The sequence below is a fragment of the Choloepus didactylus genome, chromosome 5 (genome assembly GCF_015220235.1).
Source record: "Choloepus didactylus isolate mChoDid1 chromosome 5, mChoDid1.pri, whole genome shotgun sequence".
NCBI classification, from domain to species: Eukaryota; Metazoa; Chordata; class Mammalia; order Pilosa; family Megalonychidae; genus Choloepus; species Choloepus didactylus.
In genome coordinates this window covers 145,654,361-145,798,539 of record NC_051311.1, presented here as the reverse complement: position 1 = coordinate 145,798,539, position 144,179 = coordinate 145,654,361, and the positions used below count along the sequence as shown (strand labels likewise).

The 144,179-nt window shown below is 37.5% G+C and overlaps 1 protein-coding gene, 1 long non-coding RNA gene and 1 pseudogene across 3 annotated transcripts; 2 read left to right on the top strand and 1 right to left on the bottom strand.

Moving 5' to 3' along the window:
* Nucleotides 1–27,307: 27,307 nt before the first annotated feature.
* On the top strand, nt 27,308–90,875 carry HERPUD2 (HERPUD family member 2). 2 transcript variants are annotated; one of them, XM_037837066.1, is made up of 9 exons: nt 27,308–27,634; nt 27,872–28,275; nt 40,758–40,835; nt 61,215–61,328; nt 63,681–63,820; nt 85,684–85,806; nt 88,369–88,692; nt 89,395–89,512; nt 89,992–90,875. In XM_037837066.1, exons 2-9 carry the CDS (start codon nt 28,129–28,131, stop codon nt 90,151–90,153), a joined length of 1,206 nt encoding a protein of 401 aa, XP_037692994.1. In that variant the 5' UTR covers nt 27,308–27,634; nt 27,872–28,128; the 3' UTR covers nt 90,154–90,875. The 2 variants fall into 2 exon arrangements, with proteins under 2 accessions (XP_037692994.1, XP_037692993.1); XM_037837065.1 differs by having other exon boundaries at nt 63,681–63,835.
* A 21,585-nt stretch (nt 90,876–112,460) lies between these two features.
* Nucleotides 112,461–120,973, top strand: LOC119535020. The gene is made up of 4 exons (XR_005217151.1): nt 112,461–112,650; nt 113,835–113,976; nt 114,606–114,697; nt 120,871–120,973. It is a non-coding gene; the product is annotated as an uncharacterized LOC119535020 (long non-coding RNA).
* Nucleotides 120,974–126,275: 5,302 nt separating this feature from the next.
* Nucleotides 126,276–127,194, bottom strand: LOC119535465 (annotated as a pseudogene).
* Nucleotides 127,195–144,179: the final 16,985 nt, after the last annotated feature.

Genomic DNA, 144,179 nt, shown 5'->3' with positions numbered 1-144,179 from the left:
CTGTGGTTTTGATTTGCATTTTCCTAGTGGCTAATGATGTTGAACTTCTTTCATGTTCTTATTCCTCTATGATTGTATACCCCTATGATTGTTTAGAAACAATATAGGAAATGTGTATCATGGATATGTTGTTTTTGTCTGCCAATAGCCCTTCTAAGGGGAAATCAAATGCCTTTCTCTAAGTCCATGGTTCCTTGTAGGGCTATCAATCATGGTGTCTTGCTCTCCAACCCCCAGAGTCAGCATGTTAGCAGGATCAGATTACTACAACTTCTGGAAATAATATTTGGTTCAGGGTGGGCATGGGAGCCAAATAAAGATAATCAGAATGCTTTAAGGAGATCTCATATATGGAAGCCATAAATCTAAAAGATGTAGCTTGAGGCCATCCACCAATGGCCATTTCTCCTATTACGGAGAAAGCCTGCCAGAGAATGATTCCAATATATCATTGGGAAATAGAGGAAGATAGGGAAAGAGACAGCTTCTGGATCCAGCCATGCTTTTTTTTTTTTTAATTATAGAAATGTTGTGAGTTTACAGAACAATCCTGCATAAAATACAGGCTCTGCATTGGGGAGTACCATTGTAGTAGGCCAAGTTCTTTAACTTGGGGCTTGCCCTTATGAAGCTTGTTATTGCAAAGGAGAGGCTAAGCCTACTTATAATAGTGCCTCAGAGTCACCCCCAGAGAACCTCTTTTGTTGCTCAGATGTGGCCCATCTCTCTCTAAGCATTGGCATGTAAACTCACTGCCCTCCACCCCTATGTGGGACATGACTCCCAGAGGTGTAAATCTCCCTGGCAGTGTGGGACATGATTCCAGGGGATGATCCTGGACCTGGCATCGAGGGATTGAGAAAGCCTTCTTGACCAAAAGGGGGAAGAGAAATTAAACAAAATAAAGTTTCAGTGGCTGAGAGATCTCAAATGGAATTGAGAGGTCATTCTGGAGGCTATTCTTATGTATTATATAGATATTGCTTTTTAGTTTTTAGTGTACTAGAATAACTAGAAGAAAATACCTGAAACTGTTGAACTGTAATTCAGTATCCTTGATTCTTGAAGACAATCTTATAACTATATAGCTTTTATGATGTGACTGTGTGATTTTGAAAACCTTGTGGCTCACACTCCCTTTATCCAGTGTATGGAAGGATACATAAGTAGGAAAAAGGGGGACCAAAAGTAAAGGAATAATAGGGGGAAAAAAGAGTATGAAATATATTGGGTGTTTTTTTTTTTTACTTTCATTTTTATTCTTATTCTTATTTTTTGGAGTAATGAAAATGTTCAAAAATTGATTGTGGTGATGAAGGCACAACTATGTGATGATAACTGTGAACAATTAATTGTAAACTTTGGATGATTGTATGGTATGTGAATATATCTCAATAAAATTGCATTAAAAATACAGGCTCTGCACATAAAAATATGTTCCTCTTCATTAGCTATTAGGGACTGCAAATCAAAACCACAATGAGATATCTCACACCTACAAGAATGGTCACTATTAAACAAACAGGAAACTACAAGTGTTGGAGAGAATGTGGAGAAACAGGAACACTTATTCACTGCTGGTGGGAAGTAAAATGGTACAGCCGCTGTGGAAGACAGTTTGGTGGTTTCTCGGAAAACTAAATATTGAGTTGCCTTATGACCCGGCAATTCCACTACTTGGTATATACCCAGAAGATCTGAAAGTAGGGACATGAACAGACATTTGCACACCAATGTTCACAGCAGCATTATTCACAATTGCTGAAAGATGGAAACAACCCAAGTGTCCATCAACAGATAAGTGGATAAACAAAATGTGGTATAAACATATGATGGAATATTATGTGGCAATAAGAAGGAATGTGGTTCTGAAGTAGGTGACAACATGGATGAACCTTGAGGACATAATTCTGAATGAAATGCCACACACAAAAGGACAGATATTGTATGATTTCACTAATATGAACTGACTATAATATGTAAATTTGGGGTGTTAAAACATGGAATGTAAGATACCTAGGGATAGACAGAAGGTAGAGAGGGGGAGTTGCCTGATATGTACAGAGTTTTTAATGAGGTTGAACATAAATGTTGGGAAATGGATGGAGGTGACGATAACTCATTATTGGGATTATGAGTAATTGTGCTGTATTGTGGGTGAATTTGGTTGAAAGGGGTTGTTTAAAGTCATGTATGTCACTGATTAACACTACAAATAAAAAGTTCTTGTGTGAACTAGTATGAATGAATGGCATTTGTACAAAGAGTCAATAATAGAGTGGTTTATGGGGAAAAACTACCTGTGGCAGGCTATGGACTATGGTTAACAGTAATACCTTAATGTTCTTTCATAAATGGTGGCAGATATGCCACACAGATGTTAGGGGTCAATGATGGGAATGGATAATGGATATGGGGTGTTTTGGGTTTTCTTTTTTTATGTCTATCAGATATTTTTCTTTTTGGAGCAATGAAAATGGTCTAAAATTGAGTGTGATGATGATTGCACAATTAGATGACACTGTGAGACGTTGATTGTATACTTTGGATGGAATATAATATGTGAATATATCTCAATAAAATTTGCAGATTAAAAAAATACAGGCTCTAGGTCAGTACATTCATTTAAAATGCCAAATATAATACTCCAAGTCTGATTAGCTATGCTGTTAGCATTCTGGTCAGAAATTTAAAACAACTTTCCAGAGTATTATATCTGTCTACATTTATCTTTTTTTTAATTTTAAATTTTTTATTATAGAAGTTATGGGTTTACAAAACAATCATGCATAAAATACAGGGTTCCCATACACCATCCCACCATCACCTTGCATTGGAATATTTGTCACTATGAATGATAGCACTTTTTAAAAAATAAATCATACTTTTTTTAAATAGTAGTTACCTTTGTTACAATTGATGAAAGATTATTAAAATGGTTCTATCTTTCATCTATTATTTATGTTAGGTTTTTTCCCCCATATGCTACCCTTTATACCCTTGTATTAATATGGTACATTTGTTGCAATTCATGAAAGAATATTCTTATAGTTGCACCATCAACTACAGTCCATTGTCCACAATAGGGCCCATTGTGTTCTACAGTCCTATGTTTTATCTTTTAATTTTACTCTAGTAATACATACAGTCTAAAGTTTCCTCTTTTAACCATGTTTACCTATACAGCTCAGTGCTGTTGATTACACTCACAGTAATGCGCTACTATCACCACCATCCATTTCCAAACTTTACCGTCAGCCTAAATGGGAATTCTGTACAAGTTAAGCATCAACTCCCCATTCTCTAACCCCATTTTATCTCCTGGAATTCTAACTCCATGAGTTTGCTTATTAAAATTCATTCATAACAGCAAAATCATACAATATTTGTCATTTTGTGCCTGGCTTATTTCACTCAACATAATGTCCTCAAGGTTCATCCATGTTGTTGCATGTATCAGGACTTACTCCTTTTTACAAATGAATAATATTTCATAGTATGTGTTCCAGTTTGCTAATGCTGCCAGAATGCAAAATACCAGAAATGGATTTGCTTTTATAAAGGGTGTTTATTTGGTTGCAAAGTTACAGTCTTAAGGCCAATAAGCCTAAATGGGAATTCTGCCATTAGTTAAGCATCAACTCCCCATTCTCTAAGTTAAGCATCTAAGTTGATGCTTAACTTGTACAGAATTCCCATTTAGGTTGTTGAGTAGTCTTAAAGCCTACTCAACAATAGGGTAGATTCACAGAAGAATGGCCAATGGCTTCTGGAACAACTCTGTTGTCTGGGAAGGCACATGGCTGGTGTCTTCTTCCTTTGCTCCCAGGTTGTATTTCAAAATGGCATTCTCCAAAATGTCTCTCTTAGCTGCAGCTGCTCTGGGGTCCTTCTGTGTGTGAGCTTTTATAGAGCTCCAGTAAGCTGATCAAGACCCACGCTGAATGAGCGGGACCACACCTCCATGGAAATAATCTAATCAAAGGAATTACCCACAGTTGAGTGGGTCACATCTCCATGGAAACAACCTAATCCAAAGATTCCAATCTAATCAACACTAATACATCTGCCCCCACAAAATTGCATTAAAGAACATGGTGTTTTGGGGGACATAATACATCCAATCTGGCACAATATGTATATATCACATTTTGTTTATCCTTTCATTGGTTGATGGACACTTGGGTTCTTCTATCTTTTGGCAATTGTGAATAATGCCTCTATGAACATCAGTGTGCAAATGTCTGTCTGAGTCCCTGCTTTTAGCTATTCAGGTATATACCTAGTAGTGGGATTGCTGGATCACATGGCAATTCTATACTTAGCTTCCTGAGGAACTGCCAAACTGTCTTGCATAGTGTCTGCACCATTTTACATTTACAACAAAAACAGATGAGTGTTCCTATTTCTTCACATCCTCTCCAACACTTGTAGTTTGCTGTTTTGTTTTTTTTTTTAAATGGTGGCCATTCTAGTAGGTATGAAATGATATCTCATTGTGACTTTGATTTGCATTTCCCTAATAGCTAGTGATGTTGAGCATCTTTTCATGTGCTTTTTTTTTTTTTTGCCATTTTGTATTTCCTCTTTGGAGAAATGTCTATTCAAGTCTTTTGCCCATTTTTTAAATTGGGTTGATGGTTTTTTATTGTTAAGTTGATTTATTTATATATTCTCGATCTTAAACCCTTATCAGATATGTGGTTTCCAAATATTTTCTCCCATTGAGTAGTTTGTCTTTTCACTTTCTTGACAAAATCCTTTGATGCACAAAAGTTTTTAATTTTGAGGAGATCCCATTTATCTATTTTTTCTTTACTTGCTTGGGCTTTGGGTGTAAGGTTTAAGATACCACCTCCCACTACAAGATCTTGAAGATGCTTCCCTAAATTTTCTTCTAGGAGTTTTCTAGTCCTTTTTCTTATATTTAGGTCTTTGATCCATTTTGAGTTAATTTTTGTATATGGTATGAGATAGAGGTCCTCTTTCATTCTTCTGCATTCGGATATCCAGTTCTCCCAGCACCATCTGTTGAAGAGACTATCCTTTCCAAGTTGAGTGGACTTGGCAGCCTTGTAAAAAATCAATTGATACAGAAATATGAGGTTCTAATTCTGAATTCTCAATTTGATTCCATTCATCAATATCTTGATCCTTATGCCAGTATTGCGCTTTTTGACCACAATAGCTTTGCAATATGCTTTAAACTCAGGAAGCGTGAGACCTCCAAATTTGTTCTTCTTTTTCAAGGTGTTTTTGCTATTTGGATCCCCTGATCCTTCCAAATAAATTTGATAACTGGATTTTCCATTTCTGCAAATGATGCTGTTGGAATTTTTATTGGAATTGCATTGAATCTGTAAATCAGTTGGGTAGAATTGACGTCTTAACAATATTTAGTCTTCCAATCCATGAATACAGAATGTCCTTCCATTTATTTAGGTCTTCTTTGATTTCCTTAGCAATGTTTTGAAGTACAAGTCCTTTCCACCATTGGTTAAATTTATTCCTAGATATTTGATTGTTTTAGCTGCTATTGTAAATGGAATTTTTTCTTGATTTCCTCCTCAACTTGCTCAGTACTGATGTATAGAAATACTACAGATTTTTGCATGTTGATCTTGTATCCTGCCACTTTGCTGAACTCATTTATTGGTGCTAGTGGCTTTGTTGTCTTTTTTCTGGGACTTTCTATATATAGAATCATGTCTTTTGCAGTAGTGAAAGTTTTACTTCTTCCTTTCCAATTTGGATGCCTTTTATTTCTTTTTCTTGTCTAACTGTTCTACCTCAAACTTCTAATACAATGTTGAATAACAGTGGTGACCATGGGCATCCTTGTTTTGTTCTAGATCTTAGAGGGAAAGTTTTCAGTCCTTCATCATTGAGTATGAAGTTAGCTGTAGGGTTTTCCCATATGCCCTTTTTCATGTTGAGGAAGTTTCCTTCCATTCCTATTTTTTGAAATGTTTTTATCAAGAGAGGATGCTGGATTTTGTCAAATGCCTTTTCTGCTTCAATTGAGATGATCACGTGGTATATTACATTAGTTGATTTTCTTCTGTTGATCCTGCCTTGCACACCAGGGATAAAAGCCAGTTGATCATGGTGTATAATTCTTTCAATGGGCTGTTGGAACTGATCTGCAAGTATTTCATTGAGGATTTTTGTATCTATATTCATAAGATAACCTCATTTGTAATTTTCTTTTATTTGACTTTGGTAGTAGGGTGATGTTGGCTTCATAGAATGAATTAGGTAGTATTCCCTCCTCTTCAACTTTTTGGAAGAGTTTGAGCAGGATTTGTGTTAATTCTTCTTGGAATGATCATTACAATTCACCTGTTTAGCCATGTGGTCCTGGGCTTTTCTTTGTTGGGAGGTGTTACAGTTTGCTCCAGCTGCCTGAAATGCAATATACCAGAAATGGATTGGCATTTACAATGAGGGTTTATTAGTTCACAAAATTACAGTTCTAAGACAATGAAAATGTCCAAATTAAGGCATCAAGAGGTAGACACCATCTCTGAGGAAAAGGCCAAAGGCATCTAGAAGACCTCTGTCAGCTAGGATGGCAAGTGGCTGGCCTCTGCAGGTCCTTTGTTCCTGGGCTTTATTGCTTTCAGCTTCTGATTCCAGTGGCTTTCTCCTTAAGTGTCTGGGGATTCTCACTTAGCTTTTCCAGGGCAAACTCTGGGCTTCATTTATTAGCTTAGCATCTCCAAACATCTGGGTCTGTGTTGGCTCTGGTTTCAATTGCTGTCTCCAAAATGTCTCTGGGTGTTTTTTTTCTCTCTAAATATATCTGAGCTCTCTTAAGAACTTCAGTAAACTAATTAAGACCCATGTTAAATGGGCAGTGTCACATCTCCATGGAATAATCTGATCAAAAGATCCTGCCCACAGTTGGGTGGGTCACATCTCCATGGAAACAACCTAATCAAAAGATCCAACTCACGATAAATCTGCACCCACAAGATTGGATTAAAATAACATGGCTTTTCTGGGGTACATAATAGATTCAAACCAGCACAGGAGGTTTTTGATGATGATTTCAATATCTTTATTTGTTATTGATTTGTTAAGAGCTTCTGTTTCTTCTGGAGTCAGTGTAGATTGTTCGTATGTGTCTAGGAAGTTGTCCATTTCATCTAAGTTCTTTAGTTTGCTAGCATACAGTTGTTCAGAGTATCCTTTTATGATCCTTTTTATTTCTGTGAGGTCAATAGCTATGTCCCCACTCTCATTTCTGATTTTGTTTGTCAGTGTAGCTAAAGGTTTGTCAATTTTATTGAACTTCTTGAGGAACCACCTTTTGGTTTTGTTAATTCTCTATTGTTTTAATTCTCAATTTCATTTGTTTCTGCTCTAATCTTTATTTCTTTCTTTTTGCTTGCTTTGAGATTAATTTGCTGTCCTTTTTCTAGTTCCTCCAGGTGTGCAGTTAGGACTTTGATTTTCGCTCCTCTTTTTTAAAGTAAGTATTTAGGACTATCACAGCACTGCATTTGCATCCCATAAGTTTTGATATGTTGTGTTATTGTTTTCATTGGTCTTGAGATATTTATTGATTTCTCAACTGAATTGTCCACCAACCAATGAATTCATTAAAAATATGGTATATACATACAATAGAATATTATTCAGCCATTAAAAGGAATGAAGTCCTGTTGCATGTGATAGCATGGATAAAACTTAAGGACATTATGCTGAGTTAAATAAGTCAGGAGCAGAAGGACAAATATTGTACAATCTCACTGATATGAACTAATTATAATAAGCAAACTCATAGAGTTAGAATCCAGAAAATAGGTTACTAGGGGATAGAAGGAGGTAGAGAATGAAGAGCTGATGCTTAATTTGTACAGAATTTCTATTTAGGTTGATTGTGAAGGTTTGGAAATGGATGGTGGTGATGGTAGCACAAAACTGGGGGTGAAATTAACAGCACTGGATTATATAATTGAATGTGTTTACAAGGGCAAACTTCAGGTAGTATATGTTACTAAAATAAAAATTAAAGATAAACATACAACTGAATAACACCATGAACCCTTTTATAGACAATGGACTATAGTTAATTATACAAGCATAAGAATGTGCTTTCATGAGATGCAAATGTACCACACTAATACAAGGTGTTAATAATAGGGTGGTATATGTGAAAAATGCACCTAATGTAAACTATGGACGATAGTCAATAGTACAGTTTTAATAATCTTTCATCAATTGTAACAAAGGTAACTATTGTTAAACAAAAATACTACAGTTACGAAAAATGCTTTCATGAACATTGTAACAAATGTCCCGTACCAACGCAAGGTGTTGGTGGTGGAGTGGTGTATGGGAATCCTGTATTTTAAGCATGATTGTTCCATAAACCCACAATTTCTCTAATAAAAAAAAGTAAGTTGGAAGTTTCTAATAAAAAACAGTTTAAGAGGAAAAAACAATAGTTGCTGCCATGGAATGGTAAGATTATACAAATTAGTTGAAAAGTCTATAAAGTTAAAAAATGAATTTTAAATAAAAAGGAAAATCATAAAAATCCTATGAAGTGGCAATCTAAAAATGGCTTCTGCTGGTAATAAGTAAAAAATGAGACCATGTGTCCAAAATGGAGACTTCTAAGGGAATTTTGAAAAAACTGGGGAATTAATACATAAATGGTGGGGATCAAAGAATGTCATCTCTCATGTGAATCCGAGGAAAAATGCTAATTTAAGCCGAGCTTTATTTCCCTTCTTGGAGTTTGTTTACTGGCATAGGTTCCTTAGCATCTACACAAATGTAGGTGGTTTATGAAGAGGGTGTTCAAAATTCTTCACTTCCTGAAGTGTTTTGCTATAAGTTTCAATTTGCGGTGAGAGTGAATAGAAGATGGTTAACCAAGAATGACTTCCATAAATACAAAATAAAAATGACTAGCCTAAAATAATTATAGGAGATCCAAGGTATATGTGCAATAGACAATTAATAGATTATAGTACAGAATTCAGCAGAGAAGGAGTTAGCAGGAAAGTGCCTGTGGTCTGGCCAATCATTAAATGAGAAGGAAAAGTGTATGAGCTAAGAATTAGGTAAAATGCTGACATTCTTTTGTTTTTCTCTGGCTGGGTAGATAACAGGCAAGTTTATAATCAGGGCTGCAGTCAGCTGGTTGCGATTCCTGGCAGATGTCTGGAGAGTGATGTCTTTCTATCACTTCTGAACTTTGTCCCTATGCCTGACTATTCTATGAACTTTCACTAAACATGTGGTATGTCTCCTTCATCTGGCCCAGACTGCTAAACTTCTGTCTTTCCCCCAGTCACTCTACCATTTGATTGCACACATGATAAAGGATATAAAATGCTTACACAAAGAACTCAGTAGAACTGCAGCTAGAAATGTTGTTAAATAGAAACAAATAAGAAAAATGATCCAATTCAAGGGTTTTTGTACCAACAGTTCTAGTAATTACTAACTGGGTGACTTTGGGCAACTTACTTAACTTCTTTTTCTTTTTTATCATTTTTTTTTATTTTGAAATAAATTCAAAGTTATATGAATAGTTGCAAAAACAATACTAGCCCCATACACAGAAGTCCATCATACCCTGACCCCCCTCTCCCGATAGCTCAATCCACCAACTTTAACATGCTGTCACATCACTATTTCTTTCCCTCCCTATCTATCATCCATCATCTATTGTCTGTCTTCTGAACATATGAGAGTTAGCTGCACATATCCTTGAACATACACTATAATTCACGTATGTACATCCCATGAACAAGAACATTCTTTTATATAATTCCATTAAGCACAGCTAAGGAATATAAGAGATTCAACAATGATACAATGCTTACATTCTATATTTCCTTTTCCTTATGTCTCAACTGTGTCCCTTCGAGCCACCTGTCCTCCACCCTCCAATCCTGTCCAAGTTCATCCTTAGCATTCAATTGTCTTCTAGTTAGACTGTCTTTTTTTTTTTTTTTTCCTATTTTCAATTGTGGAAACATATATACAGCCTATATCTTCCCATTCCACCCCCTCCCTAGCCTTCCATTAGTGGGATTAATCACATTTAGAATGTTGCAATGCTATCACCTTCCCACCATCCATTACTAGAAATTTCCCTTCATCTCAAACAGCAACCCTACACTCCTTTCTTAACTTCCCATTGCCCCTTCCCCCATTTCTCTTAACCCAAACTCTACTTTTCATCTCTATGGTCATATTCTCTGACAATTTCTTTGTGTTTACTGTGGGGCTTAAAATTAACCTCTTAAATCCCTATCAATCTTGTTTTTCTTTGATACCACCTTCACTTCAATAGGACACATGAACTATATTCCTATACTCCTTCATTCCCCCACCTTTGTATAGTTGTCTAAAATTACATATTTTACATTGAGTTCAAAACCAGTGATTTGTCCTTAGAGTTTGTGTATTTTTTATCATGTAGGAAGTAAATAGTGGAGTTATAGTTCAAAAATTATTGACTTCTATTTGTATTCCATTGTGGTCAGAGATTGTGCTTTGAGTATATTCAAATTTTTTTTTTTTTTTTAATTTCTTGAGGCTTGTTTTATGTCCCAGCTTATGGTCCCTTCTGGAGAAAGATCTGTGATCACTAGAGAAAAATGAGTGTCCTGGTGATTTGGGATGCAAGGTACTATATATGTCTGTTAAAATTCTCTATATCTCTTTCTTCTTTGTCTCTCCGTTGGTAGGGCTTCCTTTAGAATCTGAAGTAGGGCAGGTCTTTTATTGGCAAAGTCTCTCAGCATTTGTTTGTCTGTGAAAAATTTAAGCTGTCCCTCAAATTTGAAGGAGAGTTTTGCTGGATAAAGCATTCTTGGCTGGAAATTTTTCTCTCTCAGAATTTTAAATATGTCATGCCACTGCCTTCTCGCCTCCATAGTGGTCACTGAGTAGTCACTACTTAGTCTTATATTATTTCCTTTGTATGTAGTGAATTGCTTTTCTCTTGCTGCTTTCAGAACTTGCTCCTTCTGTTCAGTATTTGAGAGTCTGATCAGAATATGTCTTGGGGTGGGTTTATTTGGATTTATTCTATTTGGAGTTCGCTGGGCATTTATGCTTTGTGTGTTTATATTGTGTAGAAGGTTGGGGAAGTTTTCCCCAACAATTTCTTTGAATACTCTTTCTAGACCTTTACCCTTCTCTTCCCCTTCTGGGACACCAATGAGTCTTAAGTTTGGACATTTTATTTTATCTATCGTATCCCTGAGATCCATTGAGATTTTTTCAATTTTTTTCTCCATTCTTTCTTTTGTTCCTTCATTTTCTGTTCTGTGGATTTCTAGGACACTGAGATGTTGTTCAGCTTCCTCTAGTCTTGTATTGTGAATATCCAGAGTCTTTTTAATTTGGCCAACAGTTTCTTTTATTTCCATAAGATCTTCTATTTTTTTATTTACTTTTGCAATGTCTTCTTTATGCTCTTCTAGGGTCTTCTTTACGGCACTTATATCCTGGGCCATGGCCCTCTTGATGTCCTTTAAATCCTTTGCCATGTTTTCGTTCTTTGATTGTAGGTCTTTAATTAATTTTGCGAGGTACAACATTTCTTCCGAAATCTTGATTTATGTGTTTGGAGCTGGATTCTCCATATCATCTGGTTTTATCATATGCATTAAGATTTTCTGTTGTTTTTGGCCTGTTGGCATTTGTTTTGCTTGATAGGGTTCTCTCAAGTTGTATCAAAAAAAAAAAAAGGATATTGATCTAATTTTTCAGAGACACAGTTTGGTGATGTACACTTTCTCTAACTAACCAGCAGATGGCGTCTGTGAGCCACCTATATCCCTCCAGTCAGTTCTCAACCTTTTTTCCACAGAGTGTGGGGAAATGAATCTTGTGAGTTCAGTTGGAGAACTCAGTTTGGGTGTGTTGCTGGAGCCGTCCACCATGAATGTGGGGCGTGTGTACAGGTGGCCAGGGAGGAAGGGCAGTTCTCTCTTGGTGTCCCACAAACCACCAGACTTGGCGTAGCGCCCCTGGGTTCTCCGAGCGGATCCCCCCTCCCAGCCGCGATCCTCCCTCAGCCAAGGGAATGCCGTGCTACGTCATCAGTGTGCGCTGTCCCTCAAGGGAAGCCCTGGGCCGCTGGGCTGTGCTGCGAGGCTCTCAGCTCATTTCAGAATACAGAATGTGTGAGGCTGTCTTTACTGCAATGCCTTGTGGGCTGAGAGCAGCTGAGGTTTTCTCCACAGAGAGAGAGCAAGAGACAGAATATGTTCCCCGATTCTCCCAAGGTCAGTTGTCACCAAAAGCCTCTGCTTGTTGAGGATTCGCTGTCTGTATTGAGCAGTTAATATTAAAACCTCACTTGGAGCTGGGCTGAGAGAGTGCACAGCGCAACTTCCATGAGGGAGGGGCTCCTGGCTCTAGGTTCTTGGCTCTCAGCGCGGGTCCGCAGTTTTACTTACAGATTTTATTCTGTGATCTTGGGCATTCCTCCCAATTCATGTCGGTGGATGTTGAGTGTATAGTCACGTTTGTCTCCCCGCTACCATTCCAGGTTATTTACTGGTTTTTTTTCATTTATGAATTGTTCTGGGGGAGACTGTCTTCCACTTCTTTCTATGCCACCATCTTCCCAGAATCCTCCTTACTTAACTTCTTTGCAGCTCATTTCCCTTCTCTGTACGATTACTATTATCATTTATTCAATAATATTTACTGTTACTATGTGACAGGCATTGTGCTGGGCAATAATGATATTAAAATGGTTGAGACATACTATCTAGTACTATCTAGCCTCAGGGAGTCTAGTGAGGGAGAAAGATTTATCTAGAAGCAATTATCACATGGTAACTGCAATGATAGATATCATATGGGAGCATGGAGAAAGTATCAAAGGATGGAGCAGGGTAAGTTTGAAAGTGAGGGCTCAGGGTTTACCTTGAAAGGATTCAAATGGATCCTTATACAAAAGCATCTAGCACACTCCCCATTTGTAATAGGCACTCCACTAATGTTAAGTTGCTTTGTCTTCATCCTGGAGTGATCTTAGTTACAGATTATTGCAAGAGAACTACGAAATGGCAGCATTTTGCACTGGGCAACATCAGAGTTGCAAAACAGAAATCCCTGCAGGAGATAAACTTTTGTATTCGAGAATGAATGTTTCAAAGATCATACTCAAGAAGCTGTCCTATTACTCTCTAAAGTCTGGAAATTTAAAAAGCTTTCCTCATCAAAGTTAGCATGCTATTTCAAAGACACAACCTAGTTTGCAGATCCTACAGGGTCATGAAGAGTAGTACCCAAATAAAGAAACTAAGAAACGTGAACTCAGCCAAGATATTTCTCAAGAACATCAACCTATTTCTCCTGAACAGTTGTGTAGCAATTTAAAAATTGTTATGCATGTTTTTGGAAATATTTTTCAGAATAATATAAAAAGCACAAAATCTGTATCTTTGGCATACTGAAGGCCTAGAATGAAATGAGGACCTAGTGTGTAGTATTTGAAGTACTTGACTTAGCTGTCATTCCCCACCCCTTTCAGGACCCTTGTCAAGCTAATCAATTATTCTGCTGTCCCTCCATCTGGCCTCAGAATCTTTCTCAACACAATTCAGTAGGAAGCCACTCGTTCATAAAGAAATTGCTGAAGTCACTGAAAGTGACATGGGAAAGGGCCTATAGAGAGAGTGATGAGAAAGGATGAGTTTCTCACTGAGTTGGGAAGTAGGCAGTGAAAAGGGTGAGGTAGGTCCTTATATTTAATAGTATCAGGTCCATCTTATTTCCTGAAGCACTGCAGGGGCCTTTTTCCCTAATGTCTGAGCTGAAAGAGTCCCAGCTAGGCTTGAGGAAAGGCACTGGTTGGGGTTTTAATGAGCATATAATCGGGGGAAATGTGAAGAAAAATTGGAAAAGGCCGAGCAAAGGAAGAATCATGCCAAATTACTGGTTGCCATTTTGCCTCGGAACCCAGACCCGGCCCACTTTGATAAAGCACTTTCCTTTTCTGCTTTCTTTTTTAAAAAAAATGCAATTTTATTGAGATATATTCACATGCCATTCAATCATATGAAGTGTACAATCAGTTGTTCACAGTATCATCATGTAGTTGTGCATTCATCACCACAATTTGATAACATTTTCTTTACTCCAAAAAATGAAAATAAAAATAAGAAAAACAAAATTAAAAGTAAAAAAGAACACACAAAATTTCTACCCCCCCCCCCATTATTTATTTACTTTTTGTCCCCATTTTTCTACTCATCTGTCCATACACTGGATAAAGGGAGTGTGAGCCACAGGGTTTTCGCAGTCACATGGTCACACCATAAAAGATACAATTATATGATTGTATTCACAAATCCAGGATACTGGGTTGCAGTTCAACAGCCTCTTCTGCTTTTGATTGAGACAGAAACTGGCTGTGGAGCCAATTGCTACACTGCAAGTCGTGGGAATACAGGCTCCGGCACGACAGAAACTTTCAGCAAATGACTGCTTTAGTACTTATACAGCACAAACAGTCCAAAAGAGCAGGGAAGACATCCCATCGTGACCTGTCTCCCGGGAAGGCCAAACTGCTCGAGTCAGGGTCAGTGGACAGCAGCTCCGCATGCCCTGCTTTGTGTCAGGAGGGAGAGACAAATCTGTGCTATTCAAGGGTTGAGTATTTATCCGTTCCTGGGGGATGGGGCCCTGCCACCGAGAATTCATGCCCTGGTAAGCATCTGGGGCTGCTTGTTCCCAGTTTCTGGGTATAAGGTCTGGTCCAGCCTTTTCATCAGACCTAACATCTCCCCAGGTTGTGGAATGGAAACAGACGGAAACACTGTTGCTCAATAGAAGAGGCGGCAGGGGGTAGGGGAGAGCTGGGAAACGGCCACTGAGCATTTGTCCGTGACTTCCCGGCACTGGCTGGGTGTGCAGAAGATCCTGGGACGCTTCCCTGACTCTATTTTGTTTACAGTCCCTTGTATGCTTGTCTTAATTTCTCCAGCAAACTCCTAAAAGGCAAGCATATCTTACTCTTCTTTGTATTCCCTGTAATAGTGACTAGAGAACTATTATAGTTGTGTTTCTGTAGTTGAGCTAGGAATCCACATACCTCTCTCTGCTTTTTCCCTTAGGGCCTGTCTTCCTTCTATGGTAGCCTTCTATGATATGCTATTTATTGCACAGTAGCATGGCTGCTTAATAAGGTAGGAAGATATGATCAGGTAATAGGTAACATTTATTTAATACCTATTAGGTGTGAATACCGTGTTCTGCCTTTGTTATTTCATTTAATCCTCCTAAAAATCCTATCAAGTAACTATGATTTTGTTTTACAGATAAGGAGATTGAGAGCTGAGGAATTTCAATGATTTGTCCAATACCTCATGACTAATAAGTGGTAGAGCTGTATGATATGAACACCAGGTAGGATGGATTTCAGAGTCCATCCACTTCTGAATAATATAATAAGTATAAGTAATAAATGTTTTCCGTGAAATCACTTACAATTTTTGCTTGCTTTTTGAAACATTCTTGCTCATTGACAAACTTTCCTAAACACAAAAATCCCTGTACTTTACAATAGCCTGATCTGAAAAACAGGTAGGTTTGTTCATTTGTTCATTCATTCTTTCTTTCAGTTACTCATTAAAAGTTTAATGAGATCTTTTTTAAAAAAATTATTTTGAAGTAATTTCAAACTTATAAGACAGTTGCAAAAATAATACAAAACCTATAAAAAGAACTCCAACATACCACCCCACTCAGATACCTAGAAGCACCTTTTTTAAAAACCTTTTTACTTTGAAATAGAATACAAATAGAACTTCAGCACACTCCTACCTGCCCTCCCAGATATCCACACCCACCAATTTAAACATTTTGCCATATTTGCTGTCTCATTCTATTCATCCATCTATCCATCTATCTGCCTGCCTATCTATGTATCTATCAATCCGTGTTTTAAATTCTTAAGTGTAGGGTGTATACAGCCTGTTCCTTAAACATTTAGTACTGCCATGTACATTTCTGAAGACCAAGAATATTCACTTATGTAACCATCTTAAGTGCAGTTAACAAGTTCAAGAAATTTAACATTGATAGCTTACAGTCTACATTCCAATTTTTTTAGTTGTCCCAATAATGTCCTTTTCAAAAAAATATTGGAATATGAATATATTTCTTTATTATGAATATATTTCTTTATTATGAAGCTTATAATAAAGCACACACCTGACCTACACTGTAGCGGGAAGCAGAGGTGAGGGCTCTCAGAGCTGGTACAAAATGTCCACTGAAGAAATCCTGATTTGCTGAAGAGAGGATGTTGCCTTGGACTCAGTAATCTCTGCTGTACATTCCAGCCAGGTCTCCATGACCTTTCCAGAATCCTTCATTCCAACACCAGCTCACCCTCTTTTCTTTTGCCCCTCTTGACTCCGTTTAGGCCTAGGTCAAGCACCCCAGGTCTCACTTGCCAGGTTGCCTTTGGAATCCTACGGCATATCTCTTTGGTGTGCAGCCGCCCTGCCACTCTCAGGGGCACCAGTGGCGGTTGGTGGGAGAACATAACATCGTATTGCCGAAAACAAACAATGGGGTTACATTTGTAACTGTTGCTTGGACATACATCTAACAACCTCACAGTACACATGCTTCCTCTCCAAATGACCCAGAGTCCCCTAGAGAGCAAAGGAATCTCCTTGATTGTTTAAACATTTTTGGAATGATTCTGTGTGCTAGGCACAGGTACACAAAGTGGACAGTGTTTCCTTCCATCATGCTCTCATGTATGCTTGCACACAGCAGGTATCCAGGAAGTCAGAGGATAGCATTATATGTATATGCCACATTTTGTTTACCCATTCATCTGTGGATAGACACTTGGGTTGCTTCCACCTTTTGGCAATAGTGAACAATGTTGCTAAGAACATAGGTGTAGAAATTGCTCTATCACTACTTGTTAAATTGTATTTTGAAAATTAGCATATTTCTGTATATATGTTATATTTCATAATAAGGAAATAACTGAAATTGCAGAACTGTAACCCATAACATTCTTTGAAATTTGCTCTATAACTAGTTGTTACAGCATACTTTGAAAAAAAAATCGTACTTTGAAATTTTTCATCTTTCTGTATATATGTTATATTTCACAGTAAGGAAATACTTGAAACTGTGGAACTGTAACTCATAACATTCTTTGAAATTTGCTTTCTAACTACTTGCTAAATCATACTTTGAAAATCATCACTTTCCTATATATATGTTATATTTCACAATGAAAAAAAAACGAACATTGGTGTACAAATATCTTTTCAAGTCCCTGCTTTCAATTCTTTTGAGGATCTACCTAGAAGTGATTGCTGGGTCATATGATAGCTCTAGGTTTAACTTTTTAAGGAACTGCAAAATTGTTTTTGAGTGCCTATTTCGAGCCAGAAATTTTGCTAGTATTGGGTCTGTAGTGGGGAACAAAATGTAGAAGACTCTTCCCTTAGTGGATTTTAGCTTCTAATGATTGGTCTTGATGTGTTCTGTTCAATATGGGGTTCACTAGCCACATGTGGCTTTTGAGCACTAAAAATGTAACCAGTCTGAATTGAGATGTGCTTGGGGGTAAAATATACAAAGATTTCAAAAACTTTGTATGAAAAAATGTAAACTATCTCATGAATAATTGTTTTATATTGATTACATATTGAAATGATGTTTTGGATATTTTGGGTTATATAAAATATTTTATCAAAATCAACATGACTTGTTTAATTTTTTAATGTGGCTACTAAAAAATTTAAAATTGTATATGTAGCTTGCATTATATTTCTGTTGGATAGTACTGGTCTACATACAGGGTTCCTTAAATTTCTACAAAACACCTTCATCAGAATCAAGGGAGATGTTTATGATAAATACAGATTCTTCAGCCCTTGTCCGAATTTACTAAATCAAGATCTCTTGGGAGAAGTGTCCAGGAATCCATAGTTTAGCCTGCTACCCAGGTGTTTCTGATAAACAATGAAGTTTAATGATTAATAGCCTAAATCATTCTTATTAAATGTTAACATAAGAATCACCTGGAGTGTTTACTACAGCACAGATACCGGTCTTGAATCCCAGGGATTCTGATTGAGCGGGTCGGAGTTGGGTCCCTAAATCAGCCTTTCCAACAGGTTCCCAGGGAAGGCTGAGGCTGCCGGTCCCTCCAGAGACCACACTGAATAACAAAGATCTAGATGACTCAAGAATCCTTTTCAAAGATAAAACTGTATGAATCTATCTATAGAGAAAATGTCACAATTGAAATAATAGCACAAAATGAATATGGTGCAACTGACTTGGGGAGAAGAGAGCAATATGTTCATTAAGGAATCACAATGTTCGATAAAAACTGAGGATTGCATGGCCCAGTATTAACGACTCTTCTGTAGAACAACATTATGTGAATGGTAAAGAAGTGAACTAACTGGTTGTTTTGGGGGTTGAGAATGATTTAGCAGACATAGCAGGCAAGGTCCAAAATAGAAACCACACAGTAATTGAACAGAAAAGATTTAATATGAGGAAGTATTAATTATAATAGTGGACTGGAATAGCAAAGGATTATCTAGTAAGGAGAATTCTACAGAATATAGGAATAACATATACAGGGAGTTAGCCTCTACCGTTAGGGTTAGATACAAGGCAGAAACAGATCTGGAAGAGGGCCGCCACCCCCAGGCTGAGATTCAGATCTTATTGAAGAGAATGTGTTGGTAGCTTACTGGATGGTGTAAAAGTTCATTATGGCTGAGTAGCCGCCAAGGGCATGCTGGGAGAGGCCGTTCACAGCAGGTGCTGTGCACTGCTGGCTGCTGGCCACTGCTGGAGCCCGTAGCTGCAGGAATGTGTGGGCTACAGTAACTGCACATACTGCAGGATCCTGCCCAGAGGTGCCTACCAGAACCAGGGGGAGAGATCCCTGCCCTATCTAGGTCTGCCCTCCAAGACCTCTACTGACTAAACTTAACATCATGCCACTGGTGAAGCAGAAATAGTTATAGGATCCAAGGCCATCATTACAGAGGAACAATGAAGATGTATTTGGAATGGAAGGACAGTAAATTGATAGTTGGGACCCCTTTGGCTCCTCAGCTTCCATATGCACCCCTCCACACAGATTTGAACTTCCAAACAACAACAAAACAACTCTGTCTTTTCAGATAACAAGATATAGCTATTTTTCTTATTAGTAAAGAAGTTTTCTTACTTTCCTCAGAATGAAGAGATGTATGGTCTCAAAAGTTATTGTATACATTATTGGCAATATTAATTACTCCTTAAATTCTGTCACATTCCCACTAAATATTTTATTACCTAAAGACTAAATAATAAAGCTAATCTCCAACAACCTGTTGTAAAATTGGAGAGAGAAAAAGAAAATGGTGGCATATACAAATAAACAGATACAATGTAACAAGCAAAAATTATACAAAGCTATGGCAGTCCTCATTTCTTGTAATTGGCCTCAAGGTCATAATTTATATCTATAGCTTTCTTCAACTACCCATTCCATATTTCCCCTGCCCTCAGCCGGAACTTTAGCTGGTTTGGGTTATTTACCAGGTGTTGTGACCTGGTGGTATGACTTTCATTCTCACAGTGTCTGAGTCCTCAACTGTCCTTCCTTTTTAAGGTTATTGCAGTTATGATTAACCTTTATTATTGGGCATAGAAGTACTAAGAAGTACCCCAGAAAATTCACTGGATTTCAGACACAGTCTTCCTTGCCACCATCATATAGCAGCAAACCAGTTTTCCCTTGGCAGTCAGGATTGAACATGCCAACCAGTAATGTAACCTTCTTTTCTACCTTCTTTTTGTTCCGTGACATAAAACCCAACGTAGTTAGTTGGCAGCCCTATCTTCCAATTCAGTGGAACATTGTTGTGTCCCATAGTGGAAGCATTCCCCACTTGGGACTAAGACTCCCAAACCAGCAGAGCTTGAAGTTTCCAGGATGGGAAGCAAAAAGTCAGCAAGTAGGTCAATGAGTATAATAGTGAGAGGAGCCCCTTCCTCTTCTAACATTTAATTCTGGACTCATGTACTCTGGATATAGGGGAGACAACATTGTATAATATTAGGCCTCTGATTCAAAGCATATATAACATCCTGTAAAACACATGCTTATCTTTTCAGAGTGCTGTTTCCCAAGTGGCACCATAACTAGGGAGTTCCTCTCAATAGCAGCATCCCCTAGAAACATAACCAGTTTACAAAGGAAAACAATCTCAGAGATTTTCAAAGATGCAGTTGCTGCCCTCACTAATGTATTCCTCAATGACTTTGTGAAGAGAGTGTCTTCTGGGCCTCCTCATGGAATGTTGGAGGGGTGGCTGGGTATGTAAGTAACACACAATAAATCCAGTTTAACATCCCTGTCTCCTTAAGCCCTTGGATTTCCTTCTCCACATCATGCCAGGGAGGCTCTGGCATCTCAACTGTATTAACTGTAGACCATTGCTGGGTTGAGGTTTCAGTCAAGCAACCAATAAGTTATTGGATCCACCTTCAGCTGCAAGAGATACACTAAATCTGGAATCTCCAGTAAGTGCATCTATATAAATGAATTTGGCCAAACTGGTGTTATATTTCACCCTCCTTGATCTAGAACTTTTAGAATCCACTCTCATACATGTTCCCCATATTTCTGCTGATATATATGAGCAAAATCTTGTAATTGTTTTAGTGTGTAAGCTACAGTGTTTGGGTCATAGTGTGTACCTGTTCCCCTGGAGTATATTGACATTTAAACTTAGTCATAAGTCCAGTGGCAATAGTGGTTGGTTATCTTGGGTTTTGAGGAGAATGAACATCTCTTTTCAAGGAATCTTCTCCAGGTGAGGTCATCTCAGAGTTTTCTAGCAAAAGAAGGCTAGTCTCCAGGGGACAAACTACCTCCATTAGTAAGGGATACTTAGAGTTAGTTGGGGTTTCAAGATTGTTAGTTTCATCTGGGCCCAAGCAGATGTTCCCACGCCAATTTTCAAGATCCCATTATTTCCCAATTGATAGCCTAACTTCCACATGGAAAATCTGACGGGACTGTTAATCCAACTGTTGCTATAATTCAGCAACCCTTAAAATAAAAATTGTGTACTTGATTATCAACAATATCACCCCCGTGTCTGCAAGAACTAAAAGATTCTTTTATGTCTATCATGAAAGCATTCTGGTCTCTGACCATAACTTGAGCTAAGAGGTGAAAGATCTGAACTTGTAATTTTCTTTCTGTAAGTGCTCAAGTGCACTTGGAAGAATCCATCTCACAGCACTGTCTTTATAGTCATCTTAACTGCCTTAATGGTCAAATGTAGGAACCACCTGGGCAACCAAGTGCTTCAGTTGGCACTTCATTGCAATCATGATAGTTTGATCAGTTGTAATGCACCTGCATGTCATGGAGTTTTAGCATCTCATTTTCCACTGGGAAATATCGCATCACTGCATTCAAGCCAAAGGGCATGATCAAACCAATTTTCAAATCCTATCTTTGTGTATCTATCTCCTGGAACTACTTCGAATACCAATTCTATACAAGTCAGGGTCCAATCAAGAGCAGAAACCACACAGCATTTTAAACATGGAAAATTGAATATAAAGAACTATTATACTAGGGAATTGGAGTAATAAGGAAATGGCTAGTAAGGAGTAAAGTGAATTCTAAAGATCATAGGAATAGCAGACATAGGGATCAGCCACCGCCCATAGGTTAATAAGACTCTTATTGAAGAGGACCATTTACCATTGCTCATTGGATGTCAGAGAAGTTTGCTGAGGCTGCAAAGCCACCTTAGAAGTGTAGGGGGAAACTATCAAAGGACAGTGCTGTCTTGGTGGTACTCTACTGTGAAACCATTTGAGGGGGGTACTAGGGAAAACTATTCATAGGAATTGCCTTCCAACTTGCCTGAGAATGTGCTGGGAGCTGTTTATGGGAGGTGATGCACACTGCTGTCCACGAGGTGCTGCTAGAACCTGGTGTTGCAGAAGTCAGGAGCGCTGCTAGATCTTTTTACTGCAGAAGGCACATAGGCTGTAAGAGCCTGCCTAGAGCAGCCCACCAGAACCAGGAAGAGGAATCTCTTACTCCTCTAATATCCCTTCAGCGCCCTCTACTGATGAAGCTTAATTTCATGCCAGCTGGAAAAGGAGAAATAGTTACAAGATTTATCTCCTTCATCACAAAGGCAGGCAATGAAGCATGTATTTGGAGCCTCAATTACTTGCTAATAGATGCACTAGTCCATTTCATTTAACTGGAAAGGTATCATAATGAGGGTTGGATTTCCTTAGGGCTCTGAAAGGCATTACAAATGGCCCCTTTGAGGAGCTGACAAAAGCCATGGATTCTCCCTGTAGATAAATACACAGGTATTTATGTACAGTCCTGTAGACAATTCAGGAGTATACACATTCCTGATGTCAATCTCTGAACCCAGATTAAGAATCCTTGGGTTAGACCAGTGACTCTTCTCCAGATTCCTTTCAATTTAGTGTTATATTCTTAACTTTATTTGAAAGGGGAATAGAAAGTGTAACATCCCCAAACTCTACTTAACTATATTTGCTTTTCGCAACAAATATAAACATTTATAAAAATTTGAAAAAGATGGCCAATAGCATTAGATGTTTCTAGAATTTTTTGGAGGAAATTGGTGAAAGATGTCTGGGAGGAGCGAGTGCTAGAGGAAGGTCAAGCAGTTGTGAAACAATTGCAATTTTGGTGTTAAGAAGTGGACTTGGGTAGTTGCGTATAGAATGAACAAGTATCTATTAACGATCTGCTGTGCTTCTGTAGAGTACATTATGGTAGCTGGCCTCCAAAATGCAACCAGTGATCCTCACCTTGGTATTTATGCCCTTATGTACTTTCCTCGCACACTGAATCAGAGCTGGTTTATGTGACCAATAAAGCTTAGTGGAGGTGATGGTGTATGACTTCTATGAATAAATTATAAAAGACATTGCATCTTCTCCCTTTGTCTCTTGGATCTCCCAATCTGAGGGAATCCAGCTGCTATGTTGTGAGGATATTCAAGCAGTCCCGTGGAGAGGCCCACGTGGGGATGAACTAAGGCCTCCCACCAAAAACTAGTACCAATTGGCCTGCCTTATGAGTGAGCTGCCTTGGCAGTAGATCCTCCAGTCCCAATCAAGCCTTCAGACGACTCAACGTCAGTTGAAATCTTAACTGCAACGTCATGAGAGATCCAAGCCAGAAACAACAGCTAAGCTGTCCCAAATTCCTGAGGCACAGATTGGGAGGGTAATTTGTTTTGTAGCAACAGACAACCTAATACATATATTTAGGTCAAAATTCTCTAATGGCGAAAAAGACAAGGGATCTGGCCCTTCCCCTCCCCCCACTACTTCTCTGGTCACCTAAAGGAGAAGGCAGTGAGGTGTTATTTAGCCATATTTTCCTCTAAGTATAAATACATCACTAGATTGAATCAGATGAGAAATTAGAGACTTCTGTTTTAACCAAATGGTCACTATATGTAATGGCTAGACATATAGTTCCTGAACCCAACTGCTAAACCAGCTCATGCATATAAATCTTATGCTGCATTAATAGAAATTTAGGATGTGTCCTTATGAAGACTATTCTAGAGTAGTCACAACATGTCTGAACTACTCATTGTGGTTATCATATTTTACAACGGATATTACGGACTAGTGTGTCCAAAGGTGAGTCAGTATCCGGAGGATTATGGAAACTGTTCTTAGGGATGCTTGACAGATCTGGAGTTGTTTAGTCTGAGAAGATATAGAGAGCATTTAATAGTAGTTGTTTATTTGAAAGGTTGGCATGTGGAATAAGAGTCATATTTTAGATTGATCAAAAGGGAAAATATGGGCCTAATGACAGAAAATATAGGAACATAGATTTCAATTCACTTGTAACAACCATGGCTGCTTAACAACAGGTCATATTGCAGTGAAAACTATAGTGCTCCGTCTTCCTGGAAAGGTTTAAGTCAAGATTGGCTGATCAGCCTTCAGAGATGTAGGTAAGGGTGATTCCAGGAGTGCTTGAAAGATTGATCTAGACGACTGTTAAGATGTTCCTGAAAGCCTTTTCCTGTCGAATGTCTCTTGTTTTCCATGAGTATCTTTAAATAAGAAACTGGAAAGAGTGCAAATTCTGGTGGAATCAGATGAATTCCATTTGGAACTTATTAGCTCTATCATTTTGGGCAATGAGCTTCAGTGTCCTCATTACCTCTTAGGGCTGTTCTGAGAATTCACTAGATGATATGTAACTCAAAACATTGTTAGCCCCCATTTGCCATTTAATGCATGTGCTGGTTTTCTTCCTTTCATTTTCCACAAGATGGTTTATAATCAAACATCTGGGACCAATTAAAATTTTCAAAGTGCTGTGTTGAAAGGAGCTAATTTTCCAAGCTTCAAGTGTAGGATTTCATTTTTTAAAATAAGGAACTTAATCAAGATTTGATTAGATGGTTTGTGGCACAGCATCTTTTAAAAAAAATGTCAAGGATGGTGAAAAGGGAAATGGAAGGAATCAGAAGCCAGATGGCCAATATCATCTTTGAAATTTATAGCTGCAAGATCATCACTTAACTAAAGTCTTTTCTCCCAAGAGAGCTATTTAAAAAAAAAAAAACAAAAAAAAACAAAAAAAACTCCCAAACTGTATTACACAACATCATAAAAATACTTTATCTTCCTGGAAGGCATACCACATTTTGACAAAAAAAAAAAAAAAAAAAAAAAGCTAAAAAAACAGGCACTTTATTTCTTTGAATTTTGAAAAGAAATTGGAATCTCATACAATGAGTCAATATGTGCTTTTCTAGTTGCCCTCATTCCCAACCCAAAGTTGAAAAGAATTAGAAGTAAATACACATCCCACAAATAATGGATATCAATTTTCATTATTTACCAAATTTTTTTTTTTAATTTCGATGTTACTTTTTAACAGAGAGAGCTACCCCATGGGCAGAAGTCCCCTAGAATTACGGAACTAGCTACTAATATTACGCATACTGAATAGTTAATATTGTAAAAGTAGATTCATTAACAATCACAAATCCTTTATTATCCATTAGCATTGTGTTCTTAAATGTCCTCATTAGGAGCTGTCTTTAAGTAAGAACTGGGATCAGAGATCTGCACTTGTTTCTTCACATTTCCAATTCTTACCTGCAACATATAGAATGGTTTCCAAAGGCACCTCAGTGCTCATCAAGCCTCTAAGTAACCACTGCCAGCTTGCATCTCAATAGTAACTATTTATCCTACTCTAAATTCCAAGTCAAACACTATCAATATTCTGGAGACCACTCTTTCATATACTGTTCTATGCATATCTATACTAACAAAAGCGGGATGATCATATTTACATACTGTCTTTATTGTGGTCACGTTTGACAGCAACAAAAGCATTTTTAGGTACCTATATTGTTCAGAAAACTATAAAGTAAAAAAAAAATCATTTTTCTGTCTGATAGGATATCATCCTTATCTTCATATATTTCAATTACTTTAATGTTCACATTTAAAAATATTTTTGTCCGTGCTAGTAAACCTCTTCTTTAAATAGAGCTTATGACAGAAAATGAACATTCTGTGCTTAATTAGTAACATACATTTCATAGTGCCATGTGGGATGGCCATTCCAAAGGATTCCTCTAAGTCCAAATTACAAGCATAAAATGACAAGAGCTGCAGCATTGGGTCATCGTGCTGTGGTGACTGACGAGACTTCCTGGCTTAAATAGGAATTTGTTTTCAAAAACCCTAAGAAGTCTTAGGGTAGACAGCTTAGGGCTTGTATGGTGGCACAATGATGCCACCAAGGATCCAGCCTCTCTCGATTTTTTCTGCTCAGTCAAACTTGGCCTACAGGCCTTTGTTCTTGTGTTTGTTGCTTCACAATTGAACTATGGTTGCTGAACTTCTACCAGGAAGACAGGTATAGGGCAAGGATGAGTTCTGGTTGGCAGAGTCTGTCCATCTTTAAAAGCTTTCCTGGGAGCTGTGGGGTGGTAACTTCAACATTCATCTAAAGACTAGACTGTGTCAAATGCTGCCCCTAGTTGCAAGATAGTCCGAATAAATATTTTTAGCTGGAACTAAGTTGAAGTTCTGTAGGAAGAAATTAGGGGTAAACAGATATTGGGTAGACAACAAGCAAAGTCTGCCATGGAAAAGCTGAGTTGGAGCAAGCTGTAGTCATTCGTTGACTGGAAATAGAAGGAACTTCAACTCAATTATTTCAGAAGAGCAGTTGAGGGTACAGCTAAGATACTGTTTCCTACCATAAAAAGCCGGGAGTGGGGTGGGGCAGGTGTAAGGGATCCCATTGTATTAGCTGTTGAGAGGAAGAATTTCCTCTTGGCCGCTAACCCAGAGGTAGCTCATTCTGAAACTGAGAGGGAAAGAGTCCAGCTCCCCAAAGTCCTGTTATCTGCTCCCTTCAGTCTGTTAAGTGGAAGCTTGGAGCTGCGAAAATGCACATCTCACAACTTTAACTGATAGTACTGACTCCTATGCAGTACTATGGAGAAATGGAGAATGAATCAGTTTTGGGCAATGGACTTAACCTTTATGTTCCTATGTCTAAGTTAGAAAACAAAAACAATACTGCCATCTGCCATCTCCCATTGTACTAATACACAGTAGGTGCTCAGTAAACACGTGCCAAATTTTGTAAGATTAAGAGATGGGAATTAACATTTGTTTGAGAGCCATATTTCAGAACTGTACTCAATGCTTTACATATATACTAATTTACTCATAAGCCTGAGGGGCAATTTAGTAGGCATTACGGTCCCCATGTAGAGAGAAGTAAACTGGGGCTTAGAAAAGTTAGCCAGGTCACATAGCCAGTAGTAGACTTGAGGTTTACCCGAAAGCTTTTGCTGTTTAAGCAATGTACTTCACAGCCTCCCCGGCCAAAGCTCCCAGCATCGTGCACTGCACGACAGCAAAGAATTTTGAGACGTTTAAGGATCGGGAAGTACACTAACTTTTGCTGAGACAAATCTTAGGATGGAGAAATACTTCCTAAATCTTCAGGGTGTGGTCAAAACTAATTCTAGCGCCAACTAGACTTAGTGGCGTCTGCGGCTCGCGGCTGAGCGAATGCGCGGGCCAGGGAAGCTCCCAAGGACCCATCAGCTTCTCCGCCGCGGGTAGCCGAGCACAGGGCGGCACCGACGCCACGAGCGACAGCGGGAGAGCCCGGAAGGCCGCACGCCAGGGCGTGCCGCGCGTGACGCATTTCCGCCCCGCGCTTCCGGCTTAAAGGAGACCTAGGCCCTCCTCACAACAACAAAACTCGCGCGCTCTAGGCTGGCGCCTGGGCTCTCGACCCCGCCCTCCTGCCACCTGCAGCCGCCTTGGCCGCGCCCGGCCCGGCCCTGCCCGGGGGGTCAGGTGGAGCGCGGGGCCACGCCCTGCGGCCAACTTCTCCCCACTTCCACTCACCCGCGCCGCCTAGCGAGACCCAGGGCCGACCGTGGCCGCCGCCGTTGAGCAGCAGGGAGCGGCCGCCGCGGAGGACCCCCGGTCGGGCTGTGTGCCCAGTGGCCCTGCCCGGGCGCAGAGGGCGGCGGTGGCGACCCTGAGGCCTCCTCAGGTACCCCTCCCCCGGCTAGCCTCCCTGAGTCGTCCAGCCCCTTCTCTGGCCGGAGGGGCTGGGTCATCGTGAAGGGGCCTTGTTGCGTTTCACCTGGGGGTCGCGGCGGGGGCGGGGCGGTGTCCTGTGCGGTAGCGCCGTCACCCCTCCTTCCCTCTCTGCCTTCTCATCGCCCTCTCCTTCTCTCTCTCGCTTTTTTTTTTCTCTCTCTCCCCCTCCCCCTGCCTCCATCCGCAGTCCAGAGCCAGACGGAGTCCGGACCTGGCGGGGAAAACTGCACCGACGGTCGGGCCCCCAGACCCCGCCGCCGACTCTGTTCAGCCTTGTTACCGGCAATGGCCTTCGTATCGCCCGATGCACTAGTGACTGACTTGGACACGGAATATTAAGAACCCACTTACTTCCGTCCCCACCCCAGTCGCGCAGGCAATAACCACCTCGGCTCACTTGGGTTTAACTGCTGCTACTGTTGACTGCCCGACTTTGGGGACACCATGGACCGAAGTGGAATGGAGATGCCTGTGACCCTCATCATTAAAGCACCGAATCAGAAATACAGTGACCAGACTATTAGCTGCTTCTTGAACTGGACCGTGGGGAAACTAAAAACGCATCTATCCAACGTGTACCCTAGCAAACCAGTAAGTGTCTAAAAACTGGTGCAGCTGCCCTCGCCAGCAGCTTTTCGTGTTGTGTCTGCCCCATCTCCCTGCTCATCCCCTCCTCTCTTGAATCAAATAGATTTCTTTTGGTAGACTACTAAGCATCCTTAGTTCAGAGGTTGTGTGTGTCTCTTGAGTGTCATCATTAATGTCTTCCTGGTGACTTTCAGTTAATTAGTAAGAGTATGTAGAAATATCAAGAGGCATAAGAATTGGCAGGCATGGAAAAGGGGCCATTTTCCTTGGACTTAAAGTTACCAACCTAATAGAGAATGAAAGATGAATTTTTTTTTTTTTAAGATAAAGACGCACTATAATCCACCTTAAAGCTTTTGTTGCTTATTAGATGAAAATTTCATTTTCAACATATGACTCAGAAATTTGTTCACTATTGAAGAGCAATATTTCTTGAAAATAATTAAGTGACCCCTTTAGAAATTATACTTTCAAGATTAGTGTGTATGTTTCAAGAAGCAAAATGTAAGTTGTAGCTTCACTTTCTTCTGGTCCCTGCCCCCCCTCTCATTTTTCTCCTGTAGAGTACAAATGGAAATTTCTTTAATTTAGAGGAGAAAAGACCTTCCACCCCCACCCCACCGTTTGGTGCATCTTTTTACTCCTTTCATATGGCCATATGTAAATCAATGTGGCATTGTTTTCAAAGATATTGCAAAGATAATAAATAAAATACAGATGGATAGTACAGCTCCGCCTGTGCCCAAAGTCAGATTTGAAAGGACATTATTAGTAATTAAGTCACAGGCCTTAGAGTGATTTAGAAGAGAAAAGAAGTGTAATATAATATAGAATATATGAAAGCAAAGCTTTCACATTCTCCGTCTTACAAACTTTACATTCTCGAACAGGTGGAGTTCAACAATTACTAAACCTTATATCTAATTAATGAAGAGGCTCAGATTTTCTCATGGGAAATATTTTTGGCATCAGGCATATGTAAACCTGTGGCAGGAATCTGTTGGAAGACAACTATGCTTTCTAGGCTCTGCTTACATTTGTTTTATGCACCTAAGTAAGGAAGACATACGATCTATATTATGATATTTATGAATTAGGACTGTTTCAATGTTAATCTTTAGTTTAGTTTTAGGCTTTTAGATTAACCAAAGAAATAGGACAGTTATTGCAAAAATGGGTGGTTTAGGAAAACAGCTCTTCAGTTGGCATTGGCTGTGTTTGTCAGGATAAAAATGTTTTTAGCAAGTGAAAAAAACCCCACAAAACACCAAACTACTTAAGTACTAGTTGAAATTCTCATTTATTCAAACCTTAAGTTAAGATTGACATAGGGGATAACAATTTGTTTTAAAATTTTCTGTTTTAAAAAGATTTCCTACTGATTTTGAATGATTAGATTTACACATTTTTGAAGTAGAAAATTCTAGCTTTTCAGAATAGTTGGTGTTGAAAGTCATAGACTAATATGGAACTGTTAATGACAGCCTGAACACCATTCCCAAGTACTTATCCATGTGAGGGTCTTGATATTATTTATACTCTTAAACTTAAAAGGGACTTAGTACAGTATGATAGCCCAAAAGTTATCACTTTTCTAAACTTTTTCTCTTTTAAAAACTATGTGAATGGGGAAAGTGAAACCTGTTTGCCTTATCTGTCTGCAGCAGCCTGCTTTTGGCAGGAGTTTTACCACTGCAGCAAACACTAGTGAAAGACCTTCAATGCCCATGTGTATTAGTCAGCTGCTTGAGGACTAGATCAGTTGCAAACTTCTTGTGCCCCTCCCTCCTCACTGGCCTCCTTCTTGTACACACTGCAGACATTTTTGGAAGCTGTACTAAATAATATGCAACCTGTTAATGACCTACTCTTTTGGCAAACCTAACTTTTTCCCTCCTTCAGCAAGTCCAAGTGAGTTTGTAATAATATCTAACATTCATTCCTAGGTTAAGGACAGTGAGTGGAGTCTGGGGATGGAGGTCCCTGTGTATATTTTCATAGAATTTCACTGAAAACTTTGTATAGTTTTTAGACTTGACAGGTTTACATTCTGCCTTATCAATCACTTGAGAATTGATGTGAATTATCACAGTTGTTCAGCAGATCAGCTGTTTAATGGTACCTCAAATATTGCCATAGGTTGTCCCCAATGAGTTTACTTTGTATGGTTGTTATTTAAAACTCAGAACATGCTGCAATGTAAATGATATTGTAAAGGAAGTTTGAGTTCTCAGGACCACTCACAATGATGACATATTGGCGATTCTAGTTTAAGTGTTTCAAGATCTGGTTGGGTGTTTAACAGAGATAATTTCTTATGCCTCTTATTTTTACGTGTACCGGTGCCGGTGAGTGGACTTGGAAGCAGAATAGGGCTCCAGTGCCTTGATAAGGGCAGGTTGCCCCCAAATAAGAAGTAGAAAAGTTGATGGCTCCGATCAACATTTCTCTAATTGGGGGATTGTGTTGCTGTTTCAAGAGAAGGTTCATGGGACATTTAAGTTTTCTTAGGGAAAGAATGGCTAACAGTTTTAAGCAGGCAAGATGAGTCAGGATCTGATAGCTTCTTTTTTTTTTAACTATTCATTCAGAGTTAGTATTGCACTGATGACTAAATTCATAGATCCTTAATGGGTTATGAGGGGGAAGGTATTTTCAGATAGGAAGTTAGGCAGTTGCCATGTTTATGAACATGTTTACAAAGTCATCATTCAAAACTTCAGATGTGGGATTGAGCTTTCTTTGAGTTTTAACTTCGAATGCTATTGATAACAGGTCTAAAACTTGGTTTGGGGACTGGGAAGGACACCAATTAATATTGATAGTATATATAGATAGTTCAGAGTCATATTCTAATGTGACATTTGTCATTGCTTCATTACTTTAGTTTTTCATGTCCTGAAATTATCTGTAGTGTCAAATACTTATTCTGAAATTTAGGATATTGCTACTAGAGAGTGAAGATACGTGCCAAGAAAGCCACTTTTACTTGAGTCTTAGACTTTAATCTAGCTTAAACTTAGTTGTTAGTGATGTGTATATGAAAATAGTTGATCTTAGTGTATCAAGTATAATGAACTATCCTTGAGAAAACTTAAAAAAAATAGACGCCTTTCTCATCTCTTCTTTCTTACTATATGTTCTCATACACAAACAGTAACTAAGATTGACAGGACTTAACCCTGAGTTAAATTTTGAAGGTAAGCCTTTCTGGCACTTGAATGTCTTGGCCTGTTCATTTTTCAGTCTGGGGTCAAAATTCTTCTTGATTGTTTCCCTTAGTTCTGGGCAGATTTCTTCCATCTTGGCTATTCAGACTGTTTAACTAAAGCAGTCATCTTCTTACTTAAGTCTTCTAACTCTCCTGATCAGCTAGGGAGGTTTCTGTTGCTTTTTCAAATTGTTTCTTTTGTTTGAGATTCTGTTAGAATTAAAGGAAGCAAGAGGTTCTATTCTGAGAATGTAACATTCCGTAATCAAATTGCTTACAATCCCAAAGGAAGTCTTATTTTCATTACCAGTGGAAATAGCTTATAATATATAATTTGAGAGTCATAGTTCTCTTATTTTTGTAATACCCTATTACCTTCCTTAGACAAGTCGCCTTTTAAACCTGCTAGTTTAACCCCCTCAGAACTGTTGGCTATAAAGGGACTATAATCTATACACATAAGTAATTTTTGAGCTACTCTTATAAACTGTTGTATACATACATTGAAAATGGTTTTGTCACCTAGTAATATTGTTCAGATTTTTAAAACTTTTTTGAACAAAGGGTGCTATGGTATTGAATTGAAGGTGAGGTTAATGACAAAAACAGACTAACAGTATTGAATGAGGGCTGATTAAAGTTTGTTTCATTTAACTCTATTGTAGCCTTCTTCTAATGTCTTTTTGAAAAATAATGGTACTTTGAAGGTAATGTTTTATCAGGTGTCATTACTTTTTAAAATAGAAGTTTTCTGGAACTTTTAGGCTGTTTTACTCCTTTTATAATAAATACTGATTTGATTGTCTAGAAAGTTTTTATTTAACTGTCGTATTTCAGGTTTTAAACCACCATTTACTAAATGGTTGCTGTGTATACCAGGCAATCTACTAAGTGCTTTATATGCTTTATCACACTTATTACCCTTAAGCACCCTGTGATGTTAGTTTTATTGTCAGATCTGTTTTACAGATGATGAATTTGAGGCTTAGTAATTTTTTACCCAAGGCCATAGAACTATTAAGTAGTAGAACTGGAATTTGAACCAGGTTGTTCTGACCTGAAAGCCTAGGCCCTTAACCATTACTATTCACATTATGTGTAGTGTTTATATATAATAACATGAAGAACGGCCCTTAGGGACCTGCCATCTCAGTATTATACTTACAAACTAGAAAGAAGCAATTGAAATATAAAAGGAGGTATATGTGTTTGATGATTTGTCATGAAAAGGTTATGGATGAATGGGTAGCATAACCTTAACAGTGATCAACTTTGGGTGCAGTTATTTCTGTTTATTCTGATAAATTATAGGGAAGTTTATGGGATCATACTATTTTAAGACCTCAAAGCTCCTTGACTTTGCCTTATCTTTGATAAGTTTGTGTGAACGTAACAGTCATGTATTTTGGCATTCTCTGTTGTATGTACCTCTCCTTTGTGAATGGGCTATGAGTGGAAACAGCTGAACAAGGAATGTCCCTGAAGAGTTCCAGAAAATATTATTCTTAAAGCTTCTGTATGCTGGTTTTACTTATTGTCACTGTGAGGAGATAAGGAATAAAGGTAGTTTGGCTAAGCCATGCTTGCATTTATATTGTTTCTGAATTTCCTGGAGATTTATGTTGGGTATCTTTAGTGGGAGATGGATGAGAGATACATTCCAATACAAATTCACAGAATTCATTTCCCACAGAAACAATACTTTCAGTGCCTCCTGGGATAGGGAAGAAGTAGGAGGAAATGTTTGGGAGTTAGGAATTGAGATCAGTTGTAGAAGTTTTAAGATTAGTTGCCTCTAAGACATCTGGGGATATCAAATACCTTTTAAGCATTTGGATATGTGGGTCTGGGTATGAGGGGAAGAGAGAGGCCTGGGATAGAGAGACAAATTTGGTACTTATCTGAAGAACCCTAGCTTTTAGAATTGGGCACAGATGAAAAATTTGAACAAAGGACCCAGAAGGAGTGATATGAAAGAAATGTGCACATGCCCCGGATGGATTTAGCAAAGGGACCTCTGAGGTGCAAATGGTAAAGGTTGTTGCATCTTTCCTTCTCTTTGCAAATGTCATAACATTTTGCTGGATGCTATTAGGTCTTTTCCTCATGCTGCTGAGAGATTTGCTTAGCCATTGCCCAGCCTTTCTGTTCAGTGGGTGTAGGCTTTAAAAAAATTGGATTTGGGGTTAAGGGATTACTAGTCTCTCTTCAGCCTACTAGTAATGCTACAGTAAGTTATATTTTGGGTTAAATAGGTTTTCATGTGTTAGCTTTCAAACAATTATTATTTAGATGTTTTTGTCAAACTGGGACCCATAATTTTGGTACTAGGAGTTGTCAAAGTCTTTAATTTTGGCTTTTTATCTTGATGTAAAAATATCATTACAGATAAACTGGATGATCATTTTATAGCTATCATGAGATTTCAGTACCTCTATTTTTAACTAGGTGGTCATCCTTAATGCTTGTGTTTTACTTTATTGCAAGGTTTTTCAAGCATGGGCTTCTGGAGTCTGTGAGGTCTCAGCTTGAACTGACAGTGCTCTGTATTGCTTCTATGAAAAAAATTGTTTTAAAACTAATGAATGATGGGGAAAAACTTTTAAGTTGAATGTTCTTTAAGTATATTTTTTATTGGTAGTCCCAAATACTGGGTGTTCTAGCATGATTTTATTTCCCATCCTCTTTAGAAGTGATACTTGTGATAAAGTTATCTGATTAATTCCATTACCCTTATAGCTTAGTGGGAAATGGCGGTTACCCATGCAGACAGGAGATAATACATAGATTTCTTACATTTAGAAGTAGTTGGTAGATAGTAGGTCCTTTCACTAAAATCCGGAAGTTAAGTAACTTATGTTTTGGATGTGGAATTCTTTTTAGCAATATGGAAATATTTTCTTCTTTGTATATAGAAAGTGAAATTAATTTAAAATGTTTGTTTTTGTCATTTATAGATGTCATTTTAAACTGAGACTTGAAAATTGTTCTAATGTGAATTGGGGCTTTCATTTTTAGTCTCTAAAAGTGATAGCCATTGCAGCTTTAACTAAACTTATTTTAGCAGAGTCCTAATCATGTTGTTATGCCTAATGAATACCCACATCTGATGCTAGTCATATAGCCTTTCAAAACTTTCACATAATCTCTCATTAGATCTTCATGAAACTGCATGATGTAGGAAAAGCAGGTACCTAATGCTCACAAAATGCTCATTATTTATGGTGCTCTGCGTTTTCATTGTGAAAATTCAGTCCTGTGAAATAGATACTATTATTGCTCTCATTTTACAGATGAGAAAACTGAGGCTTTGAGTGGTGGTGGTAAGCTCTTCCACAAGTTTCTTAACTCCTCTTCACCTGCTGTATCTTAGCCATATTCTTCTGTTGCTTGGTAAACTGGTTAAGCCTACCTCCTCTACACAAGGTCCCATCCCTTATGTTAGCTAGCCCAGGACATTTTTCTTGAAATTCTGTATTTTCTATCCGGCATGAACAATTTTGTCTTTCTACTGGATGATTGTTATTGGCATGCAGATATGTTAGTTTTTTCTTCCTTAAACCAATCAGCCAACAAAAAATAGACCCTTCCTCTTTTTTTTTTTTATACAATTTTATTGAGATATATTCACACAACATACAATCATTCAAAGTGTACAGTCAGTTGTTCACAGTATCATCATATAGTTGTACTTTCATCACCACAAACTTTGAACATTTTCATTACTCCAAAAAATAGGATAAAAATTAAAATAACAACATCCAAAGCTTCCCATTCCCTTCCTCCCTCCATTGTTCATTTACTTTTTTTAATAAAGTTTGAGATATTTACGTACCCTACAGTCATCCACGGTGTACAATCAGTTATTCACAGCACCATCATACAATTGTGTGTTCATCACCCGAATCAATTTTTGAATCTTTTTCTTACTCCAAAATAAAAATAAAAGCAAAAAAAGAACACCTAAATCTTTCCATCCTCTCCATCCCACCCTATTCTTCATCTAATTTTTGTCTCTGTTTTCCACTCATCTGTCCATACACTGGACAAAGGAAGTGTGAGCCACAAGGTTTTCACAGTTACACAGTCACACTATGCAATCTACATTGTTATACAGTCGTCTTCAAGAAGCAAGGTCACTGGGTTGCAGTTTGACAGCTTCAGATATTTCCCTCTAGCCATTCCAACACACTAAAAATAAAAGGTGAGATATATATATATATATATATATAGCACATAAGAATACCTTCCAGAGTGATGGCGACTCCATTGAAATCTCTCAGCCTCTGGAACCTTATTTTGTTTCATCTCTTTTCCCCCTTGTGGTCAAGAAGATCCTCTCGATCTCACAGTGCTGGGTCCAGTCTCATCTCCAGGAGTCATTTCTCACGTTGTTAGGGGGATTCACACCCCTGGGAGAGACCCTCCCTCTTGATCCCATTTTCCTTCTGGCTGTTGCTGTTATTTCTTTCCTTCCCTTTAGTGCAAAATTTTAAATAAGTTGTATATATTCACTACCTGTAAATACACTCTTCTCCTTTTCTCTTGAAGTCATTCCAATTAGTTTGTACTCTACCACTTCATCCAGATTGCTTTATAAAGATCGCTAATGATCTCCCCTTTCCAGGATGTTGTGAGGGAATAGAGAGATAAATAGAATCTTGTAATAACAAAATTCTGGAAACACTCATATTCATTAATGAACTGTAGTACTTCCATATAGTGGTGCATGATGTGTCTGTATAAAGGAATGGGTTATAAAAATGTTCTTTCATGACTTGTAATGAATATACCACGCTAATGGAGGGTGTTAATACTACGGTGGTATATGGGAACTCTGTATTTTATACTTGATTTTTCTGTAAACTGACAATGTTTCTAATTTAAAAAAAAAGTATGGGAAGATAGCTACATAGTGCTAAGAAGTAATCTCCAGGGCCTATTAAATAAGAACAGAAGAGACAAAAGAGTAAGTATAATATGCTACCTATTATGTAAGAAAAGGAGGAAATACCTGTGTGTGTGTATGTATATGTGTGTGTATATTTGAATTTCTTATATTTTTGAAAATAAATGATGGAAGGGTAATCCAAAATTATAGGGGCAGGAAAGAATGTGGAGAAGGAGACAGGGACAAAAACACCTGTAAAAGTACTCTGGAAATGTACCTTACTTTGTGGTTTTTACTTTGTAACCATGTATGTTAAATATACTTTTTAAAAAATAAAATTAAATAGAAGAAAGTAATTCCTAAATGGAAATATGAAAACTTAAAGTACTAAGATGGTAACATAGCTATAAGAATTATTTAAAGTAATTTTGAAACACAGTATTTTAACTGCTTGTTCCTAGTGGGATATAGACTAAGGACAGAAAAAATCACAAGAAATCTTAAACTGCACCCAGTAGTCTTACTGTTGTTATTATTTTGAGACTATTATATATAGTAGGATAAAGCAAATAAGTACATGTGCTAATGACATATGTTTGTTAATATTATGAGTGAATAAGATTTTCAGGGTAAAAAAAGATACAAATAAAATAAGTGAAAAAATAATGCTGTTTTATTTAAACGGGAAATATGAATATGAACTCAGGATTTATGTTTCTCTTTCTAAAAAAATACTTATTTTCTAACTCAGCTCACTGAAGAGTCCTAGTCCTAGAAGTAGTAACAAAGAAGTAATAATAAACACTCCTACCTCCCTGATTGTGGTCTTTAGGTACCATTTTCCATTAAAAGGAATCAAGGCTCCTGGATCAATGGCTGATTCTAGATCTGGGACAGGAAATGTGGGAAGATGAACCTGGGAGTTCTTTTGTCTGAAAGCAAGGAAGCAGTTAGGGACTACTGAGGTCTTGTCAAAAAACACACACACAGACACACACAAAACAACAGCATAGGACTGTACAACACAAACAACGAACCCTATTGTAAATGACTGACAATATTTACTAGTACAATTATAAAAATGTTCCTTCATGAATTGTAACAAATATGCTAATGCAAGGAGTTAATAATAGCATGGTATACAGGAACTATTTTATGCATGATTTTTTTGTAAGCCTACAACTTTTCTAATTAAAAAAAATGACACAGGAGCCAACTTGAAGGGACTCCTACTGACCAAAGATGGTGTAATTTGAGCATATAAAAAAGGGCAATGCATTGAAAAACATAAAATTCCACAAGTTCATAATGATACTTAAAAAAGCAAGACCCATGGGTCACTTCTGGAGGTTGCTTGAGCACTCATTTTGAAAACTAATAAAGGGAAAGAATTGAGCTTCTTTCCTACCTTACCTGTATAGACTAGAGAACCAAGTAGTTGATAAGATAAAGCTCTTTTAGAAGAGTCATAGCTAATAAACATATAAGGAGTGATAGATTAGAAAATAATGATTTTCTACCCTTAATGAAAGAATGGATGTAGGCAATTGGATCTAGTAATTGAAAAGGTGAATTTTGATGGGGAATTTTATAAGGGGTGGATCAAGGTGACAACTGAACCTACTGATCAATCTTAACTCGCTAAAAGTAGATCAACGTATCTACCTGTGGTGACAGTGTGATCCAACAAGAAGTAAACATCACTGTTATGAAGTACTTTTGCCAAACCAAAAGGGTTTTAATCTAATTAACGTTCTAGATGTAACTATGTTATACAGTGCTAGAGGAGCATGCTATACCATACCAGAGGATACAGTCAGCCAAATTCAGACTCGGAAATTCTACAAAGATTTCAACAAAGAAATATCATAGAAAAAATTAAAAGGAACTGGAAACTGTTAAAGATTGAAAGACACATAACCCAATTCTGTGAGTGACCTTTGTTTAGATTCTGATACAGAAACCCATTTGTAAAAATACTTTTTTGAGCAAGTGGGAAAAGTGGGTATTGCATAATAATAATTTGTTTACTGTGATAACATGGTTATTTAAAAAAACTACAGATATGTATTAAATTATTATAGATAAAAAGAAATGTATGGTATTTGCTTTAAAATACTCAAAAAAAAAAAAAGAAATTGGCGCTACATGAAGCAAGAATAGTAGAATGTTGATAATTGCTGAAGCTGGTTACTTGGGAGTTCTTGGAAGCTTTCTCAACCTACTGAATTGGGACTTTTGACTTTTTGGTAATTTTGATAATTCCTTGTTCTTAGAACTTGGGTTCATTGTACTATTCTCTCCACTTTGCATATGTTTGAATATTTTCATAGTAAAGTAAATGCAAAAATTCGTAAGAAAGAAATGAGGGGACTGATGTCCTTTATTCAGAAGGATACTATAAACTTTAATAATTATAGAAGTATCTATTAATTAAATGTTTGGTTTGGTGAAAAAAAATGATAGTTTATAATGACTTTACTTTAGGTAGTACTTTGTACTTACTAAAGGAACTTGTTTAGGTTCCAGATGAAGTAGTAAGTACATTTGGAAATTTATAAGGCATTAAATAATCCATTTTGTCCAAGAATTGAATGTTTAGCATTTCACACATGTTTATATAATTTACCATTCAAATGTCTCACTCAATATTTATATATATATTGATTAAAGTTTTAAAACTTTTGATGTATGTATATAAAACAATCTTTAGTTCTCTTTGGTAGTACATAGAACTTTGTACATGAGCATTTTAGGAATGAGACACTCAAAAATGCTTCCAGGAGAAGCTTGATTTTGCTTAACAGTAAAGTATCTTGGAAGCATAACTAAACCTGTCCTTTGGTCTTTGGTATCGAGGATCTGTGAACTATAAGTTTCACTCAGTATAACAGTTTCTGTTTCTATTTTGGTTATTTTAAATATTAAACTCCTTTTTAGTAGTTATGTTGAGTACATAGTTTGTCTAAAAATTGTTATAGTTGTTGCTTGGATTTGATATATTAAAATTGTTATATAGATAATGTTTAATTGTTTTGATAGAATTCGAGAAACATTTGGCTGTTTCTTCAATTGTGAAATAGGCATTATGGGGACTATATGTAAATGCTTTGATTTTAAATATTCTAATGCTAGCAGTGTGAATACCTAGCAAACTTACCATAAATATAAAATATGACAGAGACAACCAGAACTTATTACCTATTTGGGATTGCATATAGAGTTGACAACTGAATCGCCAATAAACTTATGTTGATTTTTCTTTAATCTTGTATTTTTAAAAAAATGTACCAAGAAATTCTTGAGAGTATCAGGAATAATAAAAACTAGAGTGGTTACCTAAAACTGTAACTAAATACAAATGGTTATTGAATTAAAGTCAATAAGTTGTTCTGCATGATGTTTGTTAAGAAGAAAATAAATTTTATAGGTTCATTTTTAATACTGACATTTAAAATACTGACAGAACAAGGCAAAATAATTCTGGTAGCCCTGAAATTTTATCTTGGGATCGACTATTAATAGTCCTCATTTGTAGTATTGAAGGTTTTGAATAATAGTCACATATGCATTGTATTATGGCTGAAAAGACACATTTCCAGTTTACCTTCTCCCCCCCAAAGTATTTTTTATTTGGAAATTATCTGTAGTTTATTGTATCACTTAATAGATATACTGCCATTTGTTGAGCTCTTAGATGTCTTTTCTTCAGTAGGGTTTGGAAAAATGAAATTCTTAAAGTATATGTCAATTTTCTGCTTATTTATGCCTTAAAAGAGTTTAACTTTACCTGTATTTAAGCAATGTTATTCCCAGCCTTCATTTTTTTTTTTTTTTTTTTAATGTTTCGCTCATTTATTAATGCCATGTACCAGGCATTGCCCTGGAAATTAGGTGTGCAAAGAGGCCTGAGCTATGGTTCCTGACCTCAGGAAGCTTACGGTCTTGTGGGGGTATCAGACAAAAATCATGGAAGAGGCAGTCCCCAGCTCTCTGGTGCACTCAGAATGCTGCTGTTAGCTTTTAGGGAAAAATTAATGCACTTGGAAAACAGGAAAGAGAAACACAATAGAATCATTTCTGGAACCATCCCAGCTCAGGCAACCTGACTGGTTCATACTCTCAGGCCTTTGGGTGATGCCTCTCAATGGGAATTTTTTACTTTATCAATCCTGTTACAGCAGATTACGGCATGCTGTGTGTGTGTGTAACAAATTAGGGTAAATGACTTCCTCATTATTAAAGTACTTTTCCTTTTTACTGAAGTTTCATAAATTCCCAAGTAATATTTTCTTGGACAATTTTGCAAATGTATGATATGTCCCAGCCTTCAATTTTTATAATTAGAAAAAGTTGAATTCTTCTTTTTGTCCCATTTCTTAGTTGACTAAGGATCAGAGACTGGTGTATTCGGGCAGACTTCTTCCAGATCACCTGCAGCTGAAAGATATTCTCAGAAAAGTAAGCTTTTCTATCACTATTTGATACCTGATACATTCAGAGTGTGAATGGAGATAAGTTTTGAAGTTTTACTGATACTCATCCAGTTCAGTTTTAGATACTTAAAATCATAGTACCATAGTACCGTAGTAGGTAAAGGTAAATTAGAAAGTGAAGAACATAATGATAGATTCCAATTAGTTTAGGTAACAGTTTTGTACATCCATCCGATCACTAGATCTGAAATAGGATCATATATTTATGTCTGAAATAGGATCATATATTTATGTTTAGGTATTTATTGTCTTTTGTAGGAACACAGTATTGCAGGAGTAGAATGTTCATGTAGTGGTAAGGGTTTTCATTGATACCATTCTCTCCTCTGAATACCCCTTTGACCAAACAGCTTGATTTTTTAATACAAGTAACTTGGGTTAGGAATTTAATTTCAGGATGGGAAATAGAATGAAACCCAACTGATTCACCAGTTTGCAAACTTTGAATGCTAGTGCTCAAATCAGAGATAAAATATATTTCAGTGTAATTTATTGACCGTTACCTTGTATGCTGATTATTTTAAAGGCAGATTTTAGCTCATGTTCTTTTGTGGAATTTACTGTTAGAACCTTTCTGCATTTAAAATGCTGCTTTTTATTTGTGAATATAGCAAAGTTGAATAAATAGCTTATGTTTTGTCTTAGTTCTTAAATCTTTTCTTTTAAAGCAGTTTTATTGAGATAGCATTCACACACCATATAATCCATCCAAAGTGTACAATCAGCGGCTCACAGTATAATCAGTTGTGCCTTCATGAACACAATCAATTTTAGAACATTTTCATTACTCAAAAAAAAAAAAGGATAAAAATAAAGAACACCCAAAACACCCCCTACCCTCTTTCCCCTTATTATTTATTTATTTTGGTCTTTATTTTGTTACTCATCTGTCCATGTACTGGATATAGGGAGTGTTAGTTGGCAAAGTTTTCACAATTACACAGTCATACTGTAAAAGCTGCATACACAGTCATCTTCAAGAATCAAAGCTACTGGATTACAATTGAACAATTTCAGATATTTCCTTCTAATTATTCTAATACACCAAAAACTAAAAAAGTGTATCTATATAATGCATAAGAATAATCTCCAGAATGACCTCTCCACTCTATTTGAAATCTCTCGGGCACTGAAACTTTATTTTGTTTCATCTCTCTTCCCCCTTTTGGTCCAAGAAGGCTTTTTTGGTCCCAGAATGCCAGGGCTAGGCTCTTCCCCAGGAGTCATGTCCCATGTTGCCAGGGAGATTTACACCCCTGGGAGTCATGTCCCACGTAGTAGGGAGGGCAGTGAGTTTACCTGCAGAGTTGGCTTAGAGAGAGAGAGAGGCCACATCTGAGCAACAAAAGAGGTTCTCTGGGGTGACTCTTAGGCATAATTGTAAGTAGGCTTAGTTTTCCTTTGCAAGAATAGATTTCTTAAGGGCAGGCCCCAAGATCAAGGGCTTGGCTTTTTAAATTGGTAGTCACCAGTGCTTGCCAAGAATATCAGGGTTTCCCCAGGTGGGGAAGTTTAATATTTACACATTTTTTCCCAGCCCCTCAAGGAGGCTTTGCAAATATTTTATAATCTCTGCCGAGGTTACTCTGGGATGTATCAGGGCATCACACTAACCTGTACAAACCAAAAGATCTCACTCCCTATTCAAGGTTCCATGGTAATTATGGTGTTCGAATAAACTGACCATACAAGTTAAATTGGATAGTGTGCCACAGAAAATATAAATTTTGCTCCAAATGAACATCTCTTTCTTTGGTCTCATATAGAAGTTGAAGTTTTAAAACACAGTTGATACCGTCCTTTACTCTTTAGTCTTATTTGCCTTGGTCCTAACCAGATCAGCTTCATTCATATTTCTAATTGAAGTCTGATCTCTTTTTCATATTTTTTAACAGTTGCTGTATGGGGTAATGCTGATATAGCTGCAGAACTCTAGCGCTGATTTTCAGGTGTCACACAAATACCCGAATTTCCAGGAACAGCCAGGTTATTCACAAAATGCTCAGCATCTCAGAATTTAAAAATAACCATAACAACTCAGGAATTGATGTGACTGCTGTAAGAGCCTACAATTGGGGAACTTTTATAATAAACCTTCCCCTGATAACCTATACTCTTGAATTCAATTCTCAGAGTTTGCATGCTATATTTAGTCCATATTAGTGAGGTGTTATAACATTTGTCTTTTCATTTCTGGCTTATTTCACTCAACATACTGTCCTCATTTCATTCACTTAGTTGCATGCGTCATAACTTCGTTCCTTCTTGCAGCTGCTCAGTATTCCATTGTATGTATACACCACAGTTCACCCTTCTGTTCATCAGTTGATGTACCCTAGGCCACCTCCATCCATTGCAAATCGTGAATGCTGCTGCCATAAACACCAGTTTGCAAATGTCCATTCATGTCCCTGCTCTCAGTTCTTCCAAGTATATACCTGATAATGGGGTTGTAGTATCATATGGCAACCCTATACTTAGCCTCCTGTGGAACCACCACATTGTACCCCAGATAGGCTACATCATTCTACTTCCCTACTGACAGTGAATGGGTACCTCCCTCTCCACATTTTCTCTAGCACTTGTCTATTTCTGTTTATTTTTTAAACAGTTTTATTCACACACCATGCACTCCATCCTAAGTAAACAATCAATGGTTCCTGGCATAATCACATATTTATGCATTCACCACCACAATCTGTATGAGGACATTTCCATTTCCTCCACAAAGAGAGAAGAAAAAACCACAAAGAATAAAAAATAAAAAAATAAAAAATAAAATGAAATATAAAGGAGAAACACCACCACCACCAAGAATCCATACCCCCGTCCCTTATATCCCCCTTACTGACATTCAGCTTTTGTATATTGATTTTGTTACATTTCATGGAAGTGTATTACAATGTTACTGTTAACTATAGACTCTAATTTATATTGATTTGTATTTTTCCATATACTATCCCATTTTTAACACCTTGCAATGTTGGCATTCATTTTTTCTCCTTCATGTAAAAACATTCTTGTATTTGTACATTTGTTCACTATCATGGTCCACTCTAGGTTTTGCTAAGTTATACAGTCCCAGTCCTTATCCTCTTTCTTTCCTTCTGGTGCCATACATGCCATTAGCCTTCCACTTTCAACCATACTCATGCTCATCTTTGTTCAGTGTACATAGAATATTGTGTTACCATCTGGTAATGTTGTGCTAGCCATTTCTAGATATTTATAATCAATTTGTATTGAACATTCTGTACTCCTTCAGCATCAAATACCCAATCTCTACCCTCTTTTTATTGCCTGGTAACCTGTGTTCTCAACTTTAACTCTCAAAGATTGCTCATTAATGTTCGTTCATATTAGTGATTTTCTCTCACTTTTTACCCTTACTGATAGTCTTCATTTCTACCCTTTTTTCCAAACCTCTCTCTTCTGTCTTTTCCTATATGCTGTAGTGCTCCCTTTAGTATTTCTTGTAGTGCAGGTCTCCTGTGTGGGAATTCTGTGGATAAAAAACTTGTCAACTCTGCTTGTGCTTCAGCATGCATATAGGTAGAAGACTGCCTTTGTCTAAACTCCTGTCGAAGACGGTGGGAATGTCTTGCTTTGCTATGCTATGTTCTTGCATGTAGTACATTCCACTCCCAAGACCAGGCTTATCTGTTGTCTACTTGCCTGTCGATCTTTGTGTCATAAAGGTCAAAATGTCCTGCCTGCCCTCCTGCCTCCCTAAATAGCCTTGAGTGCCAGCACGTCCCCCTACCCCGAAAATCTCAATAAAAACCAAGATGAGAATCGCTCAGGACACCCTCCCTTGAGTTGTTCTCACTCTCTCCTCTCTTGACTTTTGTCTCAAGTAATTCATTGCATCACTGTGGTTACTGCTAGATAGAAAACCATACTCCTGTTCACAAATTCTCTCAGTGTCTGTCTGTTTGAAAACATTTTTAAACTCTCCCTCATTTTTGAAGGACAGTTTTGCTGGATATAGAATTCTTGATTGGCAGTTTTTCTCTTTCAGTATCTTAGATGTTTCATACCACTGCCTTCACACCTCCATAGTTTCTGCTGAGAAATTCGCATATAGTCTTATCAAGCTTCCCTTTTATGTGACAGATTGCTTTTCTCTTGCTGTTTTCAGAATTCTCTGTCTTTGACATTTACAGTCTGATTAGTAAGTGTCTTGGAGTAGATCTATTCTGTTTGGGGTATGCTGCACTCCTTGGATCTGTAATTTTATGTCTTTCGTAAGAGATGGGAAATTTTCAGTGATTATTTCCTCCATTATTGTTTCTGCCCCCTTTCCCTTCTATTCTCCTGAGACACCCACGACACAGCTATTTGTGCACTTCATACTGTCATTCAACAACCTTAGACCCTACTCACATTTTTCCATTCTTTTCTCTATCCTTTTGTGTGTGGGATTTCAGATAGCCTGTCTTCTAGTTCACTGATTCTTTCTTCTGCCTGTTCAAGTCTGCCTTTGGAAGTCTCCATTGTGTTTTTCATCTCTTCTGTTGTGCCTTTCATTCCCATAAGTTTTGTCATTTTTTATAAGAAATTTTATTTTGAGATAAATTCAAACTTACAGGAACAGTTGCAAAAACAGTACAAACCCCTGCATAGAACTCCAGTATACCCCGACCCCCCTCCCCCGATACCCTGATCCACCACCTTTAACATCCTGTCACACCACCATTTCTTTCTTTCTTTCCCTCCCTCCCTCCCTCCTGATCATCCATCATCTATTGTTCTGTCTTCTGAACATGTGAGAGGAAGCTGCACACATCCTTGAAAAAACAATATAGTTCACATATACATTTCCCATGAACAAGAACATTCTTTTATGCAATCCCATTAAACATAGCTAAGAAGTTCAAGAAATTCAACCTTGATACAAAGCTTACATTCTGTATTTCCTTTTTTTTTTTTTCCCCTTATGTCCCATCTGTGTCCCTTTGAGCCTCCTCTCCTCCATCCTCAGATCCCATCCAGGATCATTCTTGGCATTTAATTGTCATCAATTTAGACTTTTTTTTTTTTTTTTCAATTGTGGAAACATATATACAGCCTAAATCTTCCCATTCCACCCCCTCCCTAGCATTCCATTAGTGAGATTAATCACATTTAGAATGTTGCAATGCTGTTACCTTCACACCATCCATTTCTAGAAGTTTCCCTTCACCCCAAACAGAAAACCTACACTCATTTCTTAACTCCCCATTGCCCCTTCCCCCACTTCTCGGAACCCCTATTCTACTTTTCATCTCTATGGTCATAGTCTCTGATATTTTCTTTGTGTTTACCGTGGGGCTTAAATTTAACATCTAAAATCTCTAACAATCTTGTTTTTCTTTGATACCACCTTAACTTGAATATGACACATAAACTGTGTTCCTATACTCCCTCATTCCCCCACTTTTATGTAGTTCTTGTTAAAAATTACATATTTTACGCTGAGTCCAAAACCACTGATTTATCATTACAGTTTATGTATTTTAGATCCTGTAGGAAGTAAATAGTGGAGTTACAAATCAAAAATACAGTAGTATTGTCATTTATATTTACCATGTGATCTTTAGTGGTACCCTTTATTTCTTCATTTAGTTTCAGTCAATTGTTTAGTGTCTCTTCCTTTCAGCCTGCTCAACTCCCTTTAGCATTTCTTGTAGGACTGATCTACTGGTGGTGAAGTCCCTCAGCTTTTTTCTCTGTCGGTAGGGCTCCCTTTAGTATCTGAAGTAGGGCTGGTCTTTTATTAGCAAAATCTCTCAGCATTTAATTGTCTGTGAAAAATTTAAGCTCTCCCTCAAATTTGAAGGAGTTTTGCTGGATAAAGTATTCTTGGCTGGAAATTTTTCTCTCTCAAAATTTTAAATATGTCATGCCACTGCCTTCTCGCCTCCATCATGGCCGCTGAGTAGTCACTACTTCGTTTTATGTTGTTTCCTTTGTATGTGGTGAATTGCTTTTCTCTTGCTGCTTTCAGAACTTGCTCCTTTTCTTCAGTATTTGACAGTCTGATCAGAATATGTCTTGGAGTGAGTTTATTTGGATTTATTCTATTTGGAGTTCACTGGGCATTTATGCTTTGTGTATTTATATTGTGTAGAAGGTTTGGGAAGTTTTCCCCAACAATTTCTTTGAATACTCTTTCTAGACCTTTACCCTTCTCTTCCCCTTCTGGGACACCAAAGAGTCTTAAATTTGGACGTTTTATTTTATCTATCATATCCCTGAGATCCATTTCGATTTTTTAGATTTTTTCCCCCATTCTTCCTTTTGTTCTTTCATTTTCTGTTCTGTGGTCCTCAAGGAGGCTGAGTTGTTTTTCGACTTCCTCTAATCTTGTATTATGAGTATCTCGAGTCTTTTTAATTTGGCCAACAGTTTCTTTAATTTCCATAAGATCTTCTGTTTTTTAATTTACTCTTGCAATTTCTTCTTTGTGCTCTTCTAGGGTCTTCTTTATGTCCTTTATATCCTGTACCATACTCTTCTTCATGTCCTTTATATCCTGAGCCATGCTCTTGTTGCCTGTCTGTAATTCTTTGATTATTTGTGCCAAGTACTGTGTGTCTTCTGATCTTTTGATTTGGGTGTTTTGGTTTGGGTTCTCCATATCGTCTGGTTTTATCATATGCTTTAAAATTTTCTGTTGTTTTTGGCCTCTTGGCATTTGCTTTACTTGATCCCTGATTTGAGAGAACTGCAGCTTGGTGGCATACACTTTCTCTAACTGGCCAGCAGATGGCGTCCGTGAGTCACCGATTCCCCTCAAGTCAGTTCTCCCCCACTTGGTATTTGTGGTGTGTGGGGGTCTGATTCTTGTGGGGTCCAATTGGTGCACCAAGTTTGGGTGTGTTGCTGGTGCCGTCCACCCTGAATGTGGGGTGTGTGTCTGGGTGGTTAGGCAGGGAGGACACCTTTAATAATCAAACCTCTGAGGTGTTCCCAGAGATTTAAGGCTGTTGCAGGAGCCTAAGCCTTCATTTCAGTCTTTCCACTGATTGTCCTTGGTATTTGCATACGGTCCCTGGGGTTTCCGAGTGGTTCCCCCTTCCCAGCTGTGCTTTTCCAGGACCTCTGCTGAGGGAGGGCTGCGCCATGTCACTAGCGTGCGACGGCCCACCAGGGAAGCCCTGGGTTGCTGGGCCATGCAGGGGCGCTCCCAGCCTGCTTCAAAGATGGTTGAATGGGACGCGTTAACATCCCCCTTTTCGCACAGCTCCGCCCTCCCAGCTCTGGGACAATCAGCCATGGGTGTATAAAAGGCCACTGTCCATGGCCGATATTGTGTAGTGCTGAGGGAAAGATTCCCTGTCACACTGGGTTCCTTGGCGCGGCTCTGGTCTGTGGGTCTGGCCCCGGGCAGGAGCGTCCCCTGCCCGCTGGGGAGATGGTTGCAAGGAATGTGATTTTTTTTCTCCTTTTGGCTCCCCTCTGCTCTTCTGGTCTCGAGACAGTGAGCAGTGGGTGTGGGAAGGGGTATCCTCCATGCCAGACACCGGGGCGTTAGCCCAGCCCACTCCTGCCATGCTTCACTGCGTGGCTCTCCCCGTCGTATTTGCAGCCGCTCCTGGGCTTTTTTTTTTTTTGAAGAACTAGTCTGTCTCCAAACACCAGCCCACCGTTTCCCCATACCGCAGAACGGCCGCAGGACTTTTGGCTGGCTCACTTGCTTGTTTCAGAATGCAGGCTTCTGGTTTCACCAAATGCATGTTCCCTGTGGATTTAGCAAACCTTTTCTGGCTGGTGCATTGCTGGAAGTGGTGTTCTGGGTCACTTTCTGGTTTTTATCTAGTGTTTTTTTATAGAGGTGTTTTTTTTTGCCCTGTCTCACCTAGCCGCCGTCTTAGGTTCTCTGTCATTTGTTTTTTAAAACTTTCGAGTTCTTCATTATGTTTGCCAAATGTCTTCTTTATATCCTTCATCTCTTTTGCCATCTCTTCCCCCAATTCATTGATTTGATTTTGAATTGATTTAGCATGTTTGTTTGGACATCTTTAATTAGTTGTTGCAACACTTGTATCTCAGTTGAGGTTTAAGTTTGTTCCTTTGACTGGGCCATATCTTCATTTTTTTCTATTGTGTCTTGTAATTTTTTTTTGGTGTGTAGACACCCTAGATTAGTTCATTCTAGAGGTCAGAGAGATGGTCTGAAATTTTCTTTTCTTGTAGTATCTTTGTCTGGTTTTGGTATTAGGTTAGTGTTGGCTTCATAGGATGAGTTAAGTAGTGCTCTCTAGTCTTCATTTTTTTGGAAGAGTTTGCTCAGGAATGGTATTAATTCTTCTTGAAATGCTTTGTAAAATTCACCTTTGAAGCCATCTGGTCCTGGGCTTTACTTTCTTGGTAGATTTTGATGACTGATTCAGTCTCTTTATTTGTCATTGGTTTGCTGAGGTCTTCTGTTTCTTCTCTAGTCAGTGTAGGTTGTTCGTGTGTTTCTGGGAAATTGTGCATTTTATCTAAGTTGTTTACTTTGTTGGCATTCAGTTGTTTATAGTAACCACTTAGCATCTTTTTTACTTCTTTGAGGTCCATGGTAATGCTCCCCTGTATTCATTTCAGATTTTATTTATTTGTAGCTTCTCTGTTTTTGTCTTTGTCAGTCTAGCTAAGTAAGGGTTTATCGATTTTATTGATAGTCTCAAAGAACCAACTTTTGGTTTTATTGATTTTCTCTATTTTTTTTAATTTTCCATTTCATTAATTTCTGCTCTAATCTTTGTTATTTATTTCCTTCTGCTTGCTTTGGGATTAGTTTGCTCTTCTTTCTCCAGTTTCTCCAGTTGTTCATCTAGTTCGTTGGTTTTAGCTTGTTCTTCCTTTTCAATATAGGCATTTAGGGCTATAAATTTCCCTCCCAGCACTGCCTTCACTGCATCCTGTAAGTTTTGATTTGTTGTGTTCTCATTCTCATTCGTCTCAAGATACTTACTGATTTCTCTTGCAATTTCTTCTTTGACCCACTGATTGTTTAAGAGAGTGTTGTTTAACCGCTATATATTTGCATATTTTCTTGTTCTCCGTTTGTTATTGATTTCAAGCTTCATTCATTATGATCAGAGAAGTGCTTTTATAGTTTCATTCTTTTGAATTTCCATGGAGAATGTTCTGTGAACAACTGAGAAGAATGTGTATCTTGCTGTTTAGGGGTGCAATTTTCAATATATGTCTATCAGGTCTAGTTCATTTATCATATTATTTAGTTTCTGTGTTTCTTTATTGATCCTCTGTTTCGATGTCCTGTCTGTTGGAGAGAGTGGTGTGTTGAAGTCTTCCACTATTATGGTGTAGTTGTCGATTACTCCCTTCAGTTTTGCCAGTGCTTGCCTCATGTACTTGAGGGCACCTTGATTAGGGCACAGGTATTTATGATTGTTATTTATTCTTGGTGAATCGCCCCTTTTATTCATACATAGTGCCCTTCTTTATCTCTTATAACATTTTTGCATTTAAAATCTGTTTTGTCTAATTCTAGTAGAGCTAACCCAGCTTTTTTTTTTTTTTTCGTCACTACCTGTGTGGAATATCCTTTTCCATCCTTTTCCTTTTTGTGCCGGTTTGAATGTATTATGTCCCCCAAAACCCCTTGTTCTTTGATGCAATCTTGTGGGGGCAGACATGTTAGTAGAGATTAAGTTGGAATGTTTGGATTAAGTTGTTTCCATAGAAATTTGCCCCACCCAACTGTAGGTGATGACGCTGATTGGATAGTTTCCATGGAGGTGTGGCTCTGCCCATTCAGCATAGGCCTTGATTAGTTTACTAGAGCACTGTATAAGCTCAGGCAGAAGGAGCAAGCTTGCTGTAGCCAAGAGGGACACTTTGAAGAAGGCACAGAAGCTGAGAGAGTAGCTGCAGATGAGAGACAGTTTGAAGATGGCTGTTGAAAGCAGACTCTTGCTCTGGAGATGCTAAGAGAGGACACATACCCCAAGAGCAATTGAGAGTAACATTTTGAAGAGGAGCTGTGCCTAGAGAGGAATGTCCTGGGAAAAAGCCATTTTGAAGCCAGAACTTGGAGCAGACGCCAGCCACTTGCCTTCCCAACTAACAGAGGTTTTCTGGACGCCATTGGCCATCTTCCAGTGAAGGTACCCGCTTGTTGATGTGTTACCTTGGACACTTTATGGCCTTAAGACTGTAACTGTGTAACCGAATAAACCCCCTTTATAAATGCCAGTCCACTTGTGTTTTGCATCCCGGCAGCATTAGCAAACTAGAACACTTTCTACCTATTTGTATCTTTGGTTCAAAAATGTGTCTCTTGTAAATAGCATATGGATGAATCATGTTTTTTAAACCTTTATGCCAATCTTTGTTTCTTGATTGGGGAGTTTAATCCACTAACATTCAAAGTTATTACTTTAAAGGCAGTTCTTAATTCAACTGTCTTATCCATTGGTTTTTATTTGTCAGATCTATTCTTTTCTCTCTCTTTTTATACTTTAAGTTACCCCTATCAGTACTCTTCAATTCTGTACCCTCCTCCAGACCTCTGTCTCCTCTCTTTTCTTTTCAGCCAACAGAACTCCCTTTAGTGGTTCTCATAGTACTGGCCTCTTATTAACTAACTCTCTCAGCTTCTTTTTATTGGTGAATATTTTAAACTCTCCCTCATTTTGGAGGGACAGCTTTGCTGGATAGAGAATTCTTAGCTGGCAGTTTTTCTCCTTCAGTATCTCAATATATCATGCCACTGCCTTCTTGCCTCCATGGTGTCTAATGAGAAATTAGCACTGTGCTAGTTTGAATCTATTATGACCCCCAGAAAAACCATGTTCTTTAATGCAGTCTTATGGGGGAAGACTTATTAGTCTTTTGATTAGGGTGGAAACTTGATTGAATGTTTCCATGGAGATGTGACCCATCCAACTGCGGTGAGACCTTTTGATTAGATCATTTCCATGGAAGTGTGAACCCACTCATCCAGTGATTAGTTCACTGGAGTACTTTAAGAGAGCCCATGGAGAGAAGGAGCTCAGAGAAGCTGAGAGAGACATTTTGGAGAGAAGCTAAGAACCGACACAGACCCAGATGTTTGGAGAAACTAGGGATGCAGACAGAAAGATGTTTGGAGATGCTAGGCTAAGAGATAAAGCCCAGAGTTTGCCCCAGAGAAGCTGAGAGAGGACCCCCAGATGCTTAGAGAGAAGCACCTGGGAGAACAAGCAAGGATGCACAGGAGGTGAGAGAAAGAAGCTAAGAGACACAGAACCCCAGAGACATTTTGGAGAAAGCCATTTTGAAATCAGAACCCAGGAGCAAAGGACCAACAGATGCCAGCCATGTGCCTTCCCCACTGACAAAGGCGTTCTGGACCCCATTAGGTCTTGTTGATTCCTTAGTTTGGACACTTTTATGGCCTTAGAACTGTCAACTTGTAACCTAATAAATACCTTTTGTAAAAGCCAATCCATTTCTGGTATTTTGCATAATGGCAACTCTAGCAAACCAGAACAAGCACCTAGTCTTACTTGCTTTCCGTTGTATGTGGTGAATCACTTTTCTCTTCCTGCTTTCAGAATTTTCTCCTTCTCTTTGGCATTTGACAGTCTGATTACTATGTGTCTTGGAGTGGGTCTATTTGGATTGATTATGCTTCGAGTATGTTGGGCTTTTCAGATTTGCATATTATGTCTTTAATAAGGGTTGGGAAATGTTCAGCCATTATTTCTTTAAATATTCTTCCTGGCCCTTTACCTTTCTCTTTTCCTTCTGGGACACCATGATGTAAATATTTGTGCACTTGGTGTTGTCAATCAAGTCCCTGAGACCCTACTTAAATTTTTCCTTTTTTTTTCCCCATTTGTTCTTTTGTCTGTCTGAATTTGGTTGATCTGCCTTCTAGCTCTCTGATTCTTTCTTCTGCCTCTTCAAATCTAATGTTGTGTGTCTCCGGTATATTTTTACTTTCATCTACAGTGTCTGTTATTTTCATAATGTTTGTTATTTTTCTAAATATTCTTTCAAATTCTTCCTTATGCTCTTCTAGTGTCATCTTAATATCCTTTATCTCTTTATACACATTTTCCTACATTTCTTTGATTCAGGAGATATGTTTGCACAACTTTGATTAATTGTTCCAGATTCTGTGTCTCCTCTGACTTTTTGGTCTGTTTCTTTGACTAGACCATTTCTTCTTGAGTTGTAGTATGCCTTGTGATTTTTTGCTGATAGCCGGTTATATGATTGTTTTGATGGGTCTGTTCTGAAGGTCGATTTATCTCTCTTGTCTAGGGTTTAGATGTTGCCTGGGTTTGTGTTAGGGCACTACTTTGACAGTAGGGTCGTCCATATTTCTCAGCCAGAACAGGTTAGGTACCCATGCAGGGAGTGTAGACCAGCTCTGACTGGCCTGGGATAGGGTCTGGAGAGGCTCAGAAAAGCCCTGTAATTTTCCCCTGTACATTTTGGCCTGCCCAGAAGATGGTGGGGCTCTTCAGTGACTTAATAATCCTCTGAAGATGTTGACCTCCTGGAGCCCTGACAGCATTTGAAGCTGTGGGGTTCTTGTGCTCTCACTTTGCTGGCCATTATCTGTCTGTCTCAGTGTGGGACTCTGTCCCCTGCTGTACTTGCGGCAGAAGACTCCCATAGTCGCCGCAGTCTGTAGCCGTCCCTCAGGCAAGGATCAGGCCATCCACTGCTGTTTCCCTCATGGGTAGCAGATGAGCACCAGGACCCATGGCTGGAATCACAGTATCTGTCCATGTTTTCTCAGAGTCTTCATCCCTCACTGATCTGAGCCTTGAAATGTCCTCCCCTGTCCCCTGGGTTCCAGAATAGTTGATTTGGGCAGTTTCTCCCAAGCTACTTGCTGCTTTTGGAAAAGATTTTGCCATTCCCTTCCTAATCCTCCATTTTGAAAACTTTTCCTTGTTGTCCTTTTATATTCTGCCCTCCCCCAGTGGCTTAAGTACTGCTGTGGGTCCCTGTGGGCTTGGTTCTCTGTGTCTGGATATAGGTGGGTCTCACTACTGTGAGAGACTTTATAGTCTGTGTCCCCAGTGGGAGGTGGGAAAGATCCTGGCTGCTGCCTCTGGGCACTTCCTGAGTTGTGTGGGACTGAGTGAGGGGGAAGGGAGAGGACTTGCTTGTTCGGGATGGACGTGGACATTTCCTACCTGATATTTTTTCCTTTCTTCGATTCAGCATTTGTGGGATCCTTCTCCAGTCTTTACCTTCGTCTAGTGTTCTGAACAAGTGAGAATCCTTTTTTTGCTGAATCTCTAGGGAGAGGTTTTCAGTAGTTGTCTTTCATTGCCATGTTGATGATGTCACTCTAGTTTTTTTTTTTTTAATTGAGATTTTTCAGATAGCATACAACTATCCAGAAATCCAAAGTGTACAGTCCATTGCCCACTGCACCACCATACAGCTGTGCATCCATCAACATGATTTTTTTTCAATTTTTAGAACATTTTCACTACTACAGAAAAGAAATAAAGACTAAAAATAAAAAGGAAACTCAGATCCTCCCATACCCCTAACCACGCCCTCCTCCATTATTGATTCATAGTTTTGGTATAGTACATTTGTTACTGTTGATGAAAGAATGTTAAAATACTACTAATATAGTTTGCAACAGGTATAGATTTTTCCCTGTATGCCTCTCTATTATTAACCTCTAGTTATAGTGACATACATTTGCTCTAGTTCGTGAGAGAGATTTCTAATATTTGTGTAGTTAATCACAGACATTGTCCACCACAAGATTCACTGTTTTATACATTCCCATCTTTTAACCCCCATCTTTCCTTCTGGTGATATACGTGACTCTGAGCTTACCCTTTCCACCACCTTCACACACCTTTCAGCACTGTTAGTTATTCTCATAACATGCTACCATCACCCCTGTCTTTTTCCAAACATTTAAGTTCACCCTAATTGAACATTCTGTTCATAATAAGCAATTGCTCCCCATTCTTTAGCCTCATTTCTATATCCTGGTGACTTACATTTCATGTCTATGAGTTTACATATTATAAATAGTTCATATCAGTGAGACCCTGCAATATTTGCCTTCGTGTGTCTGTCTTTTTTCACTCAATATAGTGTCCTCAGGGTTTCTTCATCAACCCATTTCTTTTAAGATGGTTTTGTTTTTAACACCGTATAGTCATGTATTTATGTATTGAGCACTGTCACCACTGTCGCCACTCTCTATATAAGGACATCTCCATTTACTTGATAGCTAGAAAGTGACAGAAGGAAAGATAGCATTAACCTAAAGTAGAATAAAGAGTCAGACAACATCACCAATGCCAGGATTCCCATACCCTTCCCTTATTCCCCTCCCCCACATGCATTTAGCTTTGGTATATTGCCTTTGTTACATTAAAAGAAGCATAATACAATGTTTCTGTTAATTCTGGTCTCTAGTTTGCATTGATTGTATTTTCCTCCCAATCCCACCCTGTTTTTAACACCTTTCAATGTTGACATTCATTTGTTCTACCTCATGTAAAAACATATTTTTACCTTTTGTTAGAATCGTTGAGCAACCTAGGTTTCCCTGAGTTACACAGTCCCAGTCTTTATCATTCGTCTTTCCTCTTTCAACCATTTCACAGTCATCATTGTTCAGTATACTTACATTGCTGTGCTACTGTCTCCCAAAATTGCTTTCCAGACCTCTCACTCCTGTCTTTTCCTTTCTGTCTGCAGTGCTTCCTTTAGTGCTTCCTGTAGAGCAGGTATCTTGTTCACAAACTCTGTCATTGTCTGTTTGTCAGAGTATTTTAAGCTCTCCCTTATATCTGAAGGATAGTTTTGCCGGATATAGGATTCTTGGTTAGTGGTGTTTCTCTTTTAGTATCTTAAATACATCACCCCACTTCTTTCTTGCCTCCATGGTTTCTATTAAAAAATCCACACATAGTCTTATCAAGCTTCTTTTGTATATGAGAGATTGCTTTTCTCTTGCAGCTTTCAGGATTCTCTCTTTATCTTTGATGTTTGATAATCTGATTATTAAGTGTCTTGGTGTAGGCCTGCCTATTCAGATCTGTTCTTTTTGGGGTATGCTGCGCTTCTTGGATCTGTAATTTTATCTCTTTCTTAAGAGATGGGAAATTTTCCTTGATTATTTCCTCTATTATTGCTTCTGCCCCTTTTCCCTTCTCTTCTCCTTCTGGGACACCAGTGACACGTAAATTCTTGCTTTTCATTTTGTTTTAACTTCCCGGAGATGTTGCTCGTATTTTTCCATTCTTTTTTCTATCTGTTCTTTTGTGTAGGCTTTCAGTTGCCTTGTTCTCCAGTTCCTGAGTCTTTTCTTCTGCCTCTTGAAATCTGCTGTTGTATGTTTCCAGTGTGTCTTTTCATCTCTTGTGTTGTGCCTTTCATTTCCATAGATTTGGTTTTTCGAGCTTTCAATTTCTACCTTTTCAATTTCTGCCTCATTATATGGTTCAGCTCTTTTGCCATGTCTTCCCTAAACTTTTTGAATTGACTTATTATTAGTTGTTTCAATTCCTGTATCACAGTTGAAGTGTACGTTTGTTCCTTTGACTGGGCCATAACTTCATTTTTCCTAGTGCAGGTTGTAGTTTTCTGTTGTCTAGGCATGGTTTCCTTGGTTACCCCAATTAAGTTTTCCCAGACCAGAATGGGCTCAGGTCCCAGAAGGAAGAAATATTCAGTATCTGGTTTCCCTAATGGTGTGTCTTAGAAAATTGGTGCACCCTATGATGCCTCAGGTCGCTGTGCTTTTCTGCCCAGCAGGTGGCGCCTGTTAGCCTGTAATTCTTGACTGGTGTGAGGAGGTGTGGCTGTTTTTCCCCAGGCTCTGGGGTCTGGTTCTGAATGGAAGGCAGGTAGTAGAGCTAGGCTCCACCCCTTTTCTCTTAGAGAAGATAGACCCCTCTATGGGGAGGTCATTAGCATTTCAATGGTCTCTCTCTGCCTGTGCTATCTCCACCCTGGTCTGGGTCACAGCACTGGGAACTGAAAATGATTGAGGCTTTCTCCACCGAGCCAAAAAAGAAACAGAAAGTCCCCTTCGTAGCTAGTCCGTGGCGACCTTCTGGCTCTCCAAGGTCTGTCGTCACCCAAAGCCTCTGTCTGCTTATTGGGGATTCATAGCTCATAGTGAGCAGTTCACACTTGATAATTGAAACCCCAGTTGGAGCTCAGCTGAGGTATATTTGTTTGCCAGGAGAGAGCTTCCCTCTAGCACCACGAAGCTTTGCAGCTTGGGCTGGGGTGGGGGTGGGGGCGGTCTCCCGACTTGGATCTGCAGTTTTTACTTACAGATTTTATGCTGTGATCTCAGGCATTCCTCCCCATTCAGGTTGGTGTATGATGAGTGGATGGTCACGTTTTTCCCCCCACAGTTATTCTGGATTATTTACTAGTTGTTTCTGTTTTTTTTCAGTTGTTCCAGGGGGACTACTTAGCTTCCACTCCTCTTTATGCCGTCATCTTAGGTCCTCCTCTGATCTCCACTTTAGTTGTTTTTAATTAATTTTTTTGTTAGAAAAATTGTAGGTTTATAGAAATATCATGTATAAAATATATGAAATAAAGAGTTCACATATTTGTTATAATTCATGAAAAAACATTTTTATTGTATCATTTTGTATAATCCATCATTTGTAATAGGGCTCATTGTGTTGCACAGTCCTATATTTTTCTTCTGATTTTTATTCCAGTAGCAAGTATATGACTTAAAATTTCCCCTTTTAACCACATTCATATATTTAATTCATTGTGGTTAATTACATTTACAATGTTGTGCTACCCTTACCACCATCCATTACCAAAACTTTATAATCAGTCTCACATTTTAAGCATTAACTTCCCATTCCCTATCCTGAACCCAGCCTGTGATAACCTATATTGTAGATTTTGACTCTATGATATGCTTATTCTAATTATTTCATCTCAGTGAGATCATACAATATTTGACCTTTTGTGTCTGGCTTGTTTCACTCAACATGATGTCTTCAAGGTTTGTCTGTGTTGTCACAGGCATCAGGACTTCATTCCTTCTCATTGCTGAATAATATTGCGTTGTATGTGTATACACATTTATCCATTCATTGGTTGATGGATGCTTGGGCTGCTTCCATCTTTTGGCAGTTGTGAATAATGCAGTGAACATCAGTATACAAATATCTGTTTGAGCCCCTGCTTTCAATTCTTTTGGATATATACTTTGTGCTGGGATTGCCAGATCATATGGTAGTGCTATACTTAGGTTTATGAGGAACTGCCAAACTGTCTCCCACTGCAGTTTTTTAGTCATTTGTGTATTCTATTTGGAGAAATGTCTATTCAGATCTTTTGCCCATGGTTTGTCTTTCAATTGTTGAGTTACAGGATTTCTTTATATATTGTGAATTTAAACCCTTATTGGATATGTGGTTTCCAAATATTTTCTCCCATTGAATAGGTTGTCTCTTCACTTTGGTGACAAAGTCCTTTGATGCACAGTTTTAAATTTTGATGACGTCCCACTTATCTGTTTTTTCCTTCATTGCTTGTGCCTTGGGTATCGAGTCTAAGAAACCATTGCCAAACACAAGATCCTGAAGATGCCCTTCTACATTTTAAGTTTTATAATCCTGGCTTTTACATTAAGGTCTTTGATCTATTTTGAGTTAGATTTTGTATAAAGTGTGAGATAGGGGTTCTCTTTCATTCTTTTGCTTATGGATATCCATTTGTTGTAGAGGCTTTTCTTTCCCAATCGTATGGACTTGGCAGCCTTGTCTGAAATCAATTGGCTATAGGTGTGAAGGTCTGCTTTTGAACTCTCAATTCGATTCCATTGTTTGACATGTCTATCTTTGTACAAGTAGCATGGTGGTTTGACCAGTGTAGTTTTGTAATATGCTTTAAAGTCAGCTCCAACTTCATTTTTCCTTTTCAAGATGTTTTTGGCTATTCGGAGCCTTTAACCTTCTGAATAAATTTGATAATTGTTTTTTCCATTTCTGCAAAGTAGGCTGTTGTAATTTTGATTGGGATTGTGTTGAATCTGTAAATCAATTTGGGTGGAATTGACATCTTAATGATATTTAGTCTTCCAGTCCATGAACACAGAATGTCCTTCCATTTCTTTGGGTCTTCTTTGATTTCTTTTAGCACTGTTTTGTAGTTTTCTGTTTACAAGTCCTTTCCACCCTTGGTTAAATTTATTCCTAGATATTTGATTCTTTTAGATGCTATTGTAAATGGAATTTTTTCTTGATTTCCTTTTCAGCTTGCTTATTACTAGTGTTTAGAAGCACTATTGAGTTTTGTATGTTTATCTTGTACCCCACTACTTTGCTGAACTTGTTTATTATTATAGTTTTGTTGTCAATTTTTCGGGACTTTGAAATCTATAGTGTTATGTCATCCACAACTAGTGAAAGTTTTACTTCTTCCCTTCCAATTTTGAAGCCTGTTATTTCTTTTTTCTTGCCTAATTTTATGGATAGAACTTCCTGTACTATGTTGAATAACAGTGGTGACCATGGGCTTCCTTGTCTTGTTGCAGATCTTAGAGGGAAAGTCTTTCACCAGATAGATACTATAAGAAAAGAAAATTAAAGGCTAATTTCTCTTATGAATATAGATGCAAAATCCATTACAGAATACTTGCAAATCGAATCCAATAGCACATCAAAAGAATTATGCAACCTGATCAGGTGTTTTTTTCCCCAGGTATGCATGGTGGTTCAACATAAGAACATCAATTAATGTAATATACCGCATTAGCCAATAGGAAGGGAGAAACCACTTGATTAGAAAAGGCATTTGACAAAATTCATGATCCTTTCTTGATAAAAACACTTAGAAAAATAGGAATAGAAGGAAACTTCCTCAACATGATAACAAGCATATATGAAAAACCCGTAGTTAACATTATACTCAGTGGTGAAGACTGAAAGATCAGCCCGAGGTGAATGTGAAGTGCAGGGTCCTCACTTTCTTTTCTGAACCTGTATCTCGTCAAGGGCTTGTGTTTGCTTGTGGCCTTTGGAATTTTCCTGTTTACAGGAATTTGAATGCCCCCTCTTCTCCTATGAAATAGACTTTGTCTCCCTTCCTGTTACACTGTTGTATGACTTAAAGCAGGTAATCCTTTGCTCCAAGCCACTATGACTTAATGTTTCTTACAGTGCGTTAGCTGTCTCCAAGCTGCTTTTGCCTGCAGAGTAAGTTCTGGTAGGGTGAGTCAGAGACAGTTTCCTTGTTCAGTCTTTCAGGCCGCCACTTGATCGATTGGAACTTACATACAGTGCTCTTCCCCACTCCCCCCCACCTGCCCCCAGTATGCACATAGTGGTTACTCTGCTGCCTCCGGAGCAGGGCCGGGAAACCATAATGGGATTGTAGGCTGGCCCCACATTTTTGGAAAGAAAGGGGTGGTGTGAAGGGTTTGACAAGGGTACCATGAGTTTCTCTTAATACTGTTAAAGGCATATTTTCTTTGATTTGGCCTTTACTCTGTTACTGCAACTCTCAAACTGTTTTCCACTGTTTTGAGGAAGGTGACTGCCTGTTTTTCTTAGTTTTTCAAGGAGTCTGTGAGGTAACGGCACTCTGGAGTGTCTTACACTGCTATCTTGGTCAACCAGCCCTCCCTCCCCCCTTGTTTTAAATCAGTCTCTCTTTCTCTTTTTAATTGCTGACTCACCTTTCATTCTCTGTCTTCTTAATCTCTCTCTATCTTACTTAATTGTTCTTTATGAATAAGTATATATGTATTCATGATGTCCCTAAGCTAAAATGCCAACTCTAATCTTATCTTAGGGTATTTTCCCTCAGTCATAGTTCTAGGTTTGTTGAAACACATGTAATATTTACAGAATATAGTTTAAATATTTGCTTTATATCTGTGTATAATTGTAGATAAAAACAGTTTTTGACGTTAAAAAACTGCCAAAAAATTACAGAGTACCTAGCTAAAATTAAGCCAAATGAGATTATGATGGAAGTATTTTCAGTACTCAGTGTTTGTAGGCCTAAGCTTTAAGGTGCCCATTACAGTTTTGATATTAAGATCTTTTTATACTGAAGTAATAAACTGCATTGACACAATTTACTGCATTGTTTGGTTCAAGATTGCTTGGTATACAAAATAATTCTTTTTTAATGTAGCAATTACTGAGTGTTTAGACTGTGTTCCTAGCATGGAGAAAATATTGAATTTCAAAATGTCCCAAATATTAAAATGGCAAAATACCTTCAAATGACAACTATTTATTACTAATAAAATGGCTGCAGAGGAACATAAATGTGAGTTAAGTATTTTAGCTTTTGAGTTAAGTATTTTAACTTTTGAGCCATACATTTTCTGATTCTGCCCTTTAAATGTAATCTTCTTTAATTTTAGCAAGATGAGTATCATATGGTTCATCTAGTATGTACTTCTCGGAGTCCTCCCAGTTCTCCAAAATCCAACACCAGTAGAGAAGGTCATGAAGCACTGGCATCCGGCAGCAGTTCTGTGAGTTGTTTTGGGAGGAGTAAACATTGAAATTTTCTGATTATCCTTTTTATGCTTTTAAAACTAAATGAAAAACAGTACAGTTGGAACTTATGGGATTTGAGACTGTTTTGAACAGCTAACTTTGTTTTGAGATCCAGTATACAACATTGTTATTCTTTGAAACCTGTTCGCTATGAGTTACAGTTAGCTTCATGGCCAGTCAGTAATAGAGCCTATCTACAGGGGTTAATTACTGAAATATTCTGAAACCAAAATTATAATATGGTTATATGCTATAAACTCAGGCCAGTGATGTTTCAGGAATATTTACAGTATTTGATAGTTTATTATGTTTTATTGGTGGTGGATTAAATTGTTTAAATTCTAAGTATGCTAAATCTTCTTGAAATAGACTGCTTGACCAAGAATTCTGTTTTTTAAAATGCCAGAATTTGGGTACACATTCCATCTGCCTAGGGAAGAATTATTTAATGTATTAAGCTCTTTCTTGGGTATTCTCTTCCTCCTTATTTCCCATCCTTCTAAAATTGTTTTGGAAGTTTTGTTTTTTTTTTTTTAATGATTGAACTTCTCAACTTAGACATTCTCTCCAAATTTTCAAGACATTGTCCCTAATCTTTTTTTTTTTTAAATGTCAAATTAGTTTTGACTTCCCCAAAAAACCTTGTATGATACCTGTGGGAATGAGAGAAAAGGGCTGGGATGACTTGAAGTTTGCTATGAATTTTGCTAGCCAGGAGCTTTCCTACTGCACCATTTAATTTCCTTATCAAAAATCTAGCCAAAACTTTAAGAAGAGGAGTGGCAAAGGTGGTAACTAGTGGAAAGATCTTCCAGTGGTATGAGGTTCTGTTATTAGTCTTTAAGCATAGTTGTCTTGCTCCATTTTTTTGTTGAGAAAGAATCTGCTGACTTGATTGACTTGTCTAGTGGTTCCTCAGCCATGATTTCATGTCATTAGTACATGTACTCAGTTTTTCAAGGCATCTTATAAAGCTAAAAATATCAAAGGAAAGTTAGGTTGAATTCTCTTTACTTTTTCTTGGCTCAAAAATTTCATAGGGATTTGAAAATATCTTAAAAATATAATCATGAAGGAGTTACATAATAAGGTTAGAAATCATTAATTCTAGAAGATTTAGGCTGCGCTGCCACATGGCTAAGCCTTTCTTCTATTCCTTGTGTAAATTAACACCATATTATAATAGTCTCTTTAATGAGAAACCTTAACAAAGAAGAAGCCTTTTCAGTTTATGTCCTTAAGAATCAACTCCTTAGTAAGATATCTTGGTATCTGTTTTGTCTGGGATAACATCTTAGAGAAAGCTTTCGCTAGTTTTACAGAAGATCTGTGTATTTGGGATGTTTTCACATGGCAGGATGTAGGAAGGTAGACATACAAAAAGACATCCTGTCAATAGCAAGGCAGTACGGGTAAAATACAATTTTAACAAACTTGACAGGATGTTAAAAAATTATATTGTATCCAGTTTTTTAAAGTGCGACAACTATAATTGTGGAAAATATACATTGTTTTAAATTTACATAAAACATTTGACAAGCTATTTTCAAACAGCAACAAATTGGGTTGGTTTTCAAGAGGTTATATTTATTTTGTTTAAGGTTAACGAGTTGTTGAGTTACTGACATCATTTGAGCATGAGGATTTAAAAATCCTGGTTGGTATCTTGTTCATTTTGTGAAATACAATATTTACTAGTGGCATTTATAAACTAAGAGAATTTTGGAACTTGGAAGTACATTTGAAACTTAGAATCTAGTTCAACCTCATTTTCTGTAAGAAAGCTGAGACTCGGAGGTTGTGAACCTTTAAGGTTACACTCTTTGTTAATGTCAGAGATAACATCAGATTCTAGATCTTCTAATTCCTAGCATGCTCCTTGATATTTTAAACCAGTGTGTTAACCAATGGTATGTAATACAGTACCTGGCACATATTGCTGTTTAAATGGCACACCAATAAGTACCATTTATTGAGCATGTTCTACATGGTAGACATCGTGAGAGGAGCTTTGTATGCATTAATTTAATCCTCACAATTTAGTATGCTATTTTTTTTTTTTGTATAATATTCTGCCATCCACCCTTTTCATTTGAGAAATGGAATGTTTTATAATTAAGCAGTTTTGGTTTTCTGAAGTCTTTTTTCTTATCAGAATTAAATATCTGCCTTTTATACTGGGTATGAGATTCAACTCAGTAAATGTCTAAAATTCCATTATTTTGCAAAGGGATTTCATAAATACATTTTTAACAATGTAACAATAATAATCTCATGATTGCAATGAATTAAATATCCTTGAAAAATAATTACATTTTTGTTTGTAGAGTCCGGATCATTCAGGATCAACAACTCCATCATCCAGTCAGGAAACCTTGACTATAGCTGCCAGTTCATCCTCAGAGGGATTGAGGCAACGTACACTTCCACAAGCACAAACTGACCCTGCACAGAGTCATCAGTTCCCGTATGTAATGCAAGGGTGAGTGGAATTGTGGTAGCTGTGCATCATAACTGGGGTATCTTAAAAATCAGTTATTACTTGGAGTAATGAAAATGTTGAAAGATTGATTGTGGTGATGAATGTACAACTCTGTGATGATACTGTGAACAATTGGTTATACATTTTGGATGATTGTATGGATGTATATCTCAATAAAATTGCATAAAAAAAGGGAAAAAAAATCAGTTACTACTCATTTTCATTGTATCTCCTTTGCAGTAATTAAAGTACATTTGAATCTTATTCATAGACTTGATTTTATATTTTGAGAACTAAAGGGTTAAGTAGACAGTGTTTTGAAAGCTGGTTATACATGAGAATCAAACTAGGGCAGTGCTTTTCAGTCTTTAATGTTTGTGCTGATTACCTGGGGGTCTTGTTAAGGTGCAGGTTCTGTTTCAATAGGTTTGATAGACCCTGAGATTCTGCATTTCTAGCAAACTCTCAGGTAATGCTGATGATGCTGGTCCTTGGACCACACTTCGAATAGCAAGGATCTAGGTAACAACTTTTTTTTTTTTCTAACTATCTCACTTGTAGATCTACTCAATTAGTCTTCTGGGAGTCAGGGGACCTGGTGGCTGAGGATGTATTTGGAGGAATACAGGGCCTAATAATCTGGTTTTAAAAAGCTTACAGGTGTTCCTGGTCAGCTAGGCTGGTAACAACTGAGGTAGAGTTAAAACCATGATGTAATATGAAGATATGCTAACCATTTTATGTTATTCAGAATCTTTGTAGTATTGAGAGTCCCTTTAGAGGAGTCTTCTCAAGAACGTTGTTTTGACAACCTTATGCTTAGCAATTATAGCAGGCTTACTAGGTTAGACAGTTCCAGGAGGAAGTGTAGCCAACAGCCATGGGTAAAGCACATCTTTCAGAGTGTGCAGAGAATGGGAGCTTAGGGAATATAGTTTGGATCTGGGTTGTGTCTGAAACCACAGTACTTTACTGGGGTACTGTTATTTGTTAGTTTGGAGGTAAAGAAAACATGAGTGACAGATGGTGATAATTATTTTGTGTTGTGTATCAGTGCCCCAGTTCCATGATGGGAGGCTGGAAATGAAGAAATGGCTAGGACCCAGAAAGGTTAATGTAGATGATATAACTAAGGAATAGCCATTGACCTGGTATGCTATAAAGGGTAGCGTAAACATTCAGATAATTTTTTTTCTTAGAATTTGTAACTTAATTCATTTCTTTTATAGAAAAACAAAGAAGAGTATATAGCAAGATATAAGAAAATTCATTGTCTCATATTTCTTGAACTTGAAGCCTTTCCTCTCCAAATAAGTGTTTAGATAAGGCTGGTTGTAGACTTTTATAAATTGTCTATGAAACTGTTCTTGTTTTCAGAAAGTGATTATTACAAAACAAAACTTGGTTATTTGTGAAAAGCAGTAGTCTCATTATGAAATAGTAGCTTAAAATGATAGAAAGTGATTAATTTTCTATCTTTTTTGTAGACTATGGTAGCTAATTTTTCTCAATTTATAGAGTGATTTTATTTTTTTTGGTGGTGGTGGTGGAAAGTGGGAATATTACGTGTCTGAATAAGCCTGGAAGACTATGTAATAGCTTGTTAACAGTGGTTACCTCTGGTGATAAAATTTTCAACTCATGCTCATACTCAGAGTGAATCTAATTTGTAATAAACAAAACATAGCTTATAAGATTGCAGATTTTCAGAATAAAATTATAGGTATATTGGTAAAAAAGTTTAATAATTTCTCTAAACTAGGCTGTTGAGGAAATCAACAAACATGAGAGACAAAGGCATTCAGCTTTTAGAAGTGTCTTAAACAGATTAGAAAAATCTGAAATAGCTATTTTTTTTTTTTTTTTTTTTTTTGCAAGAAGTGAGTATTAAAGTGGTGAGCAACAAAACCTTTCAAATATATTGAGTTTCATTTAGGGGTTCTATTATGAGATAAATAATGTTTGATTTTAAATCAGGAGGGCCATGTAGTATAGTGATTGCACAGATTGTGGAGCCAGCCTGCTTGACTTTGAATCCTGGCTTTATCTACTTACTACCTTGAGCAAGTCTCTTCTTTATTCGCTTCGGTTTGCTTATCTGAAAATGGAGAAATAGTACTTATCTTATTGGTTGCTGTGGTATTAAAAGAATTAATATATGTGAAGTGCTTAGAACAATAACTGGAACATAATGATATGTTAGCAATTACTTGTAAATTCATTCAGCAAACAAATTTATGGATCTGCTATGTTTGGTACACTGAGACATTCAGATAAATAAACACCAGTGCTAGGTGCTAGAAAATAAATAATGGTATGTAGAAAGAGCACTTTGCAATTTATAAAGCAATTTATGTGAAAGTTCAGTAAATAGATTATTCTGCTCAAAAATGGTTGTGATTTAGCTTAATCACATAGTTGTCATTTTTTACTAATAAAGATCTTTCATCTGTCTTTAAGTAAATTTTATTTAACCTTGGCATTTAATGTGCAATAGCAATAGTTTAGTGACTTTTGAAATTCACCATCAAATATGAGCTCTGCTCTCCTTTTTCAAATTTCATTATATCTTATATTTTGCTAGTCTATGTGAGTTTTCCACCATATAGGTCAGTTTTTAGTGAGTTTGTTAAAATTGCTAAATCCTGGTCCGTGCTCCCTGAGATTTTGAGTCACTAGAATTGGAATGGTACTCAGGAATCTGCCAATTTAAAAATATCTTGGAAAGGCTTAAGAATGGGGAGTGGTTGATTAGTATGAGCAGAATGTTCAACTAGGATGAACTTAAATGTTTGGAAGTAAACAGGTGTAGGTAGCAAGGTGTGAGAATAACTAACAGTGACGAATGGCATGTGAATGAGGTGGAAACGGGAAGCTCAGAGTCATATATGTCACCAGAAGGAAAGTTGGAGGTCAAAAGATGGGAATGTATAAAACTGAATCCTATGGTGGGCAATATCCATGATTAACTGTACAAATATTGGAAAACTCTTCCATGAACCAGAACAAATGTATGACAATACAACTAGAAGTTAACAATAGAGGGACATATAGGGAAGAAATATATACCTATTGCAAACTATATACTACAGTTTGTAGTATTTCAACATTCTTTCATAAACAGTAACAAATGTACTATACCAGCACTACGAGTCAGTAATTGAGGGGGGTTGGTTAGGGATACGGGAGGATTCGAGTTTCCTTTTCTTTTACTTTTTTTTTTTTTTTTTTTTTACCGTCTTTCACTTTATTTCTTGCCTGGAGTAATGAAAAGTTTCTAAAAATTGAACAAAAATTAAGTGTGGTGATGGATGCACAGCTGTAAGAGGGTATCAGGGGCAACTGATTGTACACTTTGGATCGTTGGGTAATTGTATGGTATCTGAACAATCCCAATAAAAATTAAAAAAAAAAAACACAACTAATTGGCAACCTCCAAAAAAAAAAAAAATCTTGGGAACCTCTCTTTGAGAAATCCTGATATAGGTGACTTCCCATCTAGCTCTTGAAGAAACTTGAGAACACCAAAGCAATTCATGTACATCATCACATTGGCTGTCCATTTACAATGTCACATTTATAAAATTTAATGAGTGACTGTTTTGGACTCACTTGGCTGTGCTGTTAAGTTTATTTACTTTTAACTCCAAAAATTGCTGGTGGGCTTACAGAATTCTCACTGTTTTGTATGTTTGGTTTTTTTTCCCCTTGAAGTAGTACCAACCTTGCTTTATAATTAATACAAGTGAAACCCTATTCATTGGACCCTTCTATATTGTATGTTGTTTTAAAGTAAAAATTGCTTCTAGACTCACCACCCAGAAATAACCATTATTAACATTAAAAAAAATATCCTTCCAAACACTTTTATCTGTATACTTTTTAAATAGGACGATCATACTTTTTATTCAGTTTTATAAACCTTTTAAAATATAATGTAGCTTGGATCTGTTTCCTAGTCAAATATAAATCTAAAACATTTAAAGTCTCTAGGATTTTTCATTATGTGGCTACACCAATTTGTTTACTCCTTTGTTGGTGAGACTGTATTATTTGGTTCTGCTGCATAATAACCTCAAAATATCAGTGGCTTGTAACAACACATTTTAGTTTTTTTGCTCATGGTTCTCTCAGTCACTCAGGGCAGCTCTGCTTCATGCTGTAGATTTTCAGGTCTGTTCCATGTTTCTCATTCTCTGTGGATCAGCAACTCTCTATGACACTGTTCCTGTTTGCTAATGCTGTCAGAATGTAAAATACCAGAAATGGATTGGCTTTTATAAAGGGGGTTTACTTGGTTACAAAGTTACTGTCTTAAGGCCATAAAGTGTCCAAGGTAAGGCATCAACAATAGAGTACTTTCTCTGGAGAAAGGACATTGGTATCCGGAAAACCCCTGTTAGCTGGGAAGGCACGTGGCTGGCATCTGCTTACTCCCAGGTTGCGTTTCAAAATAGCATTTTCCAAAATGTCTATGTAAGCTGCAGCTCCTCCTTCTGTCTGTGAACACTTTTATAGGACTCCAGTGATTCAGTTAAGACCCACTCTGAATGGGTGGGGTAACACCTCAATGGAAATTATCCAATCAAAGGCCTCACCCACAGTTGATTGAGTCACATCTCCATGACAAAGGATTCCAACCTAATCAACACTAATATGTCTGCCCCCACAAGATTGCATTAAAGAACATGGCTTTTTCTGGGGGGCATAATATATCCAAACTGGCATAGATACCTTCTCCTCATGGCAAATGGCAGGAATGCAAGTGGGTAAGCAAACAACTGAGCACCCTGAAAGCCTCTGCACATGTTATGTTCACTAACATTCCATTGTCGAAAACAAGTCACATGGCCAAATTCAGCATTGGGGTGGGGAGGTACTGCAGAGTTACTAGTGGTGTGTTGGTAAATGTTTAACAACCAAATAAAGCCTTGATCTGTAGTGTTTGCCGATGTCTGTGGTGTAAAACAATCCATGGCCAGTTTCAAGATAGCAAAGATTTACAAAACTAAAGAACTTTAGAGATTGGCTTTCATAAGCCAGTATGAGTCAGCTTTGCCACTGTATGTATGCCAGACACTATGTGAACAGTGAAGAATTGGGGCAATCCTCTGCTAAAAATTTTCAGGTTATATAAATTTTTTCCACTAAATATCACCACAGTTAACATTCCTAAATGTGTTTATGTATAAGCAATTATTTTTGGGGGGATAAATGTTAAGAGGAATTCCTGGGTTAGTGTTCTTAAGACATTTTGAGGCTCTTAAAGGCTTTTGCCAAATTGTACTGCAAAAGTTTACCAGTTTATACTCCTAGTAAGTTATTAAAAAGCCTGATTCCCCATATCTTTATAGACATGTACTTGCCAATATAATTAGAATGTCCTTGTTTTCTTTTGACATATGATAAGAAGGTATTCTTTTATTTTGTAAATAGCTTAATTGTTGGCATGTTGGTACTTTTTAAAAATTCATTTGTGATAATTCCTTATCTAAAAGGATATTAATTAATGCTGTTTGAGCACTTAAGCATGAGCTAGGCATTGTATTAAGCACTTACACGTGTTTTAATATCATTAAATGTTATACTACCCTATGGTCTAGGTACTGTTTTTCTCCAATATTGTGGATGAGGAGAATGAGGCTTCAAAATTATATACTATAGTTTCTGGTCAACCAAAATGACTTCATAAGATGCTCCAGGTTGCTGTTTACCGTACCTCAGTATCTTTGAACCAATAGTACAAACTGGTAGAGCCACCTTCCTCAAACTCCGGGAAATAAAGATTGCAGAAACTGGGCAAGGGCTAAATCAAGAAAATGCAGCTTAAAAAAAAGTAGCAGAAGCTCATGGTGCCCAGGCAATCCCTCCCTCATACTGTCCCTGGTACTTTGTGGAGCAAACCTACACTCACATTGTGGGTCCCTGGCCCTGTTCCAGAAGGAGCAGAGTAACCCCAGTTTGCATATTGGTGTGCCTGTATGTTGGTACCAGATTATCAGGTGGCATCCTGAAAGACTGTACCAGAAAACTCATCTCTGACTCACCCCTGACTAGCTCTAACAGAACTTGCCCCACAAGCAGAAGCTTCTTGTAGATGATTAAAACAGTGTAAGAAACAATTAAGTCACAGTGGCCTGGAACAAAGAATTACCTGCTTTAACTCACATAGTAGAGCACTAGGAAGAATATCTATTTCATAGGGGGTAGAGGGGACAGTCAACTTGCTGTAAACAGGGAAAATTCTGAAGCCACAAAGAAGCACAAGCCCTGATAAAATACAGGTTCAGAAAAGACAGAGAGGGTGCTACACTTCACGTTCATCTCAGGCTGATCATCTTGATAGGAGGGTTAGACTCTGAAGGAGGACACCAGCCAACACATAGCCAATTAGCAAAGATGTGAAAGGTGTTTTTTGCATTGGTTTATTTGTTTTAACTCCTGATGGTCAAGGAAATCTCTGCATTTCATTAGTAGGAAACAAACTTAAGGAACAGGCAGCTCAGTGACTAAATCCCACAGTTAGCACTGAAAATATTAAAATGTACAGTGTACAAAAAAATATTACATGACAAGCAAAGAAACAGGAAATGATGGCCCATCCAAAGGAACAAGATAAAAATCCAGAAACCATCAAAGAAGACTGGACTTTGGATATACAGATCGAAGACTTTTAAAAAAGAAAGATCCGCTTCTTGCTTAAGCAGATAAAGGAAAACCCAGAAAATGAACTAAAGGATATCAGGAAAACAATGAATGAACAAAATGAGAATCTCAAAAAAAAAAAAAAAAAAAAAAAAGATAAAAATTTAAAAAGGAACCAAGCAGAAATACCAGAGTTGAAGACCACAGTAACTGAAAGGAAAAATTCCATGGAGGGTTTCAACAGCAGGTTGAAGCTGACAGAAGGAAAAATCAGTGATCTTGAAGACAAGACAATTGAAATGATTCGCTCTGAGGAGCAGAAAGAAAAAGAATGGGGAAAAAAAAATGAGCAGAGCCTAAGAGACCTGTGGGATACTGTCAAGCATACCAATAAATGAATGTATATGGTATTCATTATGGGAACCCCAGAAAGAGAAGAAAGGAGAATGGGGCAGAAGGAATATTCAAAGAAATAATGGCAGAAAAGAAATGAATGTGCATATTCAAGAGGTCAGCAATCCTCAAACAAGATAAACTTGAACAAATCATGTCCAGACACATAGAAGTCAAACTGTCAAATGCCAAAGACAAGGAGGGAGATCTGAAAGCTGCCAAAGAAAAGCAATGTGTTATGTTCAAGGGAGTCCCAATAAGATTGTGCCAGTCTCTCCTCAGAAATCATGGAGACAAGAAGGCAGTAGGATGAAATATTTGAAGTGCTGAAAGATAACAAATGCTAACCAAGAGAGCTGGGGTAGCTATACTAGTATCAGATGAAATAGACATTAAGTCAAGAACAGTTACAAGGGACACAGAAGGTCACTATATATTGATGAAGGGGTCAAGACATAATTATAAAACACATTCACCTAAAGGCAGAGCCCCAAAAGATATGAAGCAAATATTGACAGATTTGGAAGGAGAAAGAGAGGGTTCCAAATTAATAATATAGGAGACTTCAATAATACCACTTTCAATAATGGATAGAACATCTGGAGAGAAGATCGTTAAGGAATAGAAGACTTGAGCAATATACAACTGGACATAACAAACATATATAAAACATTTAATCCAACAGCAGCAGAATATGCATTCTTCTCTAGTGCACATGGATCATTCTCCAGGAAGACTATATGTTAGGTCACAAAACAAATCTCAGTAAACTAAAAAATACTGTAATCAGTCAACATATCTTCTCCAACCACAATGGAACGAAGCTGGAAATCAATAACAAAGGGACAACTAGATAATTCACATATATGTGGAAATTAAACAAGACATTCTTAAAGAGCCAATGGGTCGAAGAAATCACAAGGAAGATTAGGAAATAGCTTGAGGTGAATAAAAATGAAAACACAACATATCAAAACTTTTGGGATGCAAGAAAGGCAGTGCTGGAAGGGAAGTTTATAGCGCTCAATGCTTACATTGAAAAAAAAAAAGAAAGATCTCAAATCAGAGACTACACTCACAACTGAAGGATCTAGAAAAAGAAGAGCAAACTAAACCCAAAGTGAGCAGAAGGAAGGAAATAACAAAGATTAAAGTGGAAATAAATGAAATAGAGAATAAAAAAATAGAGAAAATCAATGAAACCAAAAGTTGGTTATTTTAGAAGATTGATAAAATCAACAAGCCTTTAGCTTGACTTACTGACAAAGGAAAAAGAAACAGGACACAGATAATGAGTTCAGAAATAAATGGGAAGACATTACTACTACCCACAAAAATTAAAGGATTATAAGAGGATACTGTGAACAACTGTTTGCCAACAAATTAGATAACCAAGATGAAATGGACAAATTCCTAGGCAGACAGAAATTGCCTACACTGACTCAAGAAGAAAAAGGGTTTCTCAATAGAGCAAAAACAATTAAAAAGATTGAATCAGTCATCACCCCCCGCCCCCCAAAGGAAAAGCTCCAGACTAGATGGCTTCACTGGTGGATTTTACCATACATTCTAAGAAGAATTAACACTAATCCTGCTCATAGTCTTCCAGAAATTGAAGAGGAAGGAACACGTCCTAACTCATTCTATGAGGGCAACATTATCCTAATAACAAAACCAGATAAAGATACCACAAGAAAAGAAAATTACAGACCATGATCCCTTATGAATATAGATACAAAAATCCTCAGCAAATGAAATCTAACACTGTTCTAGTTTGCTAATGCTGCAGAATGCAAAACACCAGAGATGGATTGGCTTTTATAAAAAGGGGGTTTATTTGGCTACACAGTTACAGTCTTAAGGCCATAAAGTGTCCAAGGTAACAGATCAGTAATCGGGTACCTTCACTGGAGAATGGCCAATGGCGTCCGGAAAACCTCTGTTAGCTGGGAAGGCATGTGGCTGGCGTCTGCTCCAAAGTTCTGGTTCCAAAATGGCTTTCTCCCAGGATGTTCCTCTCTAGCAAGCTTGCTTCTCTTCAAAATGTCACTCACAGCTGCACTGAGTTCCTTCTGTTATGTTAGCTCATTTATATGGCTTCACTGATCAACTTAGACCGACCCCAAATGGGCAGAGCAACACCTCCATGGAAATTATCCAATCAGAGTCATCACCCACAGCTGGGTGGGGTGCATTCCAAAGAAACACTCAAAGAATTGCAGTCTAATCAACACTGATAATGGCTGCTCACACAAGATTATATCAAAGATAATGGCGTTTGGGGGTACATAATACATTCAAACTGGCACAAACACCATGATCAGGTAGGATTTATTCGAGCTCTGCACATGTGGTTCAACATAAGAAAATCAATTAATGTAATATACCACATTAATAGAATGTAGGAGGAAGAAAAACCACATGATCATCTTAATTAGCAGAGAGTGGCATTTGACAAAATTCAACACCCCTTTGGATAAAAAACGCTTAGAAAACATGCAATAGAAGGGAGATTCCTCAACAAGATAAAAAGCACATATTAAAAACCCACAGCTAACATCATACTTAAAGGTGAAAGACTGAAAGCTTTCCCTCTAAGATCAGGAATTGATCACTGCTGCCACCACTGTTATTCAACATTGTACTGGAAGTTCTAGCCAGAGCAGCCAGGCAAGGTAAAGAAATCACAGACATCCAGATTGGAAAGGAAGAGATCAGACTTTCACTATTTGCTGATGATATGATCCTATATATAGAAAATCCTGAAAAATCCACAACAAACCTACAGGAGCTAATAAATGAAAGTGGTGGGGTACAAGATCAACATGCAAAAATCAGTAATGTTACTGTACAATAGTAGTGAACAGTCTGAATAGGAAATTGAGAAAACAATTCCATTTACAATAGCAACTAAAAGAATCAAATATGAAGGAATAAATTTAACCAATCAAAGAAATGACTTATACACAGAAAACTGCAAAACACTGCTAAAAGAAATCAAAGAAGACCTAAAGAAATGGAAGGACATTCTGTGTTCATGGATTGGAAAACTGAATATTATGAAGATGTCAGTTCTACCTAAAACAATTTACGGATTCAATGCAGTCACAATTAAAATTCTAACAGCATCGTTTAAAGAAATGTAAAAGCCAGTCATCAAATTTATATGGAAGAATAAGGGACCCTGAATAGCCCAAACTGTCTTGGGAAAAAAAAAAAAAAAGAAGTTGGAGGACTCAACACTTCCTGATTTGAAAACCTAATACAAAGCTACAGTAATCAAACAGCATGGACCTGTCACAAGGACAGACATATGGACCAGTGGAGCTGAATTGAGAATTCAGAAATAAACTTTCACATTGATGGCCAATTAATTTTCAACCAGGGTACCAAGTCCACTCAATGCAGAAAGAACAGTCTCTTCAATAAATGGTACTGGGAAAACTGGATGTTGATATGCATAAGAGTGAAGGTTCGCCCTTACTTCATACCACATACAATTAACTCAAAGTGGATCAAAGACTCAAATATAAGAACCAACATTCTAAAACTTCTAGAAGAAAACATAGGCAAGCATCTTCAGGACTTTGCATTAGATAATGGTTTCTTAGACTTTCCACCCAAAGCACAAGCAACAAAAGAAAAAAATAGATAAATGGGGTTTTATAAAAATTAAAAATTTGTGCATCAAGTGAATGTATCAAGAAAGTAAAAAGGCAGCCTACAGAATGGGAGAAATATTTAGAAACCACTTATCTGATAGGTGTTTAATATTCAAAATATGTAAAGAAATCCTACAACTCAACAACACAAAGACTAACAGCCCATTTTTAAAAATGGACAAAAGACTTGACTAGACATTTCTCCAAAGAAGATATACAAATGGCCAAAAAACCTCATGAAAAGATGCTCAACAGCCTTAGCCATTTGGGATATGTATACCGAAATCACAGATGCAATTTCAAGCCCACCTGAATGGCTACTATTTCAAAAACAGAAAATAACAGGTGTTGGAGAGGATGTGGAGAAATAGGAACACTCATTCATGAATGTAAAATGGTGTAGCCACTGTGGGAACAGTTTGATGTTTCCTCAGAAAGTTAAGTGTAGAATTACCATATGACCTGGGAATCCTATATCTAGTTACTAATCGAAAAGAATTGAAAGCAGGGATTTGAACAGATATTCTCACACCAATGTTCATAGCAGCATTATCCACAATTGCCAAAAGATGGAAGCAACCCAAGTGTCTGTCAGTAGGTGAATGGATCAACGAAATGTGGTATATACATACAATGGAATATTATTTGCCATAAAAAGGAATGAAGTTCTGATACATGTGACAACGTGAATGAACCTTGACATCATGATGAGTGAAATAAGCCAGACACAGAAGGACAAATATTGTAAGATCTCACTGATAAGAAATAATTAGAATAAGCAAATTCATAGAGTCATAAACTAGAATACAAGTTACCAAGAATCAGGGTGGGCCTAGTGAATAGGAAATTAATGCTTAATAGTTGCAGTGTTTCTGCTTTAGGCGATGGAAATGGATGGTGTTGATGGCAGCACAACATTGGGAAATGTTTTTGCACCACTGAATTACATATTTAAACATGGCCAAAATGGGAAATTCTAGGTGCATATGTTACTAGAATAAAAGTTTTGAAAAATAGGACTATACAACCCATACAGTGAATCCTAATGTAAGCTATGGACTATAGTTAATAGTATAATTATAATACTATTCTTTCATCAGTTCTTACAAAGGTACCACAGTAATGCAACATGTTCATAATAGGAAATACTGTGTCTGATGGGGAGGTATGTAGGAACCCTATCTTCTGCATGATTTTTTCTCTAAACCTGTAACTTCACAATTAAAAAAAAAGTTCTTATAACTTGCTTGAGATTTACAGAAGGGGTCAGTAGAAGAAATGAAATTCAAATCTGTATCTGACTTGGAAGCCTGGGTTCTTCACAGGCTTGCTGATGTTCATTTGTTTTACTGTTTCCCATTGTATGTCTTTTTTATTTTGAGTTCATTTTTGGTGATGTTTTCTCCCCCTTGTAAAACTTTTTTCCTAGTCAGATTTACTGGTCAGATTTTAAATATTGAAATCTGTTTGAGCAAGTCTGTGTCTGTGAGGATCCTGTGACTTCATTCAGTGAATGTTTATTTAAGACTCTCCTCTCCACCAGGCACTGAAGATAGGAAAATGAATCCTGTACTTGCTGACAACAGAAGTAGGTCAGATAGACAAATAAATTACCGTCCCCTGATGTGTTATCATGGTCTTGAACAAAGGGCTTGAGGAAGCCTGGAGGGGAGTGACTGTCTCTGCTTGGAGGAGTGGAAAGGGCTTCATAGGTGATACTGTATGAACTGTCTGTAAGAGAAAGTCAGCAGGGAAAACAAAGCAAGTGTAGAGTCTTGAAAAGCCATATTCTGGGAACAGCGTGGGGAATCCATACAGTTGCTGCGTCACTTGTATGGAGTGGTGGTGGAAATAAGCTTAATGTAACAGATTTTCTCTGAAAGAATTTTTTCTTAATTGTTTGAAGTTTCCAGTTCCTTTTATCTCCTCTTCTTTTCAATTCCTAATTTTTATTAATTAACATCCTTTGGTGTATTTTTCAGTATATATTTGTGAATGATAGTCTTTCAAGGTCTTGGTTTTTTGTCATAGTTTCTGTTATACTTTATTATACTCCACCAATTCCATGTGCTCCCCCTCATCCTATGTTTTGTTTTTATTCTGTAGCACTAACTGGTATTGCCTGTCCAAAAAGAAAAAAAAGCTGCAGGACTTTTACCATCAGCTATGATTTCCTTCCATATGGATATATCAGTTTTCTCTCTGGCTTTCCAGTTCCCAAGGGAGGGACCAAATTATATCCTCTTACTTTGTTTTCCTTGTGTAAACAATATGGCATTTTACATGGAGACAGGCATACTACACATTCCAAATAGTTGCTTTCTCCTCCTGTTGCTATTTTATTAGACTCTTTGCCAAAAAAATAAAATGAACACCTAATTATTTTGCATAATAAAAGCAATTATGCATATTAAAGAGTTTGAAAAAAGACAGTGAAGGAAGGAGGAAAATTACCCATGTCCAACTATCTAAAGACAACTATTTGTTGACATTGTTTCCTTCCAGTATCCTTTTCTTTGCAAATGGTTTTCTTTAATATAGTTGTAATTTTTACTGTGTCATTAACATTATGTTTTTATTTAATGTTGGAAAATTAAATGAAATTTACAAGTTGCTAGATTAAATAGTTGTTTATTATAGGCACTTTATTTCCAGTGTTTTCTTGCTATGAAGTTGTATTTAATCATTCAACATATATTTATTGTGCTAAATGCAAAATATACAATAATGTTCTTAGGAGCAGAGTTTGGTGGGAAGGACAGGAGAGTAAACAGACAATTTTTTTGGTAGTTATTTTCTAAAAGGTAGTACATGCACATGATACGATTTTTAGAGGCAACAAAAATTCCTATGTATCTCCTGCATTACCCAGTTGCCCTCCTCAGACCCAACCATTGTGAACTGTTTCCCTGAATTCTTCCAGAGATAAACTGTGCTTAGACAAATGTGTGTGTGTGTGTGTGTGTGTGTGTGTGTGTGTGTGTATGTGCATTTTGACACAAATGGTAGCATAGTTACTATAGCTACTAGCTGACATTTGTTTTTTTTTTCCACTAAATATATTATTGATTGTCCCATATCAGTACACATAAAGCTGGGCCATTCTTTATCAGTTTCACAGTGTTCTTTTATATAGATTACTATAATTTAATGAACCAGCCCGCTGTTGATGTATATTTACGTTGAACTGGCAGTATTCTTATTCAGTACTTTTTAATTTTTAAAAATTTTATTACAGTTTTTAAGCATTCACAAAGTATGGAAAATGTTATTATGGACCCCCGTGTTCCTAACACCCAGCTTCAACAACTATTAACAGACTACCGTTCTTTATCTATTCCCTCTATGCCCCTGTTTGTTTTTTTTCCCCTGGGGCTAGACTATTTTTTAAAGACTTTTTATTTTGAGATAATTTCAAACTTACAGGAAAGTTGCAAAAATAATACAGAAACAGCACAAAGAACTCCAATATACCTCTTACCTAGGTACCCAAATTTGTGCACTGCTAGCATTTTGCCATGTGTGTAACACCATTCTTTATTTATCCATACATCTATATCTAGTTATTTATCTAATCTATCTGCTCAACATTTGGGAGTGGGTCATATAAATCCTCTTCCTGTAACATTTAACATGTCCATGTACATTTCCTGAGAACAGGCCACTCACCTATACAGCCACCTCAAGAACAATTATCAAGCTCAAGAGATTTAATAATGGTATAAAACATACAGTCCACTTTCCAGTTTTTCTAATTATCCAAATAATGTTTTAGAAACAGATACAGATTCACACATACTGATTTTCTTGAATTTTCACAAAGAAACAATAGAAGGGTAAACCAACAAATTGTGTATGAATACATTATAAATATATGAATTATTGTATTTATGCAGTTGATTCTCATATGTGATAATTTTGTTCTATAAAGTCACTGCGAACACTGAATTAGAGGATACTGAACCATTGCTCCTCATGGGTTAGGGGGCAAGCTTCTGGTCACAACATTTTACCAACCAATCAATACATAACTTTCTTTTATGCATGTTTCTGTTTAAAGATATTTTAATATACATTGTTGACTCATTAACATTGAACTTATAGTAAACAGCATTATAATTCACGCCTGAATGAAACCTATTTAACCCATGTATTTTCTTCTTAAGGCACATCACTACCTTTTTGTGTTTAGAAACACTAGACAGTGTTTTTAACTTTTTATCTTGAAAGAATTTCAAACTTATGGGACAGTTGCAAAAATATTACAAAACCCTTACAGAGAACCCCAGCATACTTGCCCCCCCTCCATACTCAGGGCCACCAATTTTAGTATTTTGTAACATTTACCATATCTTTCTGTCTACCATCCATCTCCCTCTCTCTTTTCTGAACTTTTGAGAGTAGGTTGTATATGCATCCTGTTCTTTGAGCACATGATATTTCCATGTACATTTCCTAAGAACAAGGACATTCACTTAGGTAACACCTTAAGTGCAGTTATCAAGAGATTTGACATTGATATAAAACGTAGTCTATATTCCAGTTTTTCGTATGTCCCAATAATGTCCTTTTGAGCTTTTTCTCCATTATTACATCCAATGCAGAATCATTATTACATTTAATTGTAATTGTCTCTTTAGCTGCTCTTTTTTTTTTTTTAATTGCGGTAACATTTATCAATATAAAACTTCCCATCCCAGCCACTCCCAAGAGTACCATTCATTTCATTTGAATCAATCACATTTACAATGTTGTGCTTTCTTTATCACCATCTATTACCAGAAGTTTCCCCATTACTCCAAACAGAAACCCTACACTATGCATTAACTCTCCATCCCCCCTCCTGCCCACTCCTGTTAACCTGTATTCAACTTTCTGTCTCTAGGAATCTGCAAATTTTAGCTATTTCGTGTAGGTGTGGCCACACAGTATCTGTCTCTTTGTGTCTGACTTATTTCACTCAACATGATGTCTTCAAGGTTTATTCATCTAGTGGCATGTATCAGAACTTCATTTCTTTTTATAACTGAGTAATATTTATTCCACTGTATGTTTATACCACATTCTATTTATCCATTCATCTGCTGATGGATACTTGGCTTGCTTCCACTTTTTGGCTACTGTGAATTATGCTGCTTAGAAACTGGTGTACAAATATTGGTCCGAGTCCTTTCTTTCAAATTCTTTTAACTCTCTAAAGAGTTTCTCTCTATTATTATGGGAAAGGGTGCTTGAGAGTAGGTGTAGGTTTAGTGAGTGATTCCTATGAGGGATGAGTATATATACAGGGGCCTACAGGGCAGAGATATGTATACATTTTTGTATGTTTAGCTTTATCCATATTTCATATTTCTTTAAGACAGTTTTCAAAAGTAAAATTACTTGGGCACTTGGGTGTAAGTTAACACTTTTAAAGGTACTTAATTTAGTCATATGGTTTTTTAAAGGCTAATACAAGTTAGGGTTCCCAGGGGAAACAGAACCTATAGGAGATATATGTATATATATGTATACATATAAATAATATGAGATTTATTATAGGAATTGGCTCATATCACCGTGGGAATTGGCAAGTCCGAATCCTGTAGGGCAGACCACAGTTTGGGAACTCCAATGAAGGTTTTGATAAATTCCCCATAAGAAGCTGGCTGGCTGAAATAGAGATAGAAATTCTTCTTTCTGACTACTGAAATAATCAGTTTTCCTTTAAGGCCTTCAAATGATTGTATGAGATTACATTGTAGATGTAATCAGCCATAGATGGAGTCAGCTTACTAATGATGTAAATCCATGAAATATCCTCACAGTAACAATCAGGCCAGTGTTTGCTTGACCGAACAACTGGACGACTTAATCTAGCCAAGTTGACACATAAACTTAACCACCACAAGGCTTCTTCTAGTACATTGCCACTAGCAATAAAACAAAGTTGGGTTTCACTTGTACCTCCTGCCAATACTGGCCATTTTTATTTAATCTTTTTTAGCTTGGCAGGCTAAATAAATAAATAAACGGTATCTTTGTTTTAATTTGCATTTATTTGGTATCTAATTATATCCATTTCTATGAATTCTTGATATAGAAAAGATTAACTATTTGTTGCAAAAATTTTTTCTAAGTCCTTTGTCTTTAATTTTATGTAGTCAAATATGTTGATTGCTTTCTTTGTGATTTCTTCTATTGCTTTTAAATTAGGACAGTACTTCTCCCTCCAAAAGCTTGGTATATAATCAATTCCAGTTTCTTCTAGATTATCTGTGGTTTAACTCTTAATACTTCATTTTAGTCCACTTGAAACTTATTTCAATATATGGGATGGGATGAAGCTCTAAACACCCCTCTCCCTACTACCAATTTGGTAGTCCCTTTTCCCAGTACCAAATAATTTTCTTTCCTATTATTTGATTATGCATCCTTTAGAATATATTAAATTCTTATGTAATAGGACCTCTTCCTGGGCTACCCATTGTTTCATTGATCTGTCCCTATATATTTTAAAGATCACTTTATGATTTGATTTAATAGCACATAAATCTTCTAACTTCCTGCATACTTATCTCATTTGAAGGGTAATAAACACAACTGAAAATTGTAGTATGCCAGTTTGGACTTGGAGTGGATCTTAGCAATTATACAGTTCAGTAGTTTTTTTTGTTTTATTTTGTTTTTTATTAAATTCAGTTTTGTTGAAATACATTCACACACCATACAATCATCTATGGTTTACAATCCACTGTCCACAGTATGATAACATAGTTATGCATTCATCACCACAACCTATCTCTGAACATTTTCTTACATCAGAAAGAACCAGAACAAGAATAAAAAATAAAAGTGAGAAAGGAACACCCAAATCATCCCCCCATCCCACCCCATTTGTCCTTTAGTTTTTATCCCCATTTTTCTACTCATCCATACACTAGATAAACGGGGTGTGATCCACAAGGTCTTCACAATCACACTGTCAGCCCTTGTAATCTACATTATTATATAATTGTCTTCAGGAGTCCAGACTGCTGGCTTGGAATTTGGTAGTTTCAGGTATTTACTTCTAGCTATTCCAATACATTAAAACCTAAGAGGTGTTATCTATATAGTGCATAAGAATGTCCACCAGAGTGACCTCTCGACTCCATTGGAAATCTCTCAGCCACTGAGACTATTTCGTCTCATTTTGCATCCCCCTTTTGGTCAAGAAGATACTCTCAGTCCCACAATGCCGGGTCCACATTCATCCCCGGGAGTCATATTCTGCATTGCCAGGGAGATTTACAACCCTGGGAGTCGGGTCCCACGTAGCAGGGAGGGCAGCGAGTTCACCTGTCGAGATGGCTCAGTTAGAGAGAGAGAGGGCCACATCTGAGCAACAAAGAGGTACTCAGGGAGAGACTCTTAGGCACAATTATATGCAAGTTTAGCCTCTCCTTTGCAGTAACAAGCTTCATAAGGGCAAGTCCCATGATCAAGGGCTCAGCACATCAAACCTCCAGTCCCAATGTTTGTGACAACATCAACACCAGTCCAGGTGAGGATGTCCAACACATCCGCACCTTCCTCCAGATCCTCGGGGCTGGGGAGGGGGAGGCTGTAAATACATTTTTTATTATCTGCCCAAATTACTTTGGGATGTGTCACTATTTCACTCCAGCCTATACTAACCTACCATATCTCATTTCCTATTCAAAGTTCCATGCAATCGTGGTGTTTGAACAAATCGACTGTAGAGTTGTACCGTTTAGAAAATTTAGATCCTGTACCAAATAGATATCTCTTCCCTTGGTCTCATATGGAAGTTGAAGTTTTAAAACACAGTCAGTTTCAACCTTTACCCTTTGGCCTGGCTTGCCCCGGTCTTAACCAGACCTGCTTCATTCGTATCACTAATTGAAGTCTGGGCTCTTTTTCAGCTTTTTTTTTTTTTTTTAACAGTGGCTGTATGCACTGATACTGACATTCATATCTGCCGAGCTCTAGCTCTGAGTTTCAGGTGTCTCAGAGATATGCATTGTTCCAGAGACCAATCAGGATATACGCTAGGGGATCAGCATCTCAAAGTTTAGAGATAGGCATTACAATTCAGGGATAGAGTTAACTGCTGTAAGAGCTTACAATCTAGGGACTATTACAATTATTATGTCCACTTTAGGCTATGTTCTAAGATTCAATTCTGAGTTTACACATTGTAGTTAGTCCATATTGGTGAGGCATTAAAGTGTTTGCCTTTATTTCTGGTGTACTTCACTCAAATACTGCGTACAGGATCCATTCACCTCGTTGTGTGTCTCACAGCTTCACTCCTTCTTGTAGTTGCTCAGTGTTCTCCTGTATGCGTACACCACAGTACTTCATTCCATTCTTCAGTCAATGTACCCTTAGGTCATCTGCACCCTTTAGTTCAGTAGTTTTTAACTTATTGGAGAGAAGGGGAGGAAGCATATCAGAATTATATGGGGAAGGGTTTTTTTTTGGTTACACATTTTTGATAATCACGCCCTACTTCTTATGTTCTGGGCTCCAGTAGGATGAGGTGGGACTAGGAAACATTTTTCTAAGTAATTGTAAGTGGCTTTTTCTTCGTTTGACCTTTAAAAACAGCGACAAAGTCCAGTCTTCCTATTTTACAGTTGAGTTTGAGAGGACACCTAGAAAGAGGTTCCTGGATTTGTTTGAGCTTATATTTCTTATTTTAGTGGTAGCTATGGGTTGTAGTTCTACTTTCAGGGGAATGTAATTTTTCCTAATTGGAAATATTAAGAAACTTTAAAATGTACAACTAGATACAGCTTCATATTGTTCCAATGCTTTTGGATAGTTTTCAGATTTGCTCAGAGATGCATCAGCTCCCTGGTGTAAATGCCTAGTTCTTTATAGAAATGGTTTATAATACTTCTCTGCTCCAGTAGTGTGGCTTTCTCCCTGCAATTGATCACTAATTGGCTTCCTTTTTAAAAATAGTGGCAACACTCCTCCCTACGTGGGACCCGACTCCCAGGGTTGTAAATCTCCCTGGCAATGCAGAATATGACTCCCGGGGATGAATGTGGACCCGGCATCGTGGGAATGAGAGTATCTTCTTGACCAAAAGGGGGATGCAAAATGAGACGAAATAGTCTCAGTGGCTGAGAGATTTCCAATGGAGTCGAGAGGTCACTCTGGTGGACATTCTTATGCTCTATATAGATAACACCTCTTAGGTTTTAATGTATTGGAATAGCTAGAAGTAAATACCTGAAACTACCAAACTCCAACCCAGCAGTCTGGACTCCTGAAGACAATTATAGAATAATGTAGATTACAAGGGCTGACAATGTGATTGTGAAGACCTTGTGGATCACACCCCGTTTATCTAGTGTATGGATGAGTAGAAAAATGGGGATAAAAACTAAAGGACAAATGGGGTGGGATGGGGGATGATTTGGGTGTTCTTTCACTTTTATTTTTTATTCTTGTTCTGGTTCTTTCTGATGTAAGGAAAATGTTCAGAGATAGATTGTGGTGATGAACGCATAACTATGTTATCATACTGTGGACAGTGGATTGTATACCATGGATGACTGTATGGTGTGTGAATGTATTTCAGTAAAACTGAATTTAATAAAAAACAAAAACAAAAACTGAATTTAATAAAAAAAAATAGTGGCAGCATATCTAACAAAATTTTCCATTTTAACCATTTTTAAGTGTACAGTTCAGTGGCATTAATTACATTTACAGTATTGTGCAACCATCGCTACCAAACATTACTAAAACTTTTTCCTTACCCCGAACAGAAACTCTGTACCCAGCAAGCATTAACTCCCCAATACTCCTTCCCCACAGCCCCTGGTACCTCTTACTACTTTCTCCTTCTATTCTAGATATTTCATATAAGTGGAATCATACAATATTTGTGCTTTTATGTCTGGTTTATTTCACTTAGCATTATAATTGACATCTTTTTTAAAGGAATAACAGGGTTAAGGTTCTTTTAAGGACTTTTCAGAGCTGAGAAGAAGGAACTCTCTAATGGGGGCTTCGGCTGTTCTTTAGGGAAGGCTTGTAAAGTGGGGGTGGGGGCCGTATTAAGGAGGTGGAAGAATCTTTTGAGGAATTACCATTCCTTCTCCAAGGGTGAGGAAAGTTCAGGTAATATGTAGAGGCATTGGTGCCTTATCTGGCATTAAGTTTCCTCAAGTATAGTGTGTTGGTAAGTTTTAGCTCTATAAGCTTTTCTAAATTAGCTTTCTATAATTATTTATTGCCAATTGTATGTTAAGTAAATAGTGTTTAGAATGTAAAATTAAAATACTTTGGATAGACCAAACTAATATCAGCTAAAGATAAAATTCAAGTAGTATGAGTAACAAATTCACAAATTCTGTTTTACTTATATGTTTATCTCTGTAGTTGTCTTTAATATATGTGAATTTCTACAAATCTCTCATTACATACTTTAAAGTTATGTTTAGAGTTAGGAATAGGGGAGAGTAAAAGTAAAAATCATTAACATTTACTGAGTACTGAATAACAACCCTATAATTAGGAAACTGAGGCATAGAGAAATGAAGGATGACCTTCTCCAAGTCTTACTGACTTATTAAAAGTTTTTCTTAGTTTAACAAATCATGTATAAACACATTCTACTAATCTTGGTTCTTTAAAGAATATTGTACAGGTCTTTGTAAAAAAACATTTTATTATACAGCTAATAGCTGCTGTGTTTTAAGTAATTTTTTGTTACTGATGTAAAATATTTGGCTAGTTCCCCCATTCCTCAAAGTATTTTTTCATGAAGTCTAATTTAAGCTTTGGTTAAAAGTTCTTGACGAGTATGTACTTAAAATGAAAGTATTTGTGGACTCTATTTATTTGTGGACTCTATTAAGATGAGAAGATAAATATACCTGTTTGCCACACATTTTGTGGTTGGCTTGCTTTATTTTCCTGTTAAAACTGGGATGAAGTGTTAGTTATTTTGAATACTTGGGCTTAGAGTTATGTTATATAAGCCATAATGTCTTATTTGAAGAATGCTGAAAAAATGTATTTCTCTTTTCAGTAAGATTTAATACATTTTGCCAATGGGTGATTTGTAGTTTAGAAATGAAATTTCAGAGAACTGCTTTCAACTTCTACAGCATTAAAATACTTTTTTTCTTTATGTTGTAGAAATAGAGACAACCAATTTCCTGAGCAGGCTATTCCGGCTGGATTCCCAGTGTATCCTGCTTTCAGCCCACTGCAGATGCTGTGGTGGCAGCAGATGTATGCTCATCAGTATTATATGCAATAGTAAGTTAATTTGAGTTCCTTTTTTAGTTACTCATTATGTTACTTGCTTTATTTTCTTTTTCATCCTAAATAAGTTGATTTGGGATTTCATTTGCTGGTATATTTTCATTGGTTATTTAAAATTATTATGAAAAGGAATTTACATACATCTCAGCAGATACTTTATTCTAAAATATCTGGCTAAAGGAAGAAGAATTTCCAGTTCATATTAACTAAGCCTACTCTCAGCAACTCCCTTTCCCATAATTATATTTAGCAATATTCAGCAATGTTTAATATAACATTTTGTATACTTAAAAGGAGAAAACTTAGGAAAGTTTCACTGGAAGGCAGCAAATAGAGATAGGAAGCTGAAAGAAAAAGAAAATGGAAGAATCACATGTCAGGGAGGCTCAGATCTATGTAAGGGCTCAGGCATGACTAGCTTGCTTACGGGACTGTCATATTTTAGAAATTCTTGTCTCTCATGAACATGGAATAGTCTTAGCACTGAGTACAATTTCTCTGCCTTTTTCTTCTGGACTTATGTATTCATTTAACATGGACCAGCTTCTCCTTAATGTTCTCCTTTCCTTATTTCTTTGAGTCTATTAGTCTACTTACTATTATTATTGTTATTTTTATTTTTCTGATCATTGTTTTTCTGTCCTTTGGTATCCTCATTTTCCCCCTTCTTTCTTCTAAATGAAGTTTGACAGACATTTGTGTACTTACCAGGCACCTAATGGCAACAAGTCTGGCAGGGAAGACAGGATTCAGTCCAGAGTCAGTCCCCTTGTATTTCTCTCCTTCCCAGCCTTAGTTGTTAGGTGTCTGTGGATGATTCCCAATTTTTCATCTCCTGTTGCACTTCATCCTGTGTCTTCACTTAATTGTTGGAAGGTTTCCGAAGGGATGTTTGTGTTTACTCCAAGTTCAGTTAGTCTAAAATTTGGCTTCTCCATTCTGCTAAGTGAATTCTCCTTAACTTCTTTGCTGTCTGTCTATCATCCAAGCTCTGAATCTTAATTAGCTTTGATTCTGGCTTTTGTTATCTCTGAACCCACTAACTTACCAAGATGAGTTAATTGGTATCTCTGGCTTCTGCCCTTTATATCCTACTTCCAATATTCTGTTCAGATCTTTTCTTATTTTATCTGCTTTACTGACATAGCTCTTTTCCCTTTTAAGCTCTTTACTAAATTTCTTCTTGTATACTACTGCCAGGTTAACTTTCTTAACACAGATTTGAATCAGTCATTTCCCCATCCCCCGAAATATCCAATAGCTCTCTTGCCTCCTGTATGAAGTTTACATCCTTAGCCTTCCTCCACACCTTTCCCCATAAAGCTGACCTGCTTTATGAACCTCATATCCTGATGCTCTCTTTCATAACTCCTTGGCCATAGGCAGGATGTTTGTACCTTATAAGTTGCTATGGTAATAGTTATTTGAGAGACTATGGTGTGCTCAGTATTATGCTGGGAGCTTTAAATCCCTTGTCTTATTTATAAACCTCATGAGAACTGTGTGGGTTTTATTGGGACTTGCTACTAAATCATATAATCTTATGTATATCATTTAACTTCTGAGCCTCAAGTTCTCACCTTTAAAATGAAATAGCTCACCTATGTATTAAAATATCCATGAAGTAGGAAGTGTTTTGAAAACTAAAAAGCCCTATACAGATACAAGATATTAGCATAATATTAACATATTACAAATAGGCTTTTGTATCTTGGAAATTTTTATTTTATCTTACTATCTTGATTTTTAAATTTTTTATTGTAGAAAAACTTAAATATATAAAAATGTTGCGAGACTTAGCAAAATGATCCCGTTTACACATCACCTAGCTCTGGTATTTTATCAGTTCATGGCCAAACTTGTTACAACTTTCCTCCTTTTGTTGGATAATTTTGAACAAATCCCATATATAGTATCATTTTAATGGGAATCTTTTATAGGAAAATTTATTCTGATTTTCAAGCAACCAAATATAGCAAACTTCGTGACCACAGTCCTCCTTAAATTGAAAAGGACCTATACCATTGTTCCCCAACTGGAGATCACAGAAGTCTGGATTGAGGTTGAAGAGTTGTTATCTGGGATCTATTTGAAATTTTAAGATACTAATACTAATCATTTATCACTGACAGTAGACACACAGGATAATTAATGTAGATTTCTAGACAGATCTTTCACAACATGGGTCAGGTAGGGAGATGGTGGTGGTAGGGTAGGGGGTGTTCCTCCCATGTAGAATAACAAAAGGGATACTTAGTGAAAAGGTAGTAGAATAGAGAAAAACTAGACATCAATATAGCTACTCTCATCTTTCTGCCTCTCCCCTAGCACCTTAGACTACAGGCTAAGAGAACATCCATTGAGCTATACGTACAACCATCAATCTTGGATCCACTTTTCCATTGAAATTTGGGCTTACCTATGAAATGTGGGGCAGGTGCTGTGATATTCCATATTGGGTTTATGAAAAATACATATGGCTCCTCAGGTAGTTTAAAAAAATATAGTATGGTAAAGTTTTTTTCTTGTTAATATTTATTTTGGTGAATATTTCAGTCAAGCTGCAGTTTCTGCTCAGGCCACATCAGATGCCAACCCAGCTCAGCCTACTGCTTCACAGCCTCTAAATATGACACATGTTCCTGGAGAAGAACCACCACCTGCTCCAAACTTAGTGGCCCAAGAAAATCGACCTCTGAATGAGAACGTGCAGATGAATGCACAGGGAGGTCCAGTGCTTAACGAAGAAGACTTCAATCGAGACTGGCTAGACTGGATGTACACATTCTCACGAGCTGCAATTCTCCTTAGCATTGTATACTTCTATTCTTCCTTTAGTCGGTTTATCATGGTAATGGGAGCCATGCTACTGGTTTATTTGTGAGTGTTGTTCACTATTTTAGTTTCTGTTAATTACTTTCTAAAACTGTTCAGCACTATACCTGACATATGGTAGCCAGTCGGAGAATGTTGAATGAAGGGCTATGAATGCTGAACTTTACATAATTGACATGTTTCTGATGCCCACAGCATGGCACAGGTTATATCGAATAGGAATGGTTGTCAGAATTGTTTAGAAGCAGATTTTTTTCCTTTGCTATCTTTTTTGTAAATTATTAATTCAGTTAGACACATCCTGTTACTTAGAACTTGAAGTGTACAGTGCACTCTTGCATAAGAATGTCCTTTTATTAATTGCAGTTATCAACATTAAGTCCTATGGGTATAGGTAAGATTTTTTACAAGTAGGCTAACTTTCCCTTCCCCTTCTCCCCAAGAGGCAAAGAAATAAGGTGAATTTCAATTTGAAAACTATCAGAAAGAAGATTTTATGAGTCCTGATATGTCTTCATATTTAGCATAGAGCCATCTAAGCCCATGATAGACTATTAGACTTTAATTGGTTCTTGTTCTATTGTTACTGCTTTGAGAGGGGTAGTTTCCTGGCCTGAAGTGAGTGATTTGGTCTTTTCATTTATGATAGTTCTAATTATTTTTATCTTGTATAAAAACTAATGTTTTATAGTGTTACAAATAAAAACAGTGGGGACTTCTTTCTTTTCTCTTTGTTTTACTGAACAGACACCAAGCTGGATGGTTTCCTTTTAGGCAAGAAGGAGGTCCGCAACATGCTCCCAACAATAATGTGGAAGTTAACAATGATGGGCAAAATGTAAACAATTTAGAACTTGAAGAAATGGTATGTTAATGAAGTGCTGGTAATTTTAAATATGAGTGTTTCTTCAAGACTGTATAGAACCAAAATAATAAAAGGATCATGGGCGTTCTACAAGTATTTATGGAATGGCACATAAAGAAAATCTAAAATATAAATTATGGTCATTTCATCCTGGAGAACTTAGAATATGTAATACTAAGTATTCATTCATATACTAGAATTAAGTAGGAAGGATAACATTATTCTTCCTGAAACTAGCCAAAAAAGAAAATTATGCATGTGTCAAGAATTTACTGTTTTGCATTATTCCCTTTTAATCTGAACAGCAAGGAATTTATCATTTTTGAACTTAACAAAGATTAATGACCAGATATGTACCACTTCCTTACATGCTCATGTTCCTTCTTTCTACTAAAGAAGCACTTCAACTCTCTTCTTTTCTATCATGAGGTAATATTAGCTGTTCATATAACTCAGTGTGTTCTTGTTTTGTTTGAAAGGAACGTATTATGGATGATGGGCTTGAAGATGAGAGTGGAGAAGATGCAGGAGAAGATGCTAGTGCAATTCAAAGGCCTGGAATAATGGCTTCAGCTTGGTCTTTTATCACCACCTTCTTTACTTCACTGATACCAGAGGGGCCTCCCCAGGTTGCCAACTAGACCTGAAAAACTGTGCCAGCTGCAAAGGAGGGTTTGACTTTAGGAAAGTGTTTTAAATAACAGTGCAATTTCAAAAAAATTTATAACTTTCTTTTGATCATCATGTACAGAGGTGTTTTTTCTTTAAGCTTCTCATGCGTATGAATATTTTAAGCACAAATGGACTACTAAATGTGTGATTTTTTTTTTTTTTTTTAAATCCTAACAGAACATAGTGTAACAATATTGGTCTTCCAGATTTTATTCTTTTCTATTATGTACATTATAACCAGACAGACCTGTTTTTGCGCCTTATTTCTTTAAAGAGCTGCTTTACATATAAATGTCTATAGCTAGTAGCCCAGCCCTTCAATGTATAATTTGAATAAATATATATATTTTCTGTGAATTATCCTGAAAGTTTGAAACAGAATGACCTCATAGTTTTTAATAAATAATATTATTTACTTAAAACATGCTAGTAGCATCTTGCCCGGCCATAAAGCAATAAACTTCTCAATAATCTTAATTTTGAAATTTAAACAAATAATGGAAACTTTCTATTTTAAGGGCATAAATCCCATCAGTTGGAATTAGTATCTTTAAAAAAAGGCAGCTCTTCAGTGGAATTAACAGTGATAAAAAAAAAATGTTTGATACAGGCAGTACTTTTATAAAATAAGATATGTTGGAAATCATACCCTGTAATTTTTTTAAATAAAAGGTCAATCCATTATAGTAAACTGTCTTATGGGATATTTGTTCAAACTCTTCAGTAATTTTCTCCATTTCATGCAAAAATCTATGTAAATTTTCACTAGTTGCTTTGGAAGGGTTACTGTCTTCAAGCTCATTTTCACTTCTTTCCATTCCAGAAGGATTCCTTCTAGTTCTCAGGTAGTCTGAAACCTTTGTAGTTTATTTAAAAATCCCTGTGAAAGCTGACTTAATATTTCGTAATAAAGTAATTTTCTTATAAGGCAGCTAATTAAAATCAAGTATGGATGGGGGAAAACAATATATGTCTCATAGGAAGATGTATTATAAAATTATGAATGTGGTACTGGCACAGGGATATATGATAGAACAGAATAGAAGATCAAGAAAACTTATCCATGAAATATTCTCTAAGTTGTTTAATGATACAGATAACATTTCAAGAGATAAATGGTTAACCCTTTGAGAAGTAAAATTAGATTTCTGTTTATACAAAGACAAATTTTAGGTGACATCATGATCAAATATGAACAATAAAACCATGGAAATACAGAAAATATAGGTGAATGCTTATATAATAGTGGGATGAAAAAATACCTTTACGGCAGAACCCCTAAATGAAAAGGTTGCTATGTATATAATGTTTTGACATACATAATTAAAAAGGAAAAAAGATGGAAAAGGTAATAAAGTCATGAATTTGTTAAAGACAAACACTCCAATAGGAAATGGGAAAGAACACAAACATGAGCAACAGGCATGAAATTTTGTATTTTGTAGAAGTTAAAACTATCAAATTGGTAAGATAAAAATGCTCAGGGATTAAAAAAAAAGGCTATAGGGAAATATAAAATAGTATATGGGCTTTCTGGAAAGCAAGAACCAGATTTTCCAAATGTGCACAGAATCAGTCAGTGTTATCCTGTTGTTCCTAGAATGAAGATCAAATTCCTTAACACATCTTACAAAGTCTTAAAGTTCAGGCCCTTACTTCATTTCAGACTGCTCTCCCTTGATACCTCTGTTGAAGCTAGGCTGGTCTTCCAATTCTAGCACTCTTTCCAGCCCCAGGACTTCTATAGCTGCTGTCTGTTGCTCAGAGCACAGTCCTTTCCTTCTTTGCCTCATTAACATTTACTAATCATTCTTCAGATCTCGTAGTAATTGTCAGTTCCTTCGGGAAGTTTTTTCCTGGTAGTGCCACTTACTTCTTTGCACTTAGCACCATAACAATTTACATTTATTTCCTTATTTGTCTCTCAAGATATAAGTGCTCTGAGGGTGGTGAGTATCTTTTTGCTCTTCTAGAAGAGTGCCGTGTAGTTAGTTCAGTAATGAATGAGTGCTTGAAAAGTATGCATTCCCTTTGAGCCCACAAAAGTTTGAGGAGATCATGCATGTATGAAATTTCACCATCAAGGTGTTCACTGCATTGTTTATAATAGGAAAAACTTAGAACTGACAGATATTCTACAGGGTAAGCTATAGTGCATTCAAATGTTGAAATACTATATATATAGCTATTGAAAATGATAAAGATAGCTATATTAATATCAGACAGATTAGACTTCAAAAGTAAAACAATTAAAAGAGACAAAGAAGGACACTATATTAATAAAAGAGTCAATTCATCAAGAAAAGATAACAATCATAAATATTTATGCACCAAGCCAGATTGCCCCCAAATTCATAAGGCAAACACTGAGATCACTGAAAGGAGAAGTAGACACCTCTACAATGATAGTTGGAGACTTCAATACACCACTCTCATCAATGAATAGAACATATATAGAGAGAATCAGTAAAGAAATGGAAATGTTGAATTGTATGATAAATGAACTAGATTTGACAGACATTTCTAGAAGACTACATCCAACAACAGCAGGATACACTTTTTTTCTCAAGTGCTCATGGAACATTCTCTAGGATAGACCACATGTTGGGTCACAAAGCAAGTCTCAACAAATTTAAAAACATTGATATTATACAGAACACTTTCTTGGACCATAATGGAATGAAGTTGGAAATAAATAACAGGCAGAAGGTCATAAAATTCACAGATATATGGAAGCTGAACAACACCCTCTTAGAAAACCAGAGGGTAAAGGAAGAAATTACAAGTGAAATTAGTAAATACCTTGAGGAAAATGACAATGAAAACACAACATATCAAAACTTATGGGATGCAGCCAAGGCAGTTGCTGAGAGGAAAATTTATTGCTGTAAATGCCTATATTAGAAGAGAGAGCAAAAATTGAAGAATTAACTGTTCACCTGGAGGTATTAGAGGAAGAACAGCAAACTAACCCTAAAGCAAACAGAAGGGAAGAAATAACAAAGATTAGAGTAGAAATAAATGAAATTGAGAACAGGAAAACAGTAGAATCAACAAAACCTGAAGTTGGTTCTTTGAGAAAATCAATAAAATTGATGGACTGCTAGCTAGGCTAATAAAAAAAAAAAAAAAAGTGGAAGCAAATAAATACAATCAGAAATGGGAAAAGAAACATAACTACTGACCCTGCAGAAATTAAGGAGGTAATGAGAAGATACTATTAGTGACTATATGCTAATAAACTAGACAATTCAGATGAAATGGACAACTTCCTAGAAAAGCATAAACAACCAACATTGACTCAAGAAGAAATAGATGACCTCAACAAGCCAATCCCAAGTAAAGAGATTGAGTCAGTCATCAAAAAGTTCCCAAAAAGGAAAAGCCCAGGACCAGATGGCTTCACATGTGAATTCTACCAAGCATTCAAGAAAGAATTAGTACCAATCCTGCTCAAACACTTCAAAAAAATTGAAGAAGAGGGAAAGCTACCTAATTCATTCTATGAAGCCAATGTCACCCTAATACCAAAATCAGACAAAGATACTACAAAAAAAGAAAATTAGAGACCAATCTCTTTAATGAATATAGATGCAAAAATCCTCAACAAAATACTCGCAAATAGAATCCAGCAGCACATTAAAAGAATTACACACCATCAGCAGGTGGGATTTATTCCAGGTATGCAAGGCTGGTTCAACACAAGAAAATCAATTAATGTAATACACCACATCAGTAAATCAAAGCAGAAGAACCATATGATCATCTCAATCGATGCAGAAAAGGCATTTGACAAAATTCAGCATCCTTTCCTGATGAAAACACTTCAAAGGATAGGAGTAGAAGTGAACTTTCTCAATATAATAAAGGCAATATATGAAAAACTCACAGCTAACATCATACTCAATGGGGAGAGATTGAAAGCTTTCCCTCTAAGATCAGGAACAAGACAAGGATGCCCACTGTCACCACTGTTATTCAGCATTGTTCTGGAAGTGCTAGCTAAAGCAATTAGGCAAGAAAAAGAAAAGTCATCCAAATTGGAGAGGAAGAAGTAAAATTTTCACTGTTTGCAGGTAACATGGTTCTGTATGTAGAAAATTCAGGAAAATCTACAGCAAAGCTACTAGAACTAGTCAATGAATAAAGCAAAGTGGCAGGCTACAAGATCAACACGCAAAAATCTGTAGTGTTCCCATACACAAGGAATGTGCAACAAGAGGAGGAAATCAAGAAAAAAATTCCATTTACAATAGCAACCAAAAGAATCAAGTATTTAGGAATAAACTTAACCAAGGCTACAAAAGACCTATACAGAGAAAACTACAAGAAACTGCTAGAGGAAATCAAAGAGGACCTAAAAAAATGGAAGAGCATACTGTGTTCATTTAGTGGAAGAGTAAATATATTTAAGATGTCAATTCTACCTAAACTGATTTATAGATTCAATGCAATACCAATTAAAATCCCAACAACTTACTTTGCAGAAATAGAAAAACCAATAACGAAATTTATTTGGAAGGGCAAGGTGCCAAAAATACCTTGAGAAAGAAGAACAAAGTGGGCAGTCTCACACTACCTGACTTTGAAGCATATTACAAAGCTACAGTGGTCAAAACAGCATGATACTGGCATAAGGACAGATATACTGACCAAGGGAATCGAATTGAGTGTTCAGAAGTAGACCCTCAAATCTATGGACAGTTGATCTTTGATAAGGCAGTCAAGCCAAATCAACTGAGACAGAGCAGCCTCTTCAATAAATGGTGTTTGGAGAACTGGATATCCATTTCCGAAAGAATGAAAAAGGACTCCTATTTCACACCTTATATAAAAGTCAACTCAAAATAGTTCAAAGACCTAAACATTAGCACTAAGACCATAAGACTCTTAGAAGAAAATGTAGGGCAATATCTTAAAGATCTTGTGATAGGAGGTGGTTTCCCAGACCTCACACCCAAGGTGCGAGCGACCAAAGGACAAATAGACAAATGGGATCTCCTCAAAATTAAAACACTTTTGTACATCAAAGGATTTTGTCAGAAAAGTAAAAAGGCAACCTACGTAATGGGAGATGATATTTGGAAACCACATATCAGTTAATGGTTTAATATCCCGAATATATAAAGGGATCCTACAACTCAACAACAGAAAGGCAAACAATCCAATTGAAAAAATGGGCAAAAGACATGGACAGACACTTTTCTGAAAAGGAGATACAAATGGCTCAAAAACATGAAAAAATGCTCAACTTCACTGGCTGTTAGGGAAATGCAAATCAAAACCGCAATGAGATATCATCTCACACCTACCAGAATGGCCATTATTCAAAAAACGGAAAATTACAAGTGCTGACGAAGATATGAAGAAAGAGGCACACTTATTCATTGTTGGTGGGAATGTAGAATGGTGCACCCACTCTGGAAGACAGTGTGGCAGTTCCTCAGGAAGCTAAGTATAGATTTGCCATATGACCCAGCTATTCCATTGCTAGGTATATACTCAGAGGAAATGAAAGTTAAGACACAAACAGATATTTGTAAACCGATGTTTATTGCAGCATCATTCACGATTGCCAAGAGATGGAAACAACCCAAATGTCCATCAACGGACGAGTGGATAAACAGACTGGTATATACACATGATGGAATATTATGCAGCTGTAAGACAGAACAAAGACATGGAACATATAGTAATGTGGATGAACTTTGAGGACATGTTGAGTGAAGTTAGCCAGAAACAAAAGGACAGATACTGTATGATCTCACTAATATGAACAAACATTAATGAACAAATTTTGAGAGTTAAAAGCTAATTAACACAGGCTACCAGGAGATAGAGGGTAGAGATTGGGCATTTGATACTGAAGGACTACAGAATGTTCAGCAGGATCGATTGTATAGATCCAGAAATAGATAGCATAATACTGTGTGATGGTAGCACAATATTGTAAGTACACTGAACAAAGATGTCTGTGAATAAAGCTGAAAGAGGTGGGATAGGGGAACGTATGACACCAGAGGTAAAGATAGACGATAAGACTGGGACTGTATAACTTGGCAAAAAGTGGAGTAGCCAGGGACTGTTACTAAATGTACAGGTATAAAAATGTTTTTACATGTGGGAGAACAAATGAATGTCAACCATGCAGAGTGTTGAAAAAGGGATGGTATTTGGGAGAAAAACATAATCAAAGCAAACTGGAGTCTATGGTCAACAGTAACGTTGTAATATGCTTCCATTAAATGTAACAAAGACAATAAAAATGATACAGAAATATGACTGAAAATTATAGTATATTGGAAAATGCAGCATGTCCTCACTTTTATATCTGTGGGTGTATGCAAAGAGACTAGAAGAATATACATCTGAAATATTAACGTTTGTTGGATGGTGGGATTGGTATTTCTTTATGCTTATCAGTTTTTAAACTTTTTTTCTACAATGAACATTTTGTGTCTGTCTTAAGTTATTTTTTTTTTTTTTTTTTTTTTTTTTTTAAATCATCATTTTATTGAGATATATTCACATACCACGCAGTCATACAAAACAAATTGTACTTTCGATTGTTTACAGTACCATTACATAGTTGTACATTCATCACCTAAATCAATCCCTGACACCTTCATTAGCACACACACAAAAATAACAAGAATAATAATTAGAGTGAAAAAGAGCAATTGAAGTAAAAAAGAACACTGGGTACCTTTGTCTGTTTGTTTCCTTCCCCTACTTTTCTACACATCCATCCATAAACTAGACAAAGTGGTGTTTGGTCCTTATGGCTTTCCCAATCCCATTGTCACCCCTCATAAGCTACATTTTTATACAACTGTCTTCGAGATTCATGGGTTCTGGGTTGTAGTTTGATAGTTTCAGGTATCCACCACCAGCTACCCCAATTCTTTAGAACCTAAAAAGGGTTGTCTAAAGTGTGCATAAGAGTGCCCACCAGAGTGACCTCTCGGCTCCTTTGGAATCTCTCTGCCACTGAAGCTTATTTCATTTCCTTTCACATCCCCCTTTTGGTCAAGAAGATGTTCTCCATCCCACGGTGCCAGGTCTACATTCCTCCCTGGGAGTCATATTCCACGTTGCCAGGGAGATTCACTTCCCTGGGTATCTGATCCCACGTAGGGGGGAGGGCAGTGATTTCACCTTTCAAGTTGGCTTAGCCAGAGAGAGAGGGCCACATCTGAGCAACAAAGAGGCATTCAGGAGGAGACTCTTAGGCACAAATACAGGGAGGCCTAGCCTCTCCTTTGCAGCAACCGTCTTCCCAAGGGTAAAACTTATGGTAGAGGGCTCAACCCATCAAACCACCAGTCCCCTATGTCTGTGGTCATGTTAGCAACCATGGAGGTGGGGTAGGCGAATACCCCTGCATTCTCCACAGGCTCCTCAAGGGGGCACTACATCTTTTTTTTCCCCTTGTTTGTCTTTTTTATTTTTTTTTTTTTTTTTTTTTTTTTAACTTTCCCTTCTTTTTTCAAATCACCTGTATGAAAAAAAAAGTTAAAAAGAAAACAAACATACAATAAACGAGCATTTCAAAGAGACCATAGCAAGGGAGTAAGAAAAAGACAACTAACCTAAGATAACTGCTTAACTTCCAACATGTTCCTACTTTACCCCAAGAAAGTTACATAATATAGCAACATTTCAGTGAACTTGTTCCTACTACAACCATCAGAAATTAACAGACCATAGTCATTTCTGGGCATCCCCAGAATGTTAAATAGCTTATCTGTTCTTCCTGGATTATTGTTCCCCCTTCCTTAATTGCTCTCTACTGCTAGTTCCCCTACATTCTACATTATAAACCATTTGTTTTACATTTTTCAAAGTTCACATTAGTGGTAGCATATAATATTTCTCTTTTTGTGCCTGGCTTATTTCGCTCAGCATTATGTCTTCAAGGTTCATCCATGTTGTCATATGTTTCACCAGATCGTTCCTTCTTACTGCCGCGTAGTATTCCATCGTGTGTATATACCACATTTTATTTATCCACTCATCTGTTGAAGGACATTTGGGTTGTTTCCATCTCTTGGCAATTGTGAATAATGCTGCTATGAACATTGGCGTGCAGATATCTGTTCGTGTCACTGCTTTCCGATCTTCCGGGTATATACCGAGGAGTGCAATCGCTGGATCGAATGGTAGCTCTATATCTAGTTTTCTAAGGAACTGCCAGACTGACTTCCAGAGTGGCTGAACCATTATACAGTCCCACCAACAATGAATAAGAGTTCCAATTTCTCCACATCCCCTCCAGCATTTGTAGTTTCCTGTTTGTTTAATGGCAGCCATTCTAACCGGTGTTAGATGGTATCTCATTGTGGTCTTAATTTGCATCTCTCTAATAGCTAGTGAAGCTGAACATTTTTTCATGTGTTTCTTGGTCATTTGTATTTCCTCTTCAGAGAACTGTCTTTTCATATCTTTTGCCCATTTTATAATTGGGCTGTCTGTACTATTGTCATTGAGTTGTAGGATTTCTTTGTATATGCAAGATATCAGTCTTTTGTCAGATACATGGTTTCCAAAAATTTTTTCCCATTGAGTTGGCTGCCTCTTTACCTTTTTGAGAAATTCCTTTGAGGTGCAGAAACTTCTAAGCTTGAGGAGTTCCCATTTATCTATTTTCTCTTTTGTTGCTTGTGCTTTGGGTGTAAAGTCTAGGAAGTGGCCTCCTAATACAAGGTCTTGAAGATGTTTTCCTACATTATCTTCTAGGAGTTTTATGGTACTTTCTTTTATATTGAGATCTTTGGTCCATTTTGAGTTAATTTTTGTGTAGGGGGTGAGGTGGGGGTCCTCTTTCATTCTTTTGGATATGGATATCCAACTCTCCCAGCCCCATTTGTTGAAAAGACCATTATGGCTCAGTTCGGTGACTTTGGGGGCCTTATCAAAGATCAGTCGGCCATAGATCTGAGGGTCTATCTCTGAATTCTCAATTCGATTCCATTGATCTATATGTCTATCTTTGTGCCAGTACCATGCTGTCTTGGCAACTGTGGCTTTATAATAAGCTTCAAAGTCAGGGAGTGTAAGTCCTCCCACTTCGTTTTTCTTTTTTAGAGTGTCTTTAGCAATTCGAGGCATCTTCCCTTTCCAAATAAATTTGATAACTAGCTTTTCCAAGTCTGCAAAGTAGGTTGTTGGAATTTTGATTGGGATTGCATTGAATCTGTAGATGAGTTTGGGTAGAATTGACATCTTAATGACATTTAGCCTTCCTATCCATGAACATGGAATATTTTTCCATCTTTTAAGGTCCCCTTCTATTTCTTTTAGTAGAGTTATGTAGTTTTCTTTGTATAGGTCTTTTACATCTTTGGTTAAGTTGATTCCTAGGTACTTGATTTTTTTAGTTGCTATTGAAAATGGTATCTTTTTCTTGAGTGTCTCTTCAGTTTGTTCATTTCTAGCATATAGAAACATTACTGACTTATGTGCATTAATCTTGTATCCCGCTACTTTGCTAAATTTGTTTATTAGCTCTAGTAGGTGTATCGTTGATTTCTCAGGGTTTTCTAGATATAAGATCATATCATCTGCAAACAATGACAGTTTTACTTCTTCTTTTCCAATTTGGATGCCTTTTATTTCTTTGTCTTGCCGGATTGCCCTGGCTAGCACTTCCAGCACAATGTTGAATAACAGTGGTGACAGCGGGCATCCTTGTCTTGTTCCTGATCTTAGAGGGAAGGCTTTCAGTCTCTCACCATTGAGTACTATGCTGGCTGTGGGTTTTTCATATATGCTCTTTATCATGTTGAGGAAGTTTCCTTCAATTCCTACCTTTTGAAGTGTTTTTATCAAAAAGGGATGTTGGATTTTGTCAAATGCTTTTTCAGCATCTATTGAGATGATCAATTGATTTTTCCCTTTCGAGTTTTTAATGTGTTGTAATACATTGATTGTTTTTCTTATGTTGAACCATCCTTGCATGCCTGGAATGAACCCCACTTGGTCATGGTGTATGATTTTTTTAATGTGTCTTTGGATTCGATTTGCAAGTATTTTGTTGAGGATTTTTGCATCTATATTCATTAGGGAGATTGGCCGGTAGTTTTCCTTTTTTGTAGCATCTTTGCCTGGTTTTGGTATTAGATTGATGTTAGCTTCATAAAATGAGTTAGGTAGTGTTCCATTTTTTTCAATGTTTTGAAAGAGTTTGAGTAAGATTGGTGTCAGTTCTTTCTGGAAAGTTTGGTAGAATTCCCCTGTGAAGCCATCTGGCCCTGGGCATTTATTTGTGGGAAGATTTTTGATGACTGATTGGATCTCTTTGCTTGTGATGGGTTGGTTGAGGTCTTCTATTTCTTCTCTGGTCAGTCTAGGTTGTTCATATGTTTCCAGGAAATTGTCCATTTCTTCTACATTATCCAGTTTGTTGCCATACAGTTGTTCATAATATCCTCTTATAATTTTTTTAATTTCTTCAGGATCTGCAGTTATGTCACCTTTTTCATTCATTATTTTGTTTATATGGGTCTTCTCTCTTTTTGATTTTGTCAGTCTAGCTAGGGGCTTGTCAATCTTGTTGATCTTCTCAAAGAACCAACTTTTGGTGATATTTATCCTTTCTATTGTTTTTTTGTTCTCTATGTCATTTATTTCTGCTTTAATCCTTGTTATTTCTTTTCTTGTACTTGGTTTAGGATTGGTTTGCTGTTCATTTTCTAGCTTCTTCAGTTGATCCATTAGTTCTTTGATTTTGGCTCTTTCTTCCTTTTTAATATATGCGTTTAGTGCTATAAATTTCCCCCTTAGCACTGCTTTTGCTGCATCCCATAGGTTTTGGTATGTTGTGTTCTCATTTTCATTCGTCTCTATATATTTAGCAATTTCTCTTGCTATTTCTTCTTTAACCCACTGATTGTTTAGGAGTGTGTTGTTTAACCTCCAGGTATTTGTGAATTTTCTAAGTCTCTGATGGTTATTGACTTCTAATTGTATTCCATTGTGGTCAGAGAATGTGCTTTGAATAATTTCAATCTTTTTAAATTTATTGAGGCTTGTTTTATGTCCCAGCATAAGATCTATTCTGGAGAAAGTTCCGTGAGCACTAGAAAAGTATGTGTATCCTGGTGATTTGGGATGTAATGTCCTGTAGATGTCTGTTAAATCTAATTCATTTATCAGATTGTTTAGGTTTTCAATTTCCTTATTGGTCTTCTGTCTGGTTGATCTATCTATAGGAGAGAGTGATGTGTTGAAGTCTCCCACAATTATTGTGGAAACATCAATTGCTTCCTTTAGTTTTGCCAATGTTTCTCTCATGTATTTTGTGGCACCTTGATTGGGTGCATAGACATTTACGATTGTTATTTCTTCTTGCTGAATTGCCCCTTTTATTAGTATGTAGTGGCCTTCTTTGTCTCTCAAAACATCCCTGCATTTGAAGTCTATTTTATCTGAGATTAATATTGCTACACCTGCTTTCTTTGGCTGTAGCTTGCATGAAATATTTTTTTCCATCCTTTCACTTTCAATTTCTTTGTGTCCCTGTGTCTAAGATGAGTCTCTTGTATGCAACATATTGATGGTTCATTTTTTTTGATCCATTCTGCGAATCTATATCTTTTAATTGGGGAGTTTAATCCATTTACATTCAACGTTAAAACCGTGAAGGCATTTCTTGAATCGGCCATCTTATCCTTTGGATTATGTTTGCCATATTTTTCCCTCTCTCTATTAATATCCTTTATTGTACCCATACCGAATCTCTTTAGTACTGAACCTTTCTCCAAGTCTCTCTGTCCTGTCTTTGTTTCTCTGTCTGTAGGGCTCCCTTGAGTATCTCCAGTAGGGCAGGTCTCTTGTTAGCAAATTCTCTCAGCATTTCTTTGTCTGTGAAAAATTTAAGCTCTCCCTCAAATTTGAAGGAGAGCTTTGCTGGATAAAGTATTCTTGGCTGGAAATTCCTCTCTCTCAGAATTTTAAATATATCGTGCCATTGCCTTCTCGCCTCCATGGTGGCTGCTGAGTAGTCACTACTTAGTCTTATGCTGTTTCCTTTGTATGTGGTGAATTGCTTTTCTCTTGCTGCTTTCAGAACTTGCTCCTTCTCTTCTATGTTTGACAGTGTGATCAGTATATGTCTCGGAGTGGGTTTTTTTGGATTTATTCTATTTGGAGTTCGCTGAGCATTTATGATTTGTGTATTTATGTTGTTTAGAAGATTTGGGAAGTTTTCCCCAACAATTTCTTTGAATACTCTTCCTAGACCTTTACCCTTTTCTTCCCCTTCTGGGACACCAATGAGTCTTATATTCGGACGCTTCATATTATCTATCATATCCCTGAGGTCCATTTCGAGTTTTTCAATTTTTTTCCCCATTCTTTCTTTTATGCTTTCATTTTCCATTCTGTCATCTTCCAGGTCACTGATTCGTTGTTCAACTTCCTCTAGTCTTGTACTATGAGTGTCCAGAATCTTTTTAATTTGGTCAACAGTTTCTTTAATTTCCATAAGATCATCCATTTTTTTATTTAGTCTTGCAATGTCTTCTTTATGCTCTTCTAGGGTCTTCTTGATTTCCTTCATATCCCGTACTAGGGTCTCATTGTTCATCTTTAGTTCTTTGAGTAGCTGCTCTAGGTGTGTCTCTTCTGGTCTTTTGATTTGGGTGCTTGGGCTTGGGTTATCCATATCGTCTGGTTTTTTCATATGCTTTATAATTTTCTGTTGTTTTTGGCCTCGTGGCATTTGCTGTCCTTGATAGGGTTCTTTTAGGGTTTGTAGACCAGTTGAAGTCCTTATCTCTAATTTATCAGATCTACAGCTTCGTGGAGTACACTTTCTCTAACTAACCAGCAGGTGGCGTCCACGAGCCACCTGTTCTCCACAAGCCAGATCTCCCCTGCTTAGCCTTTTTGGTGTGTGGGAGAGTGAGTCTTGTGGGGCCCAATTGGTGTCCCAAGCTTGCGTGTGTAGTTGGTGTTGCCTGCCCTGTATGTGGGGCGTGTTTCTGGGCAGTCGGGGAGGGGGGATGGCCCTAACAATCAAATCTCCCTGATGATCCTAGAGTTTTAAAGCTACTGCAATAGTCTAATCCTTCAGTTCAGTCTTGCCACAGTTTGTCTCTGCCACTGACCCACAAGTCTTTGGTATTGGCGTATGGCTCCTGAGACTTGCAAGTGGGCCCCTCTTCCAGGCTGTGCACCCCGGGTCCTCTGTTGAGGGATGACTGTGCTATGTCACAGGTGAGTGCCGTCCCCCCAGGGCAGTTCTGGGCTGCTGGGCTGTGTTGGGAGGCTCCCAGTCTGCTCAAATGATGGCTGAATGGGGCTCTGTTAATTCACACTGCTCCCCCTTCCCAGCTCTGGGACATTCAGCTGAGGTTGCAGGGAAGGCTAATGTCCACGCCCAGTTTTGTGGTGTGTGCCTGTTATTTGAAGCACTTCCGTCACACTGGGTTGTCTGGGGCAGCTCTGGGCTATGGGGTGGCGATGGGCAGGAGTGTTTCCTGTCCACCAGGATGGTGGCTGTGAGCGGACACCCCCCTTTTCTTGGGAAGTTGTGTTGTTTAGTGAATTTTCTCAGCCACTGGATTATTGCCTTTTGTCTCAGAGCTCTCTTATTTCTGCTCTTGACTTGACGTGCCCAAATTTCAATTCTTTGAAGCTTTCTGTATTGAGCTTCTTAGAGTAATTGTTTTAGAAAAAGCAAAAAGGATTTAAAAAAAAAAAAAAAACAAAACAAAACAAAAAAAAAAAACGGCCCTCCTCAGAGATCTAATGGGTTATTGAAATGCTAATAGACAAAGCAACCAGGGCCATTAAGGAAAGGTGCCCTGGGCAGAGAGATCAGCCTTGCTTCGGGATTTGCATATGCGCCTCAAGGCCTGATCTCCGCCCTTCCCCTTTCTGTGTTCACCAGAACTCCAAAAATCCTCTGCTTTTACTTTGGAGCTTCTCGTGTTGTTTTCCTTCTATGCCCGTCTCCTCTCTGCTGGGCTGGCTGCTCTCAGAGTCTCTGGTGTCTGGCCTCAGTCTATCTATGGTTGGAGTTTGAATCAGTAGAATGAGTTTCCGATGAGAGCAGCCACTGCAATTCTCCCTTCTCCTTCCTGGAGCTGACAGCCCCTCCTCCCCCGGGACTGAGCCTGGCAGGGAGGGGCGCGGGTCCCCTGGCCGCAAAAACTTACAGATTTCACTGATCTCAGCAGTTCCACGTTTTCATGAGTGTTGTATGAAGTATGCCCAAAGACAGATTGCTCTGTGGTGTCCAGTCCACGCAGTTCCTGGCTTTTTACCTACTTTCCTGGAGGAGTAACTAAAACATACAGCTCACCAGTCTGCCATCTTGCCCCGCCTCCCAAGTTATTTTTATAAAGAGATAAAAAGTATTAGTAAAACAGCATTAGTAAGGTTCCTAACCCTGTCAATCATAATAGATAGCTACTTAGTATCTAAAATTTTTAGTGCATTATAGCTTTTTTTGAATATCAAGGGGAGAGATATAAATTGAAATAATATCCTGGAAAACTTAAGATACTACAAAACTTTAATATATTGGAAATAGTTTGTAGAAAAATTGTCAGTTTCTTTACAGCTAAGATAAGGCTGGGTATATTTTAATTTATATAAAAATAACCTTATAAGTAGGCTGTTTGGGTCCATGATTCGGGATGGTTTTTCCAGAGCTGAAGCAGTCATTACAAGAAGAGGGAGGGCCTGAATTTTCACCTGGGAACTAAATAAACCATTACAGCTGGAAGCAATGTTCCATAGGTCAGATCCTAAGTGGGGGATGGGATGAGGAGAGTAAGAATGGAGAGATAATAGAGATTGATCAGTCTTTTTTCTTTTGTTTCCTGGAGGCAGGAGAATTGGAGCCCTAGAATTCCAAGAGAGGAGCAGCATTGTGGGGGACACCGCTGTGGAAGAAATGGGCAGATTACTGCATCATAGCTGTGTCCTAAGGAACAAGATACTAGTCACAGATCCCTCTGTGAAGGGATGTGGCTGCGGGTTCCAGGAACATTGGAATTGCTACCCACTTTTAACTATTTTTCCTTACAGTGTTAAGTTCCTCATGTTGACTTACTTTCATTTAGTCTTTGTCAAAAACTACAGACCATGTCACCCCTACCCATCATGCAGGAGTTTCATTCACTTCCATTCACAGAGTGCAGAATACTAGCAGTGCCACTCGGGAAGATGAGCCGGCAGGTCTAATCGCATCTCCCAGGAAAGGCTCAGTGGTTGAGATCACCACCTTCCAGATCCTGGTGCAGTTTTGCAGAGCTAACAACACAATTTTATTAGTGTATCCAGATACAATTAGGCCTTAGGGTCTAACTTAACACTGCTTATTTAACGATGAAGTGAAAACTGCCACTGAGACTATACAACAAAGATCCCAAATTTGGCCTTTTTTCTCACTAACTTGAAAAACCAAATTTCTCAGTGGTGATGATGGAATCAGATGGATAGTGATAAACCCTGTCCTTTCTTTTTCCCTGTCAACCGCTGTGTTGGGCATTGGCCCAGGTGTGATCATTCATTGTACTTTCCCCTGGAAAGAGAGACTAATTCAAGGGTAGGCATGCGGCTCATGAAGGGCTTATCAGAATTATAGATGGTCCCTACGGAAAGAATGGCTGTTTTATCTCTGGGGTTGTTAAACTGGGATGGTTTAAGTTTAGGACTGTCACGATCATCTTTCTACACATGAAGGAAGCCCATGAGAGTAGGAGAGAGAATGAGGTCAACACAGAGAGGTAAACATACCACAGATGGAGAACAAGAGAGAATCCCGATTAACAAAATCAACTGAACATCTGTATCCAGCTGTGGCTAATGTGGATCCACCTGTCCTTGCAGGTATGTGAGCCAACTGAGAGTGTCCCGATACAACCTTCCTACCTCATCCCTATCCCCCAGGGGCAACTACTGTCAATAGTTTTTGTTTTTAATTATTTTGGTGCTTGGCATTGTATATTTATATTACTCTCATATATTTAGACTTTTTTGATTGATCAATGTTAGACAGTAGCTATTAAATTCCTCCTTTGCATGAAGATGACTAACTCATTCAACTATGTCTTCCTCCTTGATGTTTTTAATATTAATTTTAGTACTTGTGATGGTTATCTTTATTCCTTTAATCTTAAATCTCTTTTAATCAACTTTAGGATGTATCTGTTAACTCTTTGCTCTGAAAGATGAAGACATATGCACATTTATTTGCCCTCCTCTACTTCCTTCATCTACCTCCCATTTAAAGTAACTTCACTATCAGTTTATATCAATTATAGTATGTCCTGTAAATGTAGCTAGATCTTTTATCTTTTGTCCTAAAACTGTTACGTTTTATGCTTTTATAGTTTGGGTCTAAAATTTGAAAATCAGGAAATACATTGACAGTATTATGATTATGTAGCAACTATTCACTATAGAATCAAGGATATAATATATTTCAAGAAAATCTAATCTTACGTCATTTAAGATTTGCCAAGACATATATTCCAAATGTTCTAGTCTACTGGACCATCTTTTAATTTCTTTCTAGCTTTAATAAGTGGATATGAATTCTCTCCACAATTCTCAAGGGTAAGAAATATCACATCTATTTTTCTAATGAAATAAATGCTGCTCTGAGCCCTTGTGTGCCAGGATGGATAAGAAATTCAAAACATTATTGGGACTCTGTTTCCCATTTTATGAGTTCATACAGTGAGTGTCTAGTCTTCACTCTATTGAGTTTACACTTAGAATATTAGCATTTGATAAATGTTAGCTACTATTTATACTATTTCTTATTGATCCTGACAAATGGGGGCTTAAAGCCAGAATTTATTTCATTTATAAAAGTAAATGTTACGTATCTCGTCCTGTTGAATACTACTACTCCATCTCTCGTGTTTCTCCCTAAACACACACACACACATACGCACACACAACTCCCTCTATCTTCAAATACTTACTTTGAGTCTGTTGCCTCTTTGACCAGCCCCAAGCCTGAATTAGCTTCCAGGGTCATTACCAAGTTGTGACAGGCAGGAAAGGGCCACGAGTAGCCTGTCTGAGCTTCAGAAAAAGCTGAAACCCTTACGGTGTTCTAAGTGCTTTTCAAGTATTAACTTAATTAACCCTACAACCAGCCTATGAAGTAGATATCATGATTGTCATTTGCATTTGACAGACAGAAAAACCAGTGAATATCAGAGCTGGTGTTTAAAGCAAGACAATCTGACTCCAGAGTCCCTGCTCTTAACCACTAAGGCCTGTGGATTTTACTGTTTGTGTGTCTTTTATGAAGATAAACATAGTCATGAACTCTTACTTCAATTTCCATGGCTCCAGATTGTCATGGAAATTCTCTGTGCACAGTAGGTAGAGGGGAGGGTGAAAAGGAATACATGTTTACTGGGGCCTACAGTGAACCTAGTACTCATGTAGGTGCTTTGTGACAACTGTAAATGTAAATAGTATTAACCCCATTTTAAATATGAGAAAAACAAGATTCAGGGACAGTCAGAGACTCAAGGCCCACTGAGTAAGAGCAGAGCAGGGATTCTCTCCTGATTCATCTGACTCCAGGGCCTCTTTCCAATAAGCACCATTGGCTTGGCACACCATGAAATTAGAACTGATTTCTTAAATCTTGGCATGTTGCTTCTTTAAAGTTGTCAACCTCTGCTAAATTGCTGGTTATATAACCCAATAGCAGTGACTGGAGGGGCAGGAAGAGGGTTGTTGAACTTTATTATTTTGAACACTAGATGGTGGTGTCACACCATGTATCTTTCCTGCTGTGGGCCTTTGTAGATGTTTACTTCAGCATTTGGGAGGAGAGAGACGGTACTTGACAGTAGTGTGAAAAATCAAAGGAAGGAGGATGCTCTCTGTTGGTCCTTATATTCTGGTCCCTAATGCTGACATTGGAAAGGTGGGAGACTGTCATCTCTAGTTGGCTCCAGGGCTTGCAATAGCCAAAGCCCGGGCTTGAACTCCTGGCTCCACCACACCCTGGTGAGTAGACATGCTTACCCACGGCGGGGCTACCTAACCTCAGAGGCTCCTGCGAATGAGGTGAGGTATCTAGAGCTTCTGGGAGTGTGCCTGTCTCTGGCACCATGGGAGATGCTTAAGAGACTGTAGATTTAAACATTCAGTTTGTCTGTAATCCTGGTGGGGTTTAATCCCTGCTTCTGCCCAGCCATTTTCCCACCTTCTTTTGCCCCTTCTGGGGACTTGCCCAAGGTTACAGAGTCGCCTGGGATTAGAACCCATATCAAGGCTGTTCCCTGACATCCTGGCAACTAATTGAAGAGCTGGGGAGAGTGTCATACACTCAGTAAGTTTAAATGTTTTACTTTAACTCTTCAAAAGTGTCAAGGTCATGACAAGACCAAGAAAGACTGAGGAACTTGATCAGATTGGAGCTGACGAGGAAACATGACAACTCACTACAACGTGGGATCCTGGATCAAAAAAGGACATTAGTGGGACCGTTGGTGAAATTTGAGTGTAGTCTGTAGATTACTTAACAGGATTGCTTCAATGTTAATTTTTTGTTTTTGATCATTGTACCATGGTGATGTAAAACATTAACATTTGGGGAAGTTGTTAGAGAAGTTATGGGTTTACAGAACAATCTACATAAAATACAGAATTTCCATAAACCACTCCACCACCAACACTTGTATTGGTGTGGAAAATTTGTTACAATTGATGATAGCACTTTTTTGTAATTCCACTATTTTTTTAATAGTAGTTACATTTGTTGCAATTGATGAAAGATTATTAAATAATATTATTAACTATAGTCCATGGTTTATGTGGAAGTAATTTTTCCCCGTATTCCCAATCTATTATTTATTTATTTTTTCATGCATGTTATTATTTTATTACATTTACCCATACACTGGATAAAGGGGGTGTCAGTCCCAAGGTTTTTACAATCACACGGTCTCAAGATAAAAGCAATATAGTTATACAATCATTATCAAAGATCAAGGCTACAGGATTTCAGTTCAACACTTTCAGGTATTTCCTTCTGGCTACTCTAATACACTAGCAACTAAAAATAAATATCCATATAATGAGTCAGTAGTCATAATCATTTGTTAAATCCTAAGTTCTCCATTACAACTCCTCTCATTCAATCATTCTCTCAGTCTTCAGGGATAGCTGGGCAATGACCATTCTAACTTCTTCATGCTGAGAAGGGGTGTTGACATTATGGGGTAAAGGAATGAAACTGGTTGATGTTCTTGGAGAGACTGGTATCTCTGAGTTTCAGGGCTTATCTGGCATAGCAACAATCCGGAGGCTTTAAGTTTCTGAAAAAAATAAACTTAATAAGTAAAACTTTTATAGAATCTTGGATAGAGCCCAGGGGATTCTTCAGGGTTTTCAGGAACACTGTTGGTTGGGGCTTGGCATACTGTGGCAAATTGCAATATCTAGCTGAAGTGTGCATAAGAGTAACCTCCAGAATGACCTCTCTTCTCTATTTGAAATCTCTGAGCCACTGAAACTTTATTTTGTTTCATTTCTTTTCCCCTTTTTGGTCAAGAAGGCATTGTCAATCCCATGATGCCAGGGCCAGGCTCATCCCTGGGAGTCATGTTCCATGCTACTAGGGAGACTTCCACCCCTGGGAGTCATGTCCCATGTAGGAGGGAGTGTAGTGAGTTTATTTGCAGAGTTTGGCTTAGAGAGAGAGGCCACATCTGAGCAACAAGAAGGTTCTCTGGGGGTGACTGTAAGGCATAATTAAAGTAGGCTTAGCTTTGCCATTACTAAAATAAGTCTCATAAGTATAAGCTTTGAGATCAAGAGCTTGGCTTATTAAATTGGGAGTCCCTAATGCTTGAGAGAATATTAGTAGTTACCCAGGTAGGAAAGTTTAATAGTTCCACATTTTTTCTCCAGTCCCTCAAGGGACTTTGCAAATACTTTTATTTTCTGCCCCAAATACTCTAGGTATTACACAGCTTGTACAGAATAACAAGATCTTGTTCCCTATTCTAAGTTCCATGTAATTAGGTTGTTTAAATAAACTGACAAGGCAGGTTAAATTAGGTAGTGTTTGCACTGTTCTTATAACTTTTTTTGGTCAGACTGAAGTTATATCAAAATTGAAAGTTAAAAAAGAAATAAAATGATAAAAATGTTATCTTATTATTATTAAATATTTCAAACATTTAGAAAAATGTAGAGAATAAGGATAATCTCTTACACAAGTGAGTCAAGGGTGCTGTGAGGGCATTGGACAGATGTGAAATGGCTCCTAGAAATGTTGAACACTGTTGTCTCTCTATCTTCCCATGCCCCAGGTTGGCTATTGGTGGTTGAATCAGACCATTTATTTTTCAGGCAAATGCTGTTTTAATTTTTGACAGCCTCCTCTTTAGGACAAATTAGCAGAAAATCCACCGACAAAGTCATAGTATTTGTATAATGAGATAGCATCTCAGTCCTTATGCTCCGTTTAGCAATTCTCTTGAGAGATTTTTTTTTCAGTCCTCATCTTTCGCTACAGGGATTTAATCATTACTGTCTAAAACTAGGACACATAGATAAAAATGGCCTGTTTAATGTTTCTTTTGATCTTTAACTTGTTTTGAAAAGAAACTTTTTTTTTTATTTTAGGAGAGTTTTAGGTTTACAGAAAAATTGCAAAGATAGATTGAGAGTTCCCATATACCCTGTACCCAGTTTCCCTTATTATTAACTGTTTGTATTAATGTTGTCTATTTGTTGCAATTAACAATCCAATATTCTTACATTACTATTAATTATAGCCTATGCTTTATTCACATTTCCTTTGTTTTTACTTAATATCTTTGTTATGGGTTGAATTGTGTCCCCCTAAAAGACATGTTCAGGTCCTAATTCCTGATCCCATAAATGTGCTCTTATTTGAACATAGGCTTTGAAGATATGATTAGTTAAGATGAGGCCAGAGTGAGCCTTAATCTAATATGACTGGTATATGTATGAGATGAGGAAATTTGGACATAGACACAGACAGACACTGGGGAGAAGTCTTGTGAAGATGGAAGAAACCGATAGGCCATGGAGTGCTGGCACACAGAAGCTAGAACGGGCAAGGGAGGATTCTCCCCTACAGGCTTCAGAGGAAGCATGGTGCTGTGAAAACCTTGATTTTGGACTTCTAGTTTCCAGAAATGTGAGAGAATAAATTTCTGGGTTTTTTTTAAGCCACTGAATTTGTGGTACCTTGCTATGACAGCCCTAGGAAACTAGAGTTCTTTTTCTGTTCCAGGATCCCACTTGGGATACCACATTACATTTAGTTGTCATGTCTCCACAGGCCCCTCTTGGCTGTGACAGTTTCTCTGAGTTTCCTTGTTGTGGTGACTGTTTAAGTTTGCTAAACTGCCAGAACGCAATATACCAAAAATGGGTTGGCTTTTACAATGGGGATTTATTAGCTCACAAATTTACAGTTCTAAGGCCTTTAAAATGTCCCAATTAAGGCATCAATAGGATGATACCTTCTCTAAAGAAAGGCTGCTGCATCCAGGATTCCTCTGCCACATGGGAAGGCACATGGTGGCATCAGCTGTTCCTTTCCTTCTGGGTTTCATTGCTTTTGGCTTCTGGTTCCAGTGGCCTCCTCTTTGAGCTTCTGTGGATCCTTTCTTAGCTTCTCTGGGGCTTTTCTCTATGAGTTCTCTTGGGTTCGTCTCTTAAAGGACTCCAGTCAGAGGATTAAGACCCACCCTGAATGGGGTGGGCCACATCCCAATTGAAATAACCTAACCAAAAGGTCCCACCCACAATAGGTCTGCACCCAATGGAATGGGTTAAAAGAACATGGTCATTTCTGGGGTACACAATGCTTCAAACTAACACAATGATCTTGATAATTTTGAGAACTACTGCTCAGGTATTTGCAGAATGTCTCTCCATTGAGATTTGTCTGATGTTTTTCTCGTGGTTAGACTGGGGTTATGGATTTTGGGGGGGAAGGCCACAGAGGTAAAGTGTGTCATTTTCATTATTCTGTGTCAAAAGTACATGCTTATCAACATCAGTTATCACTGCTGAGTTGACCTTGATGATGTGGCTGAGAAGATAGTGTTTGTCAAGTCTCTCCACTGTGAAGTTATTGTTTTTAACACCCTTTCCCACTCTTTGGAAGAAAGTCACTATGCAGAGCCCACACTTACAGAGTGGGGAGTTACACTTCACCTCCTGGAGGGCAAAGTATCTACATAAATTATTTGGGATTCTGCACAGATTTGTCTCTTCTCCCCCATTACGTAAGTGTGTATATGTATGGGTATTCAATCAATGAAAAAGAAGGAGATGCAAGTTCTCCAAGCTTTCTCTCTTATTTCTCCTACTTGGCTAGAAGCAAAAAAATCATCAAGCTTATGGAGTTATAAGATGGAAACAACACAAATTCTTAAATTATTGTTGGAGGTTTCAAGAAGAGCGCCTTATTGTGCATGGACTATGATGTGAGTGAGATATAAATTTTGTGTGTGTGTGTGTTAAGCTACTGAGATTTTGAGATCTGTCTGTAGCTTCTATAACATACTAATCCAGGCACACAGAGGGCTTCTGAGGTATTTGTAATATTCTATTAAACTGGATAATGGGTGCCTGGGTGTTAATTTTATTATTCATTGAGCTATACATATATTTTATATACTTTTATGTGTGCACAATACCTTTCACAAAGTACATTTAAAGTTACCCTCTTCTGTACATTACCTCTTTAAATTAAAGATTAATTGGCTTTCTTCACCTTGGCCCAGCTAATGGTATATGTGGGAATATAAATTGGAACAATGTTTTTGGAAAACTATTTTGCAATATGTATCAAGGGCCTAAATATTATTCTTTGACTCAATAGTTCCACTTCTAAGAGTTGAACCTAAGGAAGGAATTCTAAATATTGAAAAAGTTTTATGCAGAAAGATGGCTCACTGCAGCATTATTAATAGTAGAGAAAAATGTGGGGGAAAGGGGGCATGGTTTGGTAAACTAGAGCATATACACTCAATGGAATGTCACACAGCTTTTCTAAATGATAGTAGTAAATGTCATATTAAAAACTCAATTATGCATCTGAAAGTCTAGATGAAAAAGAACAGCATACAAAATTGTGATTGCTGGGTGATTATAGTTATATAGAAAACTATGAAGCCAAAAGTTCTGTGTTTGACATCTGCCAAGTCCATCCCATACCTAACTGTTCTTTGGACCATGATTTTTAAAACCCAACAATAATATAGGCATAATCCAATAGAAAATATTTTATATTTAGTAGAAAAACAGAAAACTTGTGTTTGAAGTTATGTATGAAATCCTTTTCTTCTTCTAGATTAGTTTTTAAACTCAAACACAGATTTAATAAATTTGAGTCAATTCAGCAACACAGCTGGAACAATTGAGTGCACTTGTGTGTGAGGATGGAGGAGGGGAAGAATGAAGAGGGAAGGGTTGTGAAGGGATCAGTACAAGGTTCGTCATGGTCCAGTGGCTATAACTGTAGCAGATGGCAGTGTCCAGCACCCTCGTTTGTCAAATGAGTAGGAGGTGACTCTAAGGTTTCTCCCCATGTGTCTATGACCTTGAATTTCAGCATCTCAAAAGAAATCATGGGAAGGTCTAGTGTTATAATGTTCCTTACTTCCAGGGCTGTCCAATCAATGGGACTTTCTCAAGAAGAGAGAAGACTGAGGGATAAAGAAGTCAGTTTCTGAGAATGTACCTAGGCAAATCTTCCCCAAACTCTCCCTTTTTCCCAGTGGCAGACCAAACCACCCTGCCTTAACTTGGTAAGTTCAATTTCAAGTTTACTCTCTTCGGTTAAGCAGCCATGTTACTTTTAAATAAAGAAGGAAGACATTTTACCACTCCTCAAAGGTTTTTTATTAGCTTACAACTATTTCTCTTTGGTAGGCCATCAGGGTGATGGAATCTCAGATTGCAGGCACAGATGAGATACATAAAGAAAGAAAGGTAGAAGAAGGATGTAAAAATGTCTATAATAAACTCACGTATCTTGAGGGGACCTCTAATCTAATGAGAATAGATTTTGTTGAGGAGATTGTACTTGAACAATTAATTATTCATGGCAGAAGCATCATTAGGGTTTCATTTTGTTTAAAGGCCTCTAAGTGACTTAGGAAATTGGGTTAAGCTGAAGAATTTCAAGAAAGAAACAGGGGAAAGCTTTTCATTATATTGACTTTTCTAATATTTTCAAGATAAATATTATGAGTTGGCACATAAATTATACTCCAACTAAAAACCTCCAAAGGTTTGCCTGGACAAGAGTCTCCATATGGGTGGATCATGGTCCAGGATAGTCATATGGAAGCAGATTGACAGAGATTTCTGAAGGGATTAAGGGGTTTATTCCAGATTTCAATAACAATTCAATTTGGCTTTTTGGTTACTTCAGGAGTATGAGGAGTCTTGTGAAATGACAAGAGGATTTGTGCAACCTGTGACGTTTTGTACCCAATGATCCTTTTCTCCAGTGCCCTATGGGAGGTGAGCACCTGTTTACTTACTGTAAGGGTAAGGCAAGATGCTTTTATAAAATCCCTGGAGACCTGGAGTATCATAGACCCTATGGCCTGCTTAGCTTAAAGACAAGCATCAGAAATTGATGTCAGGTTGAGATTTCAAGATAGGATTGATTCTAAACATAGAGATCTAAGGATAAATTTATAGAGGGCCATTGCATAGAGGATCATTTTCTATGGGCACTTAAGAAATGTTAGTTGAACAAATTCAGATTTGCATTAATGCAGGAATTTTTGTCTATTTTGCCTGTGTTTGTACCAGCACCAGGTCAGTCCCTGACACATGTTAAGTGCTCAATAAGTATTAGCTGTTGAGAAATTTTAAGGTTAATACAGTAAATCAGGCTTTTTCTGTGCAGGGAACATCATACCAACCAGGAATGTTGGTCCTGGGGGAGGGGTTGGCAAAAGAACCTCTTCCCTGGCATTTAGCACCCTAGGCCTGCAGCAGTGGAGCTGGACCGTAGAAGGAGCTCCAGATGTGGAGTCAGGAACATCTGGGGTTGTTAGCTGTGATCTCGGCCAGCAACCATAGCAGCAGCAGCATCCAACATGCACCAAGATCCTGGCCCTCAAAGAACTACACATTGGAGTAGGAGGGAAATAGTCAATAAGTGATAAATGCAACAAACAAGTAAATTATATTCCAAGGTAGAAGGTGATGAGTGCTATAGAAAAGAAATAAACTATAGGGGTATGCCTAATATGATTTTATTTAAAAAAAATCTGCTTTATACATTATCCAGAAACTTGTTTCATAGAAAAACAGGATATTTCCATATCTTTATACATTTCCAGGGGCAAAATTTTATAACCACTGCTTAAATTTAGTGATTTTTATGCAGTGGTGGCTCTAATTTTCAGGAGTCAACACATTCTCCCAGCGGCTCCCTTATTTTGCTATGATAATTAACAACACATTTATCTGTTTCTCTATCTCAGCCTCTCTGTACCTCTGTGTTACACAGAGTAGTGAGATGGCATGTTGTTTTCTTAGCTTGACACATACCACAGCCAGAATTCCACGCCACCGTTTACACATTTATAGCTAAATGTTTAGGCCTTGAGAAAAGACTTTCCTCTCTTGAAATCAAATACTTTGCTTTCAACACGGCTTCCTTCAGGCTGGGGTGTGGATGGAAAATCTCACCCCTGAGTTTGACCCCAGGGCCCTGGTCGTGAGGAAGCACAAGGAGTGGGGACAACAAAGCAGGGTCCTGGGCAGAAGGAAATGCTTCTTCTCTCAGCTTAGCTCATAGCCAAATTGAGAGCATTTGTTTTCATATCAAACAGGCACATTTGAGGGTATGGGAAGGGAAACTGGTGTTTATGATTGAGTCTCAAGATGGTTCCACTCTGACCTTTTTTTATTCAGCTTCTAGTAAATTGTGGCTTCTTGCCTCATAACTGCTAAGAATTTTAGCATTCTGGTATGCAGCAATGACTGTTTTTTTTCTCTTGTTCCTTCTTTGGAAACAACAGTGTACTGTGGCACTTTTCTTCCTTTATCTCTATGCCCGTGCAATCCTTCCCATCGCCCATACTGGTTCTCAAATGGGGTCCTGGCTTTGGCCTCAGAGTCATCTGGCCTCACTACTGGGGGCTGTAGTGAGTCCACAGTGCTGGCATGGGGTGCACAGAGACTCTCAGCCATCCTTAATGAAGTGCCCCAAATCGAGCAGGGAAGGGTTGCTGCGGAATATTTGGTTTGTGCAAGACATCCTTTTCTTTATTAAAGATTTATAAATGGAGAGAATCCCAACATCAGTCATGAAACTCAAAAAACCTTGAAGTCGATCGTGAATCCTGCCTTTATCTCTCACCCTTCTTGACACTTCTTGACACAGTATCATTCTGACTTTATGCTCCAAATCTGCCCACTTTTCAACAACTCCACTGCTACTGGCCTGGTCTAAGTCACTGTCATCTCTCCCCTGGGCTACTTCAATGACTTCCTAACAGATTTTCCTGCTTCTACTAAACCAGTAGTATTATTCTTAACATATCAGCTAGTGATTCACTTGAAATATACCTTAGGTCATGTTCCTCTGCTCAACATCCTGTAGTGGCTCCCCATTTTCACTCACAGTAAAAGTCAAAATCCCTGTAAGGCCCTCTCTGCCTTCCTCTCCTATTACATTTTCCCTCAGTCACTCCTCTCGAGCCATCCTGTTCTCGTTTCCCAAATACTTCTGCTGGGCTCCTACCTCAGGATAGTCCCTCTCGTTCTTCCCTCAGTTTGGAATGTTCTTTCCCTAGATAGACTTTTTTTTAATGCAATTTTATTGAGATGTATTCACACACCATGTAATCCATCCAAAGTATACAATCAATGGCTCACAGTAATGTATAGTTTGTAATTCATAGCCACAATCAATTTTAGAACATTGTCATTTCTCCAAAATAAAGAAAAAAATAAAAAAGAATACCTTAAACATTCCATACCCCTTATCCCCCCATTATTTATATTTTTTGTCTTTATTTTATTACTCATCTGCCCTTACACTGAATAAAGGGAGTGTCAATCACAAGGTTTTTACAATCACACAATCACACAATAAAAGCTATACAGTTATACAATTATCATCAAGAATCAAGGCTACTGGATTACAGCTCAGTGGATTCAGGTATATTCTTCTTGTTATTCTAATACACCAGAAACTAAAAGGGGATATGTATATAATGCATAAGAATAACCTCCAGAAAGACCTATCGACTCCATTTGAAATGTCAGCCACTGAAACTTTATTTTGTTTCATTTCTTTTCCCCCTTTCGATCAAGAAGGCTATCTCATAAAGGACAAATGGGGTGGGATGGGGGGATGATTTGGGTGTTCTTTTTTCACTTTTATTTTTTATTCTTGTTCTGGTTCTTTCTGATGTAAGGAAAATGTTCAGAGATAAGATTGTGGTGATGAACGCATAACTATGTTATCATACTGTGGACAGTGGATTGTATATCATGGGTGATTGTATGGTGTGTGAATGAATGTATTTCTATAAAACTGAATTTAATAAAAAAAAAAAAAAAAAAAAAGAAGGCTATCTCAGTCTCATGATGCTGGGTCCAGATTCATCCCTGGGAGTCCTGTCCCCTAGGTAGACTTTTGAAGTTCTCCTCTATCTGCCTTCAGTCTTGACCCAAAACACATCCTCTTCATGAGGCCTACCGTGATCACCCTGCTCTCCCCTCCCCATATTTCCCCATTCCTGGTGCTGCTCTATTTCCCCCTATCCCTCCTTACCATCTGGCATACCATATAGTTTACTAACCTTTTATGTTTATTGTTTAATCTGTGGCTCCTCCTGCTAACACACAGCAGAGATCTTCCTTTTATTCACTGATGTATCCCTGGTGCCTAGAATAGCGCCTGGTATGTAGTAGATGCTCAGTAAATACTTGCTGAGTGAATGGGTGAATTTTTATGGCTCCAACAGTTTTCTTCAGATTAAACTAAGACCCTGGATCTTAAGAGCCCAAGAAGATGGCCAGGAGAGACTTGGGGTCATCAGACTTTTCTGAGCACCATCTGCACCTTGGGGTGGAGCCCAGATTCTGGTCCTATTTCTGGGCATGGTTGTCTGAGTAAGCTCAAAGATTCTTTGCAGGGATATTCCCTGTTGACTGATGGTCTGGCCACAGGAAGCCTCGCCACTGCTCTCAGTTCAGGGCTCTTGGGTTCCAGCCTCCTTGGGCTCCAAGCAAACATGTCATCTGAGGTTTGGCCACCTATGGGGTAACTCATCTCTGCTCCTCTCAGGAAACTTGAATGCGGAGAAGGCCCTTCCTTTGAGGCTGGTGGCTTGTGAGAATCTCCAGGAGGCTTTAAAAATACCCTTCCCAAGTCCTACTCCTGACCAAATGGCATCTGAATCATTGGGGATGGAGCCTAGGAGATTGGTAGATTTGAAAACTTTCTAGATGATTTTAAATACAGCCAGAGTTGAGAGACACTGTTCTAGGACAATGGCCTGGCAAAGCTCTCCTGGGGGGAATAAGACAAAAATCCTTCTACTTCTCCCAGACTACTGCAGAGCAGCAAGAAAAAAAAAAAACAAAAAAACAAAAAAACCAAATGAACGAACCAAGAAAAGAATTTCTCCATTTTCACCCTGTTGCAGAAAGATCCAGAAGCTACATTTCTGTTCACATCCTTCATTAAATCATTAAGGTAAAATTTTAAACATGAAATGACTGGTTCAGAGCATGTGGATATTTTTGAGACTTTTGAGACATTTTCCAATAAAATTCACAATTTTGCTAGAAATGTGAATAGAGTGCTGTTATTTGAGACATGTCAATTCTGGGAATTTTCATTTTTAAATCTTTGCCAATTTGGTAGATTGCAAATGGTTTTCTTGTGTGTTCAATAAATATCTGAGTGTTTGCTATGTGCCAAGCACTGCACTGAACAGTGTAACTTTTATTTGAAAATGTTTAGTTCCTTGTTGAGATTGAACATCTTTTCATATATTTCCTATTTGTAAAGCTCATTCTGGCTGTGGTGAGATGGATGGACAGTGGGAGGGGAATGGGAAGGGGCCCAGAATGGCCAGATAGCCTTGGTAGCACAGGTGGCAGCGACTGGTGGGCATCCAGGGTTGGTTTGAGCAGTGGAGATGATGAGAAGTAGTCAGATTTGCCATGTATTTTGAAGGTAAGAACTAATAGAATTTGCTGGTGGATTACATGTGGGCTGTGAGGCAAAGAGGGGAATCAAGGATGACTCTAGTTTTGGGGCTGAGCAAGCAAGTGGACGGTGGTGTCATTTCCTAAGGTGGGGAGGGCAGGGGATTGAGGTTTGGTGGCTTGGAGGAGAGAGGGGGTGGCTGGTTGTGCTTACAGCTGGAAGTGGCAGGAAAGCTGGGAGCAAGCTTCCAGGAGAAAACCCAAGGGCTGCAAGAGGTGTATTTTGTGTTGCGGCAGCTGGATGGGGACTGATTTACAGTTGCAGAAGTCTATCCTTCCCAATAGCCCAAGATGCTGTCTTTCACATATGAGTTATAAATATATTTTCCCAGCTTCTCTGTTTTCCTATTTTAAAATTAAATCTTACAAACATTTTTTTATATTTGAATACTTTAAAAACTACATATCTATGTTATGTGGCATGATATAGATATATAAAAATTTGCTAATTAATTTCCATACTGTTGGACTTGCATGGTGTTTCCAAGTCTTTGTAAATATGTGTTGAAATGAACATTTTTGTGTTTATATGTCATATGCTGAATTAATTCTTAGGATAAATTTCCAGGATTTGGATTGGGGTATCAGAAGAAATGATCCTTTTACTTTAGTCCCTAATACATCATCTAATTCAGGAACAAGTTCAATCGTCCATCCATGCCTCCAGTCTCTTGCACTTCCCTTTCTCCTTCTCCCAATAGGACTCTAATCTCCCAGTGCTCCTTAGAACAACATTTCCCTTTAGAGCCACTCATCCCTTCCCTTCTAGAATTCCACCAGTAATTTTGACATGTCTCTTGTATTTGCACTGGAGCCATCATTGAGGATATTCAGAAATTTTCTGTGGAATCTGATTGGAAAAATAACATCATGAAAATATTTTGAGGTATCATGTAGTAAGATATCAGGGCTCAGAGAGAACTAAGTGTGAATTTTAGTCTTACCATTTACTAGCTAAAATGTATAAAGGATTCTTAAGCCTGTAGATACGTGATTTGAAAATTACCTTGGGCAAGTCATTTATACTCTGAGCCTCATGCTCTCAGTTGGAATGGGTAGAATAATGACTGTTTCACAGGATTATTTTCAGAGATGTGTGGGAGAATATGGTAAAATACATCCTGGCTCATATCTAGTGTGCAATAATCTTTTTTCCTTTTGTTTGTTTTCCTTCCATTCTATATTCCCTTCCCTTTGGATATTTTTAGAATATGATTTACTGTTAGAGGTTTTTGTGGAATTAATAAAAAAGGTTATGTACTTAGATGACATTTTAGTATGGGAACTTGGCTGTAGTTTATTTTCCCCCTTTACTCATTCAAATCTAAGAGGCACCCTTAGTCAGAAGGCTGAATGCAGGAGCTCGTTTTTCTGAGCCACAGCAGAATAGATCAGAGATTTTTGTGTATCTCTCTGATAGTATTTCCAATGTCATTCCATTATTGCAGGGAATAAAGTGAATACTGATACCTGGAGGGAAGGGGAATCAGCTGAATACAAAGTTCTTTGGAAAGGTGTGAATGTTGTGCATTAAGAGGATAAGATGCCAGGTTAGTTACCATTTCTTTGCCTTTGGTTTGTAAGCACTCCACATAAACAACCTGCAAGAATGCTGGGGTGGGATATGATAACTCCTGGGGATGAATCTGGACCCGGCGTCCTGGGACTGTTCTTGACTAAAAGGGGGATACAAAGTGAAATGAAATAAAGTTTCAGTGGCTGAGAGATTCCAAATGGAGTCTAGAGGTAACTCTGTTGGGCATTCTTATGCACTATATAGATAACACTTTTTAGGTTTTAATGCATTGGAATAGCAAGAAGTAAATACCTGAAACTCTCAAACTCCAACCCGGTAGCCTTGACTCTTGAAGACGATTGTATAACAATGTAGCTTATAAGGGTGACAGTGTGATTGTGAAAACCTTGTGGCTCACACTCCCTTTATCTAGCATATGGATGGATGAGTAGAAAAATGGGGACAAAACCTAAATGAAAAATAGGTTGGGATGGGGGGAATGATTTGGGTGTTCTTTTTTACTTTTATTTTTTATTCTTATTCTGATTTTTTTCTGATATAAGGAAAATGTTCAAAACTAGATTGGGGTGATGCATGCATAACTATATGATGGCATTATGAACAGTTGATTGTACATCATGGATGATTGTATGGTATGTGAATATATTTCAATAAAACTGAATTTAATAAAAAAATATATATAATGCAAGCCACATAGATAATTTAAAATTTTCTAGTAGCCACATTAAAAAAGGAAAAAGGAACAGAAGCTTTTAATATATTTTATTTAATCCAACATATTTGGATATTATAATTTCAACATGTAATCAACATAAAATTATTAATGAGGAAAAAAAAAAGAATGCTGGGGTGTTCGGGGGTGGGGAGGGGAGCCCAGTCAGTACCTCCAATGCCACTTCCACATTAGATTACTAATGTGAATGGGGCCCAAGTTTCAACTTCTAACTGCTGAGATTCTTCAGTTTCTGGGATAAAGCAAAAATAAATCAAAACAGTGATATGGTTTTAATTTCACCTCTGAGAAAAATGATGCTAGCCAAACCCTATACCTTTAAGCCAGGCTGACCTGCCCCAGACCATTGGCACATGGGCACACGGATGGCCTCTAGCTCAATGGGCTCAATTTTGCTATCCCAAATTCCAGTTGTATCAAAGCCTTTGGCTTGGTCTCACAATGGCAGCCTTGTTTTTGCTGGATGGATATTGTGTTTGAAGTTTGTTTCCCCAACTTTTGACTCGAAGATGGCCTAAGAACTCTAATTCTGGCTACCCCCCACCCTGATTACTTCGATTGGAATCCTAAGACCTAGTTAAATACCCACCTGGGCTCTGGTCAGACACATCTTAGTTGCCTGAATATTTGGATTTTAAAAATTAAAAGCAACCCTGACTTCCAACCACCTCTACTGTGGTCACCATGAAGGTTCCCTGAATGTGCCAAGAGTCTTGCTCCTTGTCTGCAACCTGAGGCCACAGCCTCAAGCCTTCTTTTGAAGTTTGAAGACCCATCTATCTTCAGTAGGTAGGGACATCATCAGGTAAGTAAGACCATCATTTTCTACAAGCAAGATCAAAATTTGGCATATGCCTGGTGGTAGGCAGAATAAGGGCCATCTAAAGATATACACATCCTAATCCCCAGAGCCTGTGGATATGTTATGTTCTGTGAAGACGGAATTGAGTTTGCTAATTGGCTGACCTTGAGATGGGGAGATGATACTGGAATATGTGGGTAGAGCCCATGTAATCACAAGGGTGCTTTAAAATGGAAGAGGGAGGCAGGAGAAGATGTCAGAGTCAGAAATTTGGAGATGCTCAGCTGCTGACTTTGAAGATGGAGGCAGGGACCATGAGCCAAGGGATGCAGGTGGCGCCTTGGATTTGGAAAAGGCAAGGAAACAGATTTTCCTTTAGAACTTCCAGAATGAATGCAGCCCTACCAATACCTCGATTTTAGCTCTGTAAGATTCATTTTGGGCTTCTGGCCTCCAGATATAATTTGTTCTAAGCCACTAAGTTTTTGGTCATTTGTTATAGCAGCAATAGGAAACAAATATACTATCCCCCAACCATGCCCCAGAAACAACAAAAAAAGACCCTTTCTAGTCTATGACGAAGTTTTATAACCTAAAAAAATTCATTCTTGAACATACAAGGTTAAACCAGTATTAAAATGCCTGGTCTACTGAATATAAATTAGTTGTTTTTCTAGTCAAAACATTGATATTTGGGAACCAGAGAGGATCAACCACTCCTACCCTTGCCGAGATAGATGGACTTAAGTAAAAGGAAGACTCTTTTTGACATTAGGCAGAACACCTAAGCAGGCCCAACAGCCTTTTTGCCTTGGTTGCATCTGAGCTTAGCTGTGACCATCTGATGGCAAGGAAAGTTTAACCCAGAACCTGCTGGCCATCCAAAAATGCACCTCTGTGCCTCAGTGGCAGAGGACACATCTAATTCAGGAATATTTATGTTCCGTCCATCAAAGATTCACCCTGTACTTGCACTTGACCCTGATGCATCCTTGGGGAAGAGGGCTAGTGGTGGGAGTGGGCAGAGAAAGCAAAAGGAGGAGCTTAGTCTGGGGGGCCCCATCCTCTCATTTATCCAGCAGTATCTGCAGGGGTGTACAAAGGCCTCTGCCTTGCATCTCTGTAGGTGAACTCAGGCTGTAAAACGAATGCAAGGCAGAATACGGTGAGTGGTAGAAGAGGGCAAGGAAAGGAGAGAAAGAAAATTGTATAGTCTAATTTCATACATTTTATCTTTTAAGAATTCTAGCCAAAAATATTTATCAGCTAAAATGGATAAGGGGCTTTGCAAGGAATCTCATTTTACCTTTCCAAGGAGACTACTCTTCAGAAGAGGAAAGTGAGGCATTTATTGAACACTTAACCATGTGACAGGCAATATTGTAAAACCTTCATAGAAAATCTAATTAATTTAGATACTAGGTTTTGGATATTGTGAAAATTTGGACTAAGTTTGAAAAAAGTTCCCCTTTATAGTATCACTTTATGGAGAAGGGTTTGGTTATATAAAGAGTGCATGGGGCTTTCTGCTAATGGCTGCTGGCTCAGTTCCAGGAACCCTGGTTGCTACCCTCAATCAGGGGGCTGTGGAGCCAGCCTTCTGTAGTTCCTATGCAGCCAGACCCCTTGCAGGTTTGGTTACTTGGGGTGCTGTCTCTGCCCCCCCTCAGAAAACTGCAGTGTGGAGAAGTCCCCTTCCCCCTGGGGTGAGGAAACCCTAGGCCAATCCTTCTCACCTTACTACTCTGAGAACTTCCCTGGGAACTTTCAAAGGATCCTGGCTGGGCCTTACCCCAGAGCAAAGAAAGCAAAATCTCTGGGAATAGTGCCTGGGCAATGGGTTTTTAAAATACTCCCTGAAAGGTTTTAAATGTAGTCAAGGCTGTGAAACACTGGACTTCCTTAGGCAAACCCTCCTTGTGTGACATAACAAAAATCTCTTTTCTTAACCTTCTGACCCAAGCTGGAGCTGTAGACCAAACAAACAAATGAACAAACCAAGAGACCAACTAATTTCCGAAGGTCTCATCCTGTTGCATAGAAGATGCAGAAGCTACAACTTTGTGCACATCCTTAATTAAATCGTTAAGTTAAAAATTTAAACATGAAAAGTACTCGTTCAAAGTTTATGAATGATTTGAAGACATTTGAGAAAAATTTTCCGATAAAATTCACAATTTCTCCAGAGTATATAGAGTATTGTTTCCATGAGCCCTTGCCAATACTGTGAATTTTTATTTAAAAATATTTGCCAATCTGCCAAATCTTTGCCAAATTGTTTTTCTTATATGCCAAACACTGCATTGAGCAATGTGGTATTTTAATTTGAAAATGTTTTGTTCCTTGTTGAGCTTGAACATCTTTTCATAAACTTGACGTTGCGGGTACATATATATATTTCCTATTTGTAAAGCTCACTCTAGCTGTTATGAGATGAATGGACAGTGGAAGGGGAATGAAGGGCCAGAATGGAGGGTGGGAGATTCATCGGAGGCTGTCACAATAGTACAGGTGACAGCTGATAGCTGGGCTTGGTTTGAGCAGTGGAGACGATGAAAAGTGGTCAGATCTGGGATTTATTTTGGCGGTAGAGTTAATAGGACTTGCTGATGGATTGCATTTGGGTTGTGAGGGAAAGAGAGGAATCCTTTTATTACACAATGAGTTATTGAGTTATCTGACATGACAATGGTTGTGCATTTTAGACTGTACAAGATGCACTGGCCAACTGTGATATGGGCAATTATGAAAAGCAAAATGATTGTTAGTCTCTGTAATAGATGGTAAAGTCAGGGGGCTTGATGACTAAATCCAGGCCGTGAAAATGTGTCTCAAAGTCCAGGTAGGAATGTTCTAGAGATCCAGGTCATGCCTTTTTCTTTTAGTCTAATCACAGATGTTCCAGTTCTCTGACTAAGTTGGGATTCCACAAATTGGGAATATAAAAACAAGCAACTTTTTTTTTTTTTTTTTTTTTTTTTTTTTGCTACTTTTAGGCTTTAGTTCTCTGACAAAATCCTCAACCCATCCTGAGAAAAAGCATGCCATAATCAGGTCACAGTGAAGCCCATTTCTAAGGGCATTTGTATAAACTCTTATTTGGAGATACAAAAGAGGTCTTGAGACTTTTATTCCTTTCCATGTCCTACTTTTATGGTTTTGCCTGCATTGTGTCATTCACAGGTAGGACATACATTGGAAACATTCTTGGTAAATGCCTTAAAATTATTCCAATAATATTGGTTCAAGATTATGGCCAATTTACCTTTGTAATAGTGGGAATATTGTGAAGCATTTTGCTAAAACTCTACTTTTATTATGGGTACCTCCTAGAGTACCAGCAAAGCATCTAAGAATGCATAAATTTGTTGTCCATTTGTGCTGGTTTGAATCTGTTATGTACTCCATAAAAGACTATGTTTTTTTTTTTTAAACAAATAGCAAGTGAGTTTTATTCAAGATTTTTAGAATACAGCAAATTTTGTGGCAATTTATAAGTAAGTTTCTATTGTAATAATAAATTGATACTTTGAAACGAGAAAGCAATATAACTACGTTCATTTCCAAATGTAAAGCAGTTACCCTTTGTTAGGGTAACTAAAGCATAATTTCCTATGTTTTTAAGAAAAGTTGATTGTTATAATCAGGTACATAACCACTAGTTATACATAAGTTCTGCCTGTTAAAATATGTTCTCTTAGAGGATCCAGTTTAAACATCTTATACTTTTCTTCAGTGATTTTCTCCAAACGTGCTGGAAGTACTCCTTAAAGGACAAAACTCAGGAAATGTTTTTGAGGGAGCTTAGCTCCATCTTGGGAAGTAGGTCCAATTCAGAATGTAGCAATGAGGTGGTAATTAACCATACAACTAGTATTATCAAAAAATTAACAACTTTGGGTATCTTTGTTTTGGACTTCTGTGGTTTAGGAACATCCAAAATTTCTTCATAGTCTGCATTCATTCCCGCTGCCCAGTGACCAACTGTGACCATTCAATCTGAATTCTGACTCTCAGGCAATTGTAAAATGTTCCACTGAGCCACAAAGTCTGCAGCAACCACCACCAGCACAGAATTCTTTGGAGTTATCTGGACAAGATCTGGACAAGTGTCTCATTTCCCCACAAACAAGTCATTTTGCAAAAGGAAATTCACCAAGAGCTGGGTCTACTTTAGCCTTGCACTTGGTTATTTCATGCTCTGTGAAACCACACCAATAACATATTCCAGTGCCCGTATCTTGCTTCTCAAGGGCAGCCGGACAATCTGCAATCCCATGGCCAGGTTTTCTAAAATGGAAACATACCATTGCATTTTTCTTTGCTGCTTTTCTTTTTAATCTTCTACCTTCCAAAGACCGTCTTTTTTTTTTTTGGTTGTTGTTGTTGTTGTTAAAGCAATTGCAATTTCTTCCCTTGCTTTCTGGCTATCTGTTGTTATCATCTCCCCATTTTGAGCCATCTGTGAGTTCTGTCAGGTATTCTGTGAATCCATTCACATCTTCATTTACTCCTTTTTTTGTTCTTTTTGTGTTTTGTCTGGGGTGCATCATTTTTAAGGGTCAGTTGGCTTCAAGCTGTTTATCCTTTGGTAGGCTTTGGCTTGTGCCCTTAAAGGACCCCATCTTGATGTCCTCCCATGATGTTGCCGGCAAGGGTCTCTTGTTATGTGTGGTAGTGGCTCATGCCCACCTGGTCATGGTTTCTTCAGAGATAACTTACCAATCCATGCATGAATCTTCCAGAGCAGCAGAGTTAGTGAGCAAGAGAAGCTTGCTTCCCACTATAAAGACTATGGTCTTTTAACCCACTCTTGTGGGGCAGACCTATTGTGGGTGGGGCCTTTCATTTGATTGTTTCCATGGAGATGTGACCCTAGCCATTCAAGGTGGGTCTTAATTAGTTTACTGGAGTCCTTAAGAGAGCTCAGGGAGAGAGAATGAGCTCAGAGCCAACACATACCTAGACGCTTGGAGAAGTAGACAGAAAGATGTTTGGAGATGCTAAACTAAGAGATGAAGCCCAGAGTTTGCCCTGGAGAAGATAAGTGAGAACCCACAGATGCTTAAAGAGAAGGCTACTGGAATCAGAAGCTGAAAGCAATGCAACCCAGGAGCAAAGGACCAGCAGACGCAAGCCACTTGCCTTCCCAGCTGACAGAGGTGTTCCGGATGCCATTGGCCTTTCTTCAGTGAAGGTAACCTCTTGTTGATGCCTTAGTTTAGACACTTACGGCCTTAGAACTGTAAATTTGTAACCTAATAAATCCCCTTTATAAAAGCCAATCCATTTCTGGTATATTGTATTCCAGCAGCTTTAGCAAACTGGAACATCAGGGTTATCCAGGGGAGTCTTAAGATGGTAGGCACATAATACAAAAAGTTCCTTAACAAAGGTTAAGCATTTGTGGGGTTCTCCTCTATGGATAGTGACAGGTGAAGGAGAAAGAAACTATAAAAACAATGAGCATATCTCCAGAGTCTTTAATTTATTTCGTAAGATGTATTGTAATTGTCTCTGGTTGACAAGAGTATTTAAATCTAGAATCCTGGAATCAAATCTATTTTTAGATAGTTATCATACCAGTCATTGTACTTAAACATGAATATGCTTCTTTTGTCTTGAAGATTGCATGCTCATTGAACATATTTATAGTAACATATTTGACATGGAAATAATCTTGAAGATGAACTTTCTTTTTTATGACAAAGATTTTTTTTAAAGCTAAGTTTGGTAAGCAAAAGAACTCTCATAATGGTTCTGAATTAATTAAATTTTGGAGAATGATAAATAGACTTAATTATTAATTATTCCATACTTTTTTGCAAACTCAAATATAGCTTAGGGATAAAAATCATTGTAATACTTTTATCATTCTAAATTCAGGAAATTGGGAAAGGGAAAATCAAGAATAGTTCCCAGAGATGACAAGATGTAAACCAAAAGTATTGAAGTATAATGTTTTCAAAAGGGCTTTTTTTTTTATCAAAATGATTAAAAAAATCATTAAAAAAGATTGAAGAATATGTTAAAATCACAGAGAGTTAACAGAATATTTTGATGGTAAAAGTAGTCTCTATTTTCTGAGCACAGAATAAACATCAGTTTTACAGAAAAAAAACCCTCCTCTAATTTTAGTTATTTTATATCTTATTCATGTAACAATTTGCAGTGAAGGATTATTAATAACCTTTCATATTTATATTTACATATATACAGAAATATAAATATAGAAGTAGATAGTACATTTGTCTTTTTAATAAATACTACATTTCATTTTTAAATAAAATTAACCTATGCTATATTAAAAACAATGTATATATTATATTGTATTTATTATCTTAATAAACTGTAATATTTTATTCAGCAACCAAGTCATATCAATTATCTTGTATTCATATTTCTCTGTAATAATTATACTTGGTATAGTCAACTATTTATATTTAACCATAGTAACCACTTTTTTGCAAACATATGAGAAAACTAGAGTACTATTTTTTTAATTTTAACAAATTTTAACAAATTTAAGGTAACAAAATAAATATATATATAATCATAAAAGTCATTTGCACACCCTGTTAATCTATAGCCAACTAAAGATATAGGGTAAATTAAAATTATATTAAGTGACCAGTCTTCAGTCTTGTTCTTATTTACCAATTATCCAGACACTCAAAGATTATTTATTAATTAATCAGTTTAATATTTGTCTACGGTCTTAAAATTAATTAAAGAAATCAGTTTGAGTTGATGTATAAATTCCTTATGATTTGTTTTTAATAGTAAAAGAATTTTTATAAGATTAAATTATTTAAAACAGGATCTGTTATTATAATTTTATTTAATTCTCATACAATGTTTTGGAAATTGTGGCCATTTGAACTGGGTCTGGACAAAAGTTCCCCTTTGCAGTTTCACTTCATGGATAAAGTTTTGTTACATATACTAACAGTGTAAGTGAACAGTTTCTAGGCATGTTGGAAGGGTATGTTTTGAAGCAAATAATTCATATTAATTCCTATCTATTATTTAAACTAATCAATATTAAATAGGTAAAAATCAACCTTTATATTTGTCTTTTAATTACAGTACAGCATTGGGCAAACAAAAACATTTATAGTGAAAACTATCTTCTATTGATGATACACATAAACTACCCATATTATTGTTGATATAAAGGATTGATAATTTAAAATGAGTACAGTCTTTATACTCTCTAAAGGGTGAAATAGAAAAGAAATATTATGTACATGTAGGTATACAAAAACACACATATATTCATACCATTTTAAAAACTCTGAAAATTATAGCTACGTTAAGCTTCAGTTTGAACAGGAATTGCATAAACTAATACCGAAAGAGGAGAAATCAAAATAATTTTTTTTCTAAGTGAGGCAAAAGAACGCTCCAAGAGTCTCAGAACAGTTTGGAAGTCCAGAAGTTGGTTTGTTTGAAGATTGAATTAATTTTTGAAGGCACTGATTTCTGTTTCAGGATGTAGTTGGGGGAAAAGCCAGCCCTTGATGGTGGTGGGGGTTGCAGGGTCCATATATGGCAGCTAAAAAAGGCGGAGGTGAGGAGAAGACTTCTTATCATGAACTGGCCCCTCAGATCTCCTGCCCTTGACCCTCAGATGGAAGGAGGAGGTGGGTACATGTAACCTGGTAACTTAGTCAAGTGGAGGGGAGAGGGCAGCTCTGCCTTCAGGTGAGGGAGGGCCCACTTGCAGGTAAGGGACCCCAGGAGGCCCAGCTCTGCACCAAGTGCTCTGTTTGGAAAAGCTACTTATGGTGTGATGACTGATGTTTCATCTCCCAATGACTGGTCCATTATTGTAACTTTAGACTTCAGCTCCTATTGTACCTGGTTTCTACAGTTCCTCCTGAGGCTCAAATTGTTTCCTTTCAAGTTCTTGATGGTTTTCCCACAGGCTCCTGGTTTCTGATGACAGTGCTCAAGGCTCATGCACTTTAAAGGTTCCATCTCCTCCCACTCCTTTTTATCATTGCTGCAGTTGGCAGTTATTTCACATTTTTCCTAAATCTTTGGGACAAGTTTTTGTGCCAGCTGTCTCTTTCCTTTAACATAAATTGGCTTTTAGATGATTAGCATTTCTGAATAGAAGTGAGAGATTCATGAAAAAAAATCTAACTGTGGCTGCACATGTTACTGACTCCCGCAAGAAACCAAGGAAGTCAAGGTCTATCCTTAGGTTGGAAGCAGTCACGGCCGCCTGCCTTCCTGCATTTTCGAGGACTGCCTCCAAAGAGGGCATTACAGTAGGCCATAGGCTAAGCACTCTCCCATATCCATGGCTCCACCAGGCCACACCCCACAAGACACCACAAAGCCTTAGTGTTCCACCTGGAACCCAAACCAGCACCTGGAAACTAGCACAGAACACAGGGCACTGGGTGAGTAGAGGGCAGTTCAATTAAGAATCCTCGTGTCCCAGTACTAGCTAGTGCTGTCTTCTTTCTCTCTTGTGATTAGCTCTTTATTATGAAAATTTTCAACGTAAGGGAAAGTAGAAAGGCTATTTCAATGATTACCCATATGCATACCTGCTAGATTCAACAGTTGTTAACATTTTGCTATAATTCCTCCTCCTCCTCCTCCTCCTCCTCCTTCTTCTCTCTCTTTCTGAAACATTTCAAAGTAGTAGACACTATGATATTTCAACATACATTGAAAATATTGACATCCATTTCACATAACATTATGGTACTCTGTTATCCCCATTTTACAGTTGAGGAAACTGAAGGACAAAGAGATAAGGGAACTTCGCAAAGTTACACAGTTAGGAAATGGCAGAACTGGAAATTATATCCAGCTCTCACCAGCTCCAAAGCCTCTTCTCTTTCTCCTGTACCAGTTTTGCTCAAGTGTAGCTGTGTACCTCTGATGGTTGATGAGAGGATTTAAAATTATCTTTTTCACTATGTAGAAGATCCGCTTTTCCACATTTCTCCATATATTCCTTACCTTTTACATACCAATAGTGGGTACTTTTTGTCTGTATTGTCTGCCATGAAATGTGCATTCTTCCCATGAGCAAAATAAGAGGTTCTTTCACATCCCTAAACTTTGTTTTCTCTGACACATTTTAAATAGTCAAGCAGCGTTCTCAATAGGAATATTTATAATGTTAATAATAAAAAGAGCTAATATTTGAGTATGTATACTGTGCCTGGCCTATGGATTCACTATTCAATGGAGTAAAATGAGAAGTAGACTTAATCCTAGAGTATTTTAGTTTTAAAAAGCCTAATAAAACTGGAAAAATACCTGGAGAAAAATAGACTTGAATCAAAAATACGAGAAGAATGATAAAAAAGGGCAATTTAAAAAATAGCTGGTTTTTAAGAGTTGGAAAGAAGCCACCTAGCATTATAGGGTGTCACCGAGGAAACATTGCAGGCTCCCAGTGATAGTCAATGACCTAAACTAGAGCCCATATCATTGTGAGATGGTTGTGAAGCCAAATTTGGTATAGAAGCCAAATGTGAGCATGGAAGACAGCAGCACCATGGGAGAGCCCCGAGCTGACATCACACTGAGAAAGGCTCTGATTGGAAATGTGTAGAGTTAAAAGAGGGATAAAGAAAGGAAAGGACTTTGGTTTTCTAAAAATATGTAATTGCAAGAAGAATTATGCAGGGAACTTCTAAGGCCCCACATCTGTGATGGTGCTCAACTCATTGTAGATGGAAAATCATGCATCCTAATTCTGCCTTTTCTCCATTGCTGCATCAAGAAGACCATGAATGGCAGAAGGAGAGGATCACTCCCCAGTGCCCTAGCTGAGCTGACCTTGGACAGCTGGGATCTAGGGCTGCCCTGCCTGCTGCTTGGATCATGTTGTCTGTCCTTGAGAGCTGGGCCACACATGAGGTCATTTAATTCTCATAGCAACCTTTGTAGTAGATTTTATTATCTTCATATTTCATATGAGAAACCTGATGGTTAGATTAATTAATATCTTGCCTTCATTCACAAGGCTAGTAAATGAACTAGCCAGCAATGAACCCAGATAGTCTGATTGTAGAGCCCACACTTAAAATCTCCATGCTATCATGTCCCCGCCTACTCTGGATCTTTCCCTCCAAATCACATCATTTTGCATCTGGATCTTCCTCCATAACCTGTAGTCCTTTTGCAAGTATCCCATGTTAGAGGGGAATCAAGGATGTTCTGCAGTGGTTTCCAGGTACTGGCTTGGGTTCTAGGTGGGACACTGTGGGGAGTCTCTGTGATGTATGGTGGCATGTGGCCTGGTGAAGCCATGGTTACAGAGGAGTGCTTAGGGCTGGACTTCAGGGTCATGTTGAGCTGTAGTCCTTTGTGAAGTTCTTGGAGGCAGTCCTTGGGAAGATGAGCAGGGAGGCGACTGTGATATCTGATGACCTGAGGGCAGGCCATAACTCCCACATTCTCTTATGAGAGTCAGTAACATGAAATCATGTTGGATTTTTCATAGATCTCTTATTTTTATTCAGAAATTTTTATTCAGCTAAAACTTGGCTTTATGTTATAGATAGACACAGTTGATACAAAACTTGCCCCACTGATTCAGGAAAAATGCAAAACCACTGACAATCACCACTCAGATAAAAAGGAGTGTGAGGAGCTGAAGTCTCCTTTAAGGAACACCAGCCTCTAGAATTAGTCATTAGGAGCCCACAGGAAAGCCACGATGAGCTGAAGAGAACCCACTGGTGTAGACTCATCCCTCTGCCCATCTCTCAAAGACAAAATGAACAGGTGCACTGCTCATTGTTCTGCCCACTGGGAGGATTTCCCTTCACCACTGTCCTCCAGTAGTGTCTCAAAGTGGGTCTGTAATGGTGCAGCTGTCTACTTTCAGCTGGAGCCTACATATCATGCAAAACACCTGTAAATCCAGTCTATGTATCTTCCTTCTCAGTCACCTGGTTGTGGAGAACTTCCCAGGAGGCCATATGTGTAGGCTGAGAGAGAAAAGGCAATATAGTGAGAATAGCAGCATAGACATCTAGGACACTTCCTCATGTAACTTATTAATGCTTTCAGGACCTTCTGGATCCCAGTCTCATATAAACCACTTCCATTTGATGATGGAGTGCTGCTATACACTCTGAACATTATGGCTTGGTGGGTCAGACAGCACCCACTACATAATTGGCAGCTCAGGTCACTTTGTGACTTGGTGGCTTATGTCTCTTTTAAGGCCCAATAGGAATCTAAAAGCTGTTTATCCAAAGGAGAGTAGTTATCCATAGAGGATGGAATGGCTTTGTTCCAAAATCTTTATGGTCTTCATTGCAATTTACCCATAAGGACTTGCCAAACGGTCCACACAGCATCCCTATTTGCCACTGAAATTCAAACACCATCAGTTCTGGGTTATGTGCCCCAAGTGAATAGCCTGAATATCAGGCTGGACTTGGTGCAGAGTCTCCTCTTGTCCTGGGCCACACTCAAAACTGGCAACTTTTTAAATCATTGGATAAATGGGCTACTGCATGCCCAAATGAGGTATATTGCCTCCAGAATCCAAAGAGGCTCACTAGGGGGTTTGTCTCTTAGTGGGAGAAGGAATCAGATATGACAACTGTCCTTCACCTTGGAAGGGATACATTGACATGCCCCAGACCATTTGGACTCCTAAAATTTTCACCAAGGTGGCAATCCCCTGAATTTTTGTGAAACTTGTTTTCCACCTTCTGGCATGCAAGTATCTTATCAGTGTGTCTACAGTAGTTGCTATTTCCTGGTCACCAGGTCCAAGCAACATAAAATTATCAGTGTAGTGGACTAGAATGTGATGTTACGTAGAATGGGAAGATGACCAAGTTCCTTGTAGACTGGATTAATCACAGGGCTGGAGAGTTTATATACTCCTGAGGTAGGACAGTGAAGGTATATTTTTTGTTTCCCCAGCTGAAAGCACACTACTTTGATGTTCTTTACAAACAAGAATAGAGAGAAAACGTTTGCAAAATCAATAGCAATGGATCAGGTGCTAAGAGATTTGTTGATTTGCTCCAGCAATGAAACCATATCTGGAATAGCAGCTGCAATGAATCACCACATGATTAAATTTATGATAAGCTACTGTTATTCTGTCTTCTGCATAGGCAAAATCAGTGAGTTGAATGGGTATATGATAGGCATCACCCTGCAAGCCCATTTTGGTGGCATTAATCTCTGCAATCACTCCAAAAATGAGGTACTGTTTTTGGTTTATGATTTTCATGGGCAGAAGCAGATCAAGTGGCTTTCACTTGAATTTTCCTATCATAACAGTCTGAGTGTAAAAATCAAAATAGCTTCTAATTCATTTCTGCCCTCCAAATCTCATGCACAAATATCTCTTGTTGCCCACCCTAATCAGAAATATACAGGGAGGGGAACTTTGGGAGGCTTAATTTATCCTAGCTAAGTTGATATAGAGAGCCATTTGAAACATTTTGAAATAAACTATAGATATCATCACACTTTAGCATGCATTTGCCAATTATAACATTCTGCTCCCATATTGTATGCCATTATGCACTTTGTTATCTCCGTTTTACAAATGAGAGAGATAAGGGAACCTGTCCAAGTTACTCAGTAAGCGGTAAAGGTAGAATTTATATCCATCTCTGTCATGCTCCAAAACCTGTCCTCTTTCTACTATATTCATGCTTGCTAAGCTGTAGGATGTGTATCTCTGATAGTATTTAAAAGGGCTTTACATGATACATGGACATGATATTAACTCACAAAATGAGAAAATTATTTCCTTTTCAATTATCTCACTTTTTAACAATAAAAAGATAAGGCCTAAGGTTTAGAGCCTTTTGGGCAATAGTATCTTCCTAAAATATAATTACTGATACATATATTAATTTAATGTATTATATATGATATACCTATATACACATTTATATGCACACATATGTACATATTTATTTAAATTTGTTACGTGGATTTGCAATTTCTTTTGATGTAAATTTACTTGAAAAGAAAACAAAAAGAGTAAATTTCCAAAAGAAAAAAAGGAACCATTCATTAATTTATGATTGTATAGGGCCAAAATTGTAGCCAAAATTTGGTATGTGAATAACTAAAGTTTAAGAGCACTCTTCTAAACCATGTTTCTTTTCACTTTCCTTGAGAAAACGTGGTTTTATCCATAGCTTCAGTGAATGAAGGTCACTAAAATATTAATTTTTCTGAGGAATCTTAAATATAAGTGAATCAGCTTCAGTTTGCTTAGATAGATAGACATTTAGTGGTGAGTAGCAAAATACAATAAACTGAATAACTGTAGGCTTTAACGTAATCTCACACAATCCTATTACATCCTAATTACTTTTTTGACCTTTTTAGGATAGTTCTTGCCTTAAAAACACACAGACTCTGCTGTTCTGAATGTCTTCTTCCTGTGCTATGCCATGGAAATCAATAGATCAGATAGAATTAATACCATACTGTGTCTTCCATTTGTAATACATACTGTCCCAGGAAAGGCATAACGCATGCCTCCCAGGAATCATGAATATTTACTGAGCAGTGTTTATGAAAAGCTCCCTGTTCTTCATGCCCATGAGTTTCAGGACCTTAATGACGTCTTTTATTTTTCCTTAAATTGACGAACAAATCCAGGATTAACCATATTACTGCTTACACGCATCAGGGAAGGTAGAGGGTGACTGGTCGACATAGATTTTATGCCGGAAAGGAATTCGTCTTGAAATAAGTGTGTATCACTTTTAGAGGTAAATGTGTCATTCATACAGTCTGTAAATAGAACAATCAACAAGGGGCCCAGTTGTCTCAGATCACTTCCACTAAGTGACAAGTGTACCAAATGGTGATGATATTAATGAATTAGTGCACCCATCCTAAATTATAGTATTAAACTATTTTATTTTGAACATCTACTGTGTGCCAGGTTCAAAGCTAGAATTTGGGTAAACAAAGCTGAATAGGAGATGTTGACTGTCCTCTGGAGACCCTTGGTTTAGTAAGGATGAAATAATATAAAATAATTCATTGTAGTATGAGATATAGGCAAAAACAGAGGAGAATTCCAGGGCTGCTGGTAGCACAGAGGAGGGTGTGATAAGCTCTACTTTGAAGAATTGAAGAGAATTTCACAGAGGAAGAGGGGGATAAGCAAGGTCTTAGAGGGTTGTGCAGAAGACCTAAAAGTTCTAAACAATGGCAAAGGAAAGTTGTCTCTAAGTGTAAGCTGATTGCAAGGAGAAGGATTAATTTTAAAGTGTACTGCATTATGTTGCAAAATCATTACATTCTGAAAAAAAATCATTGCTTTTAAGGTTTATTAGTTAGGGCTGCATTCGTTTGTAGTTCATAGAAAGTACAATTAACAGAGCTTTAAACAGGTAAGAATTTGTTTCAAACAACAAAAACTGTGATTGTTGGCAGCTAGGTCCAAGATGCGGTTGGAAACAAGTCTCTTTTCATCTTTTTTAATTGCAGCAGCATTAGAATATTGGCCTTAGTCCTCATGTCTGTGCCTCCTGATCAGAAATCGCTGCTGGGGCTCGAGGCTTAAGGCCACATTACAAGCAGGAAGATGGAAGAAGGATCAAAAGGCTGAAGGAGTATTATAGCTGAATCTGTCCTTTTAAAAGGGCTTTCCTGGAAGTCTCCCAGAGACTTCATCTAATATCTCAGTGGCCAGTTCTTGGTTACATGGCCATCCCATGTAAGTGCAGGGGAATCTGGGAATCCAGAATGTTAGCTTTCTAGCCCATGATTGGGATGGCAAAAGAGAAGGGGACTATGAATAATTTGTGAGTAGCCAATTCATAAGTATAGCACAAAGGTCTTGCATGTGAGACAGTTCTAACTTGAAGTCAAAATCACAAAATTTTAGGACAAAAGGAAGTTTAAATATCTAGAAGAAAAGGAAAAATCTCTAAGCTCTTCATTTTGTAGATGAGACAGCTCAGGTCCAGAGAGGTTAAGGGACTTGCTCAGGATAACACATGTAGCAAGTAACAGAACTAAAACTAGAATTCAGTTCATCTGGTATCCAGTCCCATGTTTTTCTCATGTACACTGAACTGATATGCTGAACTTTTATTAAAATTTACAATGAGCTGGAATTAAATTGTAATTACAAAAAATTATTGAAAATTTCTATGATTATTGTAATTTGAATAGAAAAACATTAACAATAAGAAATCAGAACTCTGGGAGAAACTGAAAAGACACATGAGCAAATATTGATAAAATAGTTCAAGGCATACTATAGATATCTTACTCATCCCGGGAAGACAGATAAAAAAATGAAAGGTGATAATTACATTAGACAAGAGAAAAGCCTCCCATCTCCCATCTTTTGAGGCACAAAGATCCAAAACGAGGCTGGTTCTTCTGAGCAGAATTCAAGTAGCCTAGAGAGTGTCAAATCCTTTTTAACTTTCTTCGGATCTTTAAAGCAAGATGATATTTGTTTTGGTTTGCTAAAGTTACCAAAATGCAATATACCGGAAATGGACTGGCTTTTAACAATGGGGATTTATTAGCTTACAAGTTACAATTATAAGGCTGTGAAAATGTCCAAATTAAAGGACCAACAGGATGATACCTTCTCTGAAGACCGGTTAATAGCAAGCTTGGGCTTCTCCATCAGATAGCAAGGCACATGGCTACGTCTGCTGGTCCTTCTCTCCCGGGTTTTGTTGTTTCTGCTTCTGGTTTCTCCATCTGTATCTTTTTCTCTAAACTTCTCTGGGTGTTTCTCTGAATTTCATCTCTTAGCTTTTGTGTATATGTTTTATCCTCCTGTAAAGGACTCCAGTAAGCAGATTAAGACTAACCTTGAATGAAATGGGTCACATCTCAATTGAAATAACCTAATCAAAAGGTCCAGCCTTCAATAAGTCTGCACCCACAGGAACGAATTCAAAGAACATGGGGTCATAATAGCTTCAAACTACCACAATATTCTTCCACAAAAAAGCTCCTTTTCAATCAATTGCAGCCCATTTCTGAGGACAGCACTCTTGTCTCACAATGCCCAAGAGTTTGTAGAGGGGAGGATAATGGATGGAAGAAAGATTCCGCGAGGATATTTTATTCCCACTGCATTGAGAAAAGCCCGTTGTCAAAGTATTGTCTCTTACAAAAAGTTTGGTTACTTAAACCCAAGTTGCAATTTAAACCATGGAGAACACAGGTTATTTTATTAAAATGCATGTAAACACTGATTTGGAAAGAAAATTATATGAAAATGTTGCAATTACATGATAAAGAAATAAGTATGCCAAATATTACCTTCCACTTCTATTCATTTTGAGAGTAAAACAGACATATGACTGTATATTTCTATAATTTTTATCCATAAATACATATTTATGCAGATGAATATGTATTTCACCCAGGGAAATTTTGTCTGAAGTCTGTCACCTTGATGTGAATCAAGTATGTTGTGTTTAATTCTTAAATTTTTCTTCAATGTTTTTGTACTTCAGTAATATTTTGTTTCAAGTAATATCTTACAATTTGCTCAAGTTACCTTAGTGTAAGCTCTGAGTTCCACCATTTTGAACTTCTGCTCTTGAAATCATTTGGCAATTAGTGACTTCTTTTGACTAATGCAGAGAGAAATTTAGTATATTTCCATAGTGTAAATGATCATATTTCTATTTACTTATGCTAGTCATAAGTGTTGATTCTATCAATTTATAAATGCATTTTCAACAAACTTGTGCGTTATTACAGTGAAAATAGTGCTTCATTTTACTGAAGCATGTAGAATTCTAGACAAACATTGAGCATGGCAGGCTCTCCTCATCTCAGTTAGGGAGGAGTTCAAAGTACCAATAGATTGTGTGTTGTATGTGTTATATGAATAACAACAAGGATTAATAATTAATAGCTTTATTGATCACAATCATACAGATTTATGCACCTGTTGTCAGTTCTAGTGTTTCATTTACGTGACCAGCTTTTGGCACAGTCATTAGTGTCCCAAGTGAAATTCCTCAAGTCAAATAGAACATTTGTTTTGAATCTCCTGATTAAAGTTGGAGTTGGAGTGATCAGGTTGGGAGAGGGCCGGAGTTGAGGGTAGGATGGAACACAGGCTGTGAAGCAACATTGTCCATATTATGCCTGCAAAAAGTCTGAGGTACTTACAACTTTTTTAAAATGGAAAATTCTAAACATATTTTACAATAGAAGAAAATAATGAAATACCACTGGTACTCCTTCCCTACCCCAGGTTATATTTACAGCCATAATTTTTCAGAATGTAAGTCTATATAAATATAACCATAGCACCAATATAAAACCTAACAAAATCAGCAATTCCTTAACATGATTAAATATCCAATCAGTATTCCAATTTCAATGATTTTCTCAAACTTTTTTTAGTTCATTAAAATCAGGATACAAAGTCTTTGCATTGCAATTGGTTGCTGTATTTCTTAAGACTTTTTAATCTACATTCAATTTTATCCTCCCCCACCCCAGCTTGCAATGTATTTGTTGAAGAAAATGGATTGCCTATCCTGTAGAATTTCCCACAGTCTATGTCTTGCTGACTGTATCCCTGTGGTGGTGTTCTCCTTGTATTTCCTGTAAATTGGTAGTCGTATCTGGAGGCTTGGTCAGATTCAGGTCTGGTTTTTGTGGGCAAGACCACTTCATAGATGATGCTGTGTTCTTCCATCAGGAGGCTAGAATGTCAGGTGGTTTCTCTTTTTGTGATGTTTCCATGACTATTTTTGATTGGCCTCCATGGTGGCCACCTCCATCACCACCATCCATTATGAAAACTTTTCCATCACTCCAAACAGAAACTCTAAACCAATGAAGCATAACTTTCTATTCCATACCCCGACCCCAGCCCCTGGTAACCTATATTCTAGTTTCTGACTTTATGAATTTGTATATATTGATTGTTTCCTATCAGTGAGATCACACATTTTACTGATATTATTGATTTTTGATTACTTTCTTTGCAACACCAATATCATCCACATCAATAATTTTAAAATTAAGCATTCTTTTTTTCCAGATTTTTTCTTTAGTAGAGAAGTTGTTGGTTTACAGAACAATAAGCATAAAATACAGGATTCTCATATGCCACCCCACCACCATCTTGCATTGGTGTAGAGTATTTGTTATAATTGATAGCACATTTTAATACATGTACTATTAACTAAACTCCATGGTTTAACTTAGGGTTCACTGTGTAATGTAGTTCCATGGATTTTTTTAAATTTTTTATTCTGTTCCTATATATACAATCTATTATTTCCCCTTTTAATCACATTCAGATATATAATTCAGTGCTGTTAATTGTATCACAATGTTGTACAACCATCACTGCCATCCATTACCAAAACATTTCTATCATTCCAAATAGGAACCCTGTACATTTTAAGCTTTAACTTCCCATTCCCTATCCCCACCCTGAACCCTGGTAACCTATATTCTAGATTCTGACTCTATGAGTTTGCTTATTCTAATTGTTTCAAATCATTGAGATTTTACAATATTTGTCCTTTTGTATCTGGCTTATTTAACTCAACATGATGTCTTCAGGGTTCATCCATGTTTTCACATGCATCAGGACTTCATTCCTTTTTATGGCTGAGTAATATTCCATTGTATGTATATACCACATTTTGTTTATCTGTTCATCAGTTGATGGCCACTTGGGCTGCTTCCCTCTTTTGGCAATTGTGAATAATGCCCCTGTGAAAATCAGTGTGCAAATATCTCTGCTTTCAATTCTTCTGAGTATATATCTGGTAGTGGGATGACCAGGTCATAAGGCATTTCTATACTTAGTTTTCTGAGTAGCTGCCAAACTGTTTTCCACAGAGGCTGTACCATTTTACATGGTCACCAGAAATGAATGAATGTTCTTATTTCTCTGCATCCTCTCCAACACTTGTTATTTTCCATTTTTTAATAGCAGCCACTCTAATGGATGTGAAACGCTATCTCATTGTGATTTTGATTTGCATTTCCCTGACGGCTAATGATGTTGAGCATCTTATCATGTGCTTTCTGGCCATTTGTAGATCTACTTTGCAGAGATGTCTTTTCAAGTCTTTTGTCCATTTTTAAATTGGTTTGACTTTTTGTTGTTAAGTTGAAGGATTTCTTTATGTATTCTGGATATTAAACCTTTATTGGATATGTGGTTTCCAAATATTTTCTCCCATTATGTAGGTTGTTGCGTTACTTTCATGATAAAGTCCTTTGAGGCACAAAAGTAATTTTGATGAGGTCCCATTTATCTATTTTTATTTTGGTTGCTTGTGCTTTGGGAGTAAAGTCTAAGAAACCATTGGCTAACACAAGGTCCTGAAGATGCTTCCCTATGTTTTCTTCTAGGAGTTTGATAGTTTCAGCACTTATGTTTAGGTGTTTGATCCATTTTGAGTTGATGTTTTTTATATTGTGAGGTATGGGTCCTCCATTTTTTTTTTTTTTTTTTTTTTGCAAACGGAGATCCAGTTTTCCAGCACCATTTGTTGAAGAGACTATTCTTTCCCAATTGAATGGTCTTTGCTCCCTTGTCAAAAATCAGTTGGCCATAAATGTGAGAGTTGATTTCTGGGCTCTCAATTTGATTCCCTTGGTCTATATGTCTGTCCTTGTGCCAGTATGATGCTGTTTTGATTACTGTGGTTTTGTAGTAAGTTTTAAGACCAGGAAGTGTGAAACCTCCAACTTCATTCTTCTTTTTCAAGATGTTTTTAGCTATTTCAGGGCCTTTACCCTTCCATATAAATTTGGTGATGGACTTTTCCATTTCTGCAAAGAAGGTTATTGGAGGTTTGATTGAGATTGCATTGAATCCTATAAATTGCTTTGGTAGGATTGACTTGTTAATGATATTTAGTCTTCCAATCCATGAACATGGGATGTATTTACATTTATTTAGGTCTTCTTTGATTTCTTTTAGCATTGTTTTATAGTTTTCTGTGTACAAGTCCTTTACATCCTTGATTAGCTTTATTGGATTTGATTCTTTTAGTCGCTATTGTAAATGGGATTTTTTTCCCTTGATTTGTTGTTACATTGTTCATTGCTTGTGTATAGAAACACTACTGACTTTTGGGTGTTAATGTTGTATCCTGCCTCTTTGCTGAATTCATTTGTTAGTTCTAGGAGCTTTGTTGTGGATTTTTCAGGATTTTCTGCATATAGGATCATATCATTTGTAAATATGGAAACTCGTACTTCTTCTTTCCAATTTAGATACATTTTTATTTCTTTTTCTTGCCCAATTAGTCTGGCAAGAACTTCTAGTACCATGTTGAAAAACAGTTGTGACAATGGGCATCCTTGTCTTCTTCCTGATCTCAGAGGGAAAGCTTTCAGTCTTTCACCATTAAGTAGAATGTTAGCTGTGGGTTTTTCATATATGCCATCATATTAAGGAAGTTTCCCTCTATTCCTAGTGTTCTATGTGTTTTTATCAAGAAGGGGTGCTGGATTTTCTCAAATGCCTCTTCTGCATCAATTGAGATGAATATGTGGATTTTTCCTTCATTCTATTAATGTGGCATATTACATTAATTGATTTTCTTATGTTGAACCAGTCTTGCATACCTGGGATAAATCTCACTTGATCATGGTGTAAAATTCTTTTAATATGCTATTCAATTTAGTTTACTAGTGTTTTGTTGAGGATTTTTACATCAATATTCATAAGGGATATTGTTCTCTAGTTTTCTTTCCTTGTGGTATGTTTAAATCTGGACTTGGTATAGGGTGATGTTAGCTTCATAGAATGAATTAGGAAGTGTTCCCTCAAATTCTTTTGGAAGAATTTGAGCAGAATTGGAGTTAAGTCTTCTTGGAATGTTTGCTAGAATTCTCCTGTGAAGCCATCTAGTCCTGGGCTTTTCTCTGTTGGGAGGTTTTTGGTTACTGATTCAATCTCTTTACTAGTAATTGGTTTGTTGAGGTATTCTATTTCTTTTTGAGTCAATGTAGGTAGTTTGTCTGTTTCTAAAAATTTGCCCCTTTCACCTATGTTATCTAATTTATTGATGTACAGTTGTTCATGCTATCTTTTTATAGTCCTTTTTATTTCAGCAGGTTTGGTAGTAATGTCCCCCTTTTCATTTCTGGTTTAGTTATTTGGGTCCTCTATCTTTTTTTCTTTGTCAGTCTAGCTAAAGGTTGTCTATTTTATTGATCTTTTCAAAGAATCAACTTTTGGTTTTGTCAATTCTTTATGTTTTTTTTTTTAATTTCATTAATTTCTACTCTAATCTTTGTTATTTCCTTCCTTCTGCTTGCTTTGGGTTTAGATTGTGCTTCTTTTTCTAGTTCTTCCAGTTTGAAGTTAGGTCTCTGATTTTAGTTCTTTTTTTTAAAATGCAATTTTATTGAGATATATTCACACACCATATAATCCATCCAAAGTACACAATCAATGGTTCACAGTACCATCATGTAGTTGTACTTTCATTGCCACAATCAATTTTAGAACATTTTCATTACTCCAAAATAAAAAAATAAAAAGAACACCCAAAACATCCCATACTCCTTATCCCCCCTATTATTTATATATTTTTGTCTTTATTTTATTATTCATCTGCCCAGACACTGGATAAAGGGAGTGTTAGTCACAAGGTTTTCACAATCACATGGTCACATGATAAAAGCTATATAATTACCCAATCATGATCAAGAATCAAGTCTCCTG

Bases quoted from the DNA above. Each gene is read 5' to 3' on its own strand.
- HERPUD2 (XM_037837065.1), top strand. From the start codon at position 28,129: ATGGACCGAAGTGGAATGGAGATGCCTGTGACCCTCATCATTAAAGCA. The intron at 28,276-40,757 runs GTAAGTGTCTAA...CCCATTTCTTAG, and splicing joins ACGTGTACCCTAGCAAACCA to TTGACTAAGGATCAGAGACT. The intron at 89,513-89,991 runs GTATGTTAATGA...TTTGTTTGAAAG, and splicing joins ATTTAGAACTTGAAGAAATG to GAACGTATTATGGATGATGG.